The 107,305-nt window shown below is 43.0% G+C and overlaps 13 protein-coding genes and 2 long non-coding RNA genes across 19 annotated transcripts; 3 read left to right on the plus strand and 12 right to left on the minus strand.

The window, feature by feature from the left end:
• Nucleotides 1–14,275: 14,275 nt before the first annotated feature.
• LOC107281464 (uncharacterized) lies at nucleotides 14,276–17,540 on the minus strand. Of its 2 annotated transcripts, none has more exons than XR_010741880.1 (3): nucleotides 17,007–17,540; nucleotides 16,307–16,434; nucleotides 14,276–15,041 (listed from the first exon to the last, which is right to left on the minus strand). It is a non-coding gene; the product is annotated as an uncharacterized lncRNA (long non-coding RNA). The 2 variants fall into 2 exon arrangements; XR_001547070.3 differs by having other exon boundaries at nucleotides 14,276–15,052; nucleotides 17,007–17,147.
• Nucleotides 17,541–23,027: 5,487 nt separating this feature from the next.
• LOC4340589 (protease Do-like 9) lies at nucleotides 23,028–29,229 on the plus strand. The gene is made up of 9 exons (XM_015788891.3): nucleotides 23,028–23,795; nucleotides 24,660–24,859; nucleotides 25,002–25,182; nucleotides 26,035–26,226; nucleotides 26,672–26,904; nucleotides 27,717–27,818; nucleotides 27,956–28,006; nucleotides 28,414–28,518; nucleotides 28,641–29,229. The coding sequence occupies exons 1-9, from the start codon at nucleotides 23,072–23,074 to the stop codon at nucleotides 28,737–28,739; spliced, it is 1,887 nt and encodes a 628-aa protein (XP_015644377.1). The 5' UTR covers nucleotides 23,028–23,071; the 3' UTR covers nucleotides 28,740–29,229.
• A 4,706-nt stretch (nucleotides 29,230–33,935) lies between these two features.
• On the plus strand, nucleotides 33,936–37,525 carry LOC4340590 (rac-like GTP-binding protein 4). Of its 2 annotated transcripts, NM_001402800.1 has the most exons (8): nucleotides 33,936–34,230; nucleotides 34,569–34,656; nucleotides 34,786–34,895; nucleotides 35,009–35,072; nucleotides 36,535–36,599; nucleotides 36,737–36,802; nucleotides 36,905–37,008; nucleotides 37,148–37,525. In NM_001402800.1, the coding sequence occupies exons 1-8, from the start codon at nucleotides 34,126–34,128 to the stop codon at nucleotides 37,191–37,193; spliced, it is 648 nt and encodes a 215-aa protein (NP_001389729.1). In that variant the 5' UTR covers nucleotides 33,936–34,125; the 3' UTR covers nucleotides 37,194–37,525. The 2 variants fall into 2 exon arrangements, with proteins under 2 accessions (NP_001389729.1, NP_001389728.1); NM_001402799.1 differs by lacking the exons at nucleotides 36,535–36,599; nucleotides 36,737–36,802; nucleotides 36,905–37,008; nucleotides 37,148–37,525 and having other exon boundaries at nucleotides 34,786–35,153.
• Nucleotides 37,526–37,665: 140 nt separating this feature from the next.
• On the minus strand, nucleotides 37,666–39,705 carry LOC107278043 (xyloglucan O-acetyltransferase 3). The gene has a single exon (XM_015787170.3). The coding sequence runs from the start codon at nucleotides 39,666–39,668 to the stop codon at nucleotides 38,340–38,342; it is 1,329 nt and encodes a 442-aa protein (XP_015642656.3). The 5' UTR covers nucleotides 39,669–39,705; the 3' UTR covers nucleotides 37,666–38,339.
• Nucleotides 39,706–43,229: 3,524 nt separating this feature from the next.
• LOC107278309 (xyloglucan O-acetyltransferase 3) lies at nucleotides 43,230–45,009 on the minus strand. Its single transcript, XM_015787098.3, has one exon. The coding sequence runs from the start codon at nucleotides 44,597–44,599 to the stop codon at nucleotides 43,433–43,435; it is 1,167 nt and encodes a 388-aa protein (XP_015642584.1). The 5' UTR covers nucleotides 44,600–45,009; the 3' UTR covers nucleotides 43,230–43,432.
• A 3,911-nt stretch (nucleotides 45,010–48,920) lies between these two features.
• LOC4340592 (xyloglucan O-acetyltransferase 3) lies at nucleotides 48,921–51,670 on the minus strand. Of its 2 annotated transcripts, none has more exons than XM_015786558.3 (3): nucleotides 51,141–51,670; nucleotides 50,239–50,531; nucleotides 48,921–49,939 (listed from the first exon to the last, which is right to left on the minus strand). In XM_015786558.3, the coding sequence occupies exons 1-3, from the start codon at nucleotides 51,592–51,594 to the stop codon at nucleotides 49,112–49,114; spliced, it is 1,575 nt and encodes a 524-aa protein (XP_015642044.1). In that variant the 5' UTR covers nucleotides 51,595–51,670; the 3' UTR covers nucleotides 48,921–49,111. The 2 variants fall into 2 exon arrangements, with proteins under 2 accessions (XP_015642044.1, XP_015642043.1); XM_015786557.3 differs by having other exon boundaries at nucleotides 51,132–51,670.
• Nucleotides 51,671–60,772: 9,102 nt separating this feature from the next.
• LOC136356793 (uncharacterized) lies at nucleotides 60,773–61,950 on the minus strand. Its single transcript, XR_010741786.1, has 2 exons — nucleotides 61,700–61,950; nucleotides 60,773–61,591 (listed from the first exon to the last, which is right to left on the minus strand). It is a non-coding gene; the product is annotated as an uncharacterized lncRNA (long non-coding RNA).
• An 858-nt stretch (nucleotides 61,951–62,808) lies between these two features.
• On the minus strand, nucleotides 62,809–65,116 carry LOC112936118 (xyloglucan O-acetyltransferase 1). 2 transcript variants are annotated; one of them, XR_003242769.2, is made up of 3 exons: nucleotides 64,772–65,058; nucleotides 63,106–64,401; nucleotides 62,809–62,969 (listed from the first exon to the last, which is right to left on the minus strand). XR_003242769.2 is itself a non-coding variant. In XM_026026006.2 (2 exons), exon 2 carries the CDS (start codon nucleotides 63,936–63,938, stop codon nucleotides 63,279–63,281), a length of 660 nt encoding a protein of 219 aa, XP_025881791.1. In that variant the 5' UTR covers nucleotides 63,939–64,401; nucleotides 64,772–65,116; the 3' UTR covers nucleotides 62,989–63,278. The 2 variants fall into 2 exon arrangements, 1 of the variants encoding a protein (XP_025881791.1); XM_026026006.2 differs by lacking the exon at nucleotides 62,809–62,969 and having other exon boundaries at nucleotides 62,989–64,401; nucleotides 64,772–65,116.
• Nucleotides 64,001–64,970, minus strand: LOC9268043 (xyloglucan O-acetyltransferase 1). The gene is made up of 2 exons (XM_026026238.1): nucleotides 64,772–64,970; nucleotides 64,001–64,401 (listed from the first exon to the last, which is right to left on the minus strand). The coding sequence occupies exons 1-2, from the start codon at nucleotides 64,968–64,970 to the stop codon at nucleotides 64,001–64,003; spliced, it is 600 nt and encodes a 199-aa protein (XP_025882023.1).
• A 3,369-nt stretch (nucleotides 65,117–68,485) lies between the features above and the next one.
• On the minus strand, nucleotides 68,486–70,036 carry LOC107275776 (xyloglucan O-acetyltransferase 1). The gene is made up of 2 exons (XM_015787253.3): nucleotides 69,779–70,036; nucleotides 68,486–69,683 (listed from the first exon to the last, which is right to left on the minus strand). Exons 1-2 carry the CDS (start codon nucleotides 69,997–69,999, stop codon nucleotides 68,600–68,602), a joined length of 1,305 nt encoding a protein of 434 aa, XP_015642739.1. The 5' UTR covers nucleotides 70,000–70,036; the 3' UTR covers nucleotides 68,486–68,599.
• A 4,373-nt stretch (nucleotides 70,037–74,409) lies between these two features.
• On the minus strand, nucleotides 74,410–75,801 carry LOC107275514 (xyloglucan O-acetyltransferase 1). Its single transcript, XM_015786763.3, has 2 exons — nucleotides 75,600–75,801; nucleotides 74,410–75,512 (listed from the first exon to the last, which is right to left on the minus strand). The coding sequence occupies exons 1-2, from the start codon at nucleotides 75,799–75,801 to the stop codon at nucleotides 74,410–74,412; spliced, it is 1,305 nt and encodes a 434-aa protein (XP_015642249.3).
• Nucleotides 75,802–79,986: 4,185 nt separating this feature from the next.
• On the minus strand, nucleotides 79,987–81,490 carry LOC107275826 (xyloglucan O-acetyltransferase 1). Its single transcript, XM_026026239.2, has one exon. The coding sequence runs from the start codon at nucleotides 81,401–81,403 to the stop codon at nucleotides 80,045–80,047; it is 1,359 nt and encodes a 452-aa protein (XP_025882024.1). The 5' UTR covers nucleotides 81,404–81,490; the 3' UTR covers nucleotides 79,987–80,044.
• A 5,105-nt stretch (nucleotides 81,491–86,595) lies between these two features.
• Nucleotides 86,596–88,623, minus strand: LOC4340595 (xyloglucan O-acetyltransferase 2). The gene is made up of 2 exons (XM_015786032.3): nucleotides 88,242–88,623; nucleotides 86,596–87,989 (listed from the first exon to the last, which is right to left on the minus strand). The coding sequence occupies exons 1-2, from the start codon at nucleotides 88,537–88,539 to the stop codon at nucleotides 86,881–86,883; spliced, it is 1,407 nt and encodes a 468-aa protein (XP_015641518.1). The 5' UTR covers nucleotides 88,540–88,623; the 3' UTR covers nucleotides 86,596–86,880.
• A 1,631-nt stretch (nucleotides 88,624–90,254) lies between these two features.
• On the plus strand, nucleotides 90,255–99,204 carry LOC4340596 (uncharacterized). Its single transcript, XM_015788182.3, has 9 exons — nucleotides 90,255–90,513; nucleotides 91,134–91,230; nucleotides 92,237–93,415; nucleotides 93,958–95,661; nucleotides 95,737–96,840; nucleotides 97,219–97,323; nucleotides 97,587–97,676; nucleotides 98,246–98,356; nucleotides 98,436–99,204. The coding sequence occupies exons 2-9, from the start codon at nucleotides 91,171–91,173 to the stop codon at nucleotides 98,958–98,960; spliced, it is 4,878 nt and encodes a 1,625-aa protein (XP_015643668.1). The 5' UTR covers nucleotides 90,255–90,513; nucleotides 91,134–91,170; the 3' UTR covers nucleotides 98,961–99,204.
• Nucleotides 99,205–99,958: 754 nt separating this feature from the next.
• Nucleotides 99,959–103,729, minus strand: LOC4340598 (uncharacterized). Its single transcript, XM_066311454.1, has 3 exons — nucleotides 103,237–103,729; nucleotides 103,149–103,159; nucleotides 99,959–103,050 (listed from the first exon to the last, which is right to left on the minus strand). The coding sequence occupies exons 1-3, from the start codon at nucleotides 103,477–103,479 to the stop codon at nucleotides 102,849–102,851; spliced, it is 456 nt and encodes a 151-aa protein (XP_066167551.1). The 5' UTR covers nucleotides 103,480–103,729; the 3' UTR covers nucleotides 99,959–102,848.
• Nucleotides 103,730–107,305: the final 3,576 nt, after the last annotated feature.

Below are 107,305 nucleotides of genomic sequence, written 5' to 3' on the forward strand. Positions count from 1 at the left end.
AATCTCCGTTGACATCTTGGTGAAGGCGCCGATGCAGCAGCAGTAGCCATGAAGAACAAGAGCAGTCGTGCTACCCAAAAACTTGATCGCCCGCCTACCCGTGCAAGTTCTCAAGCGGACGAAGTTCCAGAGGCACCTGCTCGTCCCGTACACCTGTGCGCGCAGGTGAACAGAACCGGGGAAGGATTCTGCAGCTCAGGAACAGAGGAGGAGGAACTCGAAGTGCAAGAGTCGTGAAGAACTTCTTCTGTCCTTCTGGTCGCTGCGGAGTATATATATGCGAGCGCGAGAGTAACGTTCGGAGTTATCAACCGCGGCGTTTAATTTCGTAACCGACGCGCTCGTTAATACGGAATCAATTCACGGCGTTTAATTCCGTAACCGACAGAATCAATTCACGACGTTTAATTCCGTAACCGAAGCGTTTATTGATACAAAATCAATTCTCCGTGTTTATTACCGTCCGTTACAAAACAAGAGAGCGCAGCAGCAGCTGTCTGCCTCGCCTCGCCTCGCCCCGCCCCGCCTGGTTGTCCGCGCACCATCTCAACCGGTCAACAGAGACTCTCCACTAGCTCTGTATTTAAGTTGAGACCTCTTCACTTAGATTTCCAAGGTGGTATTATTACCTATAGCACTTAATGTGGGCCAATGGAATTTATTAGGATTTAATTGGGCCTAGCCCATTAATCTAACAATCCCCACCAAATTTCATGGCTCACAGGAAATGCTCTCGATTCTGATCCTGTTTGTTATACCAGCGTTTTGGTGGAGACTGTTAAGTTGAACTTCCACCTAGGAAAAGAGCTACACCAGATCACAACTGAACAATAGACTATGCCTTGAATTGTCAGTCTTGTGCGATTCAGGTTTCACTCAAACCCTTAACTGGTACTAGGCTGCCGTTTGCATCCCCTCTGTTTGGAGCGTATAAGTCATACTCCTGGCCTTTTCATGAGTATCTAGAGATCACCCAGATCTCATAGACTGTGACTAGCAGTCGGACTCATATAGGTGTGTTCCTTCTAAGATGTTCTATAGGCCAACATCTCTGCTTTATGAAAAGCCACTCGGATCACATTAAGGTGTATACCATCCTACCATACAAATTAGAAGAGAAGTGCATCATGAAGATAAGCCCATTTTAGGGTCTCTTCTCTTAGTTACACAATAGTTTGTTTCGCCATCTAAATTCACGGGATCTCCGATCACAATGAACAGGTTTCCACCATTGTGCAACTCTAAGTGGGTCTCAAGCCCATCTCCCTCGATGCACAGTTTATCACATTACGTGGTAGCCCCTTGGTAAACTGATCTGCCAGATTTTTAGTCGTCTGGACATAGTCCAATGCTATCACTCCGGAGTTTTTCTGCTTTCTGACAGACTTCAGTCTTCTTTTAACATGCCTGGATGACTTCATGTTGTCCTTCGAACTGTTCACTTTAATAATCACTGTTTGATTATCACAGTTCATCAGGATTGCTGGTACTGGTTTTTCAACCACCGGCAAGTCCATCAGGAGCTCACGAAGCCATTCGGCCTTAAGTGTGGCAGTATCTAAAGCTGTAAGCTCTGCTTCCATTGTTGACCTCGTTAAGATGGTCTGCTTGCAAGACTTCCAGGAAACAGCGCCACCTCCAAGTGTGAACACATAGCCACTTGTGGCCTTTATCTCATCTGTCGAGGGAAGACCCTCAATAGCGGGGAGTCGTGAGACCCCCCTTTCGTGAGTTCGGCTGGGGGCGGAGGCTCGTCTCTTCAAAGTCGCTTGCTCGTCCCTAGGACTACTGGCTAGTTTGCACTCAGTCAGATTATACAGGTTCGGGCCGCTAAAGAGCGTAACACCCTACTCCTGTGTTTGGGATTATGGATGAGTTTTACAAGGGTTTCTTCACTCCAGAGAGCGCACTTGCTTTCTGTCTTCTGGAGTTCAGGTATTCTGGGCATCGTCCCCCTTCTCAGTGGGCAGGGTCCTCCTTTTATAGCTTAAGGGGATACCACATGTGCCGCCTCTACCTATCCTCAACCGGGGGGGGGGGGGGAACCCCACTCCACCCTTTTTTTTTTGGGCTTCAAACTGTGCCTTCTCCCGGAAGCTAAGCAATAACCGTTTCTTGAGCGGAACCCGGCGCCGTCCCTCGTTTGACACGGGGGACAGCCCTGTCATTCCCTCATAAATGAACGGTGACATGCAACAGCCCTTCCTCGAGTGACGCCCGGATGTGACGGGTCATACCCACCCCCACTCCGCCGGGGACAAGGGCGACGTGAGGACATGATTGCCCTATCCATCGGATATGACGGAGACGGGCCGGTCACATCCGATGGACAGGGATTAGCTAGGCGCGCCGCACGTCTGCCTTGACCGCATTAAATGCGGTAAAGGACAGTTGGGGCGTTGCACATTTATGGCCGTTCAGCCTGCGCTCCCCTCTTGCTCTCTCCCTCTGCCGCGTGGCAGCCGGGCGAGGGCCTCGGGGCGAAGCCGTGGGAGAGCCCGAGGGGGTGACGTCATGCCCCGAGGCCCCCCCCCCCCCCCCCCCCCCCCCGCCGCTTCTACGACTCGCATGGCGCGCGAGTGGGGCCAACCTGCAGAGTCACGTGGCCAGAGGGAAAGTAATTCCCCTCTACTTCTTATACCCCCGGGCCCATATCTCCGACATCATCAGTACTAGATATCCAGTTTGAATCACTATAGCCCTCCAACACTTTTGGATACCCGGCGTAGTAAATTCCATAGCTCATTGTCCCTTTTAGATAGCGCATTACTCTTTCAAGAGCATGCCAATGATCATCTCCCGGATTAATTGGGCCTAGCCCATTAATCTTACAGATTCCCTCTATATTCGCGCATCATGGCCCTCCTGTCTACCCACCTTCCCCGATTCACCTTTAACCCTGAAACCCTAATTTAGGCTTTTGGTTCGAGAAATAGATGGTCATCGTCTCTAGCGCTAGAAGTAGGCGGTGGTTGTAATCATCGTCACTGGTAAGCTACCTGACACATTCCTCCCTGTCTTGTCTTCTTGGCTCCCGTTGTTTTAGAGGTTGAAAAATATCTTTTAGCCATAGGATTGTGACATGAACTAAATTTCTCTCGGTTTCAATCACCTAAATATCTGATGCCAAGTGATTCCCACATGATATACTCCTTCCCGTTAAAAACATGCGATGTTTGATTTGTTATGTCTCCAGGACACGACTTCAAGAACTTTTTATTAGAATAAAGTTTTACAAAAGCTAACAAATTTATGCAACTATGAAAGTACTCTTCATCACAAATCTTTATATACCATTTCTATGGTTTCAAACTAAGTATCTTAACATTTATCAATATTTAAAATTTCAACAGTTTGACAGTAAAAATTAGACGTTATTTCACTAGAGGGCCGGGAGTATATCTCTTGCTCTCCTCAACTTACCCATATGGTCCACAGTTGGGTGCTTATTAATTATCAGAATGAGGAGAAATTCTGCGTGTGGTTTTGGTCCTCGGATTGATCTGATCCCAACTGTCCCCTTCATGCCCACACCCAGCCTCTCAACGAGAGAAATGCAGGGGACTGTTCTTGGTACGGCACCTTACAGATAAACATTGTGGTGTAGCAGGAACAGCTAAGCCATTCCTCCCTACCCTTCTGGCCCTTTCCACCCTCCTTTTTTTTTTCTTTTTAATATATTCAAGGAACTCCACAGTGTTTCATTTAATATTATCTAATATATTGTCCGTGCTTTGCAATGGAAGCCGGATAAATTACTGCGAGGCCAAAAATACAATCCAATTAACAATGTATTTTCTTCATAAAATGTCATCCAATAAAAGTAAAAAATTTGAGACAAATCCACATGTAGTATATGATTTGAGGTGGTGGGCAGCTGGGAGGAAACATCTAGGCCTTGTTTAGTTGAGGAAAATTTTTAGGTTTGATTGTCACATGACTCACATCGGATATTCGGACAAACATTTGAAGTATTAAACGTAGTCTAATAACAAAACAAATTACAGATTCCGTCGGGAAAACTGCGAGACGAATTTATTAAGTATATTTAATACTTCATTAGCAAATATTTAATGTAGCACCACATTGTCAAATCATGGCACAATTAAGCTTAAAGATTCGTCTTACAGTTTACACACAAACTGTGTAATTGTTTTTCTTTTCACATTTAATACTCTATGCATGTGTCTAAACATTCTATGTGATGGGTGGAAATTTTTTGTTTTGGGAACTAAACAAGACCTTAGCATGTGAGGCTAGGGTTAGAAGGTGGGTGATATATAGTGGGGTGGGTGGGAAGACCTGGTCATCTTGGACAACATTCAACCAAGATCATTCGGTTTATCTTTTTTTATTATTATTTTTAAAAAAGAAACCACTCCATTCAAAATTTTAAGTATGACATAATATATGTCCAAAATGACACGTCTTTAGATATCTTTTACACTAGTCTCCACCGACAGTAAAAACTTTACAATGGTTTCTACTAATAATAAAAATAATCTGGACCCGTAAAATACGAAGACACGTACAAAAGGTCCTACACCTCTGCAGCAAGTGTTTTAAATGCTCTCATAGGTCTCATTCTCTTCTTCGGTTTATTCCTCGCATTCTCTTGGCATACCACTCTCTGTCTCTATCACCGAACATCGAGACTCGCAAAAGGGAGAGAAGAGAATACTAATCCCTCCGTTTTATATTATTAGACGTTTGACTTTTTTCTTAGTCAGAGTTCTTTAGATTCGATTAAATTTATAGAAAAAAATTAGGAACATCTGTAACATCAAATTGGTTCCATTAGATTTAACATTGAATATATTTTGATAATATGTTTATTTTGTATTAAAAATATAGTTTTTTTTTTCTATAAACTTAGTTAAACTTAAAAAAGTTTGACTAAGACAAAAGTCAAACGAGAGTATGAGCTAGCAGCTGCGATCTGCCTGAGGTGTTGTTTTGTTGTGTGTGCCTCCTTCTCCTGCAGCTCCTCGTTCTGACGACCGGGACCAGCTGCTCTCTGCAATGCATTGCTGCTGCAGTGAGAAATTAATGGTTGTAGCAGCAGTGTGTTTAGATCTCTGTAACAGTAGTAGCAGCATGTATGGTTCATGGATTCATGCAATGCAAACCCCATTTGAATCCGATTTTGTACTAGATTATGGATACGGATTATTTACTCAATCATAACGATAAATCAAATATTTTCTAAAAAATAGATTTAACAAATAATTTGGAATAAGTTGTCTAAACAATACGGCGGAAGAAAGTTTACGTGAAAACATATTTTTAGAGGCGTATAGCAAAAATAATTCATGTTAATATTCCGATAAAGGCTGTGTTTAGTTTCAAAGTTTTTCTTTAAACTTTAAACTTTAAACTTTTCCATCTCATTAAAACTTTTCTACACACACAAACTTCCAACTTTTCCATCACATTGTTCCAATTTTAACCAAACTTCTAATTTTGGTGTGAATTAAACACAGCCAAAGTAGCGGAAAAGAAACATGACCTAAAACCTTTAGCTTGGAGTCTGTCTAAAATTCACATGTGATGTGAGGCGATGTGTGGCCGGGAAGAATCGATCGCAACTGTAGATGGGTAGGGGAAGGGAATCGCCTTTCTTTTACCGGAGCTCTGACCTTGAGCTTGACATCCTACGTACTACGTATATACCCATGCATATTTCGTGCAGCGATGGGAGAGGACCAGTCACGTCCCTCCCCCTTGTGCTGATCTTGTGGCATCACTCTTCAGAAAACCATGAATATGATTGTCAGGAAAAATTCCAAGAAACTGAAAACATTGACTAGTGGACAATTCTCTACTATTATAAAAATTAAAGATGTTTTTTCCCATATTTTAATGCGTCATCAGTATTTGAGTCAATTTTAAGTTAGTTCGCTTTTGGAAATATATATTCATGTTTGAGTTGGTCAGTTGGATTTTAAGCTTGTTTTCTTTTGGAAGTATAAAACAATTTGTGTAAGAAATATTTTGAAAAAAACTCACATGCTAACTTGAGTTGAAATACAGACTCCTAATTATAGTTCATGATTTTCTGAAAATTGAAATAGCATTTACATGTTACAAAGTACGGGTATTTTTTCTAGTAAAATAAAAGTTAAAAACCGGACTACAAAATATTCTATCTTCAATCATTTCAATAGTACAGAAATTTAATGGAGCATTCGTGGACAAGCCTAGATGGTCGCCTGGTGTGGTCAAGCAGTGAATCCGCCTATGTCAGAGACGCAAAATGGATCTACTACGCAATTAAAATTCCAAATCTACATTTATGTTAGTTGTGGCCTAGTTGAGAAAGTGCGAGGTATTGTTATTTCGATTTCTCATGGATAAGATTACTTGTTATTCTTCTTGAGATGATCGTTAAATCTGTATAGGGCGAACTTGTTTTTCCTTTGAGCACCTAAGGGATGTAATTTTCTTCCACTAAAATATGCACAGAGTGTTCCGTTTTGTTAAAAAAAAAGATTCCTTGTTGTTGTTTAAATACAATCATAATGTGATTTTTTTTATCTCATCACTGACTAAACTGGAAGTATTTTCCAGTGTAAGGGAGAGGATTCTTTCTTTCCAGAGATGCCCTTGGGAATGGGGCCCTTTGTACCATGTCCCCTGAAGATTGCATGATGACCAAAAGGGAATGGCTTCAGATACATATTCACCAAAAAAATGGTTTTCTGACATTGAAAGGAAAATCTCAGCAAAGGACTTTGCCCTTTTTGACCTCTCCACACACACACACAACCATGACACATACTACACCCCCTCTCAAAAAAGCCCTAACCTGCATCATTACACTTACATGGACCTAGCTTCTGTCATCAAGCCCTCATTTTGATCTAGATTTGATGCCAATACAGCTCCAAAGATGAGGAGCTCATGAGCTCCAAAGATGTTGTACAGGCCTTCCCCTTTGCCAAAGATCCCATTCATCCCCCAAAAGCATGGCCAACTTTGGTCATGACAAGGACATGCACTAGTCCACATTAATAATTGAATTGCTCCATGTCCTCCTTGCAGTTGCAGTTGCTTGCTGGTATATGTGTATGGTGTGTGGTAGAGATTGAGATATAATGATATATGAGAGAAAAAAATCATTAGCAATTATGTGCCTTGTACTCCTGGTGATCAGTTTAGAAAGAGTTTGTTGTTCGCGGAACCCTATGCTACGATGTACCCTACTTTTCTCCTAAATCTAATAAATTAATTGATGTCCTTCCGCCCTTCCGGCATAAATAATCAAGTGTTGTCCTTGATCGATATACTTAAAAGATATGAACAAGAGGTAGGGCTTGGTTAGTTGGTGAAAGAAAAATTTTTGGATGTCACATTGGACGTTTGACCAGATGTTGGAAGGGATTTTCGAACACGAATGAAAAAACCAATTTCATAACTCGTCTGGAAACCACGAGACGAATCTTTTGAGCCTAATTAATTCGTCATTAGCACATGTGGGTTACTGTAGCACTTATGGCTAATCATGGACTAATTAGGCTCAAAAGATTCGTCTCGCGATTTACATGCAAACTGTGCAATTAGTTTTTCTTTTTATCTATATTTAATGCTCCATACATGTGTCCAAAGATTCAATGTGATGTTTTTGGGAATTAAACAACCCCATAAAATAGAAGAAGAAATGATAACTCCTTTCATTTTCTGATAGATCAATGAAATTTCACATAGTAGGTGATGTACACCTAACAGGGAAAGGTTCCTGTGGATATATACGCCTACCATATAAGATAATGCATTCTTTCCACATGCAACATGCAGGGCAGTTGGCCATCTGCTTGTCCTTAAGCTAGTGAGAGGGACTAGAGCTGAAAAGAGAGGTACACATTTTAGGGCAGAGGAGCATGGATGGTTTGCCATGCTATTATGGAGCTGAATAGTGATACCAGGGGGGGGGGGTGCTATTTCCATCCCCATGTTTCTTGCCATCCACTGCACCTAGATTCAATAGATTTGGTTTGTCATTTGTGTTAATGTGGAAATACATACGAAATTTCGGTACACGTGGGTGTGCTAGAGAAATTTAAAAAATCGACTAAGATGTAGATCTAGAAAAGAAATGTTGAATTTTAGGAATGGGATTATATATATTTAACATTTTATAATTACAAAATTAACAAAGAAGAAATTCCTGATACATAATAATTTAGGTATTGAAGTGGTGCTAACACAAACAAAAGGAAATTAGAATGGACTCACTATTGCCTCATCATTATCTGACGATTTGTAAACCAGGGTTTCCTTGTTAGCATTGGCACACCCTACTGTCGAGGTTTCAAAAACCAGTTAATAAAGAAGTCTTGGACACCCTAGGAATTTCGGTTACTTACAAAAGATGCCCATGCTACTTGAATTTTGATTCGGTTGGTTTTTGCACATCCTAGGAAGCATATACTCCTATCTCAACCTTTTCCCTAGTAGGATCACCACATTTCAACAGAGGATCCTACCTATTCCTGTTACACCTGTATGCAAAGACTGCCTGTTGGGAAGGACAGCCAATCAGCCAAAACTGTAGTGCTGCCATGGTTTGGACCAGGAGCACTGTCACAGCTTTAGCCCCCAGATTTACAACTGGATGGCTGCTGATGACCTGCTGCTGGGTACGGCAACAACAGGCAACATTAATTCTCGAACAATCATATAATCCATGTAGTTTTTTTTTTTCCTTCTCTTTGGACAGATAGTTGTTCCCAATTATCTTCAATTGCCATGTCTGTTTCCTCTGCAGTGCCAAATGCCCTACCACAACACGTTAGATGAAATGGCGGCGGCAGCAATTCTAGAACAATAATAATATATAGTTTAGTCCATATTTTTCTACTGCATGCCAAGTTTGACATGCAAGCATGGATGTAGGTGAGGTATTCTATACTTTTGTTAGTTTTGTAAACTAATCAGATGATTGATCCCATCTAATATATTGCATCAAATTTTGCACGTGATTTGACCTTTATGCTTTGAAATATATATATTTTTTGAAATGCCATTATGCTTTGAAACATGCCAAGTTTGTGAGCATGGCATCTCTAGATTTTTTTTTTGAGATAAGCATCTAGACAATATAATTGAACAAACGGCATGTGAATTTCATTTTCTTCATAAATTATGCCCACAGCTTTGCTCTTAGTGGTTTTGATCATTGAACACATATATAATACTAGCTTTGTTTGATAGAAGAACAATTCTACCGGTCCATAAGCTTGATAGGGTCGACATGTACAATATTGTTCTGTACGGAATACCTACAAATAATGAGTGCAATACCCCTTGATTAAGGTGCTAAAACTAATTGCAAATGATTGATATTCACATGGATATGGATATGGACCCTTAGTAGTTGAATGATGATTAAGCCCGTGCAAGTTACTGATGGAAAATGAGCGGAAGATTGACCTAAAGGTACATGAAAATTAAATGGTTTTAGAAATTCGAAGTACAGTCAGGAAAAGGTCCCAGAAAAGAATGCTTATGTTATTTTTTATGCCCATGCAGTAAAGGTTTTATATTCCTCAAAAAAGTGATAGTTTGAAAGCTATAACCAAATGTGAGAAAAGGACCAAACCTTTTTTTACGTGAAAATGTGTATATAAGAAAATACATGGTTTTTTTTTTCATATTGTAACTGTGTGTTTGAAGGCAAAATGTTTCCGAAAACCCTAGTTTTAAGTCAGACACTTCCATTACAACTAAATGTTAAGAATATAGTCGTATTGATGGGCCCGGCATAAACCTTTTTGGCATCATTTTATCTTAAACTTCATTAACTACTGCAAGATGGCAAAGACGACAAAAGAAAACCTTTGTGGTAGCAACATTATACCCAGTTGTGAGATGACAAAGACAACGTAAAAGAACTTCGTGGTAGCACGCAGTTGCTGGGGTGTCAAAGACGACAAAATAAGACCTTGTGGTAGCAAGGTTACATAGGTACGATCACATGATACCAACCACCACGCCATTTGCTCCGAGAAGACAGCTACAACGCATGCGTATATAATAGAAACGCTCGTGCAAAACAAACTATATATAAAAAAATGATGGCCAATGTGTATGAGGGGTTTTCTTTTTATGAAACACTTTCCCCAAGCATATCGAAACAAACTACAAAATCTATAATTTTATAAAATTTATCTCTCAACAAAGTAGTAGTACTTCAAAAGAAAAACTCAGAACGACTCTACTAAAGAAAAGAAACAATCATCCAACAGTAGTGGAAAAAGAAAAGAAAGGAATTATGTGAGCATAAAGCTGAGTGGACCAACCTTCCTTTTGGTCAAAACGACCGGTTGATAGATACTACCTTTGCCAATGTGCTAACCAATCGCCAGGCGAAGAGAGAGGAAAATCTCCAGAGATGATCACGTGACACCAGCTAGTGCTGTTGTGTCGCCTTTTCCCTGCCTCTTTCTGCAGGAGGAGCAGGACAAAGGCCATTGTTGCAATTGCTGCAAGTCCCTTCCTTTTGGCATGGACGTCCTACACAAACCCCCTTCAATCCCTGCCCATACCTGCCTTGACAAATCCTGCACCGAATTGCACTTTTTATACTGATATATAGGAGTAGTAGTATCTTTGCATTGCAGTGATTCATATGCACATATAGGTTTGGAAAAAAACAGAGTAGAAAGTAGAAAAATACCGCAGTGTTTAGTTCCAAAATAATTCTTCAAACTTACAACTTTTCCATCACATCAAAACTTTCCTACATACACAAACTCTAACTTTTCCGTTACATCGTTCCAATTTTAACCAAACTTCCAGATTTAGTGTGAACTAAACACAGCCTACATGTACTGGAACGATGGAAGTTTGTGATGCGACTTGAGTTTGTTCAGGCCTCTTTGGAACTGCAGAAGTTCTTCTCTCTTTTTCTATCTTGGGCTGCGACGGGAATTGAACTGATTCATATAAAAACCACGGAAAAATATTTGTAAAATTCCTCCGATCGGGCAGTAGACCAGACTGCACTTGGCAATTGGCATATTGCAGAAAAAACTCAGGATTGGTCTGTGCTTGGTCCCAGAGAAGGATGTGTGTGTACACTTGCAATGCAGATTACTCCAGCAATACATTGCCATTATCTCCAGTCTTGGACGATTCTCTTCTACTCCTAATAAGATTATATATATGTCCATGGCATCATCATTACATGTATATGACTCCCATGGTAGTACAGTAGCAAAGACCTGAAGCTCCTCCTCCAAAGATGCCTCATGAAGACCTCGTCGTTTTTCAGACAAAAGGGGCTGTTTGGTTTCCAGGGACTTATTCTAAGTCTCTGTCACATCGGATGTTTAGACACTAATTTAGAGTATTAAACATATACTAATTGCAAAACTCATTCCATAAGCTTGGACTAATTCGCGAGACGAATCTTTTGAGTCTAATTACGCCATGATTTTGACAATGTGATGCTACAGTAAACTTTTGATAATTATGGATTAATTAGGCTTAAAAAAATTGTCTCGCGGATTAGCTCTCATTTATGAAATTAGTTTTTTTATTAGTCTATGTTTAATACTCTAAATTAGCGTCCAAACATCCGATATGACATGGGCTAAAAAGTTTTAGTCCCATCTAAACACCCAAAAATGTGGTGCAAAAAAACTACTCCAACAGATGACGAATTCACGAGACAACGCCAATAACACCATGGAGGATTGGGCACTGTGCTCTATCACATCAAAGCTTCTCTCTTCTTCCCCAGTGGCAACCAGACGTTCACTCAGCCACAGCAACGGCATCTGTCTCAGCAGAAAAACACCGGGATTAGCGCGGTAACCCTGTTGCAAACAGCAGCCAAGAGTGTGTGTGTGTCATTAGTACACCAGCAGCAGTGGTCTAGTTAGCTTGAGCTTTCTACTGATGTAAACACTGTCTGTTTGGTGGAGAAAAGAGACAAATCTGCCGTGGACAGAAGCGGGAAAGTTTTCTAAACTCAGGAAGGGACATCCCCTCGTTTGTTTAAACATTTTCTAAACTGTTGTTAGAAAATCTTTAAACTTCTTTTTGACAACATCCCTAAATCCAACGTATAAATAGTATGGGACAATTGCTTATTTGATTCCGTTTTCAAGGCTAACTATCATTTTGATCCTCTTTTTTTGAGTTTGCTTATTTGATACTGTTTTTCGAAAACAAACGATCCGTCTGACCCTGTTTTCATTACAACGCTAAGGTTTGAGTTAAAAGAAACAAATATAATTAAAAATCGTAATGTCCAAAATACCCTCGAGGAAACCATTCCATCCCTAACCCTATCCACGCCCGGTTCTATGTCTCGCGTGCCGGCGAGTTGTGGCGGCGGCACTCGGTGTCGGCAGGGAACCCGCGTCGGCGCCAGCTCGTGGAGGTAGGGGGCGGCGGCGGTGCTCGGTGTCGGCAGGGAACCCGCGGTAGCGCCGGCTCGTGGAGGTAGGGGGCGGGGGCGGGGGCGGAGGGAAGCTCGCAGAGTGGATCCGCGCCGGCGCCAGCTTGTGGAGGTAGGGGGCGGTGGCGGCAGCAGGATGCATGCGGAGGGGACATGTGTCGGTGCCCGCTCGTGAAGGGAAGGAGCGGCAGCGGCGGGAAGCGGACAGAGGGATCCGCGTTGAAGATGGCACCCTTGCCCCCTCTCCCGGCGACCAAGGCCCACATCGTCACTGATGACGATGGCCTCGCCGCCGGCCCCACCGATGTCCCCGCCCTCGTCACCCTCTGAGTCGTCAGCTGCGGCGCCGAGCCCCGCCGACGCAGGCGCTGCGATGGCCCTGTCCAGCAGCGTGCTCACGCCCGCTGCGGTCAGGAAGAGCACCGCAGGCGCCGTCTCCGCCTCCGTCAGCTTCATCGCCGTCACCGGTGCGTTGGCCGCCGCCGCCGTCGTGTTCTAGATTTAGATTTTTTTTTAGATAGCCACGGTTTCGCCGCCGCTGCTATTGATACCTGTACTCTACTACCACTTTGTTAAAATTCAGTCAAATTAAAGTCATTTTGTCAAAATGATTCAAATTTGTCAAATTTATGGCAAATCCGTCAAACTTTTCTTTAATGTGAAAGAAATGTAAAAATTAGTAAAAATATGTCAAAATATTCGAACATATATATGGTATGACATAATAGGGTCAAACAAGCAATATATAACTAAGCAAGGGCAAAATAGACTATTTATCCCTAACTTAACACCGTTAACTCACCTTAACATAACAGGGTCAGACGGATCGTTCATTTTCGAAAAGCAGGGTTAAATAAGCAAACTCAAAAAAGGAAGGTCAAATAGGTAGTTAACGTTCAAAACGGGTCAAATAAGCAATCCCAAATAGTATCGGTACTATTCACATCTTAATTTGTCTTTTTCGTTTCTCAATGTGTAGATCGAATTTGAATATGATTTTTGGTGAAGTGGTAGATGTAATTCTACATTGCCTTTTTATTAAAAAAAATTTCACGCAACCATTAATATTGAATTATTTTTTAAAAAAAAGTACACCAAGGAACATCCCTTAAGCGATTAGATGAACCTAAGGCCCTGTTTGGGGGAGCTTCTAGTTGCTGCAGCTTCTCTCAGAATTAGAAGCTCCTCCAAACAAACCAGCTTTTGATCCAGATTCTGAGAAGCTGTAGTTCTAGAATCCAGAAAATGAACTAGAATCCAGAAGTCGGGAAACCCAGCTTTTCCAGATTCTCAGAAGCTGGCTACCAACCAACTGCTTCTCAGAATGTTAAACTTCCCAAATAGGCCCTAAGCAAGGAAAGAGATTTTGGTGAGCTCTAGATCATAGACATCTCCCAGAACTAGCCCATGCGTGCATGATTGGTAGCATTGTATAGGTAGGTCACCTGTTGATGACATGAGATGCTTGAACGCATTGTCTTTATGAGCCTGGGACAGTCCAAAGAATTCTGGATCCTCCGTAACACATTGCAGATTTATTCTGATTCTCTCTCACTCTATCTACCCGAAAAGGAGAAGTACAGGGAAAAGAAGAAATTGACAAAGAAATGGAATGCAAGGTTGCACTTGCACAGAGAAAATTCAGAAGAAGAAAAAATGCAGTTTCTTTCACAAGTAGTAGATGCTCCCAAGGGAACCGAGCCAAAGATCCCTCAGAAGTGCTCTTATCCAAGAAGACATTCATGCAAAGCCTCCCTTCTAGCTGCACAGACTACAAATTTCTATACCTCAAGCTAATCCACAAAAGGTCATCAACTTAACAATGCAAAAATATATGTTAAGAGTAAGATAGTCTGAACAATATTTTGTCTAGTTGCTTAACTTGCTTTTTTGATGGACTACTGAGATGAGCTACACTTCTGAGGGACATGGACTGAAGTACCACTGTTTTCTAGAAGGTCATCAGACATCATTTGAGGAAGGTAACTTCACACAAGAATGTGATGCCTATCTCTATCAGCACATTTCACATAAAGATTATTACTACTACTACAACTTTTACCTGCAGAAACAGCAAACTCAACAAGCATTTCCGGTCACTGCAAAAGGCTGAAACTTCTCCCAGAAAGAAAAATTCTGAAAAAAGGCTGTGAGGACCTGAAAGAAAGTTCAATGCCACACAGCCTGTGCATTGCCAGGCGATGCACTTTCCCCATTTAACTGAACCATGCAATACTGGCCTCCTGGCACCCCCTGACCATTGCAAATTCTTGCAAGCTGAAAGTGCACCACAGCTTTCCATGCTTTCTTGCTGGCTCCTCTCCTCTCCTCTCCTCTTGCTGCTGCTGCAGCTGCAGCTGCACTCAACAGTGGATGTCACTAGATTCTCCTTTGGATTTTAATTGTCCACTGTTGTTTTTGCCCCCTTTTTTCTACGGCTCAACGTCGTCGTCGTCGACGACGATGACTGCCTTGCATTATTGCCTGCCTTCTCGGTTCTCACCTTTGCATTGAATCGGCTTGAAGAAAGGTGATGGATGAATGGATACAAATCTGAAGCATACTGTTGCATTTAGACATGAGCGTCTTGCCGTCTTCTATGTGCATGTGAAATGCCGGCCCCCCAAATCGCCTGAAAATTCACTAGAAAAAAAATACACGGTAAAAAGATTTGCATGGATGAGTAGAAAGTCTTGAGATGGATCAGACAGATCTTGGGCATTTGTTAGCTAATTTTTTTTCCCACCCAGTGCGGCAAACTATTTCGTTCGCCATGAAAAACCAAACTTGTGGAAAATTTTCATGTTCACGTATGAAATTCTCTTTCTTTCTTTCTTTCTTTCTTTCTTTCTTTCTTTCTTTCTTTTACTTTCATATCCCTACTCACTCCTCATATAATATTTAAATTGTTTTGGTGAAATTCCTGTGAAAAACCGCAGACGTTATAACATGGCCTAACTCTTGATAGTTCACTGTACATCACTAACTTCCTTTTGGCTGTGGACAACAGTAACTCATGTGGAAAAATACAGAGAAAAAAAATACGGTCCATGTAAAGAGATTATGAGAAGCCCTGTAGAGAAGCATGCAAGTGTACACGTAACAATGGGGACCCTACGGCCACAGTGCCGCCTTTTGTTTTATACGGAGCACGATATGAGCATATCAAACGGTAATGGCGTTTTGTTGCAGTGCTCAAAGACTGCCACCCTATGTATGGCTTCCTGACTAGTCAAGGTTGGGAAAAATGATGAGATAGAAAGCCACCTTTCCCAACTGATTTTACCTCTATCATTGGGGATGAAGAAGATGGCATAAACGGGTATGTTTGGATTGAAACCAATTCTTGCCCTACCAATTATTTGATAGTTTTGTTAACTATTTAGATTGAGGCCAAATCTTACTAATTCAATAGAGTTAGAAACAACATAACCCAAGATTTGGCACTACCAAAATTTTGGTAGGGCTTCAAACCAAAACAACCCTACATTCTTTTCCAGATCAGAGGCCTCCAAGAAGATGGCATATATACCAAAGAGTACTTCAGATTTGGCTCAAAGCGACTCAGTTTGAAACGAGCGGATTGTTACGGCAGATTATATACTTGATTGTAGAAATAAATTGAATATTTTGATAAATAAATTTAACAAATAACTTAAAACAAGTGGTCCAAGCAATACACTAAAATTTTTTTTAGAAAATGTATTTTTTAAAGCATGGAGCAAATAATTCGTTTCAACAATCTGATAAATAAATAATATGAAGAGTGTACTTCAGAATGCGTGCGGTATATTGTTATCAAATTATAATTCATTGTTATGGGGATAAGCTCATAAGAGAAGCCGAAAGAATCCTAAGGGTATATCGGATGATGATTGGCACAGAGATGTGCTGTACCTTGTAATGTATGGATGAGCATGGTCCAAGGCTAACACAGGTAATCTCTGAAGATTATGACACAGCCATCATCCCCACACTGAGCAATTGATGCCACAAACCGTCATCATGCAGAAGGAGTGATAAAACTGCAGGTGTAACACACGTAACAGAGAACTGTTAGACTGTATCATAGTCCAATGCATTGCCAAGTTGTGGTACTCACTAGATCATAGCCTTTATTGACATGCCTAGTTGCATTGTTTGTGAACAGTTAGCTGCAAATTGGGATGCTTTCAGGAGTAAGCAGACAGCTGAATGACAACTACAGAGGCAATGCAGGACAATGCCCCAGTTGCTGTTCTTGGAGCAACCCTATCCTTGATGGTGGTATCTAACAACATAGGCCCTCAAGCTCTCCAACACAAACAGCTCCAAAAACTTTTGTTGGTAGTAAACAGAGCTAGCATTATATCCTTCCAGGAGGAGTTCATTGCAGCTATTCGCGACATGATCATTGATCATCGGCCCTCGGTGTAACCCCACCCATATGATTAATGATGGAATTTTCCCGGTACGGTTTGGATCGACGCAAACTTGGCACAAAATCGCTATGAGATGTAATTTTGATAAGGATACTGGATTGATCACTAGTACGAAAAAGTCTATCACTTGATCAGCATACCATAGTATGACAAAGTTTATCACTTGATCAACATACCATGATTTGCTTGAATTAGACTGAAGGCTAAAAAAGCAAAGGAGCTTGCCCAGTATGTTTGGCAATTTCCAGAGTTCCATTTGCTGCCTTACCTAAAGAAAGGAAAAAAGAGGAGGTGAGTCACAGCTTCACAAGACAATGCAAGTTATAACAAGAGCATCAAATCAAATGAGGTGTTTTTTTTCTTTCTCAGGGCATGGCCCCTGACAGGTTACTCTCCCAACTTTTCTCCTCCTAGCCAACAACTGAAGGACTGCACACACCACAGGGGACCTTGCCTGCCATTGCAATGGACATCAAACACCTACTGCTGTCTACTGACTGGCATATATGCTCCCCTTGTAAAAATGATGGCTCAGGGGGACACAAGTGTCACCTCACCACCACTACACTGATCCTGCTAGTTATTTTTTTTCCCTCCTCACATCTTTACAGATGGGAGTGCACATGGAAAAGAGAAGAATTATTGAGGGTGTTCTTCATCAGGGACTAGATGATGATTCCTTCTTCACCATTGGGTCTCTGACTCCCTTCTCAGGCAATGTTGATTGATGGATTCCTCACCAAACAGCAAAGATGCCAGCAGCAGCAGCAGCAGCATCAGTACATGGGGTTTGGGTCACAGTTGCAGTGGCAGTGGCAGAGAGAAAGGGAGAAATAAAGATAGGGGGAGATCACCTTAGAAAACAACAGCCATCAAATCAGGAAAGGTGTATGTGTGGGGGATCTTCCCCTCTTGCAGGTTGGAAGATGAAAGCTGAGAGGAGTTTTCAGTGAATGAGTGAATGTTCTAGCTGTGTTTAGTTCACGTCAAAATTGGAAGTTTGGTTGAAATTGGAACGATGTGACGGAAAAGTTGGAAGTTTATGTGAATAGGAAAGTTTGATGTGATGGAAAAAGTTGGAAGTTTGAAGAAAAAATTGGGATCTAAACATGGTGTTAGCTTGCTCTCGGTGCAATTATTTGGGATCAGTGGCGACCAGCGAGCTCAGGAAGGAGGACTCAAGCTGGGATAGGCTGGTGTTCATGCACAGTCTCAGAGCTACACCCACATGCACTTGTGAAACCTAGGGGCGCATAGGCTTTTTTCACCTTCGTGCAATGCGTGTTTTGCTGTTGCAGAATGAGCTGGAAATCTAGTTATCCAAATCTTTCCTATGATGAGCCACTAACAGGGACTTTTCTGGTGGGGTTTGGTAAGTGTATTACACTAGTATTTTGTATTTGGAGATGCACATTCAACCAAAAACCAATAGTGAGAGTGGGAGACCAAGAAGGTGCTGACAATGTTGCTAACCATTACTTTCTATGCACGCACCTCAGTTTCAGCAAGTTACTTGAGATAGTGATCAATACTATGGGTCATATAAGACTCTTACTTGTGGAAGAAACTGAAGCATCAAGCATGTTTGCTTGACTGCAAAACATGCATGTGGTTAACCAACTACAAGGGAGTTCCAGAAGAGGCCCAAATGTGTTGCAGTGCTCAATAACAGCATAAATCTAAGGAACATAAATCTATACAAACCCACATATGACTTCTTACAATGTTTGCAGTTATTTAGCGTTATCACTTCCTAGCTGTAACTGAAATATTCTCATATAAGTTCTTGGTGACAAGTACTTTATTTTCTTCTATATAGTAGTTGCTTCGTGCTTATAAAGTATTTTTAAATTAAGAGTAATTGCATCATGAATAAGTATGATGGCCGTCATGCTTCAGATCCAAATCTGACAATATAAAGGTCATGCCTATGTGTATCTGTGTCTTATTCAGAAATACTGAAACTGAGGTTGTCAAATGATAAAAGATAGCTAGGATGCACTATTGTATATTTAAATTATTATATCTACCTGAGAACAGTTCTAGTGCGCATGCACAAAGAGTGTCATGATTTAGGAGCTAAATCATTGCCATTTTCCTGATGAGGGACAGATAAGTTATTAGAAAGATTCTGAAAGAAATCCAGATATTACAGCTAGCATCCTAACGTACAGAGTACAGACCACAAGCAAAACAAGTGGTTAACTCTCACATATGTCATATACTTGATTGCAGTTATGACAGTATCATATTGTTTATTGTCCCAACTAAAAGTTGGAAGGGATCACTTTCAGGAAGTTGGCATGTCTATCTACTGTCTAGACTCTGAAGTCTGAAGTCCAACATGAACACATACAGGGTAATGAATATTGACACAAACAAAGCAACTAGCTATGAGTTGTCAAGGACAAATTAAAGGGGATGTGATCATTTAGATAATAGGCATAAGAACATCATTAATATATTTAGTCTACCATTATAAAGTAATTATTAAATGCCTTATCAGATGAGGGATAGCAATCAGAATTTCTACGGAAGTACTAATGTACCTCTGATGATGATGTTTACAGATGAAGCTTTATATCTTGAGCAATTTTACGGTTCTTGAGGAGGTAACATGAGGTACCACTTTTTCTATTGTAAATTTGGTACTTAGGTACTGTGAGGTACCATGAGGTACCAAATTTTACATTAAATTTTTGGTACCTCATGGTACCTCCTCAAGGACCGTAGAATTGCTCTTATATCTTACCCCCAGATTCCAAAGTCCTCTAAACAAGAATAATTATTATATTATCTGTCTAGTAGAACAAAAGGCAAGGAAATATATCTACATAGATTTGAAATATATATGATTATAGTAACTATAAGTTTCAAATCTAACAAGAGCATGAAGGCAATTGTGAACCATTCTAGTTCAAAACTTAAATCCATGAGACCACGACACAGGAGTAAACCACGAAATTCTTGTACAATCCTATGGAGAAATACAACCCTACACTTTGATGAGAAAATGAATCACATGGTTCGTGCAGACTCGATCCTCCGAAAAAGACAATAAGTGCAAAATTTAACAGAGTTAACTAGCATATGGGAATGCATTGCATACAAATACCTACCATCAGGTGCTTAGCATCTAATACAGATTTTGGTTCCTTTCAGCCCTTCTTTCTCCATCTTAATAATGCAATGATACACAAATCTTTCGCGTATTGCCGAAAAAAACACCTTTCGTCAGGTTGCACTAAGAGTTATTAAGACTGCCCACTTGCAAAACCCCCATTCCAACTACGTCACACTCTACAGTCTACGCCACTATCACAATTTCACAAATGGATCTTTCAGATGAACAAGGCACCAATGCTGAATGAAAGGAACTTGGGTGACAGGGAATGTGGACCGTGCTTCTAGTCACAAACATACTCCCTGCAGCTGATTTGATCAACACTTGGTTGAAACACACACACATACACACAGACACAACACAACCAATCTACAGATGATTTGACCAAAACATTTTGTTGCTTACAACTGCAAGGGACAAGGGTACGGGCGAGAGGGGAGAAAGGAAAATGATCCACGTCGGGCGGGAGATCACCTGAACATCGTCGGAGTATCCCATCTGCAAGATTTGGATTGGGTAAGACTAGACATGGCTGTGGTTGATCCCTGAACCCAAATTCTGTCGCGGGAGCAGCGGAACCCCACCGGCAATCGCGGCGGTTCTTTCGCTCCGACGGCGTGAGTCCGTGTCGGCGTCAGCGGCGGCGGCGGCGGCGGCGGCGGCGGATATGATCAGTTCGTCGGAATCAAACGCCGGCGGCGAGGAAATGCGAAATCACCGGAAGATCAAAGAGAGTTGGAGAGAACAGAGAAAGATACGACGAGAAAATGTGGAGAGGTGCCAGCGATCTGTTCGGCCCAATTACGAATTCAGCCCATTACCGGGATGATGGGCCGCAAACTGGGCTCTGGCTTGGCCCAGTGACGAATTCTGATTACTGCGAGGAGAATTTGCCATGTGGAGGTGATCAGTGATCACACACACGAGACAGACCAAACCAAACCGTGAGAATTTTTCACAATTCCATCGTTCAAAAGAGTAAAATGTATGGCCGGTCTTGTGTGGATATGTCAACTATGTCCCTAAACTTTTGAAATGAATTTTTGGGTCCCTTAACTTGTCTCGGGTGTCATATAGGTCCAACGGATTCCAACCCACTCTGTGTGCTGACGTGGCATGCCATGGTGACGCTTACGTGTCACTAGAACCCATATGTCAGCCACATATAGAAAAAATTAAGAACATATTTTTCCTCCTCTCTTTTTTCATTTATTCTTCTAAATTAAGAACATCCTTTTCTCCTCTCTCTCTCTCCCCTCTCTTTTTAAATTTATTTTTTATATGACTGACATATGGATCCCATTGACACATAAGCGTCACCGTGGCATGCCACGTCATCTCACGGAGTGTATTGGAGCCCGTTTGAACCTATATAACACCCGAGACAAGTTGAGGGACCCAAAAATTCATTTTAATAGTTCAGGGACCTAGTTGACACACCCATACAAGTTTAGGGACCATCCGTGCACTTCACTCCTCAGAAAACATGCACCGGCTGGAAGACGATGAGACTGTTCTTTATAAGGACTTGAAAACTGGTGACAATCTGATGTTCTCAAGTGTTTTTGCTACCATGAAAAGTTTTTGAATTCTGAACACGGATGAAATTTGAACAAATCTTTAGCATGGTGCAGAATAAAGGAAACTGAGCACCTGATAAATATAATTTATCCCAATTTAATGATGTGATATTTGTATTGCTCTTTTCTATAATATACCGGCGAGTTTATTTAGCCTCTTAACAAAATGTGAAAGTTTGTGTATAAGTTTTAGAATTTTCAATTGCAACTAAAAAAATAATTTATTCATTATATGCTACATAAAATATTTTTTTGTTCTTGTTTTTAATGTAAATTATCTTTTATATGTCACACAATATTTTTGTGTTATTTATCTTTTGGGTAAGCAATTCACTCTCATATACCATAGAAAAATATTTTGCTTTAAAATATAAAAACTTGAAACTTAGATAAAAAAACCATATTGTGCAAGAAGGTTACATAAAAAATTTCATATTTTTTTTAAAATAATGGGGTAAATAAATTGGTAACCTTTTGGTATTTCTGGAAAAAAAAGCAGCCTAACACTGTATTATAGAATAAATGATAAACTCGTTGGTATATTATAGAAATTGACAATATCAATGAAAAATCTTTGAACTAGAACAATCCATGAAGTGGATTCTCTCGTTACATAAAAGTTCACAGAAAGTGTAACACAAAGTTGTGCAGGCAAAGCACAGACACGCCACCACTTTGGAACGAGAAATTATACATTCTGCCACTACCAAAAGATGGTTTCGCTCAAATGCCACTCCGTAGATTGGATTCGTTAAAAAGCCACTCCCAACCGATGCCAAACCGCTACTTTGCCATACTCGCCATTTTCACATGATTTTACCATTTTTCCGCAATTGGCTTGACCAAAATAGTTAGCAGCGGGCATGGCGGCGGTGGAGAGGGAAGAAACGGAAGCAATGATGGTGGGTAAGCGGGGTGGAGGGGGGAATGGAGGAGGAGGAGGTTGAGCTGGCGGCGGAGAGGAGGATAAGGAGTTGGTAGGGGTGGAGCTGTCAGAGCTCCATGACGAGGGTGAGTAGCGCGAGGGAGGTGGCGAAGGACTTGACATCAAAGCAAGTGACATCGCCATCGAGCAATGCCATTCCACCGCTGCCCCCGTCGTTGCTCCTCTTACCGGCGGGCTTCATCGATTGATCTATCAGCAAGCTGGAGCACAGTGGATCAACGCCGGTATCCTCCATCCTCCTCCACGTGGTTATCGCTGACAGCCTATTGGGCGGTGAGCAACCTGAGCCCCTCCCCCCTTCCCCCGCCGCAACGGCCGATGCCGTCCCCACCAATGCCACGCCACACCCATCGAACCCGAGCTCAGAGTATTTTGGTCAAATCAAACGTAGAAAATGGTAAAAAACGTGAAAAATGGTGAATATGAGGAAACCCTCTTTTTACGATGGCAGAGGATGTCCAATTTCTCCTTTGGAACCGACCTTGTGGCTCGAACCCGACCCGACCCGCACCTAAGAAATACCGACCGAGCCAACCCCAACCCTTTCGGGCATTGGCTTCTCCCACCTTCATGAAACCCTAGCTCGTCGCCATGGACAACCACGAGCTCGCCTCCACCTCCTCCCCCAAGCGCAAGCCCGGCCGCCGCCCTGGCCGGAAGCCGAAGCCGCCGCCCGCCCCCTCACCCGCCGCCGCCCCCGCCCCCGCCGCCGAAAACGGGACCCACGACCCCGCCTCTGGCCAGAAGCGCAAGCGCGGCCGCAAGCCGAAGCCTCCGGCCGCCGCCGCCGCCGCCGCTTCCTCCGACGGGCACCACCACCCCTCCTCTCCCCTCGCCGCGGCTGTCTCCGCCTCCGACTCGCCCGATCCCGCTTCCTCCCCCGCCCCTCGTGGCCGCGGCCGCAAGTCTCGGCGGGGCCGTCCCGAGCCCCCCTCCGATGCCGGCGCCGCACCCCACGCGCCCCCGTCCCCGCCGCGGCGCGGCGCGAAGAAGGGGGCGGCGGCCAACGCCAAGAAGGCGGCGGCGGAGGTCCCCGTGGTGGAGCCGTTGCGGTGGGAGCAGGTGGCGAAGGTGATGCCGTCGATGGACGCCGTGGTGAAGGTGTTCTGCGTGCACACGGAGCCCAACTTCTCGCTGCCGTGGCAGCGCAAGCGGCAATATAGCTCCAGCAGCAGCGGGTTCATCATTGGTGGGCACAGGGTGCTTACCAACGCTCACTCCGTCGAGCACTACACCCAGGTCAAGCTTAAGAAGAGGGGATCGGATACCAAATACCTTGCCACCGTTCTCGCTATTGGCACCGAGTGTGACATTGGTATGTATAGCCCACACTCGTGCGACTTTACTAGGACTATGGACTAGTTTTTGGCAATCGGAATCCTTGCAATGTTTGGTAAAATGGCAATGTCCTGTGAAACAGATTGAAAACTGCAGATGTGCACTGCTCATAAAATAGCTAGAAACACTTGCTATTTACTATTGCAGATTTTGTATGTTCGGTTGTTTTACAAATCTTCACGTTGGCATACCAGAAATCCAGATTAGTCAGGTTTAGCATTGTAATCTTTTTATTTATGTTCACTCTAATCACAAAGGTTTGAGTTCGATGATACCATTTCAACAGATTTGGTCATCACATGGAGTAGTGTGATAATAGGTGGCAATCTAGATTGGACAGAGTGCGTATCAAGCTTGTGTAGAATGCCTTGTGATATTTTTAACAGGATAGGGAATGATAAGGAGTAGCTAAAGTAATGCCACATAACTTTAGGGATAGCAACTAAATCTCATGTGCCCTTTCTTGTTTATTTAAGGCTTTACGGTTGCTTCGTTGCACATAAATGCACAGTTGTGAAATTGTTATAGTACTTGTGCAAAAGAAATCCAAAAGCTAGTGCTAATTTGAGCGCTTGATGGTGATTACAAGTGAACAATATTCTATTATTCTTGGTCTAATGTTATCAGGAACCTGCCTATGTGGGTTATTATTTTGGAGGTACTGGGTCGATCGTTTGGAAGTTGCCCTGACCTAAAAAAATTCAAGGGCAGGAGTCAAATTGTATTATTCAAGCAATTTATTATTAAATTGCAAAGATTTGCCTGTCAATTTATTGTTTAATAATTCAAGAAGTTAGCTTTCTTATGTTATTTGATAATTAATATAACCTTTCCATTTCAGCAATGTTAACTGTAGAGGATGATGAATTCTGGAAAGGGGTTTCACCCCTAGAGTTTGGATCTTTGCCTGCACTTCAAGATGCTGTGACTGTTGTTGGTTACCCAATTGGAGGAGACACGATCTCAGTCACAAGTGGTGTTGTATCTAGAATAGAGATACTTTCATATGTTCATGGTTCAACGGAGCTTCTAGGATTGCAGGTTTTTCTCTTAAGATCTTTGCATGCTTTTGATTGTCTATATTTTGCATATTGTAGACATAGTTTTTACTTCTCTTTGGAATTATTTCTAATAATCTCTTAACCTGGGAGCATACTTAAGTTTTCACTGTTTCATGGAACAGATAGATGCAGCTATAAATTCAGGAAACTCTGGGGGCCCTGCTTTTAATGATAAGGGCAAGTGTGTGGGCATAGCTTTTCAATCTCTTAAACACGAAGATGTAGAAAACATAGGCTACGTCATACCCACCCCAGTGATTAATCACTTCATTCAAGACTACGAAAAATCTGGGGAGTACACAGGTAAATCTTTATATTCTTAGCGTATGAAATTTAGTTCTTTGGGAGTTAAACTTAAGGGGGCACATGTGATGGCACATGAATGGAAAATGGATGCTCGTTGCACAGAAACATGCTTATTTAGATGCATGTGCAGATGTTTTATGTTACTTTTAATGTGAACAAGTTATCCACATGTTACCGTGTAACATAAATTGTATTTAAGGGGAAATTGGCGTATTTGGATGTTTTTATCCGTTCTATCAGCTTCCATGGCATTATTGTTTCAAGACTTAAGCACTTATACTTTGCATAGATGAGGGGGATGATTCTTGACATGTGCGTGCATTTGGAATCTCTATGAACTTTGAAATCACCACTCTTCAACATATGTACACAAATCTCTTGAGATGTGGTACTTATAATTTGAGCTTTATCACTAGATTAACACTGTCCGTTCATCTAGCTGTGTATTTTGTGCAAGTAAACATATTAGCAATCACAAGAGTTAATTATTGTTCTTGCTCTGGCATTATCAACACCTCAACAGGTATTGTTCTTGAGATCTTACAATTCAGGCTAATCCATCATATTAGAATGTATTTCAATAACCCACCATACCTTCATTGACTGCATGCATAGATTGTGTGTTTTAGTTTGATACAGCTACAATAGTGCAAAACTTCAGTTAAAACTGGTTTGAATAGTTTAGTTATGCATATTTATGGTTGCTTGTCATTGATCTTCTGATGCACATAGGGCGTTTTTTCTTAAAAAAAATGTTTTGTGGTAATCCTTTTTCCATTATTAACTTCACATCTATGATATTCTGATTTTCCATGCTATTTGCTTGTTATTTCCTTTATTCTTTTGCAGGTTTTCCTATACTTGGAATAGAATGGCAGAAAATGGAAAATCCTGATCTCCGAAAGGCAATGGGAATGAAATCTGACCAAAAGGGTGTTCGTGTCAGAAGGGTTGAGCCAACCGCTCCTGAATCTGGATGCCTGCAACCTTCTGATATAATTCTAAGCTTTGATGGCATTGACATTGCCAATGACGGTACAGGTTAGTCAGAGCTTTACACAACTAGCGATTATTTCTACTGCTTTTGTTTTAGAACTTGTTTGCCTTGGCCAGTTATTCTTGTATCTATTTGGGAGCATGCATTCTAGGACACTCTGTTTCATGCAAGAGAGATTCCATTGTCTCAGGTTCAACTTCTAGTCCCCACTCCCTGTGCCATTTCTAGATTATTTGGTTCTGGAAGGATTCGTTCTAAGCGGGGTTATTGAATGGAGATCTCCACTGACCATAAATGACATCATTCAACGTGCACGTATTGTCTAGCACAAAGCATTGGGATTTTTCTTCTTTAAAAGTCTGCTGCATGTCTTAGTTCTTGTCATCTGTTATTACTAGTTCTCCAAATGGTTTGTCTCCAATGTAGCCTACGAAGTATGACTTAAGGAGGAGAGTATTGGCTTACATTTTGTTTATCTTGGTTATCCAGTTCCTTTCAGACATGGGGAGCGTATTGGCTTCAGCTACCTCATTTCGCAGAAGTACACTGGCGAGAAGGCCCATGTCAAAATTCTGCGGAATTCGAAAGTTCTTGAATTTAACATTAAGCTGGCAACTCACAAAAGACTCATTCCAGCTCATATAAAGGGCAGGCCACCATCATATTACATTGTTGCAGGCTTCGTTTTTATGGTTGTTTCTGTTCCATATCTCCGATCTGAGGTATGCTGTCATCTCCCTTGTCCAGCTTTATGTGTGAAATAATAATCAAGATATTACATCCTTGTTCAGTTGTCAATTTTTCATTCTACTACTGTACGATGTTCAGTACAATTTTGTTGCATTTTTGGAAAGCTTGATCTTAATTGTAATTTTCATCTTTAACTTATCTCTTTATTTTTTAAATTGAATATATATATATACCGCGTGCTTAGTCTTGTATATGTATTTTGTTAACAGACTTTCACAAACCTTATATATTATCGTCAACTTATTTTATTGTAGTGATTTAGTATTTCTGTTTGTGCTCTGGTGTGTGTGAAAACATGGATAATTTTTAGTCATGTTCACAAATATCAATGACTATATGTTTCACGCGTCATTTTCACCAACCTTGTAGAAGGAAGCGATATTGCCACCTGAATGACATCTTTCAAATGTCTGTTCTATGTTGGACTACTAGTTGCTTATCCGATTTTGGTTGAAAATGTTGACATGAACCTGTCATTTCTGGACTTTCAACATTTAACACATGTAGCTAGAGTGTACGATCAATAATCTGTGTCACAATATATTGGTCGGTGGCAGACAGTCCATTTTCCCCAGAAGATTCCTTTATTAGCATAGTTTATTTTTGTGGAGCAGTTCTCTGCAATTTACTCATTTTTTTTTCAAGAACCACTCATGTAGGTTCTCATCATCCATGACTGCTAGCACAACACATTTGTTTTTCTTTTCATGTCCAAATTGCTGCAAAAAGTTGTAAGTTCGAACTTTTTGATAATACAGAACTAACTACAATCTTATTTCATCAGTATGGAAAAGACTATGAGTATGATGCCCCTGTCAAGTTGTTGGACAAGCACTTACATGCAATGGCTCAATCACCTGACGAGCAGCTTGTGGTGGTGTCACAGGTCTCAAGTTCTTTCTGTACTAACCTATGTTTTTATGTTATAAATGAGATGGCTAACCTTTCTTGCTTTTATTTAGAGCTTGGTATTTATTATTTCATCATATGACAATTTTTTGAAAAAAAATGATGAATTTTCAGGTTCTTGTAGCAGATATCAACATTGGTTATGAAGAAATTGTCAATATTCAGGTAACAATGATCACTACTGAAAGTATTTTTATGGTTTGAGATTTATTTTCACAAGTTATCATATATATACTCCATACCAGAAAAGGGTGTTCTTCAACTGACCGTATCAATTGCACTACACCGGTTCATATTTTGAATGATGCTGATCAGAATTGGTTGTCTCCAACTGCTGTTATATATATTAGCTAAGTTAACAGCCATAAGCAGTATTCTGTTTGAAATTGGTGGAAATAAATCTCAGGAGGGAACTAACAACATTGGTAGTTAGTTACCAAGTGTAATGGACATTTTATTGTTCTGATTGCTATATTTGACTATCTAAGAGTAGTAGAAGACCAAAATTTTCTGAACAAAATTGCCTTTGATGTGTTAAATTAATTGTGTTTTACTGTTTTTATTCTCTATAGGTTCTTTCTTTCAATGGCAAACCAGTAAAAAATTTAAAGCACTTGGCAACCATGGTGGAAGATTGTAACGAGGAATACTTAAAATTTGATATGGACTACGATCAGGTATCAGATGTGGATTATTAGCGCCCTTTCTCTCTTCCATTGTTCATAGTGAAATTATCATCCTCTTTTGTTCAATGCTACTTCCTGTGAGCACTTTCCAATTGACTGGTATCATCTGGCAGCTGGTTGTTCTTGAGGCAAAAACGGCAAAGGCTGCTACTCAGGATATTCTGACAACGCATTGTATACCTTCCGCAATGTCAGAAGATTTGAGGACTTGATGAAAGCAAGATGCTTGCTGAGATTGTCATGTGATCCTACATGGCACATTTTTGCCTCAACTGATTAACAGTGTCCACTAGACGAGAAGCCTCACTTTGGGATTTTGAGTGTCAAATGAATTCTGGATGCAGATCAGACTGGAGTCTGGTGGCACCAAAGAAAGCCAAGGATAGCAGGTTCACATCACAAGTTGGATTAATTAGGTTGAATGATAGCAAGGAGCCCTTGAGATATTGGGGAATATTACAAAAGTTTTGCTCCCATTTGAATATTTGATTAATTGAGGCAATATCAGAAAACTTACCCTGAATGTCGTCCCTGCATGTTCTCTTCTTACTGCCAAGTTTGATCTGGTCTCCTGTAGACGTATGTAATCTTTTGCAACAAGAGGCTATGCTTTTCTGTGCATTTTACCTGCTTTCAGGAGTACTTGTTAAAGTGCTTTTTGGCGGCCAAAACATATATTTTTAAGTGTCTTTTGTACCAGAATTTGGTTTGTTTTCATGTCCTGACTTTTGTGATCTTGCCAATTCTTTGAACCAAAGTAGTTGTCATGTCAAATTTGTACGTAAAAGAGACTGGCTTGCCGCCGAAGGGAAGGTGATTTGGAGTTTGGACGTCTTTCTTGCCTGAACTTTTTCCTCACTTGCCGTATCCCTTCCTTTTGAAGCAAAATCGACAATGCCTTTTCGTCTTTCTGACACTGTTTTGGCATGATTCTGGCAGGTCGTTTGTGCGATTCATATCCCTTTCGTTCCAGTAGCATTGATCCAAATTGTACTAGTGTTGACAGGTAGTGAATTGCTTGATCTCTACGTAGTCTTGTGCATGGTCGTATGATTGGTATTGGACACTCCCTTTCGATCTGGCACGATGTGATAGTACCCATGATACACATGAATTATTACTTCCGGAAAGCACATTTCTAGATCTGCTTGAGAGTATTTCTGCCCAATTATACCTTGAGTACTTGCCATGCATTGGATATCCAGGAGCTGATGAACATAGCTCTCAAGTTATTTTGATAGAATGAGCCTGCTATTTTTTTATTATTACTACTATGGACACTGAATTATCGCGTACATACTTTTTAAGATACTAAACGGTTCAATTATCGTAATTTTGACGACAATCTTAGAAAACCTTTTAAATCAACTTATCAACATACTATCACTGTTCTAAAAAGTTAAAAGTTATTATATTATGGGATAGAGTTTTAAAATGTATCTACTTTTATTTTTGGACTGTTTAGACACATAGTTAAAATTTATTATATTATGGGATGGAACAGTAGTAATAAAATTCAGTCGGTTATCTTCTCACAAACTACTCGTTTCATCCATCGGCACTTTCATTTGGTTCTGGTGTATTTCATTAATTTGCAGGTGCTATCTCTGTTTGATTTTTACACGTTCATTTTTGTAAGATGCATATGAATTCTGCTATTCTGCATGTACGTGGCACGGGCGCGCACATTTTTAGTACTGTGCGAGTGCAGCGCCTGCCATCTCACAATTTACTCGGGACATCTCCTGCAGGTCGGGTGAGCAGCGCTGACGCGCAGCGACCCCACGTCCCATCTCATGCCATGGAAGCATGGGTACTTATGGCTGGTTCAAATAACACGGACGATCAAAGTTAGACACGGGTACTCATAAATGGTTCAAATAACACGGACGATTAAAATTAGACACGGAAACTTATAACTACGTTTAAAATGTGATAGAGAGAGTAGGGAATCAAGATATTATGAATAAAAAAAAGAATGAAGTTAGTGCCAACAGATTAGATTTGTTATGGTGGAACTAGCCCACTCGGATTAAATCCTATACTTGATATGAGTCAATAAGTGCTCATATTTACAACAAATTATTCTTTCAGTGGTATATGATGTACCGGCGATGGCGAGTCTTCCGAGGGCGTATGGGACGACACATGCGTGTGTGCTTATAGATGTAAGTGTACGCGTGTTTTTTGCGTATACTTTTGAACCATATTTCTTTGAGAAAAGAATAATTACATTGAAATTGGGTTGGTTTTGTATTAATACGCGTGGAATGGGTGAAAAATAAATTTTGCGGGTGCAGTCGTAGACACGAACGACAAGCAGTTAGCCGCCACCGCCAAGGCGCGAACCTCGCGCCTCGATCGGCGCCACCACCTGTTAGACGTTCATCGCCGCGCGCCGCACGGTGTCGATCTGGGAGCGACTGCGACTGTGTGCGCATGTGTGTGCGCCTCGCTCACGGGCATCACGAGCAATAGCAAAAGCTTCTCTGGCTGCATCACCTGCAGTCGGATGCACGCATGCACGCCGCTGCCGTACGTGACACCGGCTGCTGCAGTGCGGAGTTAATAAGGCGCTGGCCCATGCCATACCGCTAAATGAGCAGTACTGCAACTGCACATACAACGCTGCAGACGACCTGCATCCGTGCCAAATACTCCCTCCGATTTCACAATATATAATGTTATTTAACTTTTTCCAGTACGTTTTACCATTCTCTTGTTAAATAAAATGTAATTATCATTTTTTATTCGATTTATCGTCAAATGTTTTAAAGCATGACTTAATTTTTTTTATATTTGCACAAAAATTGAATGGTCGAATATAAATTTCGGGTATTCCGAGGAATACCTAGGAACCCATGTGTTCGCCAGAATCCTCATATTTGATTCTAATCCCTTTAGGGGAGATATCCTCTCGTGTACCCTTTTCCTCCAAAATTCAATGTAAATAGTCATGAAAAATTCTGGAAAGAAAATTAATAGTGTAGAGAACGGTGGCATCTGTCATTCCACTTAAAACCAAGTTCACATTTGATCTACACATCGGAAAAAAAGACAAATCCAAGTGTGAACAACACCACTACTATTTATACGCTAAATTTATCTTTTATATATCTCAATGTGTGAGTTGAGTTTGGATATAAGATTTTGTGTAGTTATATATATGTAGTATGAGTGCTGTCACTTTTTTTTAAAAAAAATGTTTGGATGATTTTTAAACAAACGATTAATAGTTTCCCTACAATTCTAACCTATTTTTCATAGGTGGCTTTTGAAATGCTATCAGCATAGGGTGTGTGCAGTAGTAGGTGTTAGGCATTTTTCTCAAGCACGAAAAATGAAATGACTCATTACCACATAATCAATTACTTAAAAATATAGATTAATATGTTTTTCAAAACAACATTTCTATATATTTTTTTTGTGAAGAATCATACCGTTTAATGGTTTGTAAAGTGTACACGTGGAAAAAAGATAGTAAAAGTTGGGAAAACACACCCTAAGAAATATTACGATAGAGTTGGCATGATATGGTCTAGCTAGTAAAGTGTCTTTAGTTAACCTTATTTTAGCATGTGTAATCACAGCATATAAAAGACGTTCAAACACACAAGATTTGCATAATCAACCATCATAGCCTCTTTTGTGGATCTCAATGATTAAAGAGCTGTAAATCTGCAAAGAGGAGCACCTGGCCAGAAGATCAAATTAGGATCGACTTTTGGGCCATCAGCCTTGCATGCACGCATGTCCAAAGAAGGAAGACAAAAGCGTGCCTGGAAGAATCAACAAAAATACTGGAGAATCAAAGAGCCCACATGCTGGTTTCATTAATTTGAGGAGTTATTTGCTTGGTAATCCTCTGCAATTTGTTGTGATATATCTACAGTCAATGTATTACAACTTTACAAGGATAATATACTGCTCATCAACTCCTTCAGCTAGGGGCAGATCTAAAATGGAATTACAGGAGAGACTTATCTTCTTCTTTCACAAGCTCTCCTATCCTTCTTTCCCTCTTCTTCCCCTTTCCTCTTTTCTTCTATCAATGGTGTTCCCCTTCTCTCTCTCGTTCTATCAATGGTGATCTAGAAGGATAAGGGGACTCGGGTCCCCCCAGCACCCGTACTAGATCCGCCCATATCTACAGCATGATGCCATGATGCTATTGTGGGTAGAAATATATATATATTTGTTGTTAGCGACTTAAAAGCTAATACTAAAAATAAACTGTGATAAAAAAGATTTAAAAATCAACTCTGAAATTAAGATTTAAAATTCAGATTTTAGTTACAGCTAATAAGCCGCAGAGCAAACGAGGGAATCGACCCTGAATCTTTACAATCTTATAAAACATTCATTTCGCCATCGTATAAGCACACTAACGAAAATAATTTAACTCCATTTTTCTTGGATGATGGGCGAGTTTAGCGTCAAGAATCTGCTTTATTGAAAACGAAGAGATGCTAATCAGTAGTCATGGTGCGTATATACTTTTCAGCAGCAAACTTCCAAGCAAAAGACGGCAAAAAGAGAGAGAGAGAGGAGAAAAAGACGTAAAGCACAAATTGTGAAGAAAATCCAGCTTAACTACAGCTTGCGTTTGTTTCTTGCAACATCTTACTACTTGTGTGCTTGCTAAGCAAGCCACTACGCCATAGGATGGAGATCGAAAAGAGAAGACACTGACCTACTGACTACTTGCACTCAGATCGTCGGCGTCTGAATTCTTCTGTTCACTTCAGAATTGGCATGCAATCTGTCATTTTGTAACTTTGCACCAAATTGTGCTAATCCTTGGCAGAACAGCTATGATGTCAACCCTTCTTGCCTTAATCTACACTCTCATTATATTTAAATCGAATAAATTATAATGGTCCATGTGGTCTATATATTTTCAGTTTTAAAATATACTTCATTGTCGTAAAATACTTCTTTGTTTTCTCGGGATAGGTGAGGTGTAAGTCCGAAGTTCCAAATATAATAGAGACAAGGGATAGTATGGGTAATATGAATAGTTTATAGTAACAAAAGTCATCTTTCAAAAGGACTAGGTTGCTATATTCAAGTCAAATTCTAAACTCTAAAAATTAGTATATCTAGAGATGGAAGGAGTATTTCTAAAGACTGAATACTATAGCATCATATAATGGCTGAAAGCACTAGACAACCAGAAACCAACTTATCAACTACAGGATCATCAGACACCATCAGGGTATCAACAAATGCACAATCAACAACAAACAGTTCTTGCAATTCTACTAGCAGCCTACCAGCATAACTAGTGGAGCAGTAGACCCCATTTTCAGAAGATGAACAGTAGATGATCCAGATCCCCCCATAGCGAGAAAGAACACGGCGTCAGGACGCCAAAGATAAAAGATGGATGGATGGCCTCTCTAGCTAATCAGTATAGACAGTAGTGAGAACAGTTCAGAGAGGAAGCATGTGACACTTCCCTCTGTCCCTCTCTCTCTCTCTAGCCTCCAACCATCGCTTCACCAAGAAGCCATCACCTCCTCCTCTCTATCAAGTTCTCTCCCCTCTCTTGCTGTCTCTGCTTGCTGCTGCTGCTGCTCGATTCGGCCGGCGGCCATGGCGTCCAGCGCGTCGCGGTTCATCAAGTGCGTCACGGTCGGGGACGGCGCCGTCGGCAAGACCTGCATGCTCATCTGCTACACCAGCAACAAGTTCCCCACTGTAATGCAAAATGCAAACCTTTTTGCTCCATCCTATCTGTTTTCTGTTCATTCCTTTCGGAAAAGATTCGGGGTTTTTCTTGATTTCGTCGAAATTTCGGGATTCTTCATTTGCCTGCTCCAGCTGTAACTTCTTCTAGATTTTCCTTTCTTGTTCTTGATTTCTTGGGGACTCTGGTATAGTGGTATGCTTGTATGGAAACAAGAGGTGGTATCATTGTTGAGTTACAGAAAAACTCTGTTCTTGTGTGTGTTTTCTTCCTGAATCACAGTTAATATTTCAATTCAAATTTGTTGCATGTTTATAACTTCTTTTTGTTTTTGTTTGGCCTTCTGCAGGATTACGTACCCACTGTTTTTGACAATTTCAGTGCAAACGTGGTGGTCGACGGCACCACGGTGAATTTGGGTCTCTGGGATACTGCAGGTAATTTTTGTAATTCCTTTGCAGATGCTTTGTTTGTTCTACATTTCCAGGTAATTTTACTAATCCTTCCAGCTGAAAAAAAATTTCATTCTTGTGATGCTGATAGTGTGGACTTCAAATTGTTTACAGGGCAGGAAGATTACAACAGATTGAGGCCGCTAAGCTACCGTGGCGCCGATGTCTTTGTGCTTGCCTTCTCCCTAGTGAGCCGAGCTAGCTATGAGAATGTCATGAAGAAGGTTCAGAAAAAAAAAATCTCTTGCAATTAATCTGTTAAACCCATAATGTGGATGCATTCAGAGAGATTCAGTATTTCAGTTAGGTTTACCTTGTGCTTTTTGTCCCCTTGAAGTGGTTACCAGAGCTTCAGCATTATGCACCAGGGGTGCCAATTGTGTTGGTTGGGACCAAATTGGGTGAGTTGTGTGACAGTGAAAGCACAATTTCCATTTTATTGCATATCCCCTTGGCTGTGATAATAGAACTGGTGTGCTGTACATCCTCTGTCTAAGCTTGTCACTTGCTGGTAGTGATTTGGATGATTTTGTCTTTTCATTCTTGGAGCATGGAATTGTGTGGTCCCTAAAAATATTGATGGACCTATAATAGTTACTATAACTCACCAAGATTTAGTCCTTGCGATGTTTAAGTAGGAACTATTGCATTTTGTACGTTCTGTCTTGTACCTTGCCAGTAGTATTTCACCGGCTCGGATCAATTTACCTTATCACTGTTGGATTATGATTCCTCAAGGAATTGTTTGGAACTATCTTAATTTTTATTTCACTAAGATTAGTTGCACTACATTATTTTATTTTCTCTGAACAAAATAAAAGTAAATCGTAGTTAAAAAAAGAGAGGCAAGGTTTATGAATGAGCCAATGAGGTTTCTTTCTCTTTTTTTTTCACTCAAACAATTTCAAAACCTCCATAATTGATGTTTGGAAATACCAATTCTTGTTTTCTTCAAATGGAAAAGTCCAACTACCTCCTTAAACTTATGATAGAAGTCCATTTAGCACGTTGAACTTTAAAACCGGACAACCAACCCCCTAAACTTTGCAATGCCGTTTATATAACCTCCTAAGGTGATTTTGAATAGTGGTTTTACGTATTTGGGATCTTAAACAAGCAGCTTTAAATAACTTATATAATACATTTATGTATCATCAATTGTAGTTTGTCAATTTATAATATAGAGTGATGTCATATTATTTTTACAATGGTATAAGTGAGAGCGAACAAGGGATAAAAAGAAATATTTAAGTGAAAATTTTAACATATGCGTATGTCACATGATCAAAGCTCATCCAATTTATATGCCAATTAAATAAAACAACTTTGTAAAACCACCTTAGGGTTCCATATGAATGGTATTGTAAAGTTAGGGGGTTGAATTTCCGATTTCAAACTTCAGGATTCTAGATGGACTTTCAATGAAAGTTTAGGGGTTTATTTGGACTTTTTCTGCTTTAAATTGAAGCTTATTTGTTAGTAACTTACCGAAGCAAGAATTCGGTTTCCGGAACTCAAAGTTCCAAGCTCTTACCTAGATGGGAGACACTATATTCCTTTGCAGTTAATCATCTAACATAGTAACCACTACAATTAATTAAACAGATGATAATTCTCTAGTACTAAATACTTAAGTAAAATAAATGTTGCACCTGTTTTAAAAGGAAGGTTGCACTTCAGTAATATTGAATGAAATAGGCTAGTGAAATTTACCTAGTAATTATGCTGATCATGTTTTCAAGTTTCTTGCATTTCGCCTTGGATTTTTATTTTTTTTTTGAAAACCAAGCCTACAATCTTATCTTGCAACAAATCTCAATCAGTTACTGTTCAATTAAACCACAACTTTTGTCGACCATACAGATCTTCGTGAAGATAAACACTACTTACTTGACCATCCTAGCTTGGTGCCTGTGACTACAGCACAGGTATTATTCTCCAGTACCTATGCACTCTGCATACCTGAGGACTGAAAATTTCACAGTAAATCTCTGCAAAATTTTGAGATATCACTGCATTCCAGCATCTTACATTTCTGTGTTCTCCTGCAATGCTTATCTTGCAGGGAGAGGAACTCCGCAAGCACATTGGCGCAACGTGTTACATCGAATGCAGCTCAAAGACACAGCAGGTTAATTTCTCATGTTGCCTCTCTATGCTCCTGAAGGTGCCTACATTTCAATCCTGAAGATATAGCTTGGGTAATCCCTTAACAAATATCAATAATATGTAGAATGTAAAAGCTGTGTTTGATGCTGCCATCAAGGTAGTAATCAAGCCTCCAACAAAGCAGAGGGACAGGAAGAAGAAGAAAACACGGCGCGGATGTTCTTTCTTGTGAGTGAATATGCTGCAAAATTTTAGCTTTCTCACGTCAATGTCTGTGAATTTGTAGTCATGTAGACTGTTATTTTTCTGCTTAATTCTTGGAGAGTTTTTATTTAAGATGCTAAGTCCTTTTTCTTTGGCATTGCAGCTGCAAGGGTGTCATGTCCAGAAGAAGGCTAGTATGCTTCAAGTGAACAAGAGGGGTTCTTTGATGAGCAGAGCAGAGGTCTGTGAGACAAAATGATGTCTTGTGTTTGATAATTGCTTTATCTCAAAAGTTCCAGTTTGATAGTTGCATTTCCAACCTATATATATCCTGTTTGGCAATTAACTACTACCTCCGTCCCAAAATATAACAACTTTTGGCTATGAATCTGAACGCACAGTTATCCAGATTCATAGCTAAAAATACTTATATTTTGGGACGGAGGGAGTACTAGTAGTAGATTACTATCCTGTCCATGTAATGTATTAGGAAGGTTAATAGCACTCCCTACATCTCAGAATGGAAGTTGTTTTGGTTTTATTCCAAGTTTGATAAAATTTATATAAAATGTAGTAACATTTTATAACGTCAAATTAGTTCCATTAAAATGCAGTAACATTTTATAACGTCAAATTAATTCCATTAAATCCATCATTCAATACATTTTTATAATATTTTTTTTGGGTAAAATGTTGTTATGTCTTTTATAAAATTGATCGAATTAAAAGAAGTTTAACTTAGAATAAAAAACCAAAATATCTTACATTATATGAAACAGGAGTACAACCTAATAAACTGTCATCTTAATTTCATCCCAACAAAATGGCCTCATAAAGCTAAAATTAATTCACCTGGTTATTTCAGTCCCCTCCACTGCAACATTGTGACACATTTTCTAAAAAAAAAACCTTCAGAAGATTGCAACTTGGTGAATCAACTGCATATCAACAGCTCCTCCCTCCGTCCCATTTTAAGTGCACCCATAAATTTCTATGTTCAATTTTAATCGTCCGTCTTATTTATCTTTTTTTTAAAAAAAATAAATAAAGCATAAATTATGTATAAATTATTATTTATATTTTATCATCTAATAATAATAAAATACTAATCATAAAAATTTTTAAATAAAACGGACGATCAAAATTGGACATGAAAACTCATGGTTGCGCTTAAAATTGGACGGAGGGAGTACTCAGCTAGCAAAGGAAACCTCTTCATAGTGGGCACGCATGAAGAAACTCCTCCAACGTGGGTGACTAACACGTGGGTCCACAAGTTATGAGATCTACATGTCAGCCACTCAAAATCGGAGGACAAATAAGTCAGAGGATCTGTTTCCACGCGCGCCACTATCTCACCGTGCATCCGATGGCGGCGAGAGCTCGGCGAGCCGCCGGAGCAGCACGTCGTTCCACATGTTGATGGGCCCCGGCAAGCATAGGTGCAGGCAGTCGTTGGCATTCCTCCCCCTCCACCTGCGGTGGTGCTCGCCGGGGTGCCCGTCGGCACGCGCCATCATCGCCGGCGTCACGTCCACCACGCCGAACCTCCTCCTCGTCCTCATCGTCGTCGTCACCTTCTCCCTCGCCTTCCTCACCTCCTCGATCTGCGCCGCCCTCAGCTCCCAGGCAATGACGCCCGAGCTCACCTCATCCTCCTCCAATGGCCGCGTCCTGTTGCAGTAGCCGCCGCTGAACCACGAGCCGTGCTCAAAGTGGTCCGGCGTGTAGGTGCGCACGAGCGCGACGAGCTCGCGCTTGCAGTCCGCGCACCCGGCGATGGCGTCGAGCGCCGCGCCGACGACGCGGCCGACGGCGTACGCCATGGGGAAGTGGGCGAGGCCGGGCTCGCCGCAGTCGACGCAGCCGACGCGGCGGCCGCCCTCCCAGAGGTAGTTGGCGCGGAAGAACCAGTTGCCGTTGGAGATCACCGCGTAGTCGAGCAACGGCAGGCGGCGCGTCCATTCTGCGTTGATCCGGTCGAGGTGGACGTCGAACGGCCCCGTCCGCCTGCCGGCGACGACCGGGACGGCGTGGACGAGGAACTCCGTCCACACCGCCATGAGCATGAAGTCGTGCTCGGGGAAGCGCCACCTCCGGAACGCGTCCACGAACGCGCCGGCGTGCATGTCGGTGGGCGTCTCCACCTGGGACAGCAGGCAGAGCAGCGACTCCATGTGGTTGCGCGCCAGCGAGTCGCCGATGAAGGCGAGCCGCTTGCCGCGCACGGCGGCGAGAAACGTCGCCGGCGAGAACCGCGGGAGCTCGCACCCGTCGGGCCGCCACCGCCAGTAGAGGTAGCCGGGATCCTTGCCGAACTTCTGGCAGTTGACGTAGTCGGCCACCGTCGAGCACGTCACGTTCGTGTAGCTCGGCCCCCTCGGCTCCCTCACCCATCTCCCCCTCGACACGTCGCACTCCGCCATTGCTCTCGCCGCGCCCGCGCCGCCAAGCACCGTCACGGCGGAGGGCATGCCGCCGCCGACGGCGAGGAACACCAGCGCCGGCAGCGCGACGAGGCAGGTCGCGATCAGAGAAGCTTTCCACCGCGCCGCCCATGGCTTCTCCTTCCTGTCCACCTCGGAGTCGCCAGGTGCTCGACGGAGAGCCTCCTGCGTGCGCTGCCTCGACATTGGCTTGCTTCTGCCTCCGATGCATCTCTCCCATTTCCCCATGATTCCCATTGCTGAGGAGATTTCTGCCTTGATTCACAGACCCATATATTTCTTGATTTGAAGGATAAACATGTTATGGATGACATCTACTCTTATGTTAAGTAGAATAAATATTTGTCAAATATCTTATTTCACCATAAGATAAGAGTTCAGCCTTATCAATTGATTCATTTTTTTGAGGCAATCACTTCACTTGAAGGATAAACATGATATAGATTTCAACCTTATGTATGATGAAGATCATAAGGAGATTGCCTCACTTTATGGAGGTGAGGAGTTCAACCTTATCCCTTTATCCTTCAATCTCCTTACCCAAATATGTGAATTAACTGTTGATTTATCTCTTAATTAATTGTGGAGATTGTCTGGAGATGGATTTTCATCCCTCAAGTAAATGTCTTCTCCAGTGCCCGGGGCCCACACCTAATAGCAGATAACTAGCCAATATGCATAGTCGCAGGCTCGCAGCAGGAGGGCCAGCTCTGGACGCAGCTTTGTGGTGGAAGTGGAAATGCCGCGACGGAGATAGAGAGTCAGAGACAGGAGATCAGATCAGATCGATCTAGCTGCCAGGCGCCGCCATCCTCAATTCCTCACGCTAGCCGCTAGGCGCCATCCTCAATTCCTCCTCCGCTCACCCTCAATTCATCATCCGCCGCCTTCAATCTGATCGTCTCGTCCTCAGCCCTAGAGATGCTCGAAGAGTATCTTTTCATGGGAAGCAATGGATGTGATAGAGTTCTATTCTTTGTTAAGGTAATCATATTGATTCCAAGGGCACAAATATATTGTTATTTTGGTTGTCTTTATTCCTTGATAATTATCAAATATGTTAAATTAAATATTTCAATGGATTTGTGTTCGCTTTGCAAGTAAAATTAGCGTCTATATATATCATAAAATTTTATATATAGTCTAGAGGGCCTATCGCGATGAGTTCACTCTGAGGCCCTCAAAATCATAGGACCGGGGCTGGTCTTCTCATTTCTTACATGCCACCTAAATAGTCATAAAGTTTTTTTATAAAAAAATTAATAATACATATTAATAGGAAATATACCACTCTACAAAATGCAAGTTGAAATTCGAGTTCTATAACTTGTAAAAAAAACTGAGTTAAATTTGAATTTGTATACCTTGTGAAGTAATGTATTTCATGTTAATCTATCTCGTCATATTTTTTTTTTAAAAAAATTTGATAACCATTTAGATATAATTAGGAAGGTAGCCCGCGCGATGCGTAGGCATGTACTATAAATTATGTTTGAAAAAAATATATAAAATGGCATAATATCAGCCAGATGACACTTGTCATTTCATAAGTATTGTTTATCCATAACTTATCTCATCAGTGTTGCTTAGATAATTTTTCCAATCTATTTGTTAGCTTTTAAAATACATAATATTTAATACATTCCTATAAATAATTATCTATGATCTCTTCATTATCTAGAAAGGAGTTAGATTTAATTTGTTTGGAAACATGTGATGTTTTGTCTTGTTTAATAAAATGTTTAGGTGCTTTCTTTTTTTAGAAAATCCTAAATAACTATTATTGTTAATGAATATATTTTATTTTTTAATGAATATATTTTATTGACGCAATTTGTTATATATTTATATATAAATTTCTAAAGATATATCGTAGATCTCCCTTCCCTAATATATGTGTGATCTATAGTATCTTTCTTTTTTTAAAAAAAATACCTAGTTAATATGAGTCTGAACATTTTAATAATTACAAATATAACTTCTCAACCAACTATAAACCGCAAACATTGTGTGGCTTATATATATACAATAATGTACAGAGGAACTCATAATGTCATGAAAACCAATAATATCTAAGCACTTAAAAAATAGGAACATGTATAATTGTTCTAATTTTAGTGAAAAGTAGGAACCAATGTTCATATTGATATTTTCTATATCTTGTTTTATTTTGATACTACTCTTATTTTAAGTTTAAAATATAGGCGTTATGGATCTTTAAATTATTGGTTTAATTATAAATAGAGCAATTTATATTAGAATCAGATGTGTGGTTCAAAAGATATGTATGTTTTAATATTATTGATTATTTCTCTTTTTATTGGTTATAAAAATATCAAGGAGGGTATAGGGGAAAGTGCGAGCCAAGGGGTGAGGGGACGGGTAGTGTTGTGTTTGTGCATATGTGAGGAGGGGGTGAAGTTTGGGGGGTGGGGCGGGGTTTATTTCCTAGTTTTTATAAATGATTTAAATGAAAACCGATGATTTATTGTTTTGTTCCTAAAATTTTGAATAATATTTTTTTAATTATTAAAATGTAACCCCTAGCGGCTTAAGATTTTTTTAAAAAAATAGATCTAATGGTTTAAAATAATGGATATACATATTTAATTCATAACCAGTGGTCAAATGTGTTTTTCTATAATTTCTAAGATTTTATTTTTAAATTTAAGACGTAACACGTGACATGTAAGTGCTCTATTGAGAATGTACGATGATTTAAGGTGATATAGTTTGTTTGATTTTTTTTATTTGGTTGACACGCATAGGTGTCTACAAATGACGTATTATTTATAGTGAAATATGGGTAATATGGATCTTGAATTATTTAGAAGATGTTTTAAAGAACATTGAGTGGATATTTATCATATATAGATCTTAATTTTACTAAATATATTTATATTTGTGAAGTAATATATTTTACTTTTATATTGTTGAACTTAAAAACCAGATATAACTTAAGAATTATAATCATTTAGCTTTCTAATTTTTTTTTGTTTTTATATTAAGTTGCTAATTAGTTAAAAATTAGAAGAATGAATAATTGAATGAGAGAGGAGAGGAGGATGAGAGAGTACGTATGTAGTTAATTAGTTACTATTGCCTTATTGTATCATAATTGATCCACCGATTTGAATAAAAAATTAGACTTGATATTGAAGAAAATTTTTAGGGTTTCCTTCAATTTTGGGGAGGACTCATGAAAATGATACGTGCATGTGATAAATTGAAAAAGCCCAACATGTAATAATTCTTTACCACCAAAATATAGCTAACTAATATGAGTCTTAAACCGTTGATTTGATTAAAAAACAGTAGTTCAAGTGTATAATAAACTGAATGTGTAGTTCAAGTGTATCACTGTGATCACTCCTATAATTTAGGTAGCATGCATGGTGCACAGCGAGCTCCTGCAGGCTCCATACCTCTATCTAACTTATTGTAATAAATTATGCTTTGTATCTTAACAACCTTGGAGAAAAAAGGGGAGATGGAGAGGAGTGGATGCGTACCTAGCTATCTACGCCTTGCATGCGGGGAGGAGGTACGCGGTGTTCGGAGATGAGAGGATACGGATTAGCTTAAATTTAATGGCTCAAAATAATGGGTCCACCTATTTTAAGTGAAAATCAATGGTTGGAATTTTGTCTATTTAATATAATGCCACGTGGCGATTTAGGAGGGTTTTGAGGAAGCCACGTGGCGGTTTGAGAGTATTTTTAGGAAGTTTCATGGACTTTTAGTATATAATAGAAGATAGATAGATAGATAGATAGATAGATAATAGATAGATAGATAGATGGGAAACGAGTAGATATTTTCTTGAGTGATAGAAAACATTTGTCCCTTATGGAGGTGATGTTGTGGGTGGTTGGTTCATCTCCAATAGAAAGCGCGGGTAATTAACTTACACTCAACAGTACTACATCACGACCACTCAATTTCCGCTACTTATTTTTGCATCAATTGTTGCTAAATTTGTCACCAAATCACCGCCGACATCACCGGAGATTCGTCGCCGGCGGCGAGGCGGTCTCGGCGATCTTGTGGAGGAGCACGTCGTTCCACATGTCGATGGGCCCCGGGATGCACCAGTGCAGGCAGTCGTTGGCGCCGCCGCCGGCCGACCTCTTGTCGTAGTGCCGCCCCGGGTGGCCGTCGGCGCGCAGCATCATCGCCTTCGTCACGTCGAGCACCTCGAACCTCGTCGTCGTCGCCGGCGTCGTCTTCCTCGCCGACGTCACCTCCTCGATATGGGCTCTCCTCACATCCCACCCGATGGACTGGTCCCAGCTCGGCGCCTCGTCTTCCTCCAGTGGCCGCGTCCGATTGCAGTAGCCGCCGTCGAACCACGAGCCGTGCTCGAAGTGGCTCGGCGTGTAGGTCCGCACGAACGCGACGAGGCCGCGCTTGCAGTCGCCGTCGCCGCACCGGGCGGTGGCCTCGAGCGCCGCCCTGACGACGCGGCGGACGGCGTGCGCGACGCCGAAGTCGGCGAGCTCGCCGGCGTCGGCGTCGCCGCTGCAGCCGCTGCAAGCGACGCGGCGACCGCCCTCGGAGAAGTAGTTGACGCGGAAGAACCAGTTGCCGGTGGAGAAGACGGCGTAGTCGAGCTCCCGCAGGCGGCGGCTCGCCCAGACGGGGTCCGGCGCGTCGAGGTGCACGTCGAACGACGCCGTCGGCCTCCCGTCGCCGCCGAGCACCTCCTCGGCGCGCGCCAGGAACCGCGTCGTGATCGCCATGAGCGTGAACCCGTGCGCGGGGAAGCGCCACTCCCGGACACCGTCGTCGTCGGCGGACACCTTCGTCGGCGCCTCCGCCTGGGAGAGGAGGCAGAGGAGGGACTCCATGTGGTTGCGCGCCAGCGAGTCGCCGATGAAGGCGAGGCGCTTGCCGCGGACGGCGGCGAGGAAGCGCGCCGGCGAGGAGCGCGGCAGGTCGTCGCAGCCGCCGTCGGGGCGCCACCGCCAGTAGAGGTGGCCGGGATCCTTGCCGTACTTGTGGCAGTTCTTGGAGGCCGGCAGCGTCGGGCACGTCGCGGCCGTGTACGCCGGGCCACTCGGATCCCGAACCCATCTCCCCACCGACGTGTCGCAGCTGTTGTTGTTTTCCTCGGCTCGTTTTTGCACCGCACCTGAGCAAAGCACAGAACGCACTGAATGACTCATCGACTACTGGAGTGAGCAAACAAATAAGTTCACTTGCGGTCTCTCATCTTTAACGTCGAGTTTAAGTCATATCCTTAAACCGTAAAACATGATACAATATATTCCTTATGGTTTTTTATTTTTCTTTCTTGTACCACGTTATGAGCATTCTCCGTATTATGCCTTGAAGAGGACTCGAACCTCCACGCTCTTTGCACGAGATTTTCAGTCTCGCGTGTCTACCATTTCACCATCAAGGCATCTTGAAAGTGAATCATATTCCATGATGGAATATGATATCTATCTAATGTGATATATGGAATATATGACAAAGGTGGAGTCTTGGAGTATGTCGATCGATCGGTCATATAGGCCTGAGTCAGACATCAAATAGCTTCGATTTGCATTATCCGTAGGACACCTTATATGTATCAAAAATCAAAAAGATGTACAATCCAATTTCTCGATTCAATAGAAGCCCAAAGAGGTGCATATGATACCCAAATAAGGATATGATAGATATGTCAAAAGTAGGTCTGATTACACCTATTCCTAATCCTAAATAGAATGTAAGGGCAAAGCCACCTTCAATACTATCTTAGGACTACATTCGCATCGGTTTCTAAAGATGAGTGATGCGTCGTACTTGGTTTTACGGATTAGGGATGTGATTCAAACTCGACGTGAGGAGGAGGGATCAAAAGTGAACTTATTCTGTGAGATCGATGATTTTATGGCCCAGGACACATACACGGAGGTAAAGAAAGTCTACTTATGGTCCCTCAACGAGTTTCGTACGCGTCCTCAACCGCGATTCCAAGACTGGGTACGAAGTGCCCCTAACTTCTAAAACCCGATCAGCCTACGTCCTTGTATATTTTTTATGGTGGTTTTGTCATGTGCGACGTCCTAGTCAGCCAAAAGAAATAAAAAAAAAGATAGTGGGTCCCACGTGTCAGCAAAAGACCGTGCATCCTCTCCCCTTCTCCCGGATTCCCAGATATATTTAACTATTTGCCACTTTTAAATGTGGCAATTAACTATTTGTCACTGGACCTACATGTCATAGACACATGTGTATCCACATATTATAGACACATGTAGATAGGGGTGGTTAATAGTTAATTGTCAAATCTAAAAGTGGCAAATAGTTATTCCCAAGCCGTTGCTGCCAACAAGGCCACCACGCGCCCGCTCCATCATTGCCCCTATGATCCACTCTGCCATCGCCGACTACATCCTGTCCTCGAGGTCAAGCTGACCCTGTTGTGATGGTGCGAAAGGGGAGGCCCCTCGATCCGCTCGCCCACCTCAGCAAGCTCAAATTGTCACATGTCCCTACTCCGACGCTGAGCTACTTCATCCGAAATCATTCTCAATATTTCTAAGGACTCAATTTGTTTAGGTTTTAAAAGTTAAGACATATGTTAATAAAACTCTACCTGAGGGATGTGAAGTTGACTTTTTTTTTTTACGGCGCGCGCGCCCACAAAAAAAAAAAAGCCTTAAGGCTTGGCGACAAACAACAACAGATTTTGTTGTTAGAAAACATCCACAAATATAGCTATGTGTTTATGTTGATACATTTATATGTTACATGGCTAGTATAATTTTCTGTACAAATTGAGCGGCGATAACTACACAAAATTTAGTTGAAAATAGAACTATATGGGTTGGTTCCATTTCAAAAAAAAGAATATTGTTATATACTTATAATGATCAATCTACACTATTGTAACACGAACTCATAGTACAATCAATGAGGTATATGGTAATTAAATCATTAAACTTGGCACTGAATGTGATGCCCCTTTCTAAGTTTCTCGTAGGAATCTAATAGATCCACTTTAGTTCCGAAGTCAATCTAAGCTATTAAGGGCGATGTTAATTGACAACAAACCATCCAAAGACAAATTCTAAAATGTAAACAGAAAGCAATGTCAACCATAAGGCAGTATAACTAGATTAGATGGTATACCCCCTCTTTAAATACTTGTCATGAGACACTATTTACATTTCAACTGTTACTACTTTTAATTTATCCACGTAATTGTGAACATTTGAAAATTATCTATACTTTTTATATAATTGCTATCCACTTATTAGAAGCTAAATATACCACATTATCACCCACTAACTATCGCTATTCTAGCATCTTAAATCTCATGAAAGATGATATATCATCTGGAATATAATATTGAAGAGCTCAATATTCAAGTATGTCAAACCATCTTCTTCACATCGTTTAAAAAAATCAAATATTATCATTTCTATAATACATTGAACATATACTCATACATTATTTTCACAGCAAAGCACTGGGTTTTATAACTTATAGTAGTATGTTGCACATTAAACATAGCCATATAATTTTTCTTAAAGAAAATATGCTAATTTAGAACTTATTAATGATCAAAGTTTAAAATTATCCTGGTCAATTAGAGAGCTTTTGATTCAAGGTGGAAAAACGGATAGAGAAACTCTATTCCTTAAACCAAACAATCCATAACTTTTGAGTTGGTGTGGACAGTGAAATCGAACACAGATACCGGGGGAGATATATATACCTCGTGCCGTAAAGGTACCCAGCATCGTCCAACCGAGCCTCGTCGTCGCCGCCGCCGGCGGCGGCGTGTGGCTGACGCCGGCCAGGATCATCATCGTCGGTAGCACGACGACGAAGAACGCGAACAGCGCGGCGTTCTTGCCCACCGCCCATGGCTGCTTCTTCTTCTCCTCCTCGACCGCCTCCGAACGTTGTTGTTGCAGCATCCACTTGCCTGTGCCATGGCTAAGGCTAACAACACTTGTTGGTGAGGACATTGGTAAGGTTTATGGATATGACCTTAATTTCTTCTTAGGGTCAATGACCCATGAGGATAAAAAAAAAGATAACTTTTTTGGTATATATTTATGTGTGTCCAAAATAAGAAGATATCCATTTCATCCTGGAGGGATAACCATAGCATTAAATGGAGTAGCTGTACTCATCCCTGTTTTGCTATTGCACAAGCATCATCAAGCCTTGAATACATTCCTTTCTTTCTCTTCCATATAAACCAGAGAAATAATAAACGTTTCCTCCAAATCTAGGCCGTTCTTCCATTGTACGACTAAATCCGGCCTCTTGCAATTTGCATGTGCACAATAGAATATCTGGCGTACCAAGAACTAATATCTAGATTTGTCTAAATTCATTAACATCTATATGAATGTGGGCAATGCTAGAAAGTCTTATAATATAAAACGGAGGGAGGGAGTAGATCTCTTTCTTGTTGTTTTACTCGAGTAATTATTTTCACTTCTGTAGTTCATCATTCATAGAGATTAAAGAAGGAAAGTGGAGTTTTTCCTCTCGAGGATATCCCTCATTTTGCCAAGTCATTGAAATAGTCATGATAAGTTTTCATGGATCCTTCCTTAGATGATAAGTTTCTGTGGGGGAATTTAATTAGCATCTTCATCTTATGTAAAGACAATATTTAACATCCTTTTACTTTGAAAACTTTGGACTAAATTTTCTTCCAAAAAACTTTTGACCATACCATCACCAAACCAAAGCATCAGGAGATGTTTTTTCCCTCTAGGGTATGCCCCTTTTTTCATCCATGTTATCTAAATCATTATGAATTTTATGATAAATTAAAAACATACAAGTTAAAAGAAAGAAGAAATTGCACTAACTATATATGTATTGTTCATGGTCATATTTGTTCGTTGGGATTTGCTATTTATCAATCGATTGATGAACACCATTGGATTAAAGATCTAGGGCTAGCAAGAGCAAGTGATGAGGAGAAAGATGGCAAGTACTCACATGTGACTATGGTAATAGAAACGTCGATGGTGACTTAATTGGCAAGCTCTCATTTTTGGCGACTTTTGGACTAAAAAAGCTTTTGTTATATTAGGTTTTTTAGGTTGGTGGTAATGGAAGGAGGGATTTGAGGATGACGGTGGGTGGGGTCAGGGCAAGGAAAAACCATGTGGTTAAGAGGTGGTGGCAGTAACCGTCGATCCGATAGAGATGGAGGAGACGTGGGTCGAGAGAATGACATCAGAAATCGAAAAGACAATAACAACGACGGCTCTGGCAAAGTGATCGAGAGTGGGGGAGAGGGGAGGGAAGTGAGGGCCTAAGGGGAATTAGCCGGAGGGAAGTGATGGCATATAAAGCTTTATGTTTGTGTCAATTTAATCGGGGACGTAATTAGGTAATAGAAGTAGTACTAATCTTAAAATAGTCCTAGCCATTGAAAAACCTGATCCTTTTGTAGCAAACATTCGTCTAACTGATGGATTGGTAGTCTCTTGTTTGTTGTTCGTTTTGTTTTAATTTACATATTTATAAAGTGATACATCATATATTGATCTAGATTGTTTTTCAAAAAATTTATAACCATTTGAGAGATATGCACGTCCTCTCAATGGATAGGAAGACCTCCCCTATAGCATCACCAGTCATGCATCGTTCCCCGTATGATTGTATGCAGTGATACATTAATGATCCGGACCTACATGTAAGTGACAAAGTTAAGGTGCCTCAAAGATGGAAGCATCCTGGTCCAGCGTGGAGATCTCGGTGAGCCTCTGGAGCAGCATCTCGTTCCACATGTCGACGGGGCCCGGCATGCACCAGTGGAGGCAGTCGCTGACGATGTTCTTCTGCCACCTCTTGTCGATGGCCGCGCCGGGGTGGCCGTCGGCGCGCAGCATCATGGCCTTCGTCACGTCGAGCACCTCGAACCTCCTCGCGTTCCCGCTCGCCGCGGCCGCCGCCGCCGCCGTCTCCTTCACCCGCATCACCTCCTCTCGCTGCACCCTCCTCAGCTCCCACGCGGCGCTGTCCGGGCTCACCTCGTCCTCCTCCAGCGGCCGCGTGCGGTTGCAGTAGCCGCCGCTGAACCACGCGCCGTGCTCGAAGTGGTCCGGCGAGAAGGTCCGGAGGAACGCGACGAGGCCGGCCTTGCAGCCGGTGCACCGCGCGATGCCCTCGACAGCGGCGCGCACCACGCGGCGGACGGCGTAGGGGACGCCAACGTCGGTGAGGTTGGCTGCGCCGCCGCACTTGACGCAGCCGACGCGGCGGCCGCCCTCCCAGAGGTAGTTGGGGCGGTTGAACCAGTTGCCGCCGGAGATGACCGCGTAGTCGAGCTCCGGCAGGCGGCGCGTCCAGTTGGCGCTCAGCCTGTCGAGGTGGATGTCGAACGACGGCGTCGGCTTGCCGTCGGCGCCCACCACCGGCTCCGCGTGCACGTAGAACTCCGTCCACATCACCATCAGCGTGAACTCGTGCGCCGCGAACCGCCACGTCTGGAACTTGTCGTGCGCGTCGCGGTACACCTCCGTCGGCGTCTCGGCCTGACACGAGACACGACACGGGCCATTAATCAGTGGCAGCCGCCATTGCTAAGACATTGGAAGCTAGCCGGTGCAATGACATAGTTTTCAATTTTGAAATTGGATTTTATGTCGGGGGTGACCAAAATTACCGAAATTTCAGAAGTTTCTGGCCGAAATTATTTGAAAATTTGACTGAATTTGAATAAAATTTGACCAGATTCACAAAAATTTGTAAAAAGCCGAAAATTTCGGGCGAGATTTGAGCATACCGGTGGGGGCGAAATTACCGAAATTTCAAATCCTGTGCGATGATATACCTGAGAGAGGAGGCAGAGAAGGGAGTCCATCTGGTTGCGAGCCAGCGAGTCGCCGATGAAGGCGAGGCGCTTGCCACGGACGGCGGCGAGGAAGCGGTCCGGCGAGAAGCGCGGGAGGTCGCAGCCGTGGGGCTGCCACCGCCAGTAGAGGTGGCCGGGATCCTTGCCGTGCTTCTGGCAGTTCTTGAAGTCCGGCAGCGTCGGGCACGTCGTGTTGGTGTACACCGGGCCCTTGGGCTCCCTCACCCACTTCCCCATCGACATGTCGCATTTCTCCTCCATGTTGTTCGCTCCTGCCATTATCCAGAGCACACATCAAACATCACAAAGTTAAATGCCTCACATTTGTCGTGGTAAAAATTTACTTTGATCCCTTATTTAGTTATTTACCAACCGCGTCCAAATAACCATGGTTGGAATTTTCGGACTGATTTCGGTAATTTTGGACCACTCCGATACGATATTACTTCGGCCAAAAATTTTCAATTTTTTTCATAAATTTTAGTAATATTTGTTCAAATTCAATTGAATTTTGTTTAAAATTTTGGACCGAAATTTCTAATTTTTCGGTGACATCTGATTAAATCGGCTAAACCAAAAAGTTTAACCCTCGAAATAACGAGAAGTTGTGACATGTAAGAAACGAGAGAATATGCATCAAGATTTATGTGGTTTTACATCTAGAAGGGGAGGCAAACCTAGGATAGCTTGGCTTGACGTTTAAATTCTCTTAAATCATCATGTATATTTTTTGAAAAAAAATAATATCTCATTAGTTGAGTCCTATTCGAGCTTTAGGCTTCGATACTTTTTGGCTCTACCACTGCTTACAAAGAATTTATCTTAGTGTTTATTGCTTCAAAATAATGAATACACTATTGAAATGCACCTACCAGGATCACCTGTTTGTTGTTGTTCAGCTTTGTTTGTTGTTGTTGGAACAGCTGCAGCCGATGAGTTCGTCGACGGCAGCGAGATGTCATCCGGCGTGCTCTGCGTCTCAGCTGCCACATTGTTGACTGCGACGGCGACATGTTCGCCGCCATCATCGCCGGCAACGTCGTGACCACTCTGCGCCAGCGCCGGCTCGCCGGGGCCGGCAGCAGCCGGCGGCGGCGGCGGGACTAAGCTCGTCTGCGACGAGCGCAAGACGGAGAAGACGAAGAAGGTGGAGAACACCAGCAGCAGCAGCGACGACGACTTGACGACGTTCCGCCGCACCACGACGCCCCACTCGCCGCCGCCGCCGTGAAGCAACGACCACCTCGGGCTGCCACCACCACCGCCGGCTTTGCACGACGGAGGAGACGACGACGGAGGAAGAGGCGCCATGCCGCCGGCGGCCGCCTTCTTCATAGCTAGCTATGGCTAGCTCACTCGACTCACCGTACGTGTGGACGATGACGACGATAAAATGCCGGCAGCCACAGCCAGCTTTTTGAAGGATTTGTGCGTGCGTCCTTCCGTCCAAAAAAAAAAAAAGACAAATCCTAAGTTTCCGTGTTCAACTTTGACTGTCCGTTTTATATGAAATTTTTTTATAATTCGTATTTTTATTGTTGTTAGATGATAAAACATGATTAATATTTTATACGTGACTTGTCTTTTTAATTTTTTTAAATAAGATGGACGGTCAAACATTAGACACGAAAATCAGTGTTTGTTTTTTTTAACAGAGGGAGTACTTGCGATCGACCGGTTACGTGTTATTGAAATTGCAGTGTTTGGTGGACGTTTGAGGAGAATAATATGGTCACTGCTGGCTGCTGGATGGCTCATCACTTCTGGTAAAGCCTAACACTGTCACGCTGTGACACTAGTAGCTCACCAAACTACACACTTCTGCCGATGGTTCAGTTCAGTAGCTCGTCTCGTCTCGTCTCACTTTGCTTCAAAGAGTTCTTGATTTTAACCATTAGGTAGTAGTAGGCTAGTAGCTAGCTTTTTCTTTCTTTCTTTTTTTGTTTTTTGTTTTTTGCATTGGTTTCTTCTCAGTTGCAGATCAGACTTCAGAGTTCAGATCGTATATATGTACGCCCAGCCGGAAGCATGTCACTATGCTGTACTTTTGCTGGGCCGTGTTTGAGCCAATCCTGAGAGAATTGTGAGATTGTGATGTGACGAGCTGATGATGATCGTTGTGAGCCGTGTTTTACATCAGCTATATGCCTATATGTGTTCGCTGATTTCTTAGATTCCACTTTTCTGGTTTGAGAAAAATAAAGACTAAACACAACTTTTTTTTTAAGAGAATTTTTTACCCGGCCTCTATATCCAACCGAATATACACAGCCTTTTATATTGACAACTTAGCCCATCAAACAACCCAATCTGAAATCTGCACCTATGGAACCTTTTAAGGCTGTGTTTGGGAGGTGAGACCGCACACGTAAAACGGAGCCGACATATTTTCTTATGATTAATTAAGTATTTACTATTTTTTGAAAAATGGATAAATGGATTAATATGTTTTTTAAAGCAACTTTCGTTTAGAAAACTTGTGCAAAAACACACACCGTTTAATAGTTTGAAAAACATGTGCGCGAAAAACGAGGTAGGTGAGTTGGGAACTCACCGGAAAGAACACATCCTTAATTAGGAACTTAGCCCCTTCAAACAAACCAATCTAAAATTTGCTTCTATGGAGATTTAAACTCAGAATCTTAGGGAGCTACTCAGGTCATTGCAACCACTAGACTATATGCCATTCGCAAAGACTAAGTACAACTTAAAAGTTGTTGGTAGGTTATGCATACTCTAATCAACCATAGATGAAGATTTGTATCTTTATGGTTGTCTTCTTGTCTTGAATTATGTAATTTGTAGTTATCCGTCCCGTAAACTCTATAATAATTGGCTATAGCTTCTGAAAAGAATTCCACTATCAAAAAAATAGATATGCGTCATGATCTGAGAAAATGAGAAAGCTTGGGATGGCAGCATGCACAAAAATGTGTGTTGGATATGGAGGGAGAAATGACCCGTGGATGGTTGATGAGGTAGGCTGGCTAACAGATGGCAGGTGGCGTCATTTGTTTTTTGCTGACCTGATGCTAGCTTCCATGGAAGCAAAGGTCTCACCTGTCGATTTTTATCAGTTGGAATGGGATGTATTATATAGGCATAGTGCTAATGCTTTCCCAACTAGTAGTACTGAATATATAAACAGTGATCCAGATATCCTAAAATCCTGAACTTTCAAGTGTAATACTATTCGAACTCCAATGGAATATTTGTTCTTACAATGTTTTTTTTTCTTTTTCATCGTACAACGTTTCAACAACTGAAAGAAATTTCTGAATATTGCAATTAATGGTCATACTCTTGGTTTCTTGAAATTTGCAGTTTACAGAACGGAAAACCTTCAACATTGAGCTATGTTACAGGAGTCGATGAACACAAAGTAGAAGAAAAGGGGTCAGTTCAGTACTTCAGTTGTTGCAGGGAATGGACAGGTGGCCGAACATCATGGCCCTTTGATGTTCAATTAATCTAATTGATGAGCACACCTGACGGCTTTTTCAATCTTTCACGCTACCAACAATTATCAATAAAAACATAACTTTTCGACATATCCCCCAAGCAGCAACAATCGCAACCGTATGTTATGACCGGTTATAATACTGGATTAACAAGAAATTATTTGATTCAAACTATAGGACCAAATGTAAAATGAAGGGGGACGTCCCCTTGACCTTGAGTAACAAATAAACTTTCTCCTCTATGTATGCATGCATCAGATATCTAAAAACTGGCTAGCAGTCCAACCAATAACCTTGTAACAACGAAATCTCGTGTCAGGATCTCTAGCAATTAACTCAGCAACATATAACCGAACATATAACCGGAAACATATCTATGCACACAAGTTTCTCTCGTGAGCACTCTGTGCACACCAACTAGCAAATATCATGAAAAATTCTAAAAAATCTGACATGTACTTTTAATAGTATTATGCATATCTATGAAATCTCATGTTCAAATTCAATGCATGTTAGATGTAACAAAATTCTTATATTCAAATTTGTTATATTCTTGCCATAAAAATGAAAAATCTGATAGTTATAAAAGTAAAAGTTTGTAAATTCTTATATTTAAATTTGTTATATTCTTGCCATAACAAAATTTTGTCAGAATTTTACCTTCTATACGGCTAAAATATAATGAATTTAAACATGAGATTTCATAGATATAAATAGGACATGACTACAACGAGATGTAAGCTAGATTGTCTTAACCAGCGACCTCTCTTGTTGCTACTAGTACACCCAACAGTGCATGTTTTTTTTCTTCTTATAGAATTTTCTCTTAAATCACTCATCCGATTTATGATCCGATTACACCGTTATGTTCGTAACAATTAAATCTTTACAACAAGATCTCACATGATTATATTTTGGCAACTTTTACTACAGGACATCGCGACTTTGTGAAATTAGCTCCAGGACACCGCACGAAGTGAGTTTTGGGGGAAGACACTCCTAAAACATGGCTATTTGCCAGAGGACACCGCGCCCATTTGTTTAGTGTATTCGTGCTGACTAGGCTTGAGTGGGCCCATATTTTGACGCGACCGGACCAAATTGCCCTGCACATCTAAAGTCTAATTTCCCTCCCTCGCGCTACTGAACGTCTTCAACCTCCAGCTCTCATGCCCGTGCGCCACACCGCCACCTCCCCCTCCAAATTCGGCCAATCCCGTTGCTCGTTTCAAACATTGATTGAGGGGATTTCTTCGTCTTATCCTCCTCTTTCATTCCCCTCAAGAATTGGAGCAAATCCCTTTGAATATTGCGTGGATTCGAAGCGGATTTCATCTCCTATTTTTCCGGCGAACTCTAACCAATCCGTGCAAATCCCGTTGAATATTGCGTGGAGCGGGCTGCTACTGCCGCTGCTGTTGCTGCCGCCGTTGCCGGCTAGCTGCTGGCGCTCTTGCTGCCGCCGCTGCTGCTTGCTACTGGGGCTGCTACTGCTGCTGCCGCCGCTGCTGTTGCTGCCGCCGCTGCCAGCTGCTGCTGCCGCTGCCGTTTACTGCTGCTACTGCCGCTGTTGTTGCTACCGCCGCTGCCGGCTAGCTGCTGTCGGTGAGGGGAGAGGGAGAAAAAGAGAAGAGAGATAAGAGAGATGACATATGGGTTCAAGGGTATTTTTAATATTTCACACGATTTCTCTCTTCTCTTCAACCAGAAATTATTATTTTAATAGACGCGGTGTCCACTGGCAAATAGCCATGTTTTGAGAGTGTTTTTCCCTAAAAGTAACTTCGTGCGGTGTCCTGGAGCTAAAACCACAAAGTCGCGATGTCCTGTAGCAAAATTTGCCTTATATTTTTTATGAAAAATACAATTTACTTTTATAATATATCTAAATTACTTTTAGATTTCATTAAATTACTTTTTAGATTTCATTAAATTACTTCTTAGACATATAAAAGTAAGTTCAATAAATAGTAATGTAATTTAATATAAGTAACTTAAAAAAATAACTTGTCACGATATCAAAAGTAAATCTATTATAGAGGGTAAAAACCTAAGTTTATCTAGAAATTAAATCTAATCAACATATCATAGAACTAACGATAAAGTAAAGTATATATATTGTTCACTGAATGTCTAAAACGTAACTTAATCAAATCTAAAAGTAATTTATATGTATGATAAAAGTAACTTACATATATGATAAAAGTAATTTACAACATAAATATTTTTTATTATAATATAATCATGTAAAATCTTGTTATAAAGATTTAATTACAACAAACATAATAGTGTAATTAGATTGTAGATTGAATAAATATTTTAAGAGAAAAGTCCATAACAAGAAAAAAAAGAGATACACTTTATGCAGTAGTAAACAACTAGACCATCTCTCACGTAGGTGTACTAGTTGCAAGTGAACCCTCTCTCACGGATGCGTCGCTCTTTAATATTAATCTGAGAGCGCTCTCGGTTTAGATTTTACCAAATAGCACTATTGAAAGTACATTTTATTTTTTTCTAGAATTTTACGTGATATTTATTTGTTGGTGTGCACAGAAAACTTATGTGCATATAATATGTTTCCCATAATTATGTATTGTTGTTGAACATATAGTAAGATAAAACATATCAACAGTTAGCAATTTTACTCCCATTTATCTGGTGTGACGTATGGAACTAACGATTGTCTCGTATAGTCAAGCACTAGGCCTGCTTTGGAAACCTACTTTAGGCCCATACCAAAGTGTCAAGGACTATTAAACAGCAAATGAAAAAGTACATCCAAGGTCCCTCATTTTATCATTGTCATCCCTTAACTTATAAAACCGTATCACTTTTGGTCCTTAGGTGATTTTGACCCAGTTTTGTGCGACGTGGCAGCTAAGTCAGCTTAGAACCCACGTGGGCCCCACATGTCAGCGACTAACCCTTCTCTTTTTACCTTTCTTCTTAGTGATCGGCGGTAGGGGGAGAGCGCTGGCGGCGATAGGTGGGGAGAACCAAAGACGCACGAGTTGGCGGTGGGGGCGCTTGCTGGTGAAGACGAGCGGGGAGAGGACCAGCACCAGCGGAGAGGAGTTGGGCGTCGGCTTAGACCCACGGGCGCCGCCCCCGAGCACGACGCGACCGCCTCACTTCCTCTCTCTTCTTGGCGACCAACGACAGGGGAGGCGCGCCCGATGACGAGCCCTCGATGGTTAAAATGAGTGGGGAGAGGAGTCGTGGTCAGAGGAGAGGAGCGGCGGCCCAGCGCGTGTCATCCCGAAGCTTCAACTAGCCGTCGCTAGTGATGCGCGCCGGTAGGCGCGGTATGGACCTTGTCCCCGTCAAACCCGTCACGGCCCCTCTCCGAGCAGGGGCCCTTCCACCTCCTCATCCACAAGTTGTACGGCGAGGAGGGGCGCGGGCAACTGGACGCCTTCTTCACGCTCCACCCAACCGTCCCCATGGTCGCCACGCCCCCACGCCATCGACCACCTCCACAATCGCATCTCCATGCTCCAAGTCGTCTCCGAGCTTAACGTCCCGCTCCACGCCCATCACACCTTCGGCATCCCCTCCATGTCTCAGGGCATTCAGGTCATCGACGATGGCGACGGCGGCAGTGTGTCTGTTCCCTCACGCCGCAGCCACGCGGGGATCTTGTCCCTTCTTCCTTGAGCCAGTGACGGTCCCGCATCGTTCGAGGTAGGGTTGCGGGAGTACTGGGGAAGGGAAGGGAGATGGGCATTGAGGATGATGTTGAACTCGGCGGCAGCATCGGCGTGGGGGTAGCCTCACCTCCTCCATGCGTACCATGGGCTCGCGGGGCCACCGCGACGCATATGGAGGCCGTGGTGGAGGCGGCTCTAGAGGAGCTCGGGAGTGATCCTAGCTGTGGTGGGAGGCGGAGGAGCTTCTCGCGGCTACCACCCAACTCCTCTCCGTCTGCGCCGCTGCTACGTATCTCCTCTCCGTTGCCGTTCTCCCTGCCGGGGCGCCGCCCACGCTATCGTTTCCCGTCGGTCTCTCACACGGGAAAGAGATGGGAAGAGAGGAAGAGAGGAAGAGGTTGGGTTTCACTGATATGTGGGGCCCTCGTTGACTCAGCTGCCACATTGAACAAAAATGATTCGGTTTTATAAGTTAAGAGATGACATATATCTGATTTTGCGGTTGGGAGATGATTTTGTAATATGATGACAAGATGAGGTGACCTTCGATATACTTTTTCCCACTGCAAAATATCCAGAGATGGGTTAAGAAAGCCCTCTTGGCAGATTGAAAAACTACATCCCTTTTGTGCACTTCTCGTTGGAAAAATAATACATGGCCTGGATCCGTGAACGCTTGATCTGACATCCTGGTCCTACAGCAACTTGATTCTGTATAACTATATAAGCTGTTGTTATTAACGATTTTGAAATAAGAGTTGTTATTGTACATTTGTACAAGATCTTATTCCAAAACCATATGATACCGGATGAGTACTAGTCGAATACCAGATATATATTAGGATTGATATTCGCTACTACTTTCTCCGTTTCACAATGTAAGTCATTCTATCATTTTCCATATTCATATTGATACTAATGAATCTAGATAGGTATATATGTTTAGATTCATTAGCATCAATATGAATGTGAGAAATGCTAAAATGACTTATATTGTAAAACGGAGGGAGTACCTACCAAGTACCGAGTCTGATGCTTTTTAAGTACCAGGTATCAATAGTTTTGAGAATCGTCGTACCAAACATGATTCCCAAGGCACAGATGACCTTCATCGTCGATCCCCTTTTCCTCGCCTCTTACCCCGTAACATGCTCCCCGCCAATGACGACCCCAGCATGAATAAATGGTGTGGCTGGTGTTGACTATTCCGTCCGGGTTGGACATGTCCAGGGGCGTCGAGACATAGTCATAGAATGAAGCTTGTCTGCATGCTCTACGGATCACAGCTCACCATGGTTTCTCGCATTTTGATCAGACTGATTACTCTGCATTGCTGTGTGCCTTGTCATCAACAGATTTTGACTGCTCTCCGGGTGGCGTGCTCTTCAGGCATATTAGAGCTCTGCTCCATTTAGAGTTCCCAAGTGCTAAGCTGTCTTTTGCGGGTCGTTCTTGTAATAGTTGTGCTCATGACATTGCTCGTCGGCGGCGGCACGCCCCGGCGAGGGCGGCCACGGATCCGGCCCCCACACGGTGGGATCCAGCCTTGCCGGGCCGGATCTGTCTCGGACACTGCCTGGCCAGCAGTGATGGGTGCGGACGGCGGCTGGTGATGGCAACTGGCGACGGTGGCGGCAGCAGCTAGCGGCGGTGGTGGCTGGCGATGACGACTTCCGATGGCGGTGGCGGCGGCAGCTGTTGACTGCGGCGGCTAGCGATGGCGGCTGGCGACGGCGGCTGGTGATGGTGGTTGGTGACGGCGGCAGCGGCAGACGACTGCCGACGGCGGTGGCGGCAGCAGCTGTTGGCTGCGGCGGCTGGTGACGGCTGCAGCGACAGACGGCGGTGGGAGGAGGCACGGTGGCTGAGGTGGGAGGAGGCATGGCAGCCTCGGACGGCTAGCCGAGGGCGTGGCAGATGACTGCATCTGGCCGACGCGACAGCGTTTGGAGGAGGGGTTGGAGACCGGCTTGGCGCAAAGAGGCGCAGCCGATGGCAGCGGAGGCTGGCTCGGCGCAAGAGGCGCAGGCGGTGGAGATGGAGGCCGGCTTGGCGTGAGAGGCGCGGCTGATGGGGGGAGGCCAGATTGGTGCGAGAGGCACATCCGGTGGAGGAGGCCGGCTTAGTGCGAGAGGCGTGGCCGGCGGTGGAGAAGGCGACCTCGGAGCGAGGAGGAGCTGCCAATGAATGTGGCGTGGTCTTCGGCACACGAAGGCTGGCCGGCGGGGGGCGTCGGTGTAGTGGTCCCACATGTTGGCAGAGGTTGAGTGGTGGTGGAGTATCGGTGCATCAGCCGTGGATTCGCAGGTGGTAAGTAGCGGGTGAAAACCCAGCCCGGCCTTGGCCGGACCGACAACGATGGTTAATTCCCCCTCCTGAGGGCATTGTCATGCAGTCTCATCCCTCAAGGGTGGTTGCCGGGCGAAAGCCCAGTCTTGACTCCTTTTGATCCCGACTGACGGCGGCGGCGGTTTTCCGTCGCTTCTCTTCTTGAAGACGTCGTTTTGGCATACCCTAGCCGAAGCCTCTCGAACGATTGGTGCAAGCACACTCTAGGAGTTGGCTTTGCGTTGGTTGTGAGGGCGTTCTTTTGGGTGATCTCGTATGTGTTCCTTTGTTGGTCTAGTAGCGGTCGGTCACGTTTAGCGGCGGCTGGTCCGGTGTTAGCCTTCTCCCGATCTTGTGTGTTGGTGCTATCGGTGTGTGGGTGGTGGTATATTTTTTTTCTTTTTCCTGGTTACGACCCTTCAGGGTTGTAATCTTGTAATTTTTTTCTGCTCTATCAATACAACGTGTGAGACATTAAAAAAAATTGACATTGCTCGTATAAGTGTGGGTTGGGACTTGTATGTTTGGGCTGACCCCCTCCCAGAGTCTGTAAATGTACTGGTGTCTCGTGATCGTACCAAACCAACGAGCTAATAAAGAGCACATTTAAGATTAAAAAAAAAGGACATAGTCATAGAAGCCTTTTTTTAAGGTGATGACGAGGATACCACACTCTAGTCCGAGTGTAATACCTTATAATTAAATTTGAAAATATATTTTTTATTTACTATTTTTCCTCAGAAATATAAAGGGGTATATTTTTTTGGCACAAACATATAACATATCATCGTTGCTGAGGGAAAGTGCGAAAACGATATGATATCGTTAAACAGTTGCCTGAAAATGACGACGGCGTGACGACACCCGCGGCGCGAGGGAGGTCTCGCTTCACCAACAAGCGACATTGTACAATGATAGTGATTAATCGACCAGATTAATGATTAATTTATTATTAATGATGTTGATTTAATAAATGGCAATAATTAGTGCAGTCTCACTTCACCAACTAGCAGGATGGTATAGTGATTAGTGATTAATCAACCATATTATCGATTAATTAAGTACTAATGATGCTTATTAAAGAAATAACATTAATTAATTAATTTCTAATGATACAAATTAATCTATTAATCACTGAGTTAGCTAGTTAGAGCAACTCCAACAGAGTAGCCAAATGGCTCTCCAAGCTAAATTATAGCTAACATAGAGAAAAAAAAATACTCTCCAATTGATTGGCCAAGCCATTCGGCTAGCTAAAGATCCCATGGAACTGGCCAACTGTGGCCCCACGCACTATCCCTCCCACATGTCTCGCTCCCCTCTTCCTTCGCTCTCGCCTCCCGCACAGCCCATCCCCGCCGCCTCCGTCCCCGGCCACAACCGCCGCCGTTGCCTCCGTCCGTGTCCACATCCGGCACCGCCGCCTCTGTCCCCAGCCAAGTCCGGCGCTGCCGCATCCATAGCCGCCAACGTCCCCAGCCACAACCGGCATCACTCCCTCTGCCGCGTCCCTCCGCCGGCGCCCCCCCTCCGCCGCGTCGTCGTCTGATTGCGAGGCCGCCGCGTCGTCATCCTCCTCCCATATCCTCTCCTCTCACCTCGCCTCCCCAACCATGGTGGCCACGCTCCTCCGCCGTGCGCTCCACCTCCGCCGCGTGCTCCCCTCCCCTTCCTGCGCTGGCGCCCTCCTACTCCCCGTCGGCGTCCTCCCCCGCCTACCACATCCTCTCCGGCTTCACCACCACCACCCAGTAGAACAACACCGCCACCACCACCATCGACCTCTCCTCCGAAGAGAGCCGCCGCCACATAGAATCCTCCTCCGAAGAGAGCCGCCGCCACATAGAATCCTCCTCCGAAGAGAGCCGCCGCCACATAGAATCCGTGCCACTGCATAGAAGAGAGAAGAGGAAGAGGAAAGTGTAGAGAGAGAGAGAAGGGAATTGCAGTCTGCATTGCAATCCCCCACCGAACCCAACCCATGAAATGAACCCATACCGATCGATTGATATTTGCCTCCGTTGCTCTGCCTCCGGATCCAGGGCCGCCACCCTCCGCCGCGCTCTCACCGTCCACCCGGCCACCGCCGCCGCCAACGAGCTCACCTGCTCCGTCCTCAGCTACTGCGATGCCCGCTTGGCCTACCAGATACATGCCCAGGCATGCCGATGTGGCCTGCCTGCAACCTGTTCGACGAAATGGCGCATAAGGATGCTGCCTCCTACACAACCATGAGAATAATAAAGGCTGATGTGCGGGTCTCAGTGTCGTAGGCTCATAATAGAGAGTGTAGATGGAGAGGCTGTTGAAGTGAGGAATGAGTTTGGCTTGCCAAATCAATTGGAGAGCTGACTATATGGGTGTTTGGAGAGTGTGATTTGAAGAAGCTGTTGGAGATACTCTTAGGGATGCGAAGTAGCCGTATTGCATCCTCGTTGCACGAGATTAAGCGGTCTCACGTCCTCACCGCGTGGCATCACACGTACTCGCACTTTTATTACGTGACAATGGTATATTTCTAGCAATCCCTTTGTATAGGACGAGATAGAAAAGGATCCCTTCGTGTAGCACTTCTCTATTGAAATTTGTAACATTTCCTTGCAATAAAATCAGCACCATAACACACCACATACTCAATAAAATATATACGAAAGGGATATAGCCTAGTGGTTATAGTGACCTGAGTAGTACCCTATGGTCTTGAGTTCAAATCTCCTATGGAACGAATTTCAGATTGGGTTGTTTGCAGGGCTCAAATCTCCTATGGAGCGAATTTCAGATTGGGTTGTTTGCAGGGCTAAGTTCCCTATTTCAATGACCGTATATATCCTATTTCCTCTGTCTACAAGTACAAATACTCTAAAGCCTTTTTTTTCCTTAACTGCTAAATAATATAAAAATGCTTATATTTCAGATTGGGTTGTTTGCAGGGCTAAGTTCCCTATTTCAATGGCCGTATATATCCTATTTCCTCTGTCTACAAGTACAAACACTCTAAAGCCTTTTTTTCCTTAACTGCTAAATAATATAAAAATGCTTATATTCAAGGTGAAATAGACCATTATACACTGTGCCAATCAATGGCATCGAGATTGAAGTCAGCACGCTTTTTTTCCTTAACTGCTAAATAATATAAAAATGCTTATATTCAAGGTGAAATAGACCATTGTACACTGTGCCAATCAATGGCATCGAGATTGAAGTCAGCACACGTTGCATCTGCAAACTGCGATTCTGAATCCCATTGGCAGAAGAACATTCCCTCCATCTAACAAAAATCAATCTCGTCCCATCAAAAATTAATCTCATATTGAATATAGACATATTCTTATATATCTCTAGTAATACGTATTTGAAGAAATATTTTTTATGGAACTGAAAAAGTGCTTATAAAAAACGCATACCAAAGTCAATTGTCAGGATTCAAGAACCAGTCAGAACAAAACCGACAGCTTCGGATTCTCGTGATCTGATCCACCATCCACGCAGACGCAGAGACCATGCAACGCGGCGTGCGGCGACACACCGCGCCGCACGTGCCGGATCGAGCTCGACGACGGCGGGCGGCGGCGGCCAGCTAGCCGCCGGCGATCATCTGCATCAGGATGTCGTTGAACGTGTCGACCGGCCCCGGCGCGCACCAGTGCAGGCAGTCGTTCGCCGCCGTCTCCGGCACCGGGCCGCCGCCGTAGGCGTTCTTGTAGATGTACACGCCCGGGTGCGCGTCGGGCCGCATGGCGGCCAGCCTCGTCACGTCGAGCACCTCGAACCGCAGCCCAGGGCAGCGCCGCCTCGCCGCCGTGGCCGCCGCCGCCACCTCCTCCAGCACGGCCTTCCTTAGCTCGGCCTCGGTGTCCCCCACCTTCGCCTCCCCGTCGACGTCGCCGTCGTACGGCCTCTGGCGCGAGCACGCGTCGCGGTGGTTCCAGCTGTACCTGCCGTCGAAGTGCGCCGGCGCGATCGTCTCCACCACGACGAGCTCGAGCTTGTCCGCCATGGTGGCGTTGATCACGTGCTCCAGCGTCCGGCGCAACACCTTGCGGTACACGGACGGGGCGCTCATCTCGGTGCGGTTCATGTCCGGCCGGCCGTGCACGCCGACGATCTCGCCGTCGTCGTAGTAGACGGCGCTGTGGGGGAACCAGTGCCCCGCGGAGATCACCATCACGTCCATGGCGGCGAGGTCGGACGCCCACGGCTCGGTGAGCGCGTCGAGGACGACGACCTCGTGCGCCATGCCGTAGTCCTCCGAGTGCCCCTCCGACCGCACCAGGAACGGCGACCAGTACGTGGACACGTTCACGTCGTGCGGCGACGGGAACGCCCACCGCCAGACTTGCGCCCCAGCCGCTCCTCGTCGCGCCGCACTGTCACCGGCCGCGCCGCCGTGGCGAGGTGGCACACGAGGGCCTCCGCCTGGTTCCGCGCCGTCGAGTCGCCGACGAACGCCAGCCGCTTGCCCCGGAGGAGCCGCAAGAACGCCGCCGGGTCGAGCGCCGGGAGGTTGCACGACGCCGGCTGCCACCGCCAGTGAAGGTAGCCGCCGTCCGGCTTGCCGTTGATGACGCACTTGTACGTCATCTTCATGTCGCAGTTCTCGCTGTCGTACCTCGAGCCGCCGCCGGCGGCGGCGCCGCCATGGTCGCCGTCCCACACCCACTTCCCATCACTGTAGTCGCATTGCTTCCAAACAGCTACCCCTAAAAACAAAATCAAGATAACCAATCAATCAACATCGCAAGAAATGATGCCCAATTTAGCGCAGAAAAAAATCTAATAATTACCTGGGAGATGAGTCTAAAAACAAATCAAGAAACCAATCAATCAAGATCGCAAGAAATGCTGCCCAATTTATCTCAGAAAAAAAATCTAATAATTACCTGGGAGATGAATCTAAAAACAAAATCAAGAAACCAATCGATCGAGATCGCAAGAAATGATGCCCAATTCAGCTCAGAAAAAATCCTAATAATTACCTGGGAAATGAGTCTAAAAACAAATCAAGAAACCAATCAAGATCGCAAGAAATGCTGCTCAATTGAGCTCAGAAAAAAAAATCCTAATAATTACCTGGGAGATGAGTAGAAAAATCGGTGGTTCTAGCTCGTGCGCGTGTTTGGAATTGGGAGAGAAGATTGGTGGTGGAGGAGATGATGAGAGGAGGGGAGGAGAAGTAGATGAGGGACAAGGTGAAGATGGCGCAGAGAGCAAAAGTGACGAGCTTCTTGGGGAGGGAGCTGCCGCTGTGTTCTACTTCTGCAGCTGCCATTGCTGTATGATGAATAATGAATTGATGATGCGATCACAACACTACTGATTATTCTTGTAGGAGCAAACAAAAATGGAGAATGATGAAGTGCCTAATGGAGTATTTCTGGATTAATTAACGGAATGGATCGAAGTATGAGCTCCAATTCCAAGCCATCGTGTTTGGAATCGCGAGAGTCAACGGAAAGATTTATGGCTAGATCATCGCTCGGACGCTCACACGGTTTACAAATTAGTACAAGTAATCACCTGATTTAGTATTAGTCGACTCTTATTTTTCTCTACTACTACAAGCTAGGCTGTCATTCTTTTTGTTATTATTATTTTGACGTTTTGAAAAATTCCTGCCATCAAATTTTCCGAAGTTTGATCACTAGTATATCTGAAATCATCTAGGTTTTCAGTAATAATGTTTTCATAATATTATGTTTTGCTACTGTATCGTAGTGCAAAGTTATAAAAAGTAATGACCAAGGTCGCATTTCAATTATTTTCAAAAACTGTAAAATAAACTCATCGAGCAAAAGAGAAAAACAGGGGTAGTCATTAATTTGAGATCTAGAGCTAACCAAAGAAAAATAGACACACGGATATCCACACGTGACGCAAACAATTATTTTCCAATGAATAAAAGGAAATAATGGGTTAATATGACACACGATTTTCACAAGAACTTTTTAAATATATATATGAGTTTTTTTTAAAAAAAAACTATTATTTTAAATTTATTTTCAACTTTATGATAGCTAATTTATTCATTTGTAATCTCAAATAGTACTGACAAATTAAAACATTCGGCTATTCATTATTTGCAGGTTCTTTTCAGGGCAACATATTACTTTCGGGAATGTGCTTAACTACAAAGGTATGATGATCATATCAAGCTAATAAAGGATACGTGTCGTAAACTTGAGTCGACGATCATGTAGCTCTTTGCCAACTTCGGGTGGAGATTCACCAATAGAATTCAATAGTTGTTGGGTCTTTACCTTGCTTGGTTTTTATTAGTTTGCTTTTACTTTTGGTTTTGTTACTTTGGCTACATACTCACAGTGTGAGTTTGCTTTTGTGCGAACCTTGTAATAATTGGCTGTCGGAATATTTCATTCCATTATCTAAAAATTCAGCCATTCAATTATTAGCAAATAAAACAGGCCCATTTCTTAAGGTCAACCATTCTGAATCAATCGTGGCCTCCTTGTGCATATCTAATATTCTAAAGCCGGCGGGTTTTCATGCAAAAGTGCATGACACGTGGCACCAATAGTTGGACGACGCGTGCTCTCCGCTCCATTGTGTGCTCGCGCCCCTGCCCCTACTCACGTCGTGCGCATGCGAATCGAACTGGCCACTTGGGCTGCAACTTGGTTGGCCCAACAACAGAGGAGAGGCACTGGGCCTATCTGGCTTGGGCCAAACTCCCACCCCAATTTCATTCTTTTTCCTTCTTTTTTTTTGTTATTACACTTCTCTGTGTTCTAAAATTTTGAAATACCAATATCCTCATCTTATGATAAAAAATGTTGGTATCAAATAAAATACCAACACTTCTATTTCCAAATAAAATTTTAAACTGGCCTAAAAAATTGACAGCAAAAATAAATAATAATGTTAAAACAATTAAATACAAGGGAAAGGTAGTATGTATTAATTAAAAAGAGGCAAATATTATCTTTCAATATTGAAACGAGGGTATTAGTCAATATACAACCATAGTCTTTTTACATAAATGAAGTGTGTTTCAACAAAACGCAGAATCACAATCTTTTAATGATTATACCCTAAACAATATGCATAGGACAAGGGGAAATATTATCTGCTTTAGGTTACACAAAAATAGAAAATAATATACCATGTTGGGTATGAATTTTCTAAAGTTATATGCACGGGCTAACTAACAAGGCGAGCCAACTAGCGAGCCTATTTTCTTGTATCATTCCATTTAGGGAAATATTACACGCCATTGAGGGCGGTTCGTTTTAAATATATATATCCAAATTAGTCATTTGCTTGTTTCTGAAATATATCAAAAACTATTTCTTTTGAAGTAGTGATGAATATGTAACACGTTCATGAACGAAAAATCTGTTTCATGAACCGTAGTCTTGAAATTAATTGTTCATTTCAAATTGTTCATGGACTACAAAATTGGGCACTTGACATTTATTGATGCTGAAATTAGTTAAGCCCACAGCTCCACAATATTTTTTTAAAAGATAATGTCAAAGCGTAGAACCAAAACCACCGTGATTTCGGTGTCATGGCACATACATTAGCTCCCATATCACTAAATTTTGTCCTCTCATCATTCTACTCCTCCCTTATAATGAAGCAAATGTTTGTACACACTTGAATGCCACATCACCAAAACATACGACAATCCCAACCCAAAAACTATCGAATATTTTTCATACTCGTCATGTCACTTAGATATCATGTATAAAAAAAATATACTCAATGAGTAGTTTCTTCAAAATAAACTCTATCCAATCATCTCCCTTCTCTCTCATTTCATCCATGTATTTTGTTGTTTTCATTGTTGGTTTCTACGTAGGGTTGGTTTCTTATATGAGAAATGGTTTCTTCACGTTTTTTATTTCGCCTAGTTAATTCTCTAGCTACCTTAATTAGTTATTTGCTTATATGGCATTATATTTAATGTTATGAAAACTAACTAAGAGCAAGGCTAATAATACAGCCAACTTGTTGGCTATAAAGGTTTTTCAGTCTTCTCTCAACCCACCCATATAATAGTTAGCTCTTTACAATTAATATAGGATCCACTTGTCTCTCTCATAGAGTTTCTTGATTTTTATGTTCAAGCCAGCTGTAAGTTTACAGCCCGCTTCTCCTCTCTCTCCTCTCTTCTCTCCTCCATCTCAGCATTTAGTCGGCTTACAACCTACAATTATACTTGCTCTAAGATGGAGGATTGAGACTGTCCTTAGCATGTAGACCAACACCAAAACCAATGGATTTAACGGTTCTAAGGGTGCTTCGTTTGTAGGGGTTCCCAACTCTTATTTCTCCTTTTCCGCGCGCACGTTTTTCAAATTACTAAACGGTGTGTTTTTTTAAAAAATATATATATAGAAAAGTTGTTTTAAAAATTATATTAATCCATTTCTCAAGTTAGTTTTAGTTAATACTCCCTCCGTATTTTAATGTATGACGCCGTTGACTTTTTAAACAACGTTTGACCATTTGTTTTATTCAAAATCTTTGTGCAAATATTAAAATATTTATGTTATGCTTAAAGAATATTTAATGATGAATCAAGTCACAATAAAATAAATGATAATTACATAATTTTTTTAATAAGTCGAATGATCAAACGTTGGATAAAAAGTCAACGGTGTCATATATTAAAATATGGAGGTAGTAATTAATTAATCATGTGTTTTCCATGCTGGAAGGAAAGATTCTCAGCCAGCACAAGCGAACACAGCCTAAGAATTGTTCTGTTGCCATGAAATTGGTTAATTCAGAGTTGACCAGAACACACAGAAGTTACAATTAGCAGGACGAAATAAACGAGAAATTGAACTGCACGTACACACCACAGTCACAATTCACAATTAAACAATGCCCATGCACGCACCGACGCACGCACGCACGCACTGGCTCGAATCACCGCTGCCTGCTCAGAATCTGCAGCAAGATCTCATTGAACGTGTCGACCGGGCCAGGGAGGCAGGAGTGGAGGCAGTCCGTCTGCATCCGCTCCGGCCGCGCGCCGCCGCCAGCGAACGGGTCGCGGTGCATGTACACCCCCGGGTGCCCGTCCGGCCGCATCGTCGCCAGCCTCGTCACGTCCTCCACCTCCACCCTCATCGTCGCCGCCGCCGCCGCCGCGGCGGTCGCCTCCTCGAACACGATGCTCCTCATCTCCCTCTCGATGCTCCCCACCTCCTTCTCCCCGTCCCTGTACGGCTCCGTCCTCGTGCACGCCGTCGGGTCAAAGATCGGCTTCCCGTCGAAGTGCGGCGGCGCGAACGTGCCCAGCACCACGGTCCGCCGCCGCCCGTCGGAGCCCAGCCGCTCCAGGGCCCTCCGGAACGCCTCCCGGTACGGCGAGGTGAAGCCGATCTCGGTCGCGTTGAGCTCCGGGTGCGCGTGCACGCCGACCACCTCGCCGCGCCTGTGGTACACGGCCGGGTTCCAGAACCAGTGGCCGGCGGTGAGGACCACCACGTCCATCGTCCCGGCGTCGGCGTCCCACCGGTTGCCGAGCTCGTCGAGGTAGACGAGGTTGTAGGGCATGGTGTAGTTGAACGGCTTGCCGCCGGACCTGACGAGGAACGGCGCCCAGTAGGTGGACAGCGTCACGCCGTGCGACGGGAACGACCACCGCGTGAACTGCCGCTTGTAGCGCTCGGCGTCCTGGGCCACGAGCTCGTGCGGGAACGCGGCGGCGAGGAGGCAGTGGAGGGATTCCGCCTGGTTGCGCGCCATCGAGTCGCCCACGAACGCGACGTGCCTCCCGCGCGCCGCGGCGAGGAACGCCGCCGCGTCGAACGCCGGGAGCTCGCACGACGCCGGCTGCCACCGCCAGTCCAGGTACCCCGTCTCGGGGCGCCCGTTGCCGACGCAGTCCTGCTCCGGCTTGACGTTGCACGCCGTGCCGTTGTACCGCCGCGCGTGCCCCGGCGCCCGCACCCACCTCCCCACCGAGTAGTCGCACGACGCCGCCGCCGACGACCTCTCCTCCACCCTGCAACAACAATAACGACAACGAACACCGCCATTGATGAGCTAGCTAGCTCGCCCGATCGCTCGCTCATCCATCCAAGCTTAGCTTGTACATACCCAGAAGACGAGATGTTGGAGGAGTAAGTGCCATTGCCATTGAAATACTGGAGCAGAGGGGAGAAGACGGCTTGGTGGCCGCCGGGAGGGGAGCAGCAGAGGAGGTGGAGGAGGGCAAGGGAGAGGCAGGCGGCGGCGAGCCATGTCACGGCGGTTCTTGGCAGGAAGTAGCCGGCGGCGGCGCCGCCATGGTGATGCTGCAGCGGCTGGTAAGCTCCCATCTCGAGCTTGGGGATCGAGCAGTGAGGGTTTTGGTTAGTGAGTGAGTAGAGTATCGAGTACTGGTACTATATAGAGGGATTCTGACACTGATAGGGGAAAATGTGCATGGGTGCGTCGACAATGGAGATGGGTTGACCTCGAGGTCATTTTCTTTGCTATTTCTCGTACTACACCTCAGGGCATCTAATTGAGGAAGGTGCGGATCGATGCAGCAAATGGCAGAGGGCATGACCATCCACAAGCGGTACGAATTCAACTTGCCAACTTGGTCAAAGTACTTATAGCCTCCGGTTAAAATAATTATTGTTTTTAATAAACTGATGTTATTTTTTTTTCAAAAAATATTATAAATAACTTCTAAAATACTTCTTCCGTTCTTAAAGTCAAATTTGGGAGTGGATTCTAATCCCTCGAGGGGATATCCCCTCGTATACCTTTTTCTTCTAAATTCGATACAAATAGTTGTGAAAAATTCTGAAAAAAAATTGACAATGTACAGTATAATGATACCTACTAGTCCACCAAAATTCATGTTCAAATTCGATCTACACATTGAGAAATAAAAAAGACAAATTTAGATATAAACAGTACGCTACTATTCATACGCTGAATTTGTCTTTTTTATATCTCGACGTGTGAGTTGAGTTTGGACTTAAGATTTTGTGGAGTTGTATATATGTGTTGTATGAATGTTGTCAAATTTTTCCAGAATTTTTCATAACCATTTAGATGGTTTTTGAGCAAACGAGGGAACATCCCCTCGAGGGATTAGAATAGTTTCCCATCAAATTTCTCGAAAGTTTAACAAAATTTATAGAAAATATAGTACTCCCTCTGTTTCATATTATAAGTCGTTTTGACTCTGTTCCTAATCAAATTTTGTTAAGTTTGACTAAGTTTATAGAAAAAATTAGTAATATTTTAAACACCAAATTAGTTTCATTAAATCTAGTATTGAATATATATTTTGATAATCTATTTTATTTTATGTTAGAAGTGTTATTATATTATTCTATAAACTTAATCAAATGTAAAGAAATTTGACTAAAAAAATCAAAATGACTTATAATATGAAACGGAGAAAGTAACACTTATAGCACCAATTTTATTTTATTTCATCTAACGTTGAACATATTTTAATATTTTTTGTTTGTTTTGTGTTGAAAATATTACTATATTTTTTTATAAACTTAGTTAAATCTAAAAAAAGTTTTACTTGAAAAAACAAGTCAAAAAGATTTACAGTTGAAAAGGGGGTAGTATTTGACTTATAATCATGGTCTCCATATTTATAGATTAATCTCAAAAAGTACTTCAACAAAATTGTTGACAACTTTTTTTTGGCAAGAAGACAACCATGATCGGGATACCTAAACGTCTTACGGTGATATGGAGTCGCCAACCACTCCGATCTAGCCAAAAGGCTAAATCAAGATGGCGTGGCTAATGGGCGGGTGATCTCCCACAGCGATCACCCCCCATCCCCCCTATACGCTCCTCTCCCCCTTCCTGGCTTCCTCCCCCCCTTCTTCTCTTCCTACTTTTACACCATAAATTTTAAAAAAAGAAAACAAAGTTAGAAAAAATTATGTATGGAAATACTATATATAAAAAATATTTGAATTCAAATTTAAATTTGAAACGAGTATGTAAACTTTTGACTTATAAACTTTGGGTCTATAAACTAATATTTGAATTCAAATTCAAATTTGAATCGGGTATGTAAACTTTTGACTTATAAATTTTGGGTCTATAAATTTTAGGTGTATAATTTTTAGATGTATAGAAATACTATATATAAAAAATATTTGAATTCAAATTCAAATTTGAATCGGGTATATAAACTTTTGACTTATAAACTTTGGGTCTCCAAACTTTAGGTGTATAAACTTTAGATGTATAGAAATACTATATATATAAAATATTTGAATTCAGATTCAAATTTGAATCAGACATATAAACTTTTGACTTATAAACTTTGGGTCTCTAAACTTTAGGTGTATAAAATTTAGATGTGTAAATTTGAGGTGTACAAACTATAGATGCATAAATTTACTAAAATAGGAAAGTAATGCGGTGCCAAAAAAAGAAACCACGTGGAGGAGGGGGGTGATCGCTAGGGGCAATCGATCGCCCATTAGCCTTTCGAAATCAAGATGTGTTTTGCAAACTAGACCGGCTAGCGGATCTAATCTAGGTGGAACAAAGGATAACCACCCGTCTCGTGGGCGAACAGAAGGTTTACGGGACAAACCTACAAAGCGGTATTGCACTCTCGCAGTGACGGCGAACGGTTCACGGTGCAAACCAACAAAGATGGACGAAACTAGGCTAGAACTAAGCGAAAAGTAGATGCAATATTGAAAAAGCAATTCAATTGGCTAATTGGTTGAAAGTAGATTGTGTGATTCAATTGAACCGGCCTTGTCCCTTATATAAGGGTTGGTCTTGCCTTTTACAGGTGCTCCTCCATGTTCAACTCAGGGTAGAAACCAATGAAAACCCAAAACATACCTTCCCGAGTAAGGAAACCCGAGACCTGACGAAATTCGCTTCGGGCTCGAACTCTGACGGACTGACCAGCCACATGCCTGCGGTCAAACCGGTCCTACTAGCTAGTCAGACCGACAACACACCTGCGGTCTGACTGGCCATGTGAAGAAAATCCGGTGCTTTCCAAACTTTAGCAATTTTTCCCTATTTCGTGCAAAGGTACTAAATTTGGGTGTAAACAAAAATTATATATTTGTTGATAATTCTATTATATGTAACAGAACATAGTGGTTAAAGTTATTTCTCTAAAAATATGTTCTTATTTAAAACATCAATTATCAGTGCCTCTTATTATACATTTGATTGAACATATGCACGTCTAGATGACAGCATGCTAATATGTATGCCTACACGACATCTTAATAAACATTCAAACTAAGTAGGATTAACCATGGCATGGCATGCTCATTTGGCCTAAGGTTCACACGCACCAGACAAAATGCATCCACCGAAACAAGTGTTTTACATGTTTTTATACCAAACTATACCCACCTCAAAAGTTTATATACCATCGCTGTAATTTACTAAAAAAATAAACTAGCAATTAAAAACAGGTTACCCAATTTCGGAGGCGCCTAGATCGCACATACTACTCCGTTCCAAAAAATGATAAACCCTAGTTACAAATCTGGACATGCATATGTTTTGTAGCTAGGATTGTATTATTTTTAGGACGGAGGGGGTATGCACCAGCAGGATAGGTCAGGCATGCGTTAGGGAAGTCAGACCAATTTCGCTGCCCTTTCCATGAATAGAGCGTGTGCATGCCAAGAGCATTTGAAGTGTCGACGCATACCCCTAGCTCTATATTCCTAAAGATAATCTTACCAAAACTTTTACTTCCAATTTCCAAAACCTTCCACTTGTGACTTTAAACTTTCAACTCAGATCACAAAAACGCAAGATTCAAAGTCTAAAACTTTCAAATTAGAATCATAAACTTATGGTCCAAAATCTTAAAACTTTCAACTCAAAACCACAAACAACTTTTTAACTCAAAATCACAAAAACAATTGATTCGAAATCTTAAACTTACAACTTGAAATCACAAACTTTTGATTCAAAATTTGAAACTTTCAACTCAAAATCATAAAACTTTCAACTAAAATTTGAAAAACTTTAGTACCAACTCCTCAAATGTCAACTAAATTGCATTAGCTCCCCCCAAAAAAGAAGTCCCATTATCTCCTAATGTAGTCCGGATCTGAGGAGGAAGGTGTGTTGGCTTTTCGTCGTTGCTTGGAACGAGATGCAAGGCATGTCGGCGAGGATGAAAGGGACGTTGTCAACTCACGGGGGAGATATGGGGCTCCAACTCACCGAAGTCTCATCAGGGTAAATGGAGCAAGACACCATGAGGAGGAAGGGGGACTCGGACTCACCTAACAGACAAAGTGTTGGCAAAAGTCTTTCCCGACAGACTGCTTGCTACTAAAAGTTGTTTATCCCGATATATCAAGTGCCTCCTATTTGGTGTTGTGGTGTAGTGAGGAAGAGGGGGAGAAAGAGGATGAGGAAGAGTATAGTAGAGGCTAACATTTGGGGTCTCAATGTCATAGACTCAAAATAAAGAGGGTACGTAGATGGATCAGAGTTTGTTGAAGTAAGCAACAAATTTGGCTTGCTAAATCAATTAGAAAGTTGGTTATATATGTGTTTGGAGAGTCTGATTTAAATAGTCTATTGGAGAAGCTCTTAGTATCTACCAACGCATGCAGCTTCCAACTTGTATCCCTTAAGAGTATAAAAAATGTCTAGGAAATTCGTCAAGTTGTTATATTGTCGTGCGTGCGTGCATGCATGCACGCAAGTACGCAACGCATATGTCACTTGTACTTGTACGATACCGGTGTTGTTCACTGCTGCTTCTTCTTGATCAGTAGCTGCAGCAAGATCTCATTGAACGTGTCCACCGGCCCGGGCAAGCAGAAGTGGAGGCAGTCGCTCTGCAGCCGCTCCGGCACGCCGCGCGCGAACGGGTCGCGGTGCATGTACACCCCCGGGTGCCCGTCCGGCCGCATCGTCGCCAGCCTCGTCACGTCGAGCACCTCCACCCTGCTCCTCGCCGCCGCCGCCGCCGCCGCCGCCGCCCCCGCCGCCTCCTCGATGGCGATGCTCCGGAGCTCCCCCTCGATGCCTCCCACCTCCTTCTCCCCGTCCTCGTACGGCCGCGTCCTCGCGCACGTCGCGGGGTCGTCCCACTCCTTCTCGAAGTGCGCCGGCGAGAACGTGGTCACCACCACGGTGCGGCCGCGGCGGCCGGCGGCGGCTAAGCCGAGGAGGCGCTCGAGCGACATCCGGATGGCCTCGCGGTACGGCGAGAAGAATCCGATCTCGGTGTGGTTGAGCTCCGGGAGGTTGTGCACGCCGAGCACCTCGCCGCCGTTGTGGTGGTAGTAGACGGTCGGGTTCCAGAACCAGTGCCCCGTGCTGATCACCGCCACGTCCATCGTGTCGGCGTCGGCGGACCACCGCTCGGCGAGCGTGTCGAGGTAGACGAGGTTGTGCTGCACGCTAAAGTTCTCCGGCCTCCCGGCGGCCATGGCGAGGAACGGCGCCCAGTAGACGGACACCGTGACGCCGTGCGTCGGGAACGCCCACCTCCAGAACTTGCGCGTCCCGGGCTCCCGGTCGCGGTACACGAGGCGGTACGGGAACGCCGCCGCGGCGAGGAGGCAGACGAGGGACTCCGCCTGGTTGCGCGCCATCGAGTCGCCGACGAACGCGACGTGCCTGCCGCGCGCCGCGGCGAGGAACGCCGCCGCGTCGAACGCCGGGAGCTCGCACGACGCCGGCCGCCACCGCCAGTCCAGGTACCCCGTGTCCGGCCGCCCGTTGCGCGCGCAGTCCTCGCTGCCCTTGACGTCGCACGCCGTGCCGTTGTACCGCCGCGCGTGCCCCGCCGCCGCCACCCACCGCCCCTCCGAGTAGTCGCACCCGCCGCCGCCGCCTCCTCCTCCTGCAACAACACAAACACACGAGATCAACTCAAGATTACACTGAAACGACGCGATCACGCGCATCCATGGATGGGCGCTTAGCTTACCACGACCTTCGCCGGAAGAAGCAATGGTGACGTGCCGGAGCAGAGCCGAGACGGCGTTCTCCGGCGAGCCGCGAGGGGTGAGGCAGAGGAGGTAGAGGAGGGCCAAGCAGAGCGCGACGTAGATGAGCGACGTGAAGATGTCTCTGATGGGTTGCACGCCGCCGTGGTGGTGACGCAGTGGCGGCTCGTCGTACGCTCCCATTTGCCGCCGGTGCAGCTACGACGGCGGCGGCGATCCGTACGTCGGAATCGGTGAGGATGAGTGGATGACGATGTTACCAGGGGGGTTCTGTGTTATGAGTTCTGATAGGTCTATGTAGAAATGAAATGATTGTCGAAGAAGAAGAGCTCAAACCCAAAAAATGTCAACGGAGCGTGACGTGAAAACAACTCAAATATATTCTGTTGTTTGGGATTTGTGCATAGGATTTGAGAAAACAACCCAAATTACACTTTGTGAGAGGAGTAATATAGTTGTAGTATTTATTTATTTGGGATGTGGATTTTCCTCTCGTTGTTTACATGTCATCTAAATAGTTATCAAAAAATTTAAAAAATTGACTATATTAATCCAAAATATATCACTCCACAAACATGCAAGACCAAATTCAACTTCTACAAGTTGCAACAAAAATAAAAATTAAACTGAAAATAGTTATCGCGCATCCACAACTATATTTGTTATTTTTGTTACAACTTGTATAAGTTGAATTTAAACTTGCATGTTTGTGAAGTGATACATTTCATATTAATCTATGTTGTCATTTTTTTTCATATTTTTTTACGACTATTTAGGTGGCATGCACAAAACGAGGGGATATCCCCTCAAGGGATGAAATTACTTTCCCATTTATTTGACAGGCCACACAGGAAAAAAAGATGTAAAAATGATATTCCCTCCATTCCAAAATATAATAATCGTCTCATTCGGTCATTGATTTTTATTGGGACGGGCGTAGTAGAAAGTTTCAAAATGACTCAAAATGACTAAAGTGTGATTTAAAAAATATTAAACCAAGATTATTAAAATCACAATCCTGAACTAGAATTCGAAATCACGATGCTAAATTAGAATTGGAAATTCTAAGTAGAATCGCAACTATAGAATCCTATACATCTCTGTCTCTATCTATATTTCTATCTTTATCTCTATATCTATCTCTACTATCTAATATTATAAAAATTGAAGATGTTTTGCCGGTACTTTGGTACGTAATTCAAGTTAGAGTCGGTTTTAAGTTCATTCGCTTTTGGAAATACCTATTCATGTTTGAGCTGTTTTTAAATTCGTTCGCTTTCGAAAATATAGAAGAAGTCATATAAGAAATCTCTTTTTAAAAAAACTCGCATGATAACTTGAGATGATTGAACTTCTAATTGCAGCTAATGATTTTATAAAAAGAAAATTGAAACGAATTCCCACAATGAATTTTACCTTAGCTAAACTGTATAACAATAATAATATTAAAATAGCTTCACCCTTTACAAAGCACTGATATTTTTTTCTAGTGAAATTTATAAAATTATAGTTTTTTACCGAAGTAAATTGCATCACCGGTACACGAACTTGTCAGGTGGGTGCAATCTAGTGCACGAACTTGTAAAATGCTCATTTTAGTGCACGAACTTATCTGGTGCGTGCGGAGGAATGTGAAAAGGATACTACATGGCTAGTCTTATTGATTTAGGGGCTAATTAGGATACTATGTAAATATATATATGAGAAGGTTGCTATCAGGCATACACCTATTCAATAAAAAATATAATAGAATATAGTGATAGTAGAAAAAGATAAAGATAAAGAAAAAAACTGAGCAATATAAGTGTTAGAAATATATGAAATTCATCATTTCCATGATGAAGGATAAACTAGAGATTAAATTTATAAATATTGCATTTCTTATGCATACTCACTACATGTATGCACGTCACATCCTAACATCAGCTTCGTAAAATTAACATTGCCAAGTTATTTTGGTTCTCGTCCGCACAAACTAGACAAGTTTGTGTACCGAAACGAGTATTTTACAAGTTTATATACTAAATTGCACCTAGCTAATAAGTTTGTGTACCACCAATACAATTTACTCTATTTACATAGTATCCTAATTAGCCCCTAAATCAATAAGACTAGCCATGTAGTAACCTTTTCACATTCCTCCGCACGCACCAGACAAGTTCATACACTAAAATGAGCATTTTACAAATTCGTGCACTAGATTACACCCACCTGACAAGTTTGTGTACTGGTGATACAATTTACTCATTTTTACCGTATGGAATCGTAGAGTTGGGTACCTTAGTTACAAGTTAGAAATGTAAAATCATGCAATCGAGATTTTAACTATAATACTAAACCATATCGCAGAAGTGTTAAATCGTTTCAAAAGTGATAGAACTCAGTTACACACACAAAAGAAAAGACCGCAACAGAGAGTGAGAGAGAGGAAGAAGAGTTTTGCTGTAGATCGAGGCCATGCCGTCAATCGCGTCATTAACTGAATCTGAATTACGGTCTCGAGATTTGGAGGACAATACTGTTCTATATCTGCAAGTGGGCATATCTGTTCCATTTTCAACGGCATTTCCATCGAACTTGCCTCGCAAATGGGGGCTGCATCGATTGTGCTGCGCAAAAACTAACGGGTTTGCAGATCTCCATGTTAGCGAGCACCAATGGTGATGCAGTGTTAAATCTGTGTCCTGCGAAGAAGTTCTGACTTCTGACTCGCTGTTACTACCACCACGCCGCAAGATTCCTGCAACAAGACCTGTTTGAAAGAGCTTTTAGCAGCCGAAGTTTCTCGCATAAACTTCAGCTCCCTCAAGCAATCCAGATTATCATCCAAATTTTAAACTTAGTTATAAAATCTAAAAAATAAACCTCACTTCAGATTCTCAGAAACTGGCTATCAACTAGATTCTTAGAATCTTAAGCCGCGTATCCTATATACTCCATTCGTTTATATTGTAAGCCATTTGACTTTTTTCTTAATCAAACTTATTTGAATTTGACAAAGTTTATAAAAAAACTCTACTAATATTTTTAATATAAAACAAATACATTATCAAAATATATTCAAAGTTAAATTTAATGAAAGTAATTTGGTATTGTAGCAATTGCTATTATTTTTCTATAAACTTGGTCAAACATAAAGATATTTTGACTAAGAAAAAAATCAAACAACTTATAATATGAAACTGAGCGAATATCTATATAGTTTATCACCACTATATATAGTTAATGTTATTTTTTCTCTTCTATCATTAAGTCACATCATCTCAATTATTCCTTCCTTACATGATTGATTTATGGTCTAAATTATCCTCCTCCTTTTTTCTCTTATAAAATCATATCGCCTTAGTTTTCTCTTTAAATAATTGATCTATATTACGTTCTTTTTTTCCTCTCTCATGAAGCCACGTTACCTTACTTTTGTTTTTGAATGATCAATCCACATATGATTTTAATTTTCATAATCCATATTATCTTAATTGTTTATAGTTTTTTTCTCAATAGTTGATCAAAGATGAAAAGTGTACATAATGTATCTATGTTGCATGTTATTTTTATTAATACTATACAAAACTCTCACAGCAACACGTGGGGTTTCACCTAGTGTACGTTTGAAGTAGTGAAGAATTTTAGCTGGGACATGTTCCACGCTCAATGGGCAGAAATAAAGGCCTCAGCCCAATGACATGTCGGCCCACTTGCGATGATGATATCTGGCGGACTGGCGCACATACTTCGTTCTTTTCACGTGGGCTAAATTTCCTTAAAGATATAGGCTGAATTAACGCCCACTGGGCCGGAATTTCCATACTTAAAAGCCGAATTTTCGCACATTTCTCGGCCTCAAATATGGTCCAACCCGCCGAACGTTTGGGCTTAATTTACGCGGATCTTTGGGCCGCATTCGCGTGCACAGTTGAGAGCTGAGATCGCTCACACTTTTGGGCTGAATTTAGAAGAACGTAGGGCTGAATTCAGGCTAAGCTTTGGACCAAATTCACGACCATCTGTGGCCTGTGGGCTCAACTCACGCGCATTTCACGACCGCATTTTGGTACGGATTGACACCCTACTTTTGGGCCGAAAAAGTGTATTTCTGGCAGAGAATATACCTTAAGTTTAAGGGAAAAAGTCCACTTTACATTCCTAATAACATAATGGTTGAGTTTGCAATCATGTTGCTCAACCGTAAAACAACGGATACAACGTAACCCTCATCTTTTAAAACCAGTACAAATGTATTCTCAACTCCTAATATAATATTGAGATCGGTTTTGATTGCCGTGGCATAAGTTTGAAACATAGTTTACATGTACATAACTTTGTAATACAAATGGAACTTAATATCATCAGACTTGTATCTCAAATCTCAAGTTAGTTGTTCATATTTGCCTTGCATGCACGCACACGCTAGTACTCCGGTTTATCGTCACCGCCTCTTGCTGATCAGTAGCTGCAGCAAGATCTCGTTGAACGTGTCCACCGGCCCAGGCAGGCAGAAGTGGAGGCAGTCCACCTGCAGCCGCTTCGGCACGCCGCGCGCGAACGGGTCGCGGTGCATGTACACCCCCGGGTGCCCGTCCGGCCGCATCGTCGCCAGCTTCGTCACGTCGAGCACCTCCACCCTGCTCTCGCCGCCGCCAGCGGCGGCGCCACGGCGAGCGGCGGCGGCGGCCACCTCCTCCATGGCGATGCTCCGGAGCTCCCTCTCGTCGGCGTCCACCTCCTTCTCCCCGTCGTCGTACGGCCGCGTCCTCGCGCACGTCGTGGGGTCGTCCCACGCCTTCTCGAAGTGCGACGGCGAGAACGTGGCCACCACCACGGTGCGGGCGCGGGTGCGGTTGCCGGCGCCGGAGCTGACGAGCCGCTCCAGCGCCATCCGCAGAGTCCTCCTGTACGGCGCGAAGAGGCCGATGTCGCCGGTGTTCTTGAGCCCGGTGACGTTGTGCATGCCAACCACCTCGCCCGTGGCGGCGTCGTGGTAGACGGTCGGGATCCAGAACCAGTGCCCCTGGCTGATCACCACCACGTCCATCGTGTCGGCGTCGGCCGACCACCGCTCGGCGAGCGCGCCGAGGTAGACGTCGTTGCGCGGCTTCCGGTAGTCGTCCGTCTTGCCGGTGGACCTGGCGAGGAACGGCGCCCAGTAGACGGACACCGTCACGTTGTGCGCCGGGAACGCCCAGCGCCAGAACTTGCGCTCCCGCGGGTGCGGGTCGCGGTACACGAGGGTGTACGGGAACGCCGTGGCGAGGAGGCAGACGAGCGACTCCGCCTGGTTGCGCGCCATCGAGTCGCCGACGAACGCGACGTGCTTCCCGCGCGCCGCGCCCACGAACGCCGCCACGTCGAACGCCGGGAGCTCGCACGACGCCGGCTGCCACCGCCAGTCCAGGTAGCCCGTGTCCGGCCGCCCGTTCCCGACGCACCGCTCGCTCTCCTTCACGTTGCACGCCGTGCCGTTGTACCGCCGCGCGCGCCCCGGCGCCGCCACCCACCGCCCTTCCGAGTAGTCGCACCTAGCCTCCTCCCCTCCTCCTCCTGCCATCGCCATGGATGGACGCTTACCTTCGCCGGAAATGACGACGTTCCACGGCGCGTCGACAGGGTAAAACCAGAGGAGGTTGAAGAGAAACAAGCTGAGCACGGCGCAGACGAGCCAAGCGGAGATGGCTCTGTTGAGGAAGCTGCAAAGGTTGCTGGTGGTGGTGGTGGTGGTGGTCGCCGGAGTTGGGCACGACAGCCGGGTGGCGCCATGGCCTTGACGCGGTGGCTCGCGCGCGGCCATAGCTAGCGCGTACGACGAGGACGACGACGTCGTACGGCGTCGAACAGGTGGGAGTGGTGACTTCAGATAGTTTGTACTACATGTAGAGAGGAGATGGATGGAGTGTAACCTGGAAAGCACAGCATTATTGCTTAATCGAACATAAAGGGGATTAACATCTGAAGTAGAGAGGAAGTGATTAAACTGGCTGATTGAAGTACAGTAACGATTTCGAGTGGCCAAAGTATCCCTAATATTTGTGTCAAATCTAATCCACTGGTTTGTGTGAAGCAATAATCATATCATTATCTATCATCCATCTTTCTATTTTTTTCGGTTGTATACTAAAATTCCACTAAACGGAACACTCTTAACTCACAGTGTGTCACCTCTAATAGATTAGAAAAAAGATTAGAAATTAAATGAGAAAAAAACAAAATATATAGCTCATGATTTTTCACTTAAATTGATGATACGTTATTTTAGACTATCAGATTTTATTTTAAAAATAATCTCTCCCTTATCTTCAGTACGTATGATTACAAAAGAAAAATACACGCGTACTGTTTGCCTGAAAAAGAGAGAAAGAAATGCAAAAGAAAAGCCACTTTCATTCTAAAATATAATCATTTTCTCTTGTTTCTTAAAATATATGTTGACGGAGGGATGTCCATATGCATTCAAAAAAACATGCAGAAATGATAATCTTATAAAAGAGAGATTACATATGAACGGTTGAAAATGGTTCATTAAACATTCTCTGAAGCATTTTAAGTCGCCACGTGTCACATTAAATGAATTAAAATAAAAGATTAAAATTCTATTAGATGTAAAATTTTTAGCTCTAGGTTTTCACCTAAAATCAGTGAAACCATTATTTTGGACCATTATATCATTTTAAAAAGTCTCCTGATCTCATGTATGTGTACTTACGAGATATCTCATGTACGTGACTTACTGGAGAAAAGTGCAGTGCGTATATGTACTATTCGCGAGAGGAAAAAAAAGAGAGAGAAGCCTTAAAAAATACGTATAAATATTTTTTAAAAAAATAGTAGAAATGCTTATATTTTAAATTGGAGGGAGCACATATGAATATATATACACATGTAAGCTAATATATAGTCTATAAATATATATACATATATACGGTATGATAAAATGTCTATCAAATATCCTCTGAAATGCCCTTGAGTCACTACGTCATCCTAATAAATTATGAAAAAGCTTAGAAATTCTTTTTTTTTAAATCAGAACATCTTAGCCTTTATATACACTTAAATCGGTGAACCTTTTTTTAAACCATTAAATTATAAATCTATTATAAAAGATAATCCCTCCTTTCCAGTACGTGGACGTACAACAGAAAAACACGTACGTACGTACTATTCACAAAAGAAAAAAAAACTAAGTAGGAAAAAACATATTCCCACCGTTAGTTGTAGGCTAATAATTAATTTACTAAACATGAATTTTAGAGGAATCCACTAGACCCCTTTAATACTACTTTATCATTTATTCTTAATCATCAAATTAAACGAGCAGTACTCGCTTCTTCTCCTCGATATTTTCTCTCCATATTAATGGAGGGCATGATAATATTTTAACATCTGGCTAATCTCTCTTTACGTACCTAGCTAAAACTCTTAGAGATAGATGAACTACATAAGATACAAACGTAACATAAAAAAAGAAAGCCCATTGAACATCTTGTGGAACGCTTTTAAATCACCAGCTTTTAAATCACCATGTGTCACCTCTAATCAACTAAAATACATAGAAACTCTATGAGAAAAGTAAACATTTTATTCTCAAATTTCTCTTAAATTAGTAGACTCATAAATGTTAGGGCTAATAATCCTCAAATTTGATCCATCGGCCTCTCCTCTGGGTCCTTTTACTACCCATCATTTCTACGGTAGTTGACTGTTTAAAACAAGAAAAACTATTGCGGCAGTTTGAAGTGGAGATGACTTTTTTATTATATTAATTATGTATTAGACTTATTTTGGTGGTATAATGTGCAATGTCACTTTTTTATAAAGTACCAATCTTTAAAGATCATGATACTTCTTCCATCCTTATTTTATCATCACCTAATAACTTTAATGTCGGTCGTCCCCATATTAATGTCTAAGGTTGTGTTTGGCCACTCCTTTTTCCAACTTCTACTCTCTTATTTTTCACACACTGTTAAACAGTGTGTCTTTTGCAAGAGTTCTATATCTAGGAAAATTACTTTTAAGAAAAATGTATTAATCCATTTTTCAAACTTATTTTAGTTAATAATTAATTAATTATGTACTAACAAATCACTCCTTTTACATGTGATGAGGTGGAGTTCTCAACCTCTACCTTCGAGCACAACCTAAGAACGTTTGTCGTTTGCATATACTCCAATGATGGAGCGGAGAGGCACAACGCTGGAGCTGGCCGGTGGGGCTGGCGTTAGTGACACGGGCACACAACGTTGTACACTAATTTGTAAATTGTAAGTAGCGAATTCGGTATGAACATGGACAAGCAGTACTCAACGGAAACAAATCCTCGGACTTGATGTTCTCTAATTTTAAGTGACTGATCAGCATGTTAGAGGAGCTTCTTCCGTACTCAACATGGAGCCTTCTAGTTCTCATTAGTCAATGCAAACTTTATAAAAGTCAATGCAATGACGAAATTTATCTTCCTTAAAATGCTTATGAGGTGTGATATTCTTTACTCTGAGCGCATTGGCAAGATCTTAAGTGGTCGTGCACTCTCTCAAAGGCACAACTTTAATGGATTTCATGTGTATTTCTTGTTCTTTAGCCAAAATTTTTAAGCAACTTTATTTGTAACACCTTCTTTCCTACCATAATCGTGTCTGGCTGCACAAATCTAATAGTGGCACATCAAGTCTCAATTGGACTAACTATATCACTCGAGTAAAAATCACACTAAGTATGGTTATAATATAATAATATTGTAATTATAGTGTAATCACATTATAATTATATTCATTTGATATATTTTTTATAACAAAACCAACCCATACGATGCGTAAACGATGGTCTCAGGGGTGTTTGCTAGGCTTCTAAACAGGCGCGAGTTTTTTTTTTTCCAAATCTCCCAGGCAACTAGAATATCACCAACGACTTGAGTGGTTTCTTTGGAGTGTTTGATGCCGAAAGGATTGTTTTCCACAGGTCTTGGAAAAAGAAAAACAGTCACATGACTGTTAGTATGTAGCAAATTCGAATCTCAATAACTTGATTTGCCCAACTCAGGGTCCCACTTAAGGTCCAACCGTATAATTTTGGGTCATTTGGATTGTTTGATCATCGTATAAGACTTTTAAGTTCCTACTCAAATGGTGGCCCAATTTGTCAGCATCTGCTGAATAAACCTAATATAATTGTGCCATTTTGATGAAAAGAAGTAAAACAAGTGGGACATCCTGAAATTTTTTTTTAAAGAAAAGGCCTCACAGCCCTGCTTATATTGAAAGCAAAATGTCGAAACAAGTTTATGGCCTTACGGGGATACCCATTTTACATATCAAAGGCTCAAACACACATCTATTACAGTGAGACTAACAGCCAACACACAAAAGGCCATGAGCAGAAAAAAGTCACCGACAAAAGATACTATGACAAGCTAAAACAAGGCATATCATCATCCAACACCGGTTCTCTGAGCACCAAGAGCACTTGTTGTCACTTTTAACTTCTCAGTCATCGTCTCCATCAGCAAAAGTCTCCTCAGAACGACATAGGCTTTTCACTGCAACAAAAAGAAAATGATTTGGAAAGGCAGGATCAGTGGAGAGTAAACCATTTTGTCTCTGAAAACCATGTTGTTTTCGGTGGTCCAAAACAACCATGAAACAAGACGTCCTGAATTAACCTTCATAGGATTGAAATCCTATAAGAAATTTTTCTATTTGGCTATTTGATTCAAAGGGTTGGAGTTTTCCAAATCCTATACAAATCCTATGGAATAGCTCATTGCACGTAGATTTTGGAGAAAATTTAGTAAGAGGTCCAACCTCTTAGAAAAATCCTTTGAGTCTATCTCTCACTGCGTGTTTCCTGCGACCCAATCAAACAATTATTCGTATGTTTTTCTTGTGTTTTGTAATTCTCTGTTTTACATTTGCATTTCTATAATCATGTTTTTTATTTCATTCATATGATTTAAATGATTTAAAGAGACCCTTACCATACCATGCCAGCAGCCCAGCACGTCGTGGCACACGTACGGCAGCCGACGCCATCGTTCGTGCCGTGACCATGACGCGGCGAGGCGAGGCGAGACGGCATGGCTGGCCTCACCGCCGCCCTAGTGTCGGAGGCCGGAAATTTCCCGGTTCACCGCTCCGGCCGGCCTGCATGGTACTCCCTCGCCGGAAGACGAGCCAATTGTTCTCGACGCCATATGCAGATATGCTGCTGGCTGCTGGCCTGCTGCTGCTATCGAGTGGGTATCAAAGGGACAGCAAACAACACACTCAAAGGTCAAAGTGGCCACCACTCTTGTCTAAGAAGCAGAGACAATCAAGGCACAACTTCCGCCGGAGGCTAAGCACAGACAGATCCACGGAGCCGACAGCCCACTTGCGACACACCAACCAGATTGTATGGTAGATTGACTGCTACCAGGGTTGACGTTACCGTGCGGTTACCGGTCTTACCGCGGAGGTATGGTAATATAAATACCGCGGTAATCTTCTTAAATTTAAATAAATTTAAAAAATAATTTGAATTTTTGATAAATTTTACACGATTTTGTACGGTTTTTTACGGTTACCACGCTTACCGTCGGGGCGCGGTAACCCCAGACCCGGCGGTTTGGGAAACCTGACTGCTACTTGCCTGACTGCTACTTGCACACCAGATCAGGATCAACATGTGAACGCAAAGTCCTGTACTTAATCCTGATGCTCATATTTAGGACTAATTATTTATTTTTTAAAATGATAGACGATGTACACGGCTCATGAACGTCTGCATTTATTTTCAAATCAAGCAAGTGATCGAGTAGCAGTGTCCACGAAAAATCAAATGCACGATTTGTTCACACGTGATCGTAAGATCAAACGCCACCGACGATCCCGTAATCCCGTTGTATTGATGACAGTAGTACAGTTCAGTTCAGTGGGAGTAGTTCAGATTTAAAATGGAGCAGTTTAGAGCAAGTTTAATAGTATAGCACACTACTAACTCCAAATCATCTATAACCAATGTAATAGCCAATTCCCATGCTGCAGCTGGCTACAGATCTGTAGCCCGCTGCTCTCCTATCTTTTCATATATCTCTTTAAAATATGTTTATAACGGACTTATGTTTATAACGGACTTATAGCCTGCTATTGTATATGCTCTAACAATTACAGCTACATCAAAGGCGACACCCAAAAATCACTGAGATCTAAACCAAACCATTTTTACCGCGGAATTCGCACTATCTACTCGTATGATCTCGTAAACGAGACGAAACGATTCATCTTATCAACGTCGTCATCTGGTGATGGTCTGGAGCAGAATCTCGTTGAACGTGTCGATGGCGCCGGGGAGGCACCAGTGCACGCAGTCGTTCTGCACCCGCGCGCCGCCGCCGCCGCCGGCGAACGGGTCGCCGCGCATGTACGGGCCCGGGTGCCCGTCGGGCCGCAGGTTGGCCAGCGTCGTCACGTCCAGCGCCGCGAACCGCAGGCCCGCGCCGCCGCCGCCGGCCGCGGCGGCGTCGGCGGCGGCGACCTCTTCCACGACGGTCTTGCGCATCTCCGCCTCCGTGTACCCGGCCTCCTTCTCGCCGTTCTTGTACGGCCGCGTCTTGTTGCACGCGCCGGCCTTGTCCCACTCCCCCTCGAAGTGCGCCGGCGAGAACGTCGTGAACGCCACCACCTTGCTCTTGCTCTTGCTCGTGCCCGCGCCGGCGGCGAGGACGTGGCGCCGGGTGATCTCGGCGAGCGTCCGGTGGACCGCCTGCCTGAACACGGCGAAGAAGGGGGTCTCGGTGTGGTTGAACTCGGCGCAGTCGTGGCAGCCGACGACCTCGCCGGCGTCGTGGTAGATGCCCGGGATCAGGAACCAGTGCCCGATGGAGAGCACGACGGCGTCGAGGCCCCCCAGCCCGGACATCCACCGCTCGTCGAACGCGTCCAGGAACACGTTGTTGTGCCGCACGCCGGCGCGCTCCGCCTTCTCCGCGGCCTTGACGAGGAACGGCGACCAGAAGATGGACACGGTGGCGTCGTGCTCCCGGAACGCCCACCGCCGGAACCTGTTCTCCTCGCCGTCGCGGTGCACGAGCTCCGGCGTGGAGCGGGACGCCAGGAGGCACACCAGCGACTCCGCCTGGTTGCGCGCCAGCGAGTCGCCGACGAACGCGAGGTGCTTGCCGCGGAGCCAGCCGAGGAACGCCTCCGGCGAGAACGCCGGGAGGTCGCACCGCCGCGGCCGCCACCGCCAGTGGAGGTAGCCGGTGTCCGGCCGGCCGTGCGCCATGCAGTTCTGCCCATCCTTGATCGTGGCGCAGCTCGTCCCGTTGTAGAGAGGCGGCCGCGCGTCCGGCACCCACTCGCCGTCGGAGTAGTCGCACGCCGCCGCCGCCGCCACTTCTCCGGCTGCTCGGATCCAACACAAGATGCAAAGATTAGCCCAAAAGGATGCCCTTCCCTCCCCCAATTAAATCCCCAAGAACTCAAATCTGTTCATACATGCTAAAATCTGCACAAGAAACATCACAAATCTAATGCCCAGAATCCGATAATCCAAAAACATCAAGAAATGGAGAAAACCAATCGGGGCAGACAAATCTCATCATGGAAAAAAAAATCCTAGGTACTCGAAATCGACAAGAGATCCCAATATCTCACCTATCGCATTCTTCTTGAACCCTTCATCTCCTTGGTCAGAAGGGGGCACAGGCAGCTGCTTGGCATTCACCTTGACATGCTCGTGATGAGACGAGGCGATGACCGAAGCATCGTCTGTCGCCTGAACCACCACCACCACCGGCTTCTTGGCAGTGGCCACAGGGTTGAAGAGAAGGTAATGGAGGAGGGCGAGAGGGATGAGAGCGTAGAGGGCGTAGGTCACAAGCTGCCTCTTGGGGAGCAGGAAGAACTGGCTGTTCTGAAGGTGGTGGTTCTGCACGAAATTGGTGGTCACCATGGCTGGCTGCAGGTACAAGCTGTGCTCTGCTCAGCTCAAGATGCGGAAACCATGGCAAAGAGGGATGGGGAGAAGAAAGGGATCAAGGAGGAAGAAGGGGGATTGGGGAGTAAAAAAGAAAAAGAAAAAGAAACAATTTTTATATTACTAACAGGGGTTTGTCTCTGGATGAGCAGTGACCAACGTCTGTTGATTCTTTGGAGCGGCTGTTGGTTGGGTACAACTGGTCGCAAATGGCCACAGACAATCAGACATGCCATGCCATCAAGCGGTGTTGGTTTTGATGCTCCTGTGTTCTTTATCAATGGATATCTGTAATTTTTTTTCTTGCTGACCAGCGCATTGTTTAGAAATGGAAGTTGCTAACTGCTGGGTTTGAGACTTTGAGTATGAAAACACGGAAGGAACATGATTGCAACTTTAGTCCTGCCTCTAACTAACCTTCTTTGTGTTGTTCGCTGAAGGTTATACCATCCTCCCGTAAAAAAATTTATATACTCCTTTCTATTACTACTAGATTTGTAACTAAAAATATTATCTAAGTTTATAGTAAAAAATAGTCATATTTTAGAAAACCTAGATAAACCTATTGGTTAAGGTTTATCCTGCATATTTTAGTTCTGGTTAATACTTAGATATTGAAGTTATGTATTACACGGTTGGCTATGACAGAGAAGTGGAGGGGATGGGCTATATCGGTGTCAATACTTCGTCCTTGCGGAAGGGGCAAGGAAGTGCGTATGATAAAATTTACTACCTCTGTTTCAGGTTATAAGACTTGTTAGCATTGCCCATATTCATATAGATGACACATAGATTCATTAATATCTATATGAATATGGGCAGTGTTAGAAAGTTTTATAACCTGAAATAGAGGAAGTACTTAACATGTAGTTTTGTGATAGGAACGCCTTGAGACATAGGGGTTTTTTATAATATTTATTCTTTATTTTAAAAATCATGTATTTTGATGCCAAGGGAGTGTATCCGATTGGATTGAGAGCATGTTTGAGAGTACTTCAATTTCGAGATTTAACACCAAGAGTTCAGTTTAAAGTGGAGTTGTGGAGCAGCCTAAATCCAGCTCCATTTCTCCAGTTCATTTTGTGAGAACACTTAACCGTTTCATTTTTTTCTTTTATGGTGGAGCTGAAATAAATGGGCTCTAACTTTAGGAGAGATGAAGTTGGAGCTAAGCTCTAACAAACCGTAAGTGAGCTGGAACCGGTTAGCTCGTAATCAAATCCCAACCCAAATCAACTTTGAGGAAGTGACACTGCTCCTAATCCTCGCCGACACGAGTAGCACTTGACCTAACATCATCGAGCGCTCCCACTGCCCGAATAGGTATACTCAGCATTAGGAGCAATGGAGACCGTCCGATCAAGATCAAATCGTGCACTACGGTAACTATGCTACAGTACTCTGTAGTGTTCTACAACGTTTTCGTTACGGTTGCTACACTGAATTGACACTGTTCACACGCATTGATTTATTGTGCTCCCCACATGAAGAGTGCACCTTTGCATTACTACGGAGGTTCTGGATTCCCTACCGCCCTCACGTCACCGCCGCCGGTCGCCGGAGCACCGTCGCCGCGCTGGACCGCCTCGTCTTCGTCATCCGCCACCTGGAAGCCAGTCACCCTCAGCCTAAAATGACCGAAATGCCCCTCACCCTGACTTCCCCACGCCTCTCTCACTCTCTCCCAACCCGCAGTCTCCACTAGCCTCCCTAAAACGAAAAAAAAAGGAAAAAAAAAGAAAAAAAAAAACTGCGGCGAGCCGGAGACGTGGCTCCCCGACTCCTCGCGCGCGCGGCCGGCGGCGAGAAGGGCGGCGGCGGCGGCGGGGAAGGCCATCCTCCCCTCATGAGCGGCGTGGCCTCCTCGCGCGCGCGTCGGGGGAGCAGGCAGGTCTGGAGGGGCGACGCCGCCGACGACATCCTTCCGTCTCGGTTCGGATCGGATTGAAGGTATTCGTCCTCCTCCGCCCACTTTGCGCGAGGCAGGCGGGCGCGGTGTAGATTGGGAATTGGGATGGATGGGCAGGGAGAAGGGAGGGAGCGGGGCCTCTCTTCTTACCCCCAAATCGTACAAATTTGCGCCGGAAATTGGTCCAACCAACAACCTTGTTGTTGACATGTTAGCACGAGAGGAATGGAATGTTCTTGCTTTTTTTAGTTGTTCGATCCTTGGTTGATTGTAGTGAATGCCAGTGACGGTGAGTGGCAGGAGTCATTTTGGAATTTTAGATTGGAAATTCGGAGACCAGCTGCGAAGGGATCCGGAACTTAAGTAGCCCCACGTTTTAGTTTGTCTACATTTCGTCCAATTCCTTTGATGGTTTTGGATTTATTTATTTATTTTGTCTGGATATGCATCGTTGGCAAAATCTTCTGCACTATTTTGCTATGTTTTATGTTGCAGTTAAGTGTCAGGGTTTTAGTGAGGATTTCAGTACCTATAGATTATAGTTGTTTTCTTGAAAAATCTGTGATTTTTTTAATCCCTCAGCACACTGTACACTTAAAAAAATATTTTAGCTGGTACATTTCCTGGTATAATTAACTGCCGTATCTGTATGAAAAAGCAGGAATGCATGAGGAACCACTGAAGATTTATTGGTGGTAATGGAGAATGATCATGGAGATCTAGATGATGTGGGATCAGGGTGGCTTGAAGTGAAAAAAGTAAGGAGTTCTCTCTGTTCAATTATAATGCATCGAATGATTGTGGTGTTTTCCCCATTATATGTGTTATAAAACCGGCCCCGAAATCACATCGGAAACCAAACCGCGGAAGAAAACACCATAGGAGATCCAAATATGATGATGACACCGAGACACGATATTTGATAACGGAGTTCAGCCGTAGCCTACATCTCCGGAGCACTGATTACGGACGCTCCTCCCCAATCCAGCATATTACAGCGTATCAGAGTTACAACGACTCACGACTGGTCGCTGCCGGCAGCCGCTCCCTCTCGCTATGCTAAGTCGTCATGCGGTTACAATAGGCACGCCCCTCTATTTATGAGAGAGCCTAGGATAGAGTCTGACTCTTACTCTAGTCCTAACACCTATTACAATTCCAAGTCCTAAACTGGAACTGACTTTGTACATATATTCGACACAAACTCTAACAATATGTTCCCACAATCGCCTTATTGTTAAATGCAAGGTTAAGGCCTTAAGGGGTGTGAGTTTGATCCATGCAACAAGACAGTCATTTCTAGATAAACAGATGCAATAGCTTGGCCGAGAGTGATAATAATCAATTTAACACCTGTTTATAAATCAAATGTTAGAAGAATACCTAGATTGAACCAAACAGATGTTGTGGTAGGAGTTTCTGTGTTATTTATGCATAGCAAAAGGGCATGTATTCAGTGATATATTTTGGCCATATTCCATTCTGTCCAGGATGATAGCTATTAACCAGTACTATCTTGCACACACATAGACTTACATAGCGAAGGTATACCCTGTAAACAGCTCTAAGTTGCTTGAAGATTATTGGCTCTTTCAGAAGCATTTTTTCTGGATCATCAAGTTAATACCATATTTCATCAAACATTTTATATTTTTTGTTTGCATTTTGCTCAGAGACTTGGATCATGCTCTCATTTGATGCTCTATTATGCCAGAAGAACTCTTAGTGCTTCTGTTCCTAACTTATTACAAATCTATTCAACAGAAACACCGATCCAGCTCAAAATTCACATTGCAGAGGTCTTCAGGAGGTTCCAATGATAATAAAATTTCAAACTCGTCCTCACAATCTCAGACCAACTTTGGCAGTGATAGTGCAAAGTGGTGTGACAGGTTACAATGCTCACCTCAGATCACAAAGGTTAATGTTTGCGTTAATGAACCGGGTAGCGTAGTCACAATGGTTGTTCATGGTGAAGAATGTGCTCATGCAGATGCTAGCAATCTGAAGAGTGAATTAAGTGTTTCAGCCTCGGATCATGCAATAGAAAAACCTAAAAAACTGCTAGTGACTGAAGAAATAAGTGAACCTCCCAACGTTGGTAAGATTGACTGTGCTGATTCTCCAACTCCACATCAATCCTCCAACTGTTCAAGTGGTCTTGCAAAATCTTCAGGTTTTTATGATCATGTTAAAGGCCCTCCAATGACAGATAGTATAGGTGTTTTATCGAACACTTCTGTCAGGTTTGGTGATTTTGATGAAGTGCCAGGTCTAGCATTACCTGCAGATGCATGTAGAAATAATAGTTCATCTCAAAAACACATACACATTGGCGATGCTACAGAATTCATAAATGAATGTAAAGATGAAAGTGAACTTAAAACTGAGCCGAATTCTTGTAAAACAATTGTTGAGACATCTCCTGTTATTATTCAAGGGGCAGAAACGCCCACTGAAGATGAGAGCAAGGTATTGGATATATGTGAAATAACAGATAATCGTTTGGATGTTAGTGGTTCACCTTCCTTGGACGACACAGTCTCCTTGTCCTGTGCAAACAATGATCTTGAAGTTCCAGTTAAGTCGTCTTCTGTTGCTTCAACAGAAAGCCAGACAGTTCTTCATGCACCAACTTCAGCAGATTTTGGAGGTGAAACTGCTGGAAGCAAAGAAAGGTTCAGGCAGAGACTCTGGTGTTTTCTTTTTGAGAATCTGAATAGGGCTGTGGATGAACTTTACCTCCTCTGTGAGTTAGAATGTGACATGGAGCAAATTAATGAATCCATCCTTGTTCTTGAAGAAGCTATATCTGATTTTCAAGAACTGAAATCCAGGGCGGAGCATTTTGATAACACCAAAAAATCTACTGCTCTACCAAAGGAGGGGATGCCAATGGCTGTGAAAGCTGACCATCGAAGACCACATGCCTTGTCTTGGGAGGTCCGTATTCTCATAATACGCAAAATTATGAAATATTTTCTTACATGACTTGTATGCAGAATTTCATTTCAATTGCTCCAAGTTTTAGCGTAGTTTTATGATCATTGAACAACTCATAGTGTGCACATATTATTCTCTGTCCACAAGCCTATGTACTTATCAAGAATTGAACGATTACATATATCATGACGAGTTTCTGGACTTGGACCCTTTATTGAATTAATAGTTGTTAAAATAACCTGGTTAATTGCCACAAAACACTTTTCATGGAATGCAAATCTACTACGTCTCCAAAAGAGTTGATTTCTACTAGCAATTCCAAGACAGATTAGTAGGGAAAAAGACGTGCCCCTCATTAATAGGAATGTAGTAAGGGGTATTGAAGAGATAAGACTCATTAATACTTCTCGATTTCTGGACCAAGGATGGTTAGAAATCAACCCTTTTTTAGACAAATTTTGAATGCTAGAAATCAACTTGGGGAGTATCTCACAGTGCTAAAAGAGTTAACAAAACCCTTTTTGATTAAATCATATATGCAGGTCAGAAGGATGACAAGTTCACCACACAGGCAAGAGATATTGTCTTCATCTCTAGAGGCATTTCAGAGAATTCAATTGGAACTGGCTCGCAAACAAGCTGGTATAACAACAGAGAGCTTTGCATCCAGCTCTTCTGGAGAAGTTTCTGGTAGCTCATCAAAGCTAACCACAGCATCAGCGACTGTTGGAAGTATAAGTTTGAAAGTGGAGAGTCAGGTGAAACTTTCTGACACTGAGAAAAAAATTGCTGGAGAGAGGCAAAGCAAGGATACAATCAAGTCAGGTAGATCACCTCCACAAAATATGCCTTCATCTTCTGCAAAGAGTCGAAAAGGATCACTGGAACCTATCTCTGAGGTAGAGAAGCATAATTTTAGGAAGGATAAGGAATTGCCAGAAAACAAATTTGACAAGCTCAGGTCAACAGATACGGCAAAAAGGACTACAGTTCATACTGAGAAGGAGAAACAAAATGCAGCACCACGGAAGTCATTGGATGCCTGGAAAGAGAAAAGAAACTGGGAAGATATACTGAAATCTCCTGTTCGGAGTTCTCGTGTCTCCCATTCCCCTGGTGTTGGCAGAAAAGTACCAGAGCGTGCTCGTGTTCTACATGACAAGTTAATGTCTCCTGAAAAGAAGAAAAGAAGTGCTTTGGACATGAAAAAGGAAGCAGAAGAAAAACATGCACGAGCTTTACGAATCCGGAGTCAACTAGAAAGTGAGAGAGTTCAGAGGCTGCAACGTACCTCTGAAAAGTTAAATCGTGTCAATGAATGGCAGGCTGTGCGCAGCTCAAAACTGCGAGAAGTAATGAATGCACGCCACCAACGTAGTGAATCTCGTCATGAGGCATACCTTGCCCAGGTTGCAAAAAGAGCTGGTGATGAGAGTACTAAGGTCAATGAGGTCCGTTTTATTACATCACTAAATGAAGAAAACAAGAAATTCTTACTGAGGCAGAAACTTCATGGTTCTGAAATGCGGAGAGCTGAAAAGCTACTGGTGATCAAAACAAAGCAAAAGGAGGACATTGCAAGGGAAGAAGCTGTATTGGAACGGAGAAAAATTCTTGAAGCTGAGAAGATGCAACGTCTTGCTGAAATACAGCGTAAGAAAGAAGAAGCTATTATTAGAAGAGAAGAGGAGCGCAAAGCATCTAGTGCTGCACGAGAAGCGAGGGCTGCAGAGCAGCAACGTAGAAAAGAGATAAGAGCAAAAGCTCAACAAGAAGAGGCTGAACTGTTAGCCCAAAAATTAGCAGAGAAGCTTCGTGAAAGTGAGCAGCGCCGTAAGTATTACCTTGAGCAGATACGTGAGAGAGCTTCAATGGATTTCAGGGATCAGCCTTCACCTTTTCAGCGCCGCTTTCCAAGTAAAGATAACCAAAATCGTTCTAGCTCAGCTAATAGTGGAGAAGATTCACAAATAATAAGCAGTGCCAACGCTGCTGAGTCTGGTGTTAAATCATTCAATTCCACGCAAATGAAACGAAGGATTAAAAAGATACGCCAGAGGTTAATGGCTCTTAAGCATGATTTTGTTGAACCACTCATAGGCGAAAATACAGGAATTGTGCACAGGTCTGCTCTAGGTACTGCAAAAGCTAAGTTAAGTAGATGGCTTCAGGACTTGCAAAGACTTCGTCAAGCTAGAAAAGAGGGTGCTGCGAGTATTGGTTTGATTGTTAGTGACATGACAAAGGTACTTCTTGTTTGTTCCATATTGTGTTGTAATAAAGATGTTTACTAATACCACTTTCTTTTTATTTTGGCACAGTATTTAGAAGGAAAGGATCTTGAATTACATGCATCTAGACAAGTTGGCTTGCTTGATTTTATTGCATCTGCTTTACCTGCCTCTCACACTTCAAGGCCTGGAGCTTGTCAAGTCACTGTCTACCTACTACGACTGTTGAGAGTGTTGCTCTCGCTTCCAGCCAATCGAACTTATTTTCTTGTACAAAATCTTTTACCTCCGATTATTCCCATGTTATCGGTATCTCTAGAGAATTACATAAAGGTTGCAGCATCAAACTCTGGAAGTTCGAACATTCAGTCAAGCAAAACATCAACTGAATACATGGAGTCAGTAGGTGAAGTGTTAGATGGATTTTTTTGGACAGTGACCGTAATTGTTGGCCACGTATATCTCAATGACCAACAGCTTCAAATGCAAGGGGGGTTGATAGAACTGATTGTGGCTTATCAAATAATTCATCGCCTGCGAGATCTTTTTGCCCTTTATGACAGGCCCCAGGTGGAAGGATCCCCATTACCATCATCCATACTATTTGGTCTCAACCTTCTGGCCGTCTTAACATCTAAACCTGGAAATTTCTCTACCATTGATTGGGAGTCCTGCAAATGCAGAACTCTAGCGGGTAATCTAGTTCAAGAATATGAATATCTTTGTTCACAAGACATAGGTATGGGCAACCAGTTGATGATATCTGATCAATCTGGAGATGTCAAATTGCCATCTACCAAGTCTGATCTATTGAAATGTGATGAATGCGATCCTAGCGAATTGATCAAAGAAAATAAGTCCTTGGATCATCATAAATTCAACATTCCAGGGGACAACATGTCAGTTTATGAAGCTAGCAAAGACTCAGGGTCCATGCCAGAAATGCAGTCATCTGATACACTAGAGGTACACTCTGTAATTCCCTGCCAGGGAGATGCTGCAGATGGCACCCTTGAAAGAAAAAAGGGGAGTACTACATGTTTGCATGATAGTCCTGGAAAAGACAATGAAATAAACCTAAATCAACCTGTAGTGCTTGTACTTTCTGCTATGGCAGAGACAGGCCTTGTTAGTCTGCCTTCTCTTTTGACAGCTGTGTTGCTCCAGGCCAACAACAGATCATCATCAGAACAGGTTTGTCTTTCTTCTCTATTTACATCCAATGCTTTGTGTGGAAAAAATGTTGTTTTTATTTAAGAAAAAAGCTGCTTATGTTGCCTCCAATACTTCATAGACATTATGAAACACCATTTTACCATATTGCAAGTGAATTATATAGAAGCCACACATGCATTTGGATATGCATAAGGTTCTCAGTTTCAAAATGACATGCTCACATGCATTTATAAACAAGCATGGCAGATGACATTATGCACATAAATCTGTTACTTGGTGACTTTCAGACTTTAAGAATCACATAAGGATAAAACTGGAATTCTTTTCACAGACCAAATATATATATACTTGTTTCATGGATCTTCTCTTTGAAGCAAATGGCACTTCATTTTTCAGGCTTCAGCAATTCTTCCATCGAATTTTGAAGAGGTAGCCACTGGCGTTTTGAAAGTTCTGAACAACATGGCATGTTTGGATATCACCCTTCTTCAATGCATGCTGGTAAGTGGTGGCATCCAACTATCGAAGGCTTGGTATTGTTGTTGCTGTCTGCTTGTCTGTTCTTCATGTATAACTTGATGTTGTTAGATGAATTTAGCATAGCAACAAATGTCTCCATGTTATCAATGGACACAATCAGTCTTCCATAAAGGTTTCATGCATAGCTGTCAGGCAAATTGATGGTTTTCCAGTATAGGAATTCTGAAGATAGTTTCTTTCTGTTCTTTCACCTATATAAGTTTTCACTCTTCTCATAATTTCAGGCTAGATCGGATCTAAAGATGGAGTTCTTCCATTTGATCAGTTTCCTTCTTAGCCATTGCATGAATAAATGGAGAGTGCCAAATGATCAGGTAAAGTGCAGACTGTTCCTTACAGAAAAAATGGTTCATACATTCTTGACATGATATATGTGATACTTTTAAATATCTTTTTTTTTTGTCGAGGTACATTGTTGCCTTAAGTATCATAGTACTTTAATTTCAAGTTTCAGATTTTAATGTAAATCAATTCTTCTATCACTATAGCAATACTATAGCAATAGCAAGATGCATCTCAAACAGTTTGCTATTACTTGGATGGACTTGGTTACAATTTCTTTGTTATCCGTGACATTAGACTAATAGAGTGGGTACCTTAGAATCTAGTTGATGTGTAGATTGTCAAGAATAAATGCATGGGCTCCTGTCCTTGAACAAGAATCTTAATGTGTATTCAGCATTTGCACGTTCTTATTGGACAAACACTTTCCATTATATATGTGATTCTTATAATGTGGTCTATTGACAACTTGCACACTGATGCTCAAAGCAATGCTTTAGTATGTGGTTGAATGATCAGCTATCACGTTCAATGTGCAAAACATGCAGGGATAGTTGTGGATAATTCTATTTACCATAAGAGTTTGTGCTTCTTTTTTCAGGTTGGTTTACTGCTTCTAGAATCTCTGCTACTTCTTGGTTACTTCTCTTTGTTCCATGCTGGGAACCAAGCAGTTCTTCGGTGGGGAAAGAGTCCCACCATACTTCACAAGGTAAACAAAGTTTTATATAACCATGTTTCTCTCCTAACTTCAGAGACCTATGGGCAAAACTGATTAAGATGAAAAACAGGTGTGCGACTTGCCTTTCGTTTTCTTCAGTGACCCGGAGTTGATGCCTATCTTGGCTACTGCTCTTATCGCGGTCTGTTATGGTTGTGACCAGAATAGAAGTGTAGTTCAGCAAGAAATAAGCACAGAGATGCTTCGTTCTTTGATCAAATCATGCAAAACACCAGGACTGGCTGCTTCAGATTCCATTCTTTTGGATGGTTGGGGAACCAACAGTTCCAGTGATAATACACAGATCTTATTGGATACAAGAAACCCGCAAGGTGATATCTCAATAAGGTCGAACCGCAAAAGTGCACGGCCAGTTTTAGGAAAAGGAGTTTCAGGGGTCATCAGATTGAGCAGAAATAAGGGCCAAAGAGACGGCCGAGGAGCAAGAATTGGTGATGATGGACCTCTGAAGCAAAGAGCTGGAGAAACTTCATCTAACTTCATGTTGCATAGAAAAATCCCAGCTTCTTTCTTGGACAAGGCTGAAGAGTTCTTCTGTAGTGAAAATGATACAGCAGCGAATATAACAAACTGACCAGACCACAGAACAAGCTACTTAATTTGGACCTTTTTTATTTCCTTTTGAGATGATGGTTCTTGAGAATATACAACTAGACAGGCTAAACTTCAGCTGGACGGATGGTGATGATTAGGGATTGACTGTATAGGTTTTGGAAAAGACATTTGCCATTTTTACAAGGCTTGCTCGAGGTAACTCGGCCAAATTGGTCAAACCCTGGGAGCTAATATAATATACGTGTCAAAATTTATCATGCAAAGGATTTTTTTTAATAGAATGTTATTTGTGCCTCGAGTTGGACTGGCCAGCGAAACTGCGAAAGATGTACAGCAGAAGGGTACAATAAAAGCATTATACGTTTCCTCATGATAAAATAAATAAATAAAACAGTAAACCGTATAGTCTATTTGTAACTTCGTATGAGTAAATTTCAGAAAGCTATAACTGTTTTATCAAAACTATTGATTTACGGCAACTTTAGCTAGTTGTTTCAGAAAACTAGCAATAAATGATTTTATCAATGAATTGCAAAATTGTTTTGTTGATATGTTTGGACCTACCAGTCAACCACACATGTTTATCAATGATTTGTAATGGGCAGCGCCCGGTGTCTGCATTATAAGGGGAATGCACACGGTCAACCACACATGTAGTTGCATGCATATACAAAGGATTAAAGCTGTAATTTACTTATAAAATGGATGAAAGCTGTAATTTACTTATAAAATTATCAAATGAACCACGGCAAGAGATTCCGTTTTGGCAATGGGATAACATAACGAGCAAACAATTTTTTTCCATCGATCTATTCCCAGCAGATCAAATTGCTTGCTCCTCCATTTGATGTGCACGTCGTTAGTAATCTGAGTAAAACTATTTGCGCTTTAGCAATCGTACACCAATCTTAGAGGCGGTTATGAATCTCGACGGATGCATGGTCAGCCCAACCACGAGGGTATTTATTCTTGCAAGCAATCGATAACTAGCAAGAATAAGATGAACAAGCAACTCAATTTGCGAATTAAAGATGTAGGATTGAATCAACAAAAGTATCACAGGTGAGCTTCCGCAGCGAACAAACCGGCGATCTAACCAATCACGGGATTACACGGCAAAGTAGCAAAGCTAAACTTTGATGTAAACAAAACCCAATTGTTCTTTGTGGCGGCTAAAGGTATAAGAAGATGAGAGAACGACCACAGGGGTGTTGGAGTCATGTTCTAACCCTAGTACACGTCCCTAATGGACCAAACTCGATACATGGCCCATTAGACCCAAATAAGAACTTGGTAGTAAAATGATGATTGCGGCCGCTCCAACATAGATATGGACACGAGGCTAGATCCATTTGAAAGTAGACTTGATAAGATTTTCATGAAGTAGTTGCACGCCTAAATCGGAGTTCGCATGAAGTCGTAGCGGTCGTCAGAATGAAGTTGGCTCTGTCCTGCAGTCCGAATCCAGCCCGCGTGAATCCTCTCCTTTTGGATCCTCTCTATTGTTCCTGAGTAAAACAAGAGTGCGCGCATCTCTGTGGTATAACTAAGATAAACATGAAGTAAAGAATGAACTCACCGATAGTTGTACTTGTACTTGTGGAGACATGGATGTATTGATGGTGTTGAATTGTTGATGTCCTCATCACTATTCTACTCCCTTTCTCTCCTCAATGAACTCCCATCTTCCCTGTTGTGACTTGTGAGGTACCAAACCAACTACCAAATACCGTTATACGTAAGTACCAAGTATCAAGGCACTACAGCTAACGTTTATACCATTTCCGACATATATAATGCTGACCTAAATATTCATTTCTGTAGTAGTGTTGGTTGCCCAGCAAGTCACAATCAACGGCTCCTCCTCTCCTCTTCTACTTTCTTTTTCTTACGTGCTCCTCCTTCCCTGTTTGTTGTTGTGGTCGATGGGGGCAAGGAGACGAGGGACGCTACTGCTTAGCTTGTGCGTGGGAGTTCAGCCAAACGAAGGAAAGGAAAGTGGTCACTAAAGTATCCCGTCCTCCTTCCCCTAGATTTTTATTTATTATTTATTTATTCTGAACTATTTGCTGTTGTTATAGCTTTATGCCTATGAGTATTCTGGTCGGGAAAAATACATGTCATACGTGAAGATATGACACGTTATTGCCATGTAAATGGTACTCTTCTTATTGCTAATGTGTTGTGGCCCATTATTATGGCTGCTACAGCGTCCATCCTCGTCGGCCTCAATATATTTTTACATTTCTTTACTGATTATAATTCCATGTAAGAGTCATATATGATGAATACCGGAAACATACCATGTAGCTACCATCACTACTGGCAACTGATCTTTGTTGGGTCATGCAAAATCCATATTAGTCCCGATTTAAAATCGCAATGTAAGTTAAAAGACCATTTTTAGTCTCGGTTCAAAATATGTCAGGCGTCCCACTATCTTTATTCCCGGTTGGTGTTACCAACCGGAACTAAAGATCGATGCATTATATATAATCCCTCGCACTTATCCTCACCTCATCCTCACAAACTCCTCCTCATCTGTAACTCCCTTTCCTCCTCCTCTCTCTCTCTCTCTCATCTCTATCTTATCCTCTATCGATCTTATCCTTAGGCTCCTCTCTATATCTCATCTCTCCATTTTTTTTCGCAACAGAGAGGAGCAGCGTTGGGCGGTGGCGGCGGCCAGCGCAGCACCGGGCAAGGGCGGCCTGCGCGCGTCGGGCGGCGGCGGCGGCTAACACGACGCCGGACGAGGAGCAGCACCGGGCGGCGGCCGGCGCGACAATGACTTGATTAATGTGTATTTGTTTTTTTATGTGAATTTGTTCATACCGTGGGTCTAATGAATTTGTTATGTCAATTTGAGTATGTTCATTCGATCTATGAATTTGTCGATGATTTTGTGATGTTTTGTGAATGGGGATGATTTTGTCGTTGAGTTTGGTTTGAAATTAATATAAGTAGCAAAAAAAATAATTAAAAATAAAACAAAAAAAAATACTAAAGATGAGAGCGTCAGCCACGTGGCACTCTGATCTTTAGTGTTGGTTCGTATTACGAAGATTCATCTTTAGTCTCGATTATTTCAACCGGGACTATATGCCCATCTTTAGTACCTGATTCGGGGTCCCGGTTGCACAACTGGGACAACAGGGGGTTACGAACCGTGAGTGAAGACCCTTTTCTCCAGTAGTGCATGTAGGATAAAACCAACCACTCAAGAGGAGGCAAAACAACCGATTTCAATAGCTGATGGAGTTTCCATGTTAGTTTTTACACAATTTAAACTGGAGCTATATATAATTGAGCATTAACCTATGTATAATGGCAGTATGTGCCGGAAGGGTTCGTTTTTTGTGGCGCGGATCACGGCTGGTTGGGCCAAAACATTATTATGGTTTACATGCGGATCATTCTAGTTGGGCTGGTACAATATAATGGCTTAAGTGTGGGCCGCTTAGTTGGGCTAGAATAGGATTGAGGGTACGGTACGACCTGTTGGCTGTGCATTAAGTTCACTTCAGGTCCCTTAATTTATCGCTAAGTCTCCCTGAATAGTAATAATACGACGCGTCTCACAACTCTCAAAACTAATATAAATAAGGTCCCAAAACGGTTTGGACGACGTTTTCGGCTGATATGGCATTGGCGTGACACGTAAAACAGAAAAAAAAAACATGAGACCTACATATCAGTAAGTGTTTAGTTAAAAATAAAAAAAATGCAGAGGGACCTACGTCACCGCCTCATCTCTTTTACCTCTTCTCTCTTCCTCTCTCTCCCTTTCGTCGTCGTCGTCGTCGGTGTCAGCGGCGGTGGCCGTTGTGGCAGGGCCAGCGAGGCGAAGGTGCACCCGGAGATGACCATGAAATCAAAGCTCTGGAGTGCAACGGGAGGAGGCGCGCTAGGAGCCCGCGCGCCATGGCCTATTGCTCGCCCACGGGGATACCCTCCCATCCATCCCGTTAAGAAGGTCAGACCACATCCCCTTTACCGGTGGCAGCTGCGCCACGAAAGCTTGCCACGGTGGGTACCCGACGTCGCTGCCACGGACGCGACTGTCCGGCCGGAGCGAGAGATACCTGCAAGAGCAGTTCAGTTCCGCGCTGCATACGCAAAAACTTCAGCTATATCTTCAAATAAGTTCAGAAAAGTCCAACTCACACAGGGGAATCAGGTGACACATTAGCTTGCTTCTTCTGGCCATCTAGCAATCTGCAAGAAGCAGCAATCGATTTGAAAGGCAGATACATGAATAATGAATTAACGTTTGAATTTTTGATTGATTATACGAAGAAGAAAGCTGCCGCGTCGTCGGCGTCATCGTCATCGGTCTCGTCGAACCGCAGGTCCGGCGTGTTCCCGTCCGTCGAGAATGGCACGGCAAGCACGCCCAGCTCCATGAGGTCTGTCAAGAGCGGCTTGCTCCGGTGGAACGACTCGGTCACGAACTCCGGGAGATTTGATTTCAGGGTCATCTTTTGGGCACACCTCTGCCTCGCCGGCCCTGCAACCGCCGCCGCCGCCGATGACATCTACGATGAGGAGGAAAGCGAGAAAGAGGAGGAACTATAATTTTTTTTATTTTTAGCAAAACACTCACTGACATGTGCATCTTAGGGTTGGTTTGGTTTGTGGCCTAAATAGGCCTTACCAAATTTTGTCAATGCCAAATTTTGGCAAGTTTTGGCATGACTAATTTTGGTAAGACAAAGTTGTGTTTGGATTGAAGCCAAAATAGCCTAAGTTCACTATTGAAATGGCCTATTTTCGTAGGCATGTCAAAAGTTGGCTTCAAACTAAATAGACACTAAACACTATTGAAATTGTCAAATATTGGTAAGCCTAATTTAGGCCTCAAACCAAACCAACCTTATATTTTTTCTGATTTTAAGTGCCACGTCAACGCCATGTAAGCATCATGTTAGTCGAAAACGCCATCTAAACTGTTTTAGGACTGGTTTTGTAAGTTGAAGGGCACTTCATATATGATATTGTAGTTCAGACACGTATTTCTGACTCCTAAAAATTGAGTAACCTAAAGTGAACTTATTCCGTTGGCTGTTGCGGTCGGCCTAGAATTGGCTGACGTACTGATCCAGTTGGACCATATCTGCAAATAAAGAATTTTTTATTTATAATTTTTTTTATTAAAAGTTTTACAAAAATAATTTTCTATTTTGAAAATTGACGGAAGGAGTCGCCTACCGCCCTTAAAAATCGCCCTCTCAGAGGGCGGCGAAAATGACGTGGCAGACGGCCGTCGCTCGGCCCCCTTGCCGCCCTCCGCTAGGGCGATTTTATACTGTGCGGGGGGCCGCCTGCAAATTGGCGGCGAGGGGGGGGCATGGAATTTTGCAGGCGGCCCCCTTGCCGCCCTCCGCTAGGGCGATTTTGTACTGTGGGGGGGCCGCCTGCAAATGGGCGGCGAGGGGGCATGGAATTTTGCAGGCGACCCCCTTGCCGCCCTGGGGGAGGGCGATTTTTGCCTCTCCCCCTATAAAGCCCAGTCCCTCCTCTGTGAAATTTCATTATATTCACTAAAAATCCAAAAAAAACAAAAGAGAGAGAGGGGAGGGCAGCAGAAGGGGAGCGGCGAAGCCCTGCTGGTTCGCTCAATTCATCACAGGTATGCTCCCATACATCTTTTGCATTTGTACTAATATGTTATGTTTAAGTATATATGTTGCGTTTTAGTTTTAGTTCCATATATTTTAGCACATCTGTAGCACACAGCACATATGTGTAGATCCAGAGCATAGAATATAATAGTATGAATTGAGACATAGACAGTAGTGTTAATTGTAAGATGTAGTTTAGTTTGATCTGGAGAATGTAACGTAATTTTAGAAATTTAGAGAACAATATTGTAGAGAATGTAACTTAGGGCGTAGTACAGAAATGCGAGGTTAACGCAGTTATTGTTTTCATCAGGCACAATGTCAAGTAAGGTCACATTTCAGATAGTTCACGGTGAAGGAAATATTAGATTTGGTCCAGATGGTGTTGATCTGTCAGATTTTGTAATGACATCTAAGGGCATCGATAGGCCTGCGGAGAGAACATTTCAGTCAATTTATAGTTGGTTGTTGAGAGGATTTAGAATAGACCAAGAAGTCTACACAATGTCAGTGTCAGTTGTAGTGAGTCGTGCAACAGAAGGTTATTTTTGGGAACTAATGCCGATGGACAGCACTGATGCTTGGAGACGGTATGTGGAAATGGCTTTTGAACGGTCATGGCCCCTCGTTATATTTGTGTCGGTACAAGAGAAAGATATAAATGTTTCAATGCAAACCGAAGATGTAGAGGGTCCTATCAATGCAGGGGATGTTGTTGGACCATCGATGCAAAATGAGGAAAATCAACCAAGGGAGGAGCAGGCTATGGGCATGGCGGATGAGGGGGAGAGAGTCGGTATAATTGTTGATGAAATGGAGAGGGAAGATTCGGATAATGAGGAAGTGGACGACGACGCATCATCCGATGAGGAAGGTGATGTAATGGCCACTGATTGGGCAAATGAGGACTTCTCTGGACTTGTTATATCAGAGGGTGATCATGTACCCTGGGAGTATAAGGAGAACGAGGTAATTGAGGGTGCAAGATATGCTCATAAGGATGAGATGAAGGAGGCGGTGAAGCATTGGGCAGTTTCCTTGCAGAGAGAGTTTAGGGTGGTCAAGTCAACAAATTATGTGTATGAAGTGAGGTGCATGAAGGAAGATTGTCCGTGGCGTGTCCATGCATATAAGGGTAAATGGAATGATTATTGGAAAGTTAGCATTGTGATCGAGCACAAGTGCTACTTACAAGGGGTGGAGAAGTATCACCGAAACATCACTTCAGCTTTTGTGGCAAGTGAGATGTACAGCAGTGTTGTTGGTAACATTGGCTTTGAACCAAAATCAATTATTAGGCACATCGAGAACAAATTCAAGTACACCATAAGCTATGCAAAGGCCTGGAGAGCCAAACAAAAGATCATTGAGATGAGGTATGGCACATTTGAAGCTTCTTATGATAATTTGCCTCGTTTGTTAGCCACCATTGCCCAGAGGAATAATAATACGTACTATGACCTACATACATTTACATCGGTTGATGATCGAACAAAGAGTGTGCTGCAAAGAGCCTTTTTCTCATTGGGTGCTTGCATCAATGCTTTTGTGCATTGTCGACCTGTTCTATGCATAGATGGAACTTTTATGACAGGTAAATACCGAGGTCAGATATTGACAGCAATTGGGTGTGATGGGAACAACCAGGTTCTACCTATGGCTTTTGCATTTGTAGAGAGTGAGAACACTGAAAGCTGGTACTGGTTCCTAGAGAGAGTGCACATTGCAGTGGTGCGTATGAGGCCCAACGTTTGCCTTATACATGATCGTCATGCGGGTATGTTGCGGGCTATTGACTACTTGCAGAACGGTTGGGATGAGAAGGGACTTCCAGCTAAGTGGCCTGATGTTCGGAGTCGGTGGTGCATGCGTCACATGGGTGCAAATTTCTACAAGCAATTCAAGAACAAGCATCTTATGGAGCTCTTTAAGAGGCTCTGTGCACAGAACCAAGAGAAGAAATTTAATGAGTTGTGGGACAAGTTGGATGAGTTGACAACGAAGCAAACAGATGAGCAATCTCGCAGACCACTAGTTGAAGGTGACGAGCCTCCCATACCTCTTGGTGCATTACATGATGACCCACCAACAATGAGAAGGAGGTCAGGGTCGTCCATCAGAAATTTCACTCAGTGGATTGAGAATGAGCCTAAGGAGAAGTGGTCTCTATTGTTCGACACCGATGGATCTCGGTATGGCATAATGACAACCAATTTGGCAGAGGTGTACAACTGGGTAATGCGAGGAGTTCGGGTACTTCCATTGGTTGCTATTGTTGAATTCATCCTTCACGGCACGCAAGTGTACTTTAGGGATCGATACAAGAAAATTGGTCCGTCCATGGCCGATGACAACATAGTGTTTGGCAACGTAGTGACAAAGTACATGGAAGATAAAATCAAAAAGGCACGGAGACATCGAGTTGTTGCTCAAGGCACACAAGTGCATCGGTATGAAATAATGTGTGTTGATAGGAGCAGGCGTGGTATCTATCGCAAGCAAGCCGTGCAGGAATGTGTCTTGAAGGCGGATGGTGGATGTACCTGCAGTTGTATGAAGCCGAAGCTTCATCACCTTCCTTGCTCACACGTTCTTGCTGCTGCCGGTGATTGTGGCATATCTCCCAATGTGTACGTCTCAAATTATTTCAGGAAAGAAGCAATCTTTCATACATGGAGTGAGGAGATATATGGGTTCGGGATCTCAGGATCTTACACAACGCTGAGTGCCCAAGTTTTTT

The sequence above is a fragment of the Oryza sativa genome, chromosome 6 (assembly GCF_034140825.1).
Source record: "Oryza sativa Japonica Group chromosome 6, ASM3414082v1".
Taxonomy (NCBI): domain Eukaryota; kingdom Viridiplantae; phylum Streptophyta; class Magnoliopsida; order Poales; family Poaceae; genus Oryza; species Oryza sativa.

What these genes read in the sequence shown, in the direction of transcription:
- LOC107275514 (XM_015786763.3), bottom strand. Translation starts at nt 75,801, where the DNA reads ATGGGAGCGTACGACGAGCCGCCACTGCGTCACCACCACGGCGGCGTG. An exon ending in TTCTTCCGGCGAAGGTCGTG is followed by an intron (nt 75,513 to 75,599) that starts GTAAGCTAAGCG and finishes GTGTTGTTGCAG; the next exon opens with GAGGAGGAGGCGGCGGCGGC.
- LOC4340590 (NM_001402800.1), top strand. Translation starts at nt 34,126, where the DNA reads ATGGCGTCCAGCGCGTCGCGGTTCATCAAGTGCGTCACGGTCGGGGAC. An exon ending in ATGAGAATGTCATGAAGAAG is followed by an intron (nt 34,896 to 35,008) that starts GTTCAGAAAAAA and finishes GTCCCCTTGAAG; the next exon opens with TGGTTACCAGAGCTTCAGCA. An exon ending in TGCCTGTGACTACAGCACAG is followed by an intron (nt 36,600 to 36,736) that starts GTATTATTCTCC and finishes CTTATCTTGCAG; the next exon opens with GGAGAGGAACTCCGCAAGCA.
- LOC4340595 (XM_015786032.3), bottom strand. Translation starts at nt 88,539, where the DNA reads ATGGTGACCACCAATTTCGTGCAGAACCACCACCTTCAGAACAGCCAG. An exon ending in GTTCAAGAAGAATGCGATAG is followed by an intron (nt 87,990 to 88,241) that starts GTGAGATATTGG and finishes GGATCCGAGCAG; the next exon opens with CCGGAGAAGTGGCGGCGGCG.
- LOC112936118 (XM_026026006.2), bottom strand. Translation starts at nt 63,938, where the DNA reads ATGGCGCACGAGGTCGTCGTCCTCGACGCGCTCACCGAGCCGTGGGCG.
- LOC107278043 (XM_015787170.3), bottom strand. Translation starts at nt 39,668, where the DNA reads ATGGGAATCATGGGGAAATGGGAGAGATGCATCGGAGGCAGAAGCAAG.
- LOC4340589 (XM_015788891.3), top strand. Translation starts at nt 23,072, where the DNA reads ATGGACAACCACGAGCTCGCCTCCACCTCCTCCCCCAAGCGCAAGCCC. An exon ending in CGGAGCTTCTAGGATTGCAG is followed by an intron (nt 24,860 to 25,001) that starts GTTTTTCTCTTA and finishes TTCATGGAACAG; the next exon opens with ATAGATGCAGCTATAAATTC. An exon ending in TTGATATGGACTACGATCAG is followed by an intron (nt 28,519 to 28,640) that starts GTATCAGATGTG and finishes ATCATCTGGCAG; the next exon opens with CTGGTTGTTCTTGAGGCAAA.
- LOC4340596 (XM_015788182.3), top strand. Translation starts at nt 91,171, where the DNA reads ATGGAGAATGATCATGGAGATCTAGATGATGTGGGATCAGGGTGGCTT. An exon ending in ACAGATCATCATCAGAACAG is followed by an intron (nt 96,841 to 97,218) that starts GTTTGTCTTTCT and finishes TTCATTTTTCAG; the next exon opens with GCTTCAGCAATTCTTCCATC. An exon ending in CCCTTCTTCAATGCATGCTG is followed by an intron (nt 97,324 to 97,586) that starts GTAAGTGGTGGC and finishes TCATAATTTCAG; the next exon opens with GCTAGATCGGATCTAAAGAT.
- LOC4340598 (XM_066311454.1), bottom strand. Translation starts at nt 103,479, where the DNA reads ATGTCATCGGCGGCGGCGGCGGTTGCAGGGCCGGCGAGGCAGAGGTGT.
- LOC9268043 (XM_026026238.1), bottom strand. Translation starts at nt 64,970, where the DNA reads ATGGCAGCTGCAGAAGTAGAACACAGCGGCAGCTCCCTCCCCAAGAAG. An exon ending in TTTTTCTACTCATCTCCCAG is followed by an intron (nt 64,402 to 64,771) that starts GTAATTATTAGG and finishes TTTTGTTTTTAG; the next exon opens with GGGTAGCTGTTTGGAAGCAA.
- LOC107278309 (XM_015787098.3), bottom strand. Translation starts at nt 44,599, where the DNA reads ATGAGTCATTCAGTGCGTTCTGTGCTTTGCTCAGGTGCGGTGCAAAAA.
- LOC107275826 (XM_026026239.2), bottom strand. Translation starts at nt 81,403, where the DNA reads ATGGCCGCGCGCGAGCCACCGCGTCAAGGCCATGGCGCCACCCGGCTG.
- LOC4340592 (XM_015786557.3), bottom strand. Translation starts at nt 51,594, where the DNA reads ATGAAGAAGGCGGCCGCCGGCGGCATGGCGCCTCTTCCTCCGTCGTCG. An exon ending in ACAACAAACAGGTGATCCTG is followed by an intron (nt 50,532 to 51,131) that starts GTAGGTGCATTT and finishes GGATAATGGCAG; the next exon opens with GAGCGAACAACATGGAGGAG. An exon ending in TTCTCTGCCTCCTCTCTCAG is followed by an intron (nt 49,940 to 50,238) that starts GTATATCATCGC and finishes GTCTCGTGTCAG; the next exon opens with GCCGAGACGCCGACGGAGGT.
- LOC107275776 (XM_015787253.3), bottom strand. Translation starts at nt 69,999, where the DNA reads ATGGGAGCTTACCAGCCGCTGCAGCATCACCATGGCGGCGCCGCCGCC. An exon ending in TCCAACATCTCGTCTTCTGG is followed by an intron (nt 69,684 to 69,778) that starts GTATGTACAAGC and finishes TTGTTGTTGCAG; the next exon opens with GGTGGAGGAGAGGTCGTCGG.